This window comes from Plectropomus leopardus, chromosome 23 (genome assembly GCF_008729295.1).
Source record: "Plectropomus leopardus isolate mb chromosome 23, YSFRI_Pleo_2.0, whole genome shotgun sequence".
In the NCBI taxonomy this organism is placed as follows: Eukaryota; Metazoa; Chordata; class Actinopteri; order Perciformes; family Serranidae; genus Plectropomus; species Plectropomus leopardus.
Window position 1 is genome coordinate 1,943,386 of NC_056485.1, and position 136,893 is coordinate 2,080,278.

At 39.0% G+C, this 136,893-nt stretch overlaps 2 protein-coding genes across 3 annotated transcripts; one reads left to right on the forward strand and one right to left on the reverse strand.

Annotated features, from left to right (window-relative positions):
• Positions 1 to 27,021: 27,021 nt before the first annotated feature.
• lrch4 (leucine-rich repeats and calponin homology (CH) domain containing 4) lies at positions 27,022 to 110,155 on the reverse strand. Of its 2 annotated transcripts, none has more exons than XM_042511805.1 (18): positions 109,770 to 110,155; positions 63,882 to 64,026; positions 58,691 to 58,820; positions 58,464 to 58,569; positions 54,363 to 54,609; positions 53,218 to 53,314; positions 51,270 to 51,384; positions 51,054 to 51,163; positions 50,909 to 50,961; positions 45,067 to 45,225; positions 43,639 to 43,707; positions 43,409 to 43,463; positions 43,233 to 43,296; positions 41,789 to 41,890; positions 39,743 to 39,840; positions 38,413 to 38,550; positions 36,618 to 36,695; positions 27,022 to 27,336 (listed from the first exon to the last, which is right to left on the reverse strand). In XM_042511805.1, exons 1-18 carry the CDS (start codon positions 109,939 to 109,941, stop codon positions 27,187 to 27,189), a joined length of 2,088 nt encoding a protein of 695 aa, XP_042367739.1. In that variant the 5' UTR covers positions 109,942 to 110,155; the 3' UTR covers positions 27,022 to 27,186. The 2 variants fall into 2 exon arrangements, with proteins under 2 accessions (XP_042367739.1, XP_042367738.1); XM_042511804.1 differs by lacking the exon at positions 27,022 to 27,336 and adding an exon at positions 31,623 to 33,659.
• An 8,934-nt stretch (positions 110,156 to 119,089) lies between these two features.
• On the forward strand, positions 119,090 to 121,861 carry LOC121962287 (histone H2A.Z). The gene is made up of 5 exons (XM_042512522.1): positions 119,090 to 119,179; positions 119,491 to 119,568; positions 119,701 to 119,814; positions 119,907 to 120,036; positions 121,534 to 121,861. The coding sequence occupies exons 1-5, from the start codon at positions 119,177 to 119,179 to the stop codon at positions 121,593 to 121,595; spliced, it is 387 nt and encodes a 128-aa protein (XP_042368456.1). The 5' UTR covers positions 119,090 to 119,176; the 3' UTR covers positions 121,596 to 121,861.
• The last annotated feature ends 15,032 nt before the right edge of the window (positions 121,862 to 136,893 follow it).

Below are 136,893 nucleotides of genomic sequence, written 5' to 3' on the forward strand. Positions count from 1 at the left end.
TACATTTTCAAATGCATGTAACTTTGTTAAAATAAAACTCCTATATTTCTCACATCCCGACTTTGCCTAAAATTGCCTCATCTAAATTTCAGGGGTCGTGGGACTTGTACAGCATTTGCACACCGCCACACTGTTTGACCCCCCCCCCCCGGAAACAGCTGTGGTGGGTCGCTGTGACAACTGCTGTTGAACCAGCCACACAACGCTAAGCTGTCAGTGCTTACAGACAGCTAACCATCAACTATCAGCTGTCCACAATGGCAACCAGACCAGTGGCACGGACGCCTATAAGTGACATTGTTTTGAGTTTTGTTTGTCACATACAAGATAGCTATAGATTGGAGATCAGAGGTTTTGTGAATAAACATGGACAGACAGACGGCAGATCAATGTAGAAGAAGCTCTGGCAAAACTATCAGCCATAAATGAAGAGGAATCAGATGGGGGAGATATACGGAGGAAGAATCAAATGAAATATATGGCCCACCATTTTTCCCTGATGTGAAATCTGGGGACAAGGAGCCGCCAGCCCAAAAAAGGCCCAGGGTTATGATGACAGGTAGCTAATCCTGCATCTCAACTTCAAATATCTACAACTCAACCCAAAGAGCATATCTACCATTGATACATATAACGACAGGCCTCTATCATACATACACTAATTCAAACTACATTTAGGGGGTCAAAATGATCCACCTCAGCGGTTCTAGGGGTAGTGAAACGTTGTTGGTTCTAGTGTTAAGCTAGCTTCTTTAAGGTAGCTCCTTTAAGCTAGCATCTTTATGCTAGTTTCTTTAAGGTAACGTCATCATCATTTTCACAGTTACAAAAAAAAAAAGAATTATGTTTTTTGGATTCTGTATTCAAATAGAGCTCCACAAGAATTAGCTCGTAAAACCTGGAAATTAATTTAGCATTTTTGTTTCCCTTATCTTGAAGTCAATGGGGTTTTTTGGGGGGATGTTTTTGGTTAGATGTCTAAAATGAGGTCTGTGATTAAAATAAGATCAGCCCTTTGAAATCTGAACAAATGGCTTGATTTCTTTTAAAAGTGGGCAACTTATATACAAGAAAATTACAAATTAAATGCACAAATATTTTAAAAAAAAAGGGATAGGGTTAGCAACCCTAACCCTAACCCAAAAAAAAGATTTTGAAGAGGTTTAAAAAGAAAAACAGCTAAAAAAAAAAAAAGGTAATTAATGATAATGTAAATTTATAGATATACATATATGATAAATATAGTGTCACAAGTTTTTCCCTAGCTTTTTAATAATTTAGTATGATTTTTTATTGTTGTTTTGGAGCTCCCTAAATTTCAAGCCAGGTTGTTAGGTTTTTTTTGCCCACCTCAGCAGAGCAGTCAGAAAAGACAAAATAATAAAGTACACAAAGTTATTTCCATCTGAAAATGACATCTAGAGACTTGTCTTAATAGAGTAAGGTAACTTATCAAATTGCAACTTTACCTGCTTCAAATATAAGCTTTTAGAATTTAGGTGAGATTCCTTTGAAATAGTGCTAAAATAACATTGGGCATTGGGCAACATGAGAGCTCTATAGGGACTGACTCACTTTTGGAGCCAACCTCAAGTACACATTAGAGGAACTGCTCTTCTTCAGGCTGTATTCATAAAGGTTTCCTACGAAAAGCAATGCACCAAATTTCGCACATATCGTATGAACCCTTGAATGGATGCAATCATGTGATCAATTCCATGATGGACTACAAAAGTGTAGACTTTCTCCCGGGACATTTCCCTCAAGTGTGTTTTTGGAACCATGTGAACTCTGAGTGAATTTTTAATCATTATAAGGCACGTCCTACCATGTTTCCTTTCTTAAACCTAACCACAGTAACTTAACTTGCCTAAACTTTGTAACTTTAGTTAATTAGGTGACTGTTCGTAAAGGAAGTGGGGCATTAATTTGTAGCATAATATATGCAGTGTTGTTCTCTGAAGAGGTATGTTTCAGAAGTTATTGTAATTAAACGTGATTTAATTTCTTTTACTCACATGCTGGAACGCCTGTCTGCCAGTGCTCATCCTGGTCCTCCACTCATTTGTTTAGTGTGAATTTCATTAAAGTTGAGCCTTGTTCGGGCTCAGTCAGAGTGATGAGGGAGATGAGTATGTGATTAATTATGTACAGAGTCCATGTACACTGAATGGAATTGGTCAAGCTGCCGACACCATAGAAAAAGCAAGTAGCTGCTCCAGAAGAATACCTCTTCTGCCTAAGGGAGGATATATTTAGCCAAAGTACATACCCAAATTATTTAGACCCCTTCACTTTATTTCACATTTAATGTTACAGCCTTATGCTTAAATGGTTACTTTGTAATTCTTCCCTCAGCAATCTACATTCAGTGCCCCATAATGACAAGCGTCTGGTTAAAAATGCTGCCTGTAATGACGTAATATAAGGAGCATCATTGCTGGAGCAATATGTGGATATTTTCTTCTAATATTCGGTGATAGGATCTTCTATGATATTTTCTTCATCTTGAAATACTGCCAGTAACAATGCTATATAAGGAGCACAAAGGTCCCTAAAGGATGGATGGGTCCAACAAACCCCGGACTTTCTTGCAAGAGTCTGGTGTTTGCCTCCCATCGAAATGTGATGTTTTTATTCTAAACCTTACCATGGGCCTCCTTTCCCAAATCCTAACCGTCCTTGCCAGCATGTGCGTTTGTTGATGTCCCAGTGCGTGCTGTTGTTGCTTAAACATAACCACATATAGTGTCATCATGCCATGTGACTGTGTTGACATCACGGGAACAGCATCGCAGAATGTTAAGAGCAGACACAGAAGGATACCTAAAGGGTAATATGTAGATGTGGAAGTCCACTGCAGAGCAGCAACATGACTTGTGATGAATCGTGTTCACAATGAGTTTCTGCTGCCCGCAAGTCAAAAAAACTTGCAGGTTTGAGTAACCTTTCAGGCTTAGATGTCTAAAATTGTGGGTCCCAGCTTTTAAAATGTGAATATTTGGCTTTGAATAGATTGTCTTTTATTAACTGCATGACCTTATATGAATAAAAACAAGCAACGTAAAGACATCAACATGGGCTCTGAAAACTTGTGATGGACATTTTTTATGGCATTATGACATTTTATAGACTGATTAATAAAGAAAATCAACTGATTAAGCAGTTATGATAAGTAAGATATGTTTTTTCATGCTGACAAAGCATCTCATTTAAAAACGACACTGACAGGGATTTTTTTTTTCTTTTCAAATTCAAACCACACTGTGCCTTTTGTACTTCACAAACCATTGTTGCTTCCTTTCAATGATGATTGTCCTTGATGTTGATTTGAATGAAAATATTTGTTTTTTTTTTTATGCCACTGACAAAGCCTTACACTTATAAAAAAAGTGAATTTGTTGGCAAACAGTTTGCTGCGTAACCTTGTCATCTCACATATTATGTCATGCATCTACATATTACACTCTAGGTATCCTTTTGCATCTGCCCTTTACGTTCAGGGATGCTGCTACTGTGATGTCGACACAAGCACATGTTGGGATGACACTGCACGTGGTTATGTTTTGGCAACAAAAGCATATGGAAACCAACCCTGAGATGTCAACAAACGCACATGCTGGCAAAGTTGGTTAGGATGAGGGGAAGGAGACACGTTTTGGTTTAGAATAAAAACATCACATTCAGACAGGAAGCAAACCCCAGACTTTTGCAAGAAAGTTTGTCGGACCCATTCACCCTATAGGGACCTTCATGCTTCTTATACGTTTGTTACTGGCAGTGTTTCAACCTAACACCGTCCTACACACAACAGGTTCCGCCCAGGTGTGTTCTCATCATGCAGACACGAAAGATGGCTATTTGCATTGGGATCTTACTCCCAAAGCACTGACAAATCAGGCGTATTTCATGACTTTGGAATAAGATGATTTTATATATATATATATATATATATATATATATATATATATATATATTAAAAGTTGATATTTTTAAGAGCAAACGCAACACCTACCTTTTTAGTCTGGCTTTTAATTGAATTTTACCTATCTATCTATTTATATATTTTAGTCGGTTTTATTAGATGCTTTATTATTTTATTATTATTTTTAATATTTCTATTTGTTATGTTATCCTTTTATTTATCATTTTATCAACTATTTAGACAATTTTATTTTGTATTTATTTTACTTATGATTGACATGAAAATTGCTATATAGATAAAGTCTGATTGGTTGACTGAAGAGTGGGTTGGATGATGTCACTGGTAGGTGAAAAAAAGCAGCTGTGGGTGCCTCTGATTTAGCCGATTATGCTTCTTGGTGTCTTCGTCCCCCTGACCTCTGTCTTGGAAATCAACGGAGGTCCAGTGTGTATTTTGATATTGTGTGTATGTAGACACTTGTACTAATTATCAATAATCATTAGATATGCATATAATCTGGCAAATGAATGAATCATGCAAACTGTTATGCATAATGTTTTTCTCAGTGAGAAGCCAACTCCATCGCCTTTCCTTCCTCTCTTATTTTCCTCTCCATGTGTGTCTCAGCTCATTCAGGCAAAGGCAAATTGTTTCCCTCCACAGCTGCCAGAGTTGGTTCATATTATGCAAGTTTCCTTACTGGTCTTTTTCTACAATCATAGATTTATTTATAGCAAGCTTTTATAACAATTTACATTGTGAAATGTTATTTTTGTCTAGTAATTGATGAAACTAGTAATAGATTTAGCACTGCAGCTGCTGCAGGGTGTAGACTTGCATAAACCTCCCTGTGCTCCAGGACAACATCAGTGCTCACAGCTGTCAGACTGATGCTCTGAGTGCTGACATGTTATTGGCCTTTGATTTTGAATATAACATGGTTCAGTCCAGTGACTGTGTCACCTCTGTTATAGACATATTGATTCCATATTCACTCTGCTGTACAACTGATCCATGCTATAGTGGTTATCTACAGGAAGATCTTCCCTGGAGCTGATCGGTTCTGGATAAAATATGCATGTCACACAACATATTAGAGGACAACTAATGGTGGATTTTTACAATATCATAACAATAGTTTTGAACAGGAGAAAGTAGTCACCTAGCCAAAGCACATTTCTATAAACTAGTCAGCAGGCAGCTCTGCTTAGAGTTCTGTCTCTGTCTGCCTGTGTGTGCTTGTCCGCTTGTCTCTCTTGTTCTCTGTTTAGGCAAAACTGACAAACATATGAAAGCATGGGATACATATTTTATCATTTATCATAACCAGATCATGTATGTCATGTTTAATGTATACTTTTTATAATTTACAATACATTTTCAGACTCTGTGGTAGAGTGGGTCATCCTCTAAGGTTGGTAGTTCGAGCCCCGGCTCCTCCAGCCAACATGTCAAGTATCTTTGGGCAAGATACTGAGCCCCAAATTGCTCCTGCCACCACTGTGTGAATGTCTGTTTGAATGTGTGTGTGAATGGGTAAATGTGACTCATACTGTGAAAGTGCTTTGAGTGGTCAAAAATAACCAAAAAAGCGCTACACAAGTGCAGGTCCATTGGCAATTTATTCTCAAAGTCAGATAAAAAAAAAGCCTTCTGTCTGTACTCTGCACTCAATTCATTTGCGTATTTGTGCATCTTTTCTGGAAGTTTATGGACATATATGAAAGGAAGGAGTACCACTGGAGATCGTGGGGGCAAGGTAGCATAGTTCAGGTGAAATATGACTGCAAGAGACTGTGCGCAGGTTTCCATTAACCCTCAAACTGAAAATATCACTTAAGTTTTACGCAAATCCTTAATGGAAAACTACCTAATGAAGGACTATCAGCTGCTCAGATACAGTATAGTATAAGTGGTTATTGTGAACATGTCTTGCCAGTATAATTCAATCAGTATAATGAAATAGAAATGTTTATCCAGGGGACACTGATGAACTGAGTTTGGTAATGCAAAAATGTGAAACTGATATAAAAGGAGTAAGAAATACCAAGAAATACAATAGAGAAGAGGGGGTAGAATAATAGAGTCTGACTGAATGGATAAAAGACTGATGGCACTGTTTTGAAAAAATAGTATTCAGTCTTCCATTGAGACAGACTGCTTGTATATCAAAAGGAAAACAGGTTTGAAAAGGTTTTGGAGACCATTTATTGATTTTTTTTGTGTCAAAAAAAATTATGTCATGTCATGTTTTCCTTGGTTTGATTTATTCATTCATTCTTTGTGTTAACCCTTTGAAACCTGAGCAAGTTGGCTTGATTTCTTTCAAAAAACATGGAAAGAGGTCAAACAAGTAGCCTAAAAAATTAGTAGTAGTAGTAGTAGTAGTAATTAGTACAAAGTTACAAGAAAATTACCTGAAAATAAGCAAAAAATTTAAAAAATGAAAATAAACAATTATGAATAAAAAGAAACTAGAATATGACATTAATGTCCTGACCTTCTGCCACCTGCTGTCACTCTCCCTGCTGAAACCTGCACAGCTCCTTTGTTCTGTCAATTCTTCTGTGCTCTACACTCCCTTGATCCTCTTTCTGTTTCTGTACCTAATTTTGGTAAGTCCTTGTTCAGTTTTATTCTCTTCAGTCCATTGTTTCTGGGGCTTCATTTATAAGTGTGCAGGAAATACCACTTTCTAAGCAAACTTTGGGACTTATAAAAGCCAAACTTGACGGGAAAAAATGCGCAATCCTCCAGGGAAACTGTGCGCACAGAAACTGGTGAAAGGACAAACTCCAACTGCAGAGGGATGAAACGCAAGAAACTGCATGAAATTGATACTATTATGTAAAATAAATATCACTTCTATGTTGATACATAAGAGGTGACACATAAAAAACATACCTAAAGTTACAAACTCTCCAAATTTAAAGAATACAGCAGGTTCCAGAGATGTGCTGATGTGTGTATTGTGATCAGTAGATGTAAAAAAAACATTGCAACATAAAAAGAAATAGCAGAGTGAGTAACTCGTAACGTAACCCCTCTAGCTGTCTCACAATTTACTACTATTCTTCATTATTCTCACCATTCAACAGTAAAATTCAAACATGCCTTTTTAGTTGCATTTTAGCTAAATGTATTCAAAGGTTTTGTCATGTTTCTAAACTATTTACATCAAGACACAGAATTTCCTTTTCATAAGGTTGTTGACGAGGGAATTTGTTACTAGCTCTGACTGTGAACTACTTTAGGCCTGATGTTGGGAGATAACAGTGAAGAATGATGAATGAATGAATTAATGAATGCTTTTATTTTAGTGTCATGCCACCTAGTGGGTGCAAAGAGATTCAAAAAGACACGCACATCTTGGAGTGGGTGCTGGATCCAAGATAATCCAAAATGTGAAAAAATAAAGTGAAGGTGTAGATAAATAACAGTGTGTCTATACTTTAGAACATACACAGAATTTTTAGATTTGACAATCAATATGAAGATTCTTAACGTCTTATATTATATGACACCTTTGCAATAAGATGCACAATAGTCCAAAGTACATGTTTCATTACATGGAAATAGTTTCTGGTATTGCTGGCACAAAAAAAAAAAAAAAAAAAAAAAAAACAACCCAGAAAACTTACTTAATAATAATAGTAATAATAGCAACAACAATAACAACAAGAAGAAGAAAATTAACAAATACATACAACATTAAAATAGTATCAACATAAATATATGATGTGATACATACATTGGCCAAAAAAAATTAATAAAAAAATAAATGAATAAATAAAATAAAGAATAAATACCTAAATACACATTGTACACCTACTGAAACAATGCTTCCTTCCTCATGTCCCAGGCTTTCTCCAAATATGTCATGGACCTGCTGTCTGTTTCCTCCTACCTGCTGCCAGTACTTTTCCACACACACACACACACCCTCCCTCTGCTCCACTCTACCTGCTGACCACGCCCACTGCTGCTGCAGCCTGCTCTCCCCTCAGCTGCAGCTCATCACCAATCAATGCAGTATTTAAGACACTCCAGGACACACACACATTGCCAGATTGTTCCTCTGCGTAATGCATGTCTTTCCAGCGTTTCTCCGTCAGATCACCCGTTGCCGACTCTGCCTGTTCCTGACCTGCCCTCCTCGCCTGACTCCCCCCGGACCTACCTGCTCTTTGTTCTCGACCACGTTTCCAGTTTCGGCGTTCCGGAAAACTGACGGCTCTCCTGGTAAAGACTCCTTCGCTCAGCTAAGACGATCCTCCTGCCTGATCCCTGTCGGTACTGTTGCTCCCGCGGACGGACTTCCCGGTTACCGAACCCCTGCTTGTTCCAGACCATCCCTCAGCTCGATCCCAGTCGGCGTTCCAGCACGTGGAGACGGCTCGTGGAGCTACGGGGTTTCCTCCTCGCCGCCAGCCACTGAGGGTACAAGCTTCGTTTCTTCATTCAGTGACGATCCCAGAGACACTGCTAGTGCTTCCGGCACGAAGAACGAACTCTTTGTCTGTAAGCTGAGCTATTTCTGTGTTGGTGACAATAAAAGTTATTACCAACTGCAAGAGGCTATTGTTGTACTGCATCTGGGTCCTACCACCACCCGTTTCAAAATAAGTTGCTAACTTAAATATCTCTTTCTCAAACAGCCAGTTCAGTGGCTGTGAGTCTTAGTATTAGTAAACAATTCCACATGAATTTTCCAATAAGAAGGACAACACAGAACAAACTAATTCTGTGTTTCATCAAGGTCACAAATTGGGCAAATTCAATTTTCTTCTTCCAATCCTCTATACCTGCCAGTTTCAGTGTAAAGTGGCAGTATACTTGCTCTAATCTGAGCACAAAGTGATTGTTTTTTTTCTTTGACAAATTAAATAGAACATCATTTTCAGTGAAGTATTCATATTTAATTTCATGATAGGAACGTAGCTTTGGTTTACTCCAAATCTCATCTGCCCAGATGTGTTTGATCTCATTAAACACCCTCTCCTTTAATTTTACAATATCATATTTTTTTTAGTCTGGAGAATAATTGCTCAAATCCACCCACACACCATTCCGTTCTAAATCCCAACCAAATATTGTTTTGGTTAGTCTATTGTCATCCATATCAAGTAGCCTATTCCATAGCCTGGCAGTGCAAACCTTCCACCGCACCTCACAGGGCTCCAAACCCACATCTCCTGAAACTGCCAACATATTGCATATTTATGTACACCCAGAAAGTAGTGGAGCGCCAGCTATGAACCGCTGTGCTCATAGAATAACTCCTATGACCTCAGACCCCAGCCCCATAGTCAAGAATTGGACAAACACAAGCCTGAAAAAGCTGTGTATATGTAAGAAAACCAATATCTTTAAGTGTCTTGATTTTACCAATCACTACTCCCAATGCTGTGCCTCCTGACTCAGAAAGGACTGTTGTGCCTTTAGCGAAATTCATGTGTTCCTCAATCTAAAAACCCAAATACTTATATGACTTTACAAAATTAATCTTTTTGTCACTCAAGTAAAACTGATATTTGCTAATACAACCTAAAGAGCTTCTGAAGTGTATCATTTCTGTTTTTCCTTCATTTATGTACTCCATTTCTTACACCAGTCATTTGTACAGGACAGCATTTTTTGTATATCTCATTTTCGGCCATTATAACAATGTCATCTAAAGGATGCTTACCATTACTTCCCCACATTGCACACCACAATTTAGTGACTTAATTGTACATGCCAGATCACTTAATGTAGACTGCAAATAAGGTGGGAGACAAATTATCTCCTTGTTTTACACCCAAAGGTGTTGGAAACCAACCAGTATGAAACTCATTTACTTACTAACACATGCTACATGATAACTGTATATAGATTGTATATATTTGTAAAATTTCCCATTGACTCCATATTCTAACAGTCTATATAACAAAAGGTCTCTGTTCACAAAATCAAAAGCTTTTCTAAAATCAATAAAGCAAGCAAGTGTGGGTTTCTTCTCTCCTAACCTGGTTCTTATTATTGTGCAAAGTGCAAAAAGGTGATCAATACAGGCTCTACCTTTGCATAACCCATTTTGTTCATAGCTTGTAAACAGTGCTTAACAGACTAATGCCTCTATAATTAAGAGGTATCCTAAGATCATCACTTTTAGATTAAAGAATAGAGGGTATTTTACTAGTTTCAAAACATTTTATAAACAACCCATGTAGAATGGGATCTCAGCATTTCATTTGGTAGATTTTTTACGCCTGTGGCTTTTCGTACTTTTGCTTTGTTAATGGTCAACTGGACCTCTTCCGTGTTCAGCTCAGTGTTAAGATCTTCATTGCTAATGTGAAGCTCAGCTGCTATTTCACTCTCCTGCATAGCTTTCACAAAACAAATTTACTTAAAAAATGTATCGTCAAAATGTGCTGCACCATCATAGAAAAGCCCTTAAAAGTCTGTTTCCCACTTATTTATAACTTGCGATAACTCAGAAACCCAGTTACCTAATTCCCAAGCACCTCCATAGAAATTTTCTTTATCCTTGTCGGACTCAGTTTATTTTTTTCCTTCCAAAAAAGTTGTGGGTTTGAGGTTTGGATCCTTTCAATATGTAATACCTGACCTATTTGGTAATGCCTTATAGACTTTGTGTATGTTTTATCAAATGCATACTGAGAATCTTTAAAGGTTTCTAAGAGGTCCTTTTTATCGGACTTGGTACTTAGCATTTCAGAAATTATTTTTCCACCTTACGCATTTGACTGCCATAGGTACTGTAGCTCTTCATTCCAGTATGGGATTTTTTGAGTGTTTGAGTTTCTTGCTTGTCCTATTTTTGTGGTTGCGCTTCGTCTTCTCTTTTCCCACTTCATCATGGATTAGTTTACAAAAATGCTCATACCACTTGTCTACTTTTGATTATTAGAACAAGTCTACACTGTAACCTGTCTCCTAAAAACTTTTGGGGTAATTTCCAACACACCTTCGCTTTGGGATAAGGCTGATGTATTTGAGGAACTTTCTTAGCCTCAGAGATCACATGTCCTGTGTGAAATCTTAAACATAACAAAGAATAATCAGGAAGTCTACAACCCTCCCCAATTAAATCCACACAAGCTGCATTTTCTTCCAATTGACCTGGAGTGATCACTTCAAAAGAAATACAGGACTGCAGACAGTCACATGGAACCAGTATATAATCAACCACTGCTCTCCCTTTTGTTGATATAGAGGTATAATTATCATTAAGGGGGTAAATTCTTCTATTAACAACACACATTTTAGAGTCTCAAAAACTCAATTAAAGATTCATCATGTTTATTAATATATTAATCTAAAGGGATTTTTGTTAGCACCTTGTCAACTTCCTTTAAATAATCATCCAGTGCACCCACCCTACTATTTAGGTCTTCACAAACATAAATGGCATCAGCTTCTTAACATAAATATATCTGCCTCAAGAGGTGCCCATAAACAACAGATGCACCCCTTCCCCATACTGACATTTTGGGGGGTATATAAACTGTAAACACAACAAAGTGTATGCAGATTTTAAATGTGAGAACTACAATCCTAAGATTCTAGTTTGGTTGTCTATTGTATTCACTTTATATGATTTCATCACTTACACAGAAACCTACTCCCCCTGATCCTTTGGGAGCCTTAACATGCTTACCAAACCACAAACACCCTTTTAAAACCCCATTTACAACGTCATCTCCAATTAAGTGGGTTTCATTAACTGAAATTATGGTTTCATAGAATGAATGATAATCAATCTTAACTCTTTAACTCTTAAGCTAACTTCTATCCCCTTGTGACTTTGTTTTTGTGCAACCGCAAGTAAGTTAGAGTATACGTTTTTTCAATTTAAAATCAATCGTCAGTAATGAATGCAGAGGAAACCATACATCATTAGTTTACAACCCATTTGCTCTACCCAGTCATCAGGAGTTCAACATGACGCGCACAGAATGTATCCCCCGTACAAAATGGACTGTCTCAAAGACTTAATTGCAAGAGTTGTGTATATGACAAGTCATACACACATTGTCAAAATCTAACCACAACGTAACAAAGTACAGTCCAAAGCAGTCGTTAAAAAGAGGAGGGTGTACTGACACCTTCCAGTGGTATGGAAACTTTAATCTTCCAAACATCATAATATGTTGAACATGTTCTTGTTAACATTGCATTTTTCCGTCGCTTTAACGTGCATTTGACGTGTTGAGACATTATACTTTGATCTGTAAAGAGGAACAAATGTGACTTATTAATATAAACACCAAGTTACATGTTAAGAGCCATTCAGCATTCCATATACAAGCAGCCAAAGCAAAAGATTATTGTAAATGAACGGCCTGATTCCAATCAGCTTCAGGAAATCATAGCAACACTGGTGAAAGTTGCTCTTGAGTCCTGATTAAAGGCATAACTAATTTATCATCTCTACCTCCAAGTCAGAGACGGGGATTTGTGGACCTAATGCGGATATAATCCAGCTAACCTTTTCCTTATGATGAAGAGCCACAGCTTTAAAATATACTCTCATTCCAGGACAAAAAGGAGCTGGACGGGAGACACACGGGCAGATAAACCCCAGCAAAGAGTGGTCAAGCACCGTCTCACTGCATTACACCAGGTTCCAGCATGACGGTAAGCAGGCTGCTTCTGTGAACTTCCCATTTATCCACAAAAACCACTGAACCATTAGCGAGTCCAGTCTCAAGCTGGATTGAACACTGGCAGTCTGGGATGTTTGTAATAAAAGGAAGCCAAACCGAGAGAAGCAAAAGACCAAATGTTGGTGACTTTAGGTTATGAAGATAGAGTCACTGACAGAGCTCTATAGTTCTTTTTGTGCTCTTTACTTACTCTACTTTAAAAGGCCCTTTTTCTGTATTGATGTGAGGTATGTCTCAGTTCCAGAAGCATAAGGATCACTTACAGGGTTAGATGGTAAGCTGCTCTAGCTGGTGAGCTACTTGCTAACATGCAAGTGTGTTGGGACAGCCCATTCTCAGTCCGAATTCATTAAATGCCGCAGTTTGGGCAGTGCTTTAGGCTTAGGTTCTATGCCAAAAGGTACCTTTTGCATGTGCATGAAATGCTGTCAGACAGTGGTCACAGTGTTAATATACGCCAGCAAATGGCTAGATGGTACTTGCCACATCCACATGATAGATGCACGGGCAGTGTCAGCTTAACGCAGCCAGACGCGACCTGTCATACTAATGGACTAATAATGAATGGACTTTCATGCAAAGTTCAGTATTTGTGACATTCACACAGAGGGTTTTTTTGTGCCTTGCTTGTTTAAACATGTGCAGCGTCATCCAACCTTGTGCATTAGTTGGCGTCACGGTAGCAGCATCCCGGAATGTAAAAAGCAGACACAGAAAGATGCCTAAACCTAATATGTAGAAATAGAAGCTCACTACAAAGTGGCAGCCTGAGACTAGTTGGGATGAGAAAGTGTTGGCTGAGAACATGCTGCTAGTCAGTTGACGTCAAAACCCAACATTTATTTATAGAGCATGTTTAAAACAACCGGAGTTGACCAAAGTGCTGTACATAAAAAGTGCATAAAATACATAAAACAAGATAAAATAAAATAAATAAAAAATTTTAAAATTAAAAAACACAGTGCATTAAATACATAATAAAACAAGATTAAAAATTAAAATTTTTAAATTAAAAAAAAAAATTTGAAAAACTTTGCCAGATGTCCACCCAGCCTCGATTAAAAGCCAGGGACTACACAAAGCTCCTCCCAGACTTCAGAGGATGCTGATGAGGTTGTAGGCTTTTGACTGGCATGTAGCCTACAAACCAGGAAAAGACTTGCACATCGCTGTTGCGCTCAGCAGAACCTATCTGCAAGAACAGGCAATGCATTGTATTGTATTGTATACTTAGTGTCTGTCCAATTTGGACCAATTTGGTCAATTTCAGTGTAAATTCAGTGTCTGTTCAATGCCTCTAATGTTAGATAGGTGATGCATTGTGGTTGGAAATAAAAATCTGATATTCGTCAAAACCCAATATTATGTTGACATCAACCTTCCAACAAACGACAGACGTTGAATTTTAGTTGGACTACTACTAAACTACAAAAAAGACAAAGAGCAAAAAACTCCAACAAACCAAGACTTCCATCCATGAGACTACCTGGGTAAATGTTGAGCCAAACCATGATGCTTTTGTTGCTCATGGAAATAAACCAAAGGGTTTCACCTTAGTTGTAAGTGTATTTTGAAATGGATGGTGTACATGGAATGTGCAGCAACTGTACATTTCCTGTGTACAGAGGTGGGTTTTGAAAAGACACAAGAGCATAAACTGTCACAATGTCCCAAAATGTTAATGATGTAGTATTGTTCCCAAAGGTCACATTTAGACGTGTAAGTCCACTGACAAAGTGATGGTATTTGACGAGTTAGGATGACAACATCTTGCCTATCCTGCAACTCAACCCAGTGTCCTTACAGTCAAAGTCCACTCAGTTAGGCTAAAGGCGAGGACTGAGAGCACAGTATTGGAGCCCAGCAATAGTTACAAGAGTCCCCATTTCATTAGTCCCTGTAGTTCTGTCACTCCTTGTGGTGCACAGCTTCAGTGGAGATGGGGAGGCTCTTCTCTGTTGCAGCCATTCTCTGAGTGAATCTAATAAAATGGCTGATTTGTTTTATATAAGAATGCTGGCCTGAATGTCTCCAGATGGCTTTCACCACAACACTTTGATTTCATGTGGACAGACTCTTTACATTATTGCTCAATAAAGCTTAAATACGACTACACTTTTTTTTTATCTCCAGACATTTGTGAAATAGAAATTCCACATTTTTGAAACACAAGGTATTTTTCATCAGCAAGCCACTCATGAAAAACAATACTGCTACCTATTAAACTCCTACATGGCCGGTGTCTGCTGTTTTCCCTCAAGCATTTTATATTTTTCAGAGCTGTACTTGGCAATCATACGTGTCTGCCCACTCGTCAGGGTCCACTGATTGCATCAGTACTGTAATCAGCCCTCATTCAGAGCCCTCACCTGTTGGCCGATTCACAATGGCTAATAAAAAGCCTTTAGAGAGCTCTAAAAGCCTTTAATCAGCCAGAGAAATAATCACCAGGTCACGCTCTGGTTTCTCAGCTGCTGTTTGTGATTCCTTAATGTTTGAATACCAGAAGAAGACTGGCTTAGCTGCCTTTTATCCTCTCATTTGTGTTATTTTCATATCACATTCATAAATTCCACTGCTGCTTTTTTAGTATACTAAACCATCATTTTAATATTTCTGCTTGTTAGTGTGTCTATTGGCAGTTTTGTTAAACATTCATTTAGCCGACTAAACATTTTCTGTCTTTCTTTGCTGTGTCCTGTTTTATATTTTTATATGGAAGTTTTATATTCCATCTTATTTATATAAAACCTCACAAGGTGTCCATGAGCTCCTCCTCGATCTCTACTTGCTATTTGAGTTGGGCAATTGTTTCTGTTTCCCCATTGTTCAGTGTCATGGTGTAACTTTTCCACCAGGCAGGATTACGGCTCTTCAAGTAGTTCTGTGTATTTTGATGTTTTTGTATTATTAAACATTAGTATTTTGAAAGTATTTCTCATGTCACAGAACCACTGACAGTGAAACTTGTGTTATGAATGTTGTTATCATAGCCTGCTGTCGGTGACACCTGTTTTTTGGTGCTTTGAGGAGAATCGTCAGCACTATGACAGAACCAGGAAAGAATATTTTCAATCCACCCAAGCTAATTTTTACTGACATAATCCATCCTGAAGCCATGAAAAAATCTGGCAGCAATTCTTTGGCGTAAAATTTTCCACCCCAGATCAGGTTATTTTCTGCATACGATGTCAAGGCTATACATTTAAATCCAAACATATAGAGTGCCTCAGGGATGCTGTTTTCCTGTAGGCGGACTCGGGTGTTAACATCACTGGTTGCCTTGTCAAAAAGCCAATTGGGGTTTTCCATTGGACTGGAGCAAACATTTTGTTCAGCAAGATGATCTTTACAAATTAACACCACTTTTAGGAGTTTGAACCCTAAATGCAATCGCTAGAAGTAAAAAGCTAACATTAGGCTATACACAAACCGCACTACAGTCAATCTTAACATTGCCACAGCATCAAGGTTGTAATGTAGTATTACCAAGATTAGTAGCCACTTGTTAACCACCGCCTTTTCCAAGATGCATAAAAGCTTCAAAGTTCACAGTGTGGTATTGACTATTACTATTTTGTGTTATACTGCCATATATCTAACTGTTATATGAACAACAGAGACTGAGTAGTGGCTGTGTCAACTTAATACTGTTTACTGTAGAGCTTCCTCTTCTCATTACAGGTTCTTCAGCAGGTACGATAATTAACAGCACCTGTTAAGCCTGTTACTACATCACATCACATCTCCCTTCTTTCAGGCAGAAACATCACAGTGTAAAAACCATGCACAAATACATCTACTTAAAACTTACAACTTAACAAAAAACAACAAACAATGCCTTATTACACATTTCCTCTTCTTAGTTTTAAACGATTAACAACAATTAGCTTTCAGGCCCTTTTTTTCAACTTATTTTCCATTCAAAATGCACTTGCATTTGTTTTTCTTTCTTTAAGAGTGAACTTTCACAAAATACACTGCCTGCACGAAACACATCACTTTCAACTTAACATTTACTCCACCCCTTTTACATAACAGTGAATATCGTTTTGGAGGCTTGATCAGTCTACCATAGCATGATGTCTTTGCTGGAACTGTTATTGTCTCTTTAGGAATATTAGTCTCTTTCACAGGTGTTGACACTCCCAGGGTGGTGTCGACTGGTTCTCTGTCAGGAGCTAGGAAGTCATCCTGTAAAACTGTCCTCTCTACTCTTAAGCAAGTCGCCTGTTTCTCGTGAAGTTATTTCCACCAGGTGTTGGAATCATAAAAGACCTTGGCTCAACATTGCCGTGTTTCGCAACAGCTGGCTGCCATGTTTTTCCTAGTCTTAACCTAACCGTCTCTCCCTCCTGTAGGTCAGGCAGGACTCTCACTCTGTGATCAAAGTAATGTTTTTGCTTCACCTGTCTTCATCTTTTCATGTACTTTCCTGTACAGCTGAGGTTTTAACCGAGCTGGCAGTCGTCTTCAATCACCTACCCATCAACAGCTGGCCAGGTGAGAGTTTCACTCCATCTAAAGGGGCATTTCTGTACTCAAGAAGAGCAAGATATGGGTCTCGACTCTCTCGTGCACTTCTTGAGCATGTTTTCTACAGACTGCATTGCTCATTCGCTCTGAGCATTGGATTGTGGGTACCTGGCCTTGATGTTTTATGCTTAAAGTCACACTCTTCTGCAAATTATCTGAACTACTCACTTGCGAATTGTGGGCCGTTATCAGACATGACCTCATCTAGGATCCCGTGTCTTGCAAACATTGATTTGAGAGCTAAAATGACATGCCTGCTTGTTGTCTGGGGCAGTTTCACTATTTCTGGATACTTTGAGTAGTAAGTTACACATAATAGATATTCTCTTTGGTCAATGTGGAAAAGATCCATGCCCATATTTGCCTATGATCTGTCTGGGATGTCATGGCACAGGAGTGGTTCTTTTTATGTTGCTGTTTTTAAATGTGTTACAGGTGGCACACTTCAACACTATGTCCTCTATTTGTTTGGACCTGCCAGGCCATAACAAATCATCTCTTGCTCTTGCTTTGCATTTTATAATCCTAAACTGGACTTCATGGATTTTCCTGGAGCATTTCTGCTCTCAATCTTTGAGGCACAACAAGTCTGTTGTTCTCAAAAACAAGCCCTTCTGAACAACTAAGTTCTTCTCTGTCCAGTATTTCTTTATTTCCGCTGGAACTTGGGTAACCTGTGCTGGCCAGCCTGATGAAACTGCTTCCACCACCCTTTTTAATTCACCATCCTCTGCTATTGCAGTTTTGAACTGACTCGGTTTTTCTTCTGTGATAGGAAGGTGTGCTTAACCTCTTAGTTCCTCCCCCAGTAGGTGTTCAGTTGCAGATAGGTTCTGCTGAGTTCAACGGCGATGTGCAAGTCTTTTCCTGGTTTGTAGGCTACATGCAAGTCAAACGCCTGCAACCTCATCAGCATCGTCTAAAATCTGGGAGGAGTTTTGTGGAGCCCTTTTTTTGAACACAAATGGATTTATGGATTTCCTAATAATAAGAATATGTCACTATCTTGGACTAGACTTCGGTAGTGGTGCTTGCTTTCCAGCCAACTGTCGCAAAGTTATAAAAGGCAACACGTCAATCTGGACCAGTATCTGACCTTATTGTGAGCTTCTGACCATTCACTATTAGTACCTCAGTCCACCTTTTTCAGGTTTTTTCTTCCTCTCTCTTTTGTTTCCAGTGTTCCAACATTTCACTTTCTTTTTGTTCAATTTCATTGACACTTCTCTCCATTTTTTGAAATTTCTACTTTGATTTCTCTGTTGAGCACATGTGAGCATACTGAACACACTTTACATGTTTGACCGTAAGCTTGACATTTGCAGGGCTCGTGTTTGTATCCACACTTGCTGCACTCACTTTTTTTCACTGACACTGGTGTTTTTGGGCTTTTTTTTAGCTTCATCTTACTTAGTTTGTTCACCATCACTTCACTCTTTTTATGTAAAGCTTTCAGGTGGCCTTGTGTAGCTTTATTAGTTCTGCATATATCAACAGCTTTATTCAATAAAAAGTCGGGTTCTCTGAGCAGTCTGGCTGTGACCTGATCATTAGTAACTCCACACACAATGTGGTCCTTTATTAGCTTAATTAATTCATGGGCTGCCCAAACTCGCAGTCCTTGGCTTAGGTCAGTCACATATGCATCTATCGACTCACCCTTTCCTTGGGCTGTCATGATAAATGTTTCTCAGGTATGTTATGTTCCTCCTTGGCTTACAGTACTGCCAAAACCTGTCTTTCAGGACTTCCAAGTCATCCATATCATCGTCAGAATCCATGGTATGAAATACTTTTGAAGCATTGTTCCCTTCCATTTGTAAAAAGGTTGCACATTTCACCTTTTCTGACTTCTCAGAGATGCTGCTCGCTATCAGGTAAAGCTTGAACTTCTGGACCCACGAACACCAATTTTCCACCAGGTTTCCTTCCAGGCACAACCTGTTCGATGGCTTTAGTTGTTCCATTTTTTTTACTTCTGGCATCACGTCATGTATCTTACTGTTGTATGAAGAACAGAAATGGAGAGTAGTGGCTGTAACAACTCTGAGAGCTTCTTCAGCAGGTAAAATAATTAACAGCGCCTCCGCAGGCTAAGCCTGTTACTACATCACAAATACATGAAAAGTTTCTTCAGCTTGTGTCAACCACAGACCTTATTTCAGGCTTCTAATAAACCCATTTGAAAAACCCACTGACTTCAAGATCAAGGAACCGGAGATGCTAACATGCTAACTTATTTCTGGCTTTTAGGACATATTTATGGGGTTCTCCTTAATAAAATCAGCCAGTTGCAAACCTCAGTGGGAAATGAAGGTATGTCACGGTCTACCACTGCAAAATGTATTTAACAGAAAATCAGGATTCGTGGACTGTGTTTTGAAGGATGTCAGTTGTTTAATGCTTTGTAGCAGAGCTAGAGAGAGATTCAGCACACTTTCGGAAAAAGGACATTTTTGGTTAAGGTTAATCACATCATTTGTATTTTATTTGAAATATCTGGCCTGAGTCACAGGGGTGGCTGTGGCTAAGAGGAAGAGCGGGTCCATTACTAGGCAGGTTGGCGGTTTGATTACCGGCTCTTCCAGTCCACATGCTGAAGTATCCGTAGGCAAGATACTGAAACCCAAATTTCTCATGACGGGAGAAAAAAAAGTGTTTCCATTGCAGTTTTGCAATATATGGCTTTTTCAAATTGCCTTAAATACCACATTATGTGAGCATAAAAACTTTATTGATGATAAATGGGAGTTGTTTTTTTTTTTAAATGGACAATTTTAGTTTGCGCAATATGAGGGTAATGAAAACCTGACAAGAGAAATGGGGAATGTGACATGAAGTGTTTTGAGTGGTTTGAAGACCAGAAAAACACTATACAAGTGCAGGTCCATCCATTTACAATTTTTACAAAGATGTCAGTCCATAGGCTGTTTAAAGGTGACTGAGAAAGTCAGGCAAAGTTTCTGTTTTTAAGTTGTGTTTCAATCTGTTCACGCATGGCAATTAAAAAAAAAAATACAGGACCATTCAGTTAAATTATCAAATATTTAAGCTTGCTGCAAATAAAATAGTTGGTTCCAATTATAAAATGGGAACATCTTATTTGAAACACTGAAGCATTTAAAAAAAATCTCTTTAATAGCAATGTCTCATATATTCAAACAATGGCTCCCTTTTGCAAAGTCTGTCTGGGCTTTGAGCAAAAATATCACAGCATGATCTTTCATTTCCCATAAGATCTGTTAATTTTTAATATCACAATCCTAATTGTATGCATAATATTAAACAATATTAAGGCACACAGCAAAATTTGCCTGTGCAGGTGTATGAAGAATGGTGAGGCAAGGTGTCAGATCCAAAGAAAAGACACAGCAAACTGGTTTGTAATTAGGATACCAAATTCAGTCATCACTTGTGCTGATTAACAGGGCTCAGCAGGTGGTCTCAGCTGCTCTACCAGAACAAGCAGGAGACGTTTCAATTTTTAACACGCACCACCAATTGAAAGCAACAAAACTCCTGTAAAAAAAGAAAGGACATTAATAAAGTTGGTCCTTTATCATGACTCAAAATAAACATGAAGAATTTACACCCCTGAAATAACCAGCAAAAACCAGGCTTTTTGGGCCTTCATTCATGGCTCATATCGGACTTTGGCTCTTTGGATATGTTGGCTCATACTTGTGTTATTGCTCTTTGTCTTAACGTGCTCTTGCCTGGAGGTTGCAAGCCAAGACATGTTTTTTCTAAAGCCAAGAGTTTATATAATGTCTTTGGGGAAAAATGTTTCACAGGGGGCCGGCACATTTCATGAAAATCAAAGCAAGCTAAGCAAGCTAAGCTCTTGAGTTCCAGGGTGGCCCTCATTCTACTTATAATATTCACTTGGCCTATAGGAGAGGCTTTAGTTCCTCTGGAGTCCTGCTTTTCTCAATACTGGCCTTGACTCGGGCAATATATTTCCTCATGCCTCTTGCTGCCTCTTGACTCTCAAGCTTGAAGAAAGTGCAGAGCTTCAGCACTTCTGCTCCCTCACATCTCAGCTCACACTCCTCGGGCAGATTGGAAGGCTGCAGGGTTTTGATATTGATGAGGAAGTGCTGATTTTTGTCTCTGTCATGCAGCTTGTCTGGTAGACACCCCAGACATTCTTTGTTCAAGACTTGCAGCCAAAAACAAACTGCTGGTTAATCATTTTAAAGATGGTAATCTCCACTGTCTTCTGTGCCTCCTTTGTATTCAAACCCCCTGATTCTCCAAAAGCATCAAACATGAGTCCGAGGTTTAGCATAAAGGTTGGACTACAGAGTCGCTGGCATAAACCATAAAGCAACAACCTTTTCATAGAGCTTGACTTTGGGTCCATGGATGATGTACTGTTGCCAGACAGCCTTCACAAGGTGAGATTCCATTACAGATTTGCACAAAACTTATCTTAGAAATGCAATACTATAATAACAATATTTTATAAATGTTGATAAAACACAGTTGTGAGGTGACTTCATCTCCATTTAATGATGTTCTGTGACCTCTCCTCTGGTGATAACATTCCAAGAAGCATGGTAATAGATGTTCAAAACATTAGTAGCTTTTTTTCTATTGCAGCCCCCGCACTAGCCGTCATTATTTTCAATCCAAGGTCATGTAGGCGTGTTATGGAGCCATAATGGAAAGGCCAGCCCCTCATATGTGGGAGCAGCCACGTATGAGAGATTTCTGGGAGAAAATATATAGTCTAATAAAATGAAAAAAATAATAATTCAAAAGTATTAAATTAAATTTGTTGCGAAAAAACTTTTCCTGAAAGTCAGAGTTTTAATTTTCATAAGTTTTGGCCCTAATTTATCTCCATACCACTCCAGAAGGTCACAGATGTGAGCAGAGCCGGTGGTCCTGCGGCAGTGAGTCACTGCACTCTGACTCATAGACCACGTGGACCACAGGAACATACTCAGATCGCAAACTAAGAGCTGCTGTTGTATCGCCTTCTTCACCTCGTCTCAGCCACGTCTCATCGCAGGCTGATGAAGCAGGACAGCAGATCTGCTGCTGGCTGATATCCATCTATGTCTGAGCGTGGGGGTTCATACCCATCTTCAATTACATCCCATAAATGTCACGCTGCCTCTTCAGTCAGTTAGCGGTAGGCCTCGCAGGGGCATATGAGTGGACGTGACAGGAATCGCACCAGCGGCATTTTCATACACAAGCGCGAGCATTCATTAAGTGTGTGTCTTATCGAGGAGTGAGACGATAAGCTGGCAGCAGACGGTCCTCCAAGGCGGAGCGGCATAGAGCAATTAAGATGATAGTCAATTAGGCCACGCTGCTAATTGACTCGTGATTAAAGCCAGGGCTGATTAATAAAGGGAAGGCAGCTCTCTTCTGAGAGAGCGTTAGTGAGGAGGTATGAGAGAGAGCCTGTTTGTGTTCATGCATAGAAATAAACAGGAACAGCTGGGCCCTTGTGTCAAACATACTCTTGTTAATGTTGAATTGCTCATATTGGTGGTAATTCTGCAATATCTTCACCTATTGTTGTTTCCTCTGACTTTAGAGTTAGCACTTGTTGCTTACTGTTCTGCAAGCGGTACCTTTTGCAAACCTTATAGTGACTTTTAAGACAAACTCTACTGTGGTTTTTTTAATTGACATAGTTAAACTACATAACATAACATAACATACATTATATCATTACTAATTACATACTATACTATGATTTATGGCATACTATAGTATGATTTTTTCATGACATACTATATCATGACTTATTAAATAATGTACACATGAGACTGTTATCAACACTTACGATATTTGCATTTATATGTTTTTTTCCCACGTTTTAGGATTTTTTCGGGAAGTTTTTCATTACTCGATGTGAGGGTCTAATGGCAGAGGAATGTCGTATGCTGTAAAACCCTCTGAGGTAAACTGTGATTTGTAATAATGGGCTTTATAAATAAAATTGACTTGACTACTATGACTTATGACACTTTTTTTGTTTTTGTACTTAATGCCATTTTTGACAACATATTAGTTGTCCAAAAATTGATGAAAATGTCATAGTTGTTGTCCAAAAATTGCTAAAAATGTAATAGTATAGTATGTTGTCCAAAAACTGATAATGTCAAGTCAAGTCAAGTCAATTTTATTTATAGAGCCCATTATCACAAAATATGGTTTGCCTCAGAGGGCTTTACAGACCCTCACATCACCCAAGGAAAAAAAAAAAAAGGAAAAAAAATGCCATAGTATAGTGTGTTGTCCAGAAATTGCTAAAAACATCATAGCATAGTATGTCCTCCAAAAACTTATAATAACATAATAATATGACATCCAAAAATGTATGAAAATGTCATAGTAAAGTATGTCTTCTAAATATTGATGAATACATCATACTATAGCATGTCATCCAAAAACTGATAAATAAGCCATAGTAGAGTATGTTGTCCAAAAATTGATAAAAATGTCTTAGTATAGTATGTCATCCAAAAATTGATAAAAATGTCATAGTATAGTATGTTGTCCAAAAATTGAGAGAAACATCATATAGTATTTCATCCAAAAATTGATGACAACGTCATAGTATAGTATGTCCAAAAATTGATGAAAACATCATATTATTGTATGTCATCCAAAAATTGATAAAAACGTCATAGTGGTATAATTCATCCAAAAATAATTAAAATATCATAGTATACCATGTCTTCCAAAAATTGAAAAAAGATTCATTGTATAGTATGTCGTCCAAAAATTGATAATAACGTCATATTGATTAAAAACCTAATAGCACAATTTCTTTTGCCATTTTTACTTTTTTTGCCACTTTTAACCACAAAACAAACTGATGTTCATATGCAATTTTATACTGTTATTATGCCATTTCAAACGACAAAACTATGCTGCTTTCATGCCATTTTGTACCACGTACTACACAATGACATTTTATGCCATTTAAGACGACATACTATGGTTAGACGTTTTTTATGCCATTTCCAAGGACATACCATGAGGTTTTTATGCCATTTTGGACAACATAATTTACTGACACTTTTGATGGCACTTTTGACGACATTCTATACTATGCCGTTTATATGCCATTTCAGAGGCCTTACTATACTTTTATATTTTATGCGAGTTTCGGACGACATACAATACTATGACTTTTTTTTGCCATTTGTGACGAAACACAATACTATGAGGTTTTTATGGCATTTAAGACAACATACTATAACTTTACATTTTTATGCCATTTTTGACAAGATACTTTACCATGACCATTTTTTTGTATTTCCATGCCATTTTGGATGACATACTGTACTAAGTCATTTCTTTATGCCATTTTGGACTACATACTACACTGACATTTTAAAGTATTTTCATGCCATATTTGATGACATGGGATACTGAGCCATTTTTATGACATTTTGGAAGACATACCATACTATGACTTTTTAATGCCATTTTACCAACATATTATAGGGTGAGGTTTTTTCTCACCATTATAATCATCAAAGTATATTATGATGATTTTTTTTTTGTCATTTTGGACGACAAACTATTAATGATGTTTTTATTCCATTTTGGATGACATGATTTTTTTAAGCTCTTTGAATGACATATAGTCGGACATTTATATGCTATTTTATATGATATCGGACACTTTTACATTTTTATGCCATTTTGGACAACACACTATACTATGTACTATGCCTTCCTATGCCATTTTTAATTTACAAAGTATAGTTGGACGTTTTTATGCTATTTTGGAGGACATGCTATACTATGACTTTTTATGCCATTTCGAACACATATGACTTTTTTCATGTCATTTATACAAGAAATCATAATGACATTTTTGGTATTTTGTTTTGAGGTTTGGGGTTTCTGACCTTGACCGGAAGACATACTATGGTAAGTGGTTTTCATGCCATTTTGGATGACATACTTTCTTATGACTTTCATATACTCTTTTGGACTACAAACTACAGTATGATGTTTTAATGCTATTTACTAGGACATATTATACTGTGATTGTTTTATGTCATCTTGGAAGACCTATTATACAATGAATTATTTATGCCATTTTGGAGCACACACTATATTATGGCATAAAAAAATCAATAACGTGAAAAGAAATCCTATGATTATAATTTTATGATATACTATCCTTTGGCTCTATCTTTACTTACTATACTATGAAACTATACTTTGAGTTTCATGACATACCATTCTATTACTTCTTTACATTTACTATATAATGTCTCTTTCATGACATACTTTACTCTGAATATTTTTTGACATACTATGTTATCACTTATTTATAATGCACTATGTTATTACTTTTTTTTATTACATATTATACTATGATTTTTTTTACAAGGTATAAAGTAGATTTATTGTCATTTTTCTTAAAAGTTGTGTAAGAAGAAATTTGATTAAAATTGACCCTAAATCCTGCTACATCTTTTTGGTGTTGAAGGAGGCATTGAGGAGTCTCACAGCCTGGGAAAAGAAGCTGCTCTGTAGTCTGGTGGTTCAGCAGTGGATACTTGTGTATCTTTTTCCAGATGTCAGCAGGGTGAACAGACTGGGGTGGCTGCTGTCTTTCAGTATCCTTTGGGCTCTGTGCAGACATCTCACACCAACAAGGCCACTGATGCTCTGCAGATGGGAACCAGTGATGTTCTGGGTAGTTTTAATCACCCGCTGTAGAGCCTTCCTGTCCTGGGCCGTGCACGAACCGTGCCAGTTGGTGATGTTTCCAGTCAGTATGCTTTCTATTGCTCCTCTGTAGAGGTTAACCAGGATGTTGCTGTGGAGTTTAGCCTTTCTAAGTTACCGTAGGAAGTGGAGCCTTTTCTGTGCTTTTATAACCTGGGTGGTGATGTGTGATGACCAAGATAGATTCTCAGTGATTGTAATTCAAAGGAACCTATAGCTGTTCACCTGCTCCACCTCAGCTCCACTGATGTAGACAGGGGTGTGTGTCTTTGCCTCCTTCTTTCTAAAATCAAAAATCAGCTCCTTGGTTTTACTGACGTTGAGCAGTGGGTTGGTTTCTCTGCACCGCTGCAAAATTGTTGATTTCCTCCCGGTTTGATCTCTCATCGCTGTTTGTAATACAGCTGATGATGGTGGTGTCGTCTGCATACTTCACAATAGAGTTCACCTGATGTCTGGGAGTGCAGTCATGAGTGTACAGTGTGAGAGGAGGTGTGATTGCCAATTCGAACTCTCTGGGCTTTAGTGCAACTGCAACTGGGAACTGGACTTCCTCACCTGCAGACCCCAGAGTTTTCCAATCAGCTTCATGGGAGAAATTGTGTTAAATGCTGAGCTGAAGTCAACAAACAGCATCCTGATGTAGCTGTTCTTATTCTCCAGGTGAGTGAAGACTGATTGAAGAGCAGTAGATATGGCATCCTCTGGGGATCTGTCAGTTCTGAAAGCATACTGGTGAGGGTCCAGGTTGGCAGGGATGTTGTCTTTGATGTGCTGGAGAACCAGTTTCTCAAAGCACTTCATCAGGATGGAGGTAAGAGCCACAGTGCGGTAGTCATTAAGACTAAACAATGCAGACTTTTTAGCTATAGAAGCAATGATGGCTGTCTTGAGGCAGGAGGGAACGGTGTCTTGTGAGAGTGAGATGTTGATGTTGATGTTGATGTTGATGTCAGTTATAACATTAACAAGCTGATCACCACAAGTAAGTAAGTATACTATGACTTTCCTAAATACACATTTAATACATACTAAGATTTGTATTAGCTATGTACTTAACACTGATATTGCTCTTCTCATCACATTCTGAGAAAAGGAAACTGTTCCATTAGTTGTGTCATTTAATCTTCACCGCAAGACATGAGAAAAAGACAAGTTGTGTTAATTAAACACATTTCTTTTAATTGTTGCCATGTATTTGATCTTTGGACACAGTATGTGAAACTGTAAAGTCAATGTAAGGAACAAGTTAAATATGAAGCCTGTTAAAAACAAACACTGGCCCTGAGATGGATCTCTTCCGTCTGTTACTGATCAATCTTTGTGCTAGGATTGTGTTGAGCCAGCAGCCCCCGATGTTTCCTGTTTGGGGACACGCTGGGAGCCATCGGCCAGGTCGACTAACACCTGGATGGTCTGGGACAGCCGACTCAGCCCCTCGTCCTCTATGATGTGTTGAGGGGAACACAAGGAATCCTGGGTAGAGAGAAGTTAGTAGTGAGCAGGTGCAAGATACATTTGTATTAATTGGATATTTTTCTATATATTAAGGACTGGCTCTGTTATTGACAATCTGCACAATAATAATCTCCAGCAATTAGTAGACCTCCTATCTGTCTGTCTGTCTCTCATCTCTTCATCTATTTGTCTATTGGATGGATGGATGGATGGATTGTGTAGGTAGGTAGGAAAATGGCTGAAGAGAGGGAGATAGATAGATAGATAGATAGAGGTAGATAGAGAGGTAGATATATCTTAAGAATCATATTGCATTTTTATGTACTAATTTATTGTTGTCTTGCAGAGATCATTTGTTGTGAGTTTGCTTTACTTTGATGATCAAATATACATAATTAGTGCTGCTGACTCAGCAGTGATTCCTGGGTTACCTGTGAACCCTGAAGTGTGATTATAGATGGGAAATATAAAGACGGGTGATGGACACAGTGACAGCAGGCTGCAGGCAGGAAAACGAGCTCTGCGATTGAAGGGTGCAGTACCAGCCCACAGGCTGACTGCTCCTCTGCTCTGACCTTGGCTCAACACACTCACCTGCTCCAGCCTGAGCCAGCTGGACTTTATGATGGCAAACCTGCTGTTTGGAGAGCACACAGGAGCTTTTGGAGAGGTTAAAGCACAGGGCACATCAGGATATCTGCACGCCTGCTCAGCAGTTCACCACAGTTCAGCACTATCATGAGCTGTGAAACTGACTTCCAGCTGGTAATCAGAGGGAGCTGATTTTGTAAACCATACTGATCCGAGAGTGTCTGTGAATGGTTTTCTAAAGGTTGTGTATATTAAAAAAGTCTGGTGTTCCTCTATATTTTTCTTATTGTCATATAATCGCATAAACCAACTGTCAGCTGAGATTATGTTGGTCTGTGGAGAATTTAAAACCAGCTGCCAGGCCGTTCACCTTTCACTATTTCTCTTCAGTATTTATTGTTAGCATTATTTGTATAGTTTACGACTTAGAGTACACTTAAGCTGTATAGAAAATGTCTTATTTTTTAATTTATTTTTGGTCATTTTGGGGTGGGGTGTCTTTATTAGGTATGACAGTTAAAGCGTGTGAGGTTAAGAGAGAGGGGAGGACATGTAGCAAAGGGCCACAGGTTGGAATTGAACCCCCAAATGCTCCGGCAAGGACACAGCCTTCTGTACCTGCTCACTGCTGCACACCTGGCCCATCCTGCTTTTTATTTATGGATAAAGCAAAGTGCAGCATTGACATCAGTGTTCTCACAGAATCCATTCACTGCCAGTTTACACGGCGACAGGAACCGCTTCGTAAAGTCAGGTGCTGCAGCCTCCCTTCATCAAAAGGCCTCTTAGTTTCAACTATAAACCCATTTTCAGAAAATCTAAAATTTCAATGATAGTTTGCTATTAGTCTCATGTTGTGCTATGGTTTAATCTGTTAACAAACTTATCTTGTGTGATTTCTGATAATAAGTTACTTCTATAGCACTTATCAAAACAAGCATTTACAAAATGCTTCACAAATTTCTCCTGCTTCAACTTCATCAGCGATCAAGAATGCAATACATGGTCAGCAAACTACAGGCTACCTACAGATGAATCCAACAGGACAGTAATTTAAACATTTCTGTGACTTCCTGTTTTTATCGTTTAAAGGATGGAAACTGTGTGATTTAACTGGAGCTTTTTGTCTCCCCCCTCTGCTGCCGCCACCAGATCTCAACTCCGAGTGAAGCGCAGATCATCTCAGACACTCGTGAGTAGAAACATTAATTGTTGGTTTGGTTTTCACACATGGGAAATATATCACCAGACGTATCTACATGTTAGACTTGATTAATTGTAGTTTGCTAAGGAATTTCATAAAATAAAAATAAAAAGTAAAGCAGCTGCAGATATCCTGTTTTCGGCTGATTCGGCAAAAGCACAGCAGGCGAGCAGACCAACAGCAGACCAACAGGGCATGGGCAAAGTTTGTTTTTAATAATTTCTTTACAGCGGAAGGAAAAAAAACTTTACATATAGATTTATATAAACTCAAAAATTGTTCTTAATAATACAATGGTATCATATAAATATAAAATCCAACTGTATTTCTGTTGCTAACATATGAAAGAATATAGCTCGGTCTAAGCCAGTGAATGAATGACTGTTTGCTGCTTATCCAGTTTGACTTAGAAAATATACATTTGGAATTAAAACAGTAAAAACATTTCATTTGAACAGCAGGTGCATAAAAAACTTGAGACATGGGACAGGAGGTTTTTACAGTGGAAATTCAGCTGACATGTGGACATGAGCTGGACATTGGACTAAACAACCAGTGTGTGCTGCACACCCCTAAATAAGTAAATCAAGTTAAAATATATTGCTATCTCATCAGAATGGCTGTTTTTAAATTTGGGGCCACAAAGTGTTTGATATTAAATAAAGTTGAAAGGAAAAGACATTATGAGATAAATATTTCTGACTATATTGTGTGAAATATAGACATAACCCATCTTTTGGGAAACGATTTGAGAAAATCTTAAAACCGATTTCAACTTACTGAATTGAAATGTTATTTCAGAATTCTGATTTTCATATAAACAGGTTTACTTCAGTTCAAATGAACTGAAGTAAACATTATTATATTGTAGACATTTATTTCAAAGTCTGGCGACCTGTCCAGGGTGTACCCCGCCTTACGCCCGATGACAGCTGGGATTGGCTCCAGCCCCCCCCGCGACCCTTATGAGGACAAGCAGTTACGGAAAATGTCATGTCACATTTATTTCAAAAGTATGAAGCCCCTAAAGTCCTGAGAGGTGATACCTGCACAAGTTAATGGCTTGTAGAAACTTGTTATTTTTTTGTGGAAACATGTCAATGTTTTGTGGAAACAAATTACAATATTGGGGAAACATGCGATTATCATATAGGAACATGATATAATCTCGTGTGAACAGGTTACTATATTGTGGGAACAGGTTATTATCTTGTGGGACCGGGTTATTATCTTGTGAGAGCAGGTTATTGTGGGAACAAGTTATGATCTTGTGCAAACAGGTTATTATCTTGTCTGAACAAGTTATTACCTTTTGGGAGAATGAGTTATTAGCTTGTGGGAACAAATTATTATTACGTTATTCTCATGTGAAAACATGTCATTAACCTGTGGAGAAAAGGTATTACTGTGTGGTAACAGATCTTTTTGTTATGGGAAGAAGTTATTATCTTAGGAAAACAAGTTATTATCTCTTGGAAACAAGTTCATGTGCAACCAAAATAAAAAATATTGGGACTTTAGAGGCTCAGTACTCAAGTCTGTTTTATTATTTGACATATTTCCTGAGTGATAATTTCATTTTTGTGTGACTCTAAAGTGGGCCAGCTCAACAGCTGCTGCACTGTGAAATAAATACATATTCTATGAAGTAAAAATAAATTCCAGTAAAACTATTACTAAATAAAATGAAGAAATAACATTTCAAAATAATAAATTTAGTTTTGATTATTAAAAGATGGGTTCATTAATATATTTTTTTCATTTATTTAATATTGAATACTTTGGGGCTCCATATTTGTAAGAGTAACAGTCCTGCTGCACGACTGGGGAAAACATCACCTCTGACATTATGTTGTATTGTTGTATTACATATTATTATGTTCCTCTCTTTACAATTTCATAAAAAAGCATCACTTATCTATTCCTTTAATTTAACTTTATCAAGTTTTCCCTGTGAACAACCAGTTTTAGTCGCTTTATTTACCTTTAAGTAGAAAGTTTTAGTGATTCATTTTAGTTTAAAAGTAGTTTGTGGCCTTGGGAAGGGAAAAACAATAAAAGATCGGATTTTTTGCCTTCAGGTGTCTGAATCCCAAAAATCTCACTAACTGATATCAGCGTTAAAACCCACTCAGTCCGATAAGCGTGATAATCAGATTGCATCTGTGTTTAGTTGCAGACATTGACCCTCTGTGAGCAATAAGCCAGACGCAGCGTGTGGTAGAAACAGCAGAGGCCTCAGACACGCTCTGCTAATGTGCAGCCTCCAGGGAATCAATTATTTACCAATCAGATAAAGGGGAAAAGTTTAAAACAATCAATGTTATTTTAACTTTGAATAATTGAATATTGATCACATCTAATTTATCTGTGTATGGGATTTAAAGCACACACATTGATTTAACAAAGCTTTATGAGGCTTTAAATCTATCACTAAACCGAATTAGTGCCGCCTCTGCTGTTTCACCTCAAACACAAAACAAAAATAAAAACAGAATAGAATCCAAAATAAATAAAAAAGCAATAATTTAATAGCCTGTTTACATTTATACAAACATGAAGTCTCCTGGTCAAACAGACCAGTGATGACGACAAAAAAGACTTTTCACACAAACACACACGGACAGCATGCATGCACGCACACACGCAAACACACACACACACAGACACACACACAGACACACACACAGACACACACACAAACACCCTCTTGCAGGGCTTGTACCATCTGGAGGGGGACTGACGCAGCGACATCGCCCCCTGCTGCTCACAGTTAGCACAGCACACAGCTAAATCAGAGCCGGCGCTGAAAGGGTTGTGTTCAGTAAGAGGCACCAAGTATCATTCATCTCACTGTCACATTGTGTTCTCCAACATCCACGTTCCACTTTGAACCACATTTTACTAACTTGCATCTGTCTCGAGGCTAACAATCACATTCACAGTTCAGTCTCTGGGTAATTCACCTGCTCCTCTCAGGACCACACAGCTGTCAGAGGCAGAGCTGCTCTCAGCTCACACATCATCTCAGGTGAAAAGTTGGTGAGCAGAGCTAAAGGACCACATCCTCTCTGGCTGAGTGGTATTTAAAAAAAAAATCAATCAAACGAGCCTAAAGTCTCCTGGAAGGTCTCGCTGCTACTAGCAACCTCAGCATTCCTAAACCAGATTTACCACTGTTTCCCATTTCCATACCATCCACTAAAAAGCATGCACTATGAACTAATGTTTGAGAAGTTGGTGTGTAAACTGTAAAAGATGTTTACAGGCAGACTGGGAAACCATTTCACTGTTTCCTGCCTTTTTCTTCCAAGTATGTTTGACTTACCTGTTTGTTGTTTTTTTTTATAGACACTTCTTTTGCATGATGTTGCCATGTTCCCCCATCTTAACTACTTTCTTGGTGAGTACAGTGTAAAGGATCACCATGTTGGTATTTTAGATAGTGTTTGTCTGTTAGCGCAGCGGCTAACATAACAGGCGTTAAATGATTATGTTTGACCATTATGCCTTTGTTATTGCTTAGAAAGCCCTGCCCAGACATGTATAATATGACGCGCTAGAGACGGATCCTCGTGTGTTACACGTCACGCCTCTCACAACTCCTCTGATCAGCGATGCAGTGTGTAATCACACATGGGAGCCGCATGATGCCGCCATTTAAAGGAGGGATTTCGTTGCAGCCCTTTAGCACCATGTCTGTATGAAAGCGACTAAAGACAAACACACAAGTGCGCGCACACACACAAAAACAGTGGCACTAAGTCCTTCTGAAGTTGTTCGTGTTCGTGAGATTCATTAGCGTATATGAGTATCATTACTTCTTATTGTAATAAAGCTATAAACTCATGGTACACTATGCAATTAGGATTTAGTTGAGGGTGTGGTTCCTTTGCTCCTCCCATTTGTGTCTCAACCAATGAGATGGCTGCAAAGCAGCTCTGACCCATGCTGTGTGTTACAGGGTGAAGGCTAAACTAGGCTAAAACATGCCACTGCTCACCTGCTCTCATGTAGTGTTTGTCTCTGTCACTGTAGTGCTTCCTGTTCCTCTGCATGTCTACATGGAGAGCTTTAGTGTGCTGTAGTGTTCTCTGTGTGTTTGTTTAAAGGTGCTCGGCTGTATGCGCTGCAACATCCAACCAGGGCAGCTGGCAGTGTCACACACACTGACATCTGCTCTACAGCCATGGAAGGGAAGAACACTGAAAGCACACACACACACATACTGCAGAGTGTGTGTGTGTGTGTATGTGTGTGTGCAGTAAGTGTTTAGAGCAACAGTTATGTGAATGTACTGTGTGCTGCTCCTCTAGGTGAGCAGGTAGCAGTAGAGGACGTAGAGCAGCGCCATGGCCACACAGTAGAAGAGCAGGAAGTCTGTGGACAGCAGTGAGGACGAGGAGGACGATGACGAAGGTGAGGAGTGGCGGGGGGACAGGTCCTTCGCCGTCTCCCCGCCCTCAGTGGCCAGCAGGGCCGTCACACAGCGTAGCACAGCGGGCAGCTTACACAGAAGCACATCAGAACTCACACACATGTCCGTCTGGACAGGAGACAGAGGACACACACACAGGAGGAAGATACAAGCAGTTATATTGTTAAAACTAGGAGACAGAAAACAGAGTGAGGGTCGGACTGATATATGGAACAGATGTTGGCATTTGATTAAATACGTCCAATTAAGTACAAAAAGCCTTCAAACTGCCCATCAGTCCAACCCTGACAGCAGTACTGCAGCAACACAACTGAGCTGAAAGCACATTAAAAATTCCATTTTAACTTGCTACTTTTTTAATCCCTAGGGACTATTAGGTGCCTTTTTGCTATTTTCAGTCTTCATGTTTTGAGAATTTTTCAAAGATTAAACAAAAATACACAACCTTGCCAAAATGTATGCCCTATACATGAACACAGCATGCATATGGCATACATTTTTTGCAAAATTGTGTATTTTTGTTTAATCAGTGACTTTACAGCTCAGCTCCTACAGTAAGTCTAAAATACACTGTGGAAATTAAATTGTTATATTAAAACTGTTAAGTGCAAAAAACAAACACACTTTCCATGAAGACCATATCTATAATGCATTATGACAGCATTCATGATTAATTATAGTGCATTAATAATGCTTTATGAATACACCGATAAACACACATAATGCTTACTGATGCACTATATTTACAGTCATAAACCATTATAGATTTGACTTCTGCTCTTGACTTCTTTTAAACTAGAGGCTGAATGCTGGGGCTTATAATGCATTACAAATATATCACTTATTCACACATCAATAATAAACTATAGTAAGGACTCGTTGTGCTATAACAATCCATGCTGTATCATAAGTTATACATAAACTGAGGTACATATTGATGCATTTATAACGATTAATGCTTTATGTTTCATTGTAGGTGGTAAGTGTAATCATTGTCATGCATTTATAATAATACATGCCACATCATAAGTGATTAATGTGTACCATTCACTAGAATACTTAGAAAATGCATTTAAAAGGCTGAATTCTGACAATGTGTCAGAAAGGTTTTAGCCACAGAATTAGATTTCACAAAGACTGGGGAGCTTGCAGTGTCAGAGGTGGACAGAAACTGTTGCAGCCCTTGAAATCCACAGTTATGCTAGTTATGCTATATGCTGTAGCTACCTAGCTAGCTAAACACTGTCCCCATCCTAAACAGGCTATCTGCAAGCTGAGTGGCCCCTGGGATATTTGCTCTTAGCCTACAAGCTAACTATATGATTTAGCTGCAGATGCTTGGTTCAAAAAAACATGATTACTTGATATATGCATTTTGAAGCAAGCAATCTTAAGTTGAACCATATGGTTATCTTGCAGGCTAATGGTAAACAATCCAGTAGCTGAAGTTAACTTGCAGGAGGCCCCTGCAGTGGTAGCTTGCTGACTTACAGCATACTCACCAGGGATTTCAGAGCTACCTGTGAGCTAACATTAGCTACTGCTTTGTTTGCTATTAGCCTGCAAGATAACTGAATGTTTGAACTTTAAATTGCTAGCTTCAAAAATCATATCATGTATCCATGTATATGAGTGGAGCTAGCAATCTTCAGATGTTACGTAAATCATATGGCTAACTTAGCTTGCAGATAGCCTGTTTGGTATGGGGACAGTGGTTAGCTACCTACAGCATATAGCATACTCACTGTGGACTTAAAGGACTGCAACAGTTTCTGTCCACCTCTGACACTGCAAAATCCCCAGTCTTTGTGAAATCTAACTTTGTGGCTAAAAACTCTGTGATACCTTGTCAGAATTCAGTCTTTTTTAATGCATTTTCTAAGTATTCTAGTGAATGGTACGCATTAATAACTTATGACGCAGCATATGTTCTTATAAATACATGGAAATGATTAAACTTGTAACTAACACCTACAATGAAGCATTATGATGAAGCATACATTATTAGAAAGACATCAGTATGTACATTACTTTACTTAACACATACACTGATAACTTATGATACAGCATGTATTGTTATATAACACAATGAGTCCTTACTACAGTTAATTGTTGATGTGTGAGTAAGTGAGTATAAATGCATTGATGCATTATAAGCCCCAGCATTCAGCCTCTAGTTTATCACAAGTCCAAAGCATCCACAAGACCCTTGCCACTTATAAATCACATCTATAATTGATTATGACTATTGATGTAGTGCATCAGTAAGCATTATGTGTGTTTATGAGTGTAGAAGGTAGATTTATTAGTCAGTTTTTAAACCAAGTTTGAAAAACAAAATTTTTGTCAAACTTTTGTCCTTGATCCTGCTACATCTTTGGAGCTGGAAGGATGACTTGATTAAAATCAGCAGCTATTATGAAAATTCCATCCAGTCATAAATCATTATAATTTTATTATTATTCACCATGAATGCATTCATAATGCATTGTAGATGGGATCTTAATTAGAAGTACATTTTGTGTGCAGAGCGGTAGCACTGTCACAATTTGCACTAGGATCTATGCCATGTCTGTGATGGCTCTGACGTTATCTCATTATTTTTTATAGCAATGACAAACTATTGAACTGAACTGGATTATGAGTGTGACTATTGACACTGCACAAAATAAAAAGTATACATATCAATGTTGCCGTAATCATTCACATATCCTAGGCTCTGATAATCAAAAGAATAATCTACTTAGCATGTAATATATTGAAAGTAACACATTTTTTCAGTTTTTTCTTTTCATCTAAAATGTAGTGGCATCATAAAAAGAACCTTGCATATAAAGGGTTAAAATTCTGAAAATTAATGAATATCTGATATTCATGATTAGGCCTGATGTTGGTTAAAAAATAATTAATCAAAATCAAAATCAAAATCAAAATATTGCGAGTGTGTATAATATTAAAGTGGGCCCTAAGAGTTAAACATTGTGTTATTAGGAAGTACATGAAACGTGGATGTATAGAAGTGTGTAAACTGTGCAGGATGAAGGACAGGAGAGTGAGAATCATTACCTCAGGGACTCCCAGTTTGCGACAAGCAGCAATGAAGTTTTCCACATTGAGTCGACACTTTGCTGAGCTCAGTTTTGGCTGAAAATAAGATCAGACCAGTCAAGTTGCAGTTTCCATCCATGTCAGTGAAAACATGAATGCTTCACACACAGGTTCCCCCACAGCACAGAAGATCTCTACAGTCAGCACAGTTTACAGACTAGTGTCACCAATTCACTATCTGAATAAATGTCTCTCCTTCTGTTCCTGAGATAAGATGCTGAGTAACTGACAGAAAGGCCAAAGGGCTTTTGCAGGTCATGATGTCTGAGGTCTGAAAACACAAACTTTTGAGTTGGATTTCAGAGTGTAAACTTTTGAAAATGCCTTCTGTCGGCGTGTAAATTGGCAATGCACAGATCCTGTGAGAACGGCAACGTCGTGGCTGCACTTCACGCATTGCGTTTCAGACAAACAGCCTTGTTTGAGTAGGAGGACGACAATAACAATGGCGGACTTTATAGTCCAGGGCCACTTGAAGTAACAGTCCCATGTAATCATCTGTCCAGACAAAGCTTTTGGTTCTCGTGTGTGTGTTCACCATCGTCTTCTTGTTTAATACTCACCGCTCTGTAGAACATCTCTGTGCAGGCACATGGTCTTCTTCTGTGGTTTGTCATTTTACAGATCCATGTACACATGGATGATTTTCACAATGTCACCATATAAACTTTTTTTTTTTTTTTTTAACACAAAGTTTAGGACAGTGTCCCCCTGTCCTAAAGGGGGACATTTGTCAAGTCAATTGTCAACTTGCTGCTCTGCAGAGAGGCTTACTGGATTCACAAACCTAACACAGTTGTTTCCTGTGATATGTTACACGTGATGGATGCAGTTCCTGTACCTTTAATATTTTGTACTATTTAATTTTGTATTTGGTACTTTTTTGATTTTAAGAGATCTGTGGATTGTGGCTCCAAAGACCAATATGGTAATGGCCAAAATGCTGAACTTGGGGCTTCAAACAGCAGTCTACAACTCAATGAGGTGTCACCGTGGATACGTCCAGTATTTACAGACTTGTATCTGAGGGCACGGCTAAAAGTAGAAAAGTCTTTCCTTTGCTTTTAAAAAAAAAATCTGCATTCATATGATATTCATTGTGAGAACGCATCTCATGTACACAGATCTGCAAAAACACCCAAAAACGCTGTAGTATGAATGTCAGGCCAGTAGTTAGCAGCGCACCTTTGAAATGACACCATAGAAGAAGACCATGCCCCTTTGCAAAGTGCATCTGTGATGTCAGCGTTCTCACAGGATCCACATGTTGCCAGTTTACATGATGACAGAAGGGCTGGCGTTTTCAAAGGATTACACTCTGGGACCCGGTATGTGAAAATCTAATAAGTTGTTTGTGCCAAATTTGAAGAAAGAAATTCTCTCAGTGTTCTTGATATTTTGTGTTCACAAGAATAAAAAAGAGGAGGTCACAGTGGCCTTGACATTTGACCTTTGACCACTAAAATCTAACTAGTTCATCTTTGAGTCCAAGTGAATATTTGTGCCAAATGTGAAGAACTTCCCACAAGGTGTTTTTGAGATATTGTATTCACAAGAATGGGACAGACAGATGGACGGACCGCCAACCCAAAAACATCATTCCTAGCATTATGGCATTAGTTCTTTAAAAATGTTAGTACTACAGTAAAATCATCCGACTTAAGAGGAATAAACAGATAATAAGAGCTTCATCACTGTGTTTGGGTGACACAATCATTCTCTAACTGCTGTGTGACAGGCAGAGAGGACTCACCACTGCTGGGGAGGGAATGTGGATGATTGACACGGAGCGTTGTCTGATGTGATTGACCAGCTGGCAGAGGACTGTGCCGTTGGATAAGGCCTCACCCAGGTCCTCTGGTAGAGTGATCTTCAGCCGAGACTCCAGAGTCTGAGGAGGAGGACATGAAGACAGGATTATGGATATTAAAAAGCTTCTTACACAGTATTTAAACCACAGGACTCAAAGTGTTCAAACCCAGGATTATCACAATGATGTCTGGCATATGTGTGTAGAATCATCACACAAATTCAAATGAGAGCATCTAAAATCTTCAATAAACTGACAAGAAGCTGTTGCTAGGCAGGTTTCCATTTCAGATTTGTACAAAAATGGAGGAATACGTCAATAAAAAATGTCAATAAAACACAATTGCTACATGACTGTTTCCACTGAGTGACTTCTGCTCTGGTGATAGCATTTCAAAAAGCATGGGGATGGATGTTCAAAACATCAGCAGCTTTATTTCTATTGCAGCCACCGCACAAGCCGTCATTATTTACAATCCAAAGCCAAAACTTGCAGATGCTCTGCTCAACATTTGAAGAGTTATGCAATGCAATAACACCTCTTGTAGCGCCTGCTACATCATGCCCATGGGAGCCGGTTCCTACAAGCACATAGCCATAACATCATGTGACCTAGAAAAGCCAAAAACAGTTTTTTCATTGCAGTTTTCCCAAATATGATTTTTTCAACCTGCCTGAAATACCACCTCATGCCAGCATAAAAACCTTTGTGCAATAAATGGGAAATGTTTAGAAATTGACGTGTTTCACAGACAGTTCGGCAAACTTGCTGCACTTGAAAACCTCTCATTAAGGTTACTCCACAAGGTGCATCTCTATCGCTGGTATGGGAGCGATATCATGCTGATATGGACACGGCTCAGCAGGGCAGGATCATCATAATGCACATACAAATTAACAAGACTGGCTCTGTGGAATATTATCTGTTATGTATTGCTGCTGACAATGTGTCCTCCCTGTTTCCTCTACAAATGTATATAGGGAGGACTCTGTACTAGCAGACTGTAGCTAACTACATGCACTGTGGACGCACTTTTTTTTGTATGTGTGTTTTGCTTTGTTTTTCTGTATTTAGTTTAATTCACTATTATCTAATTTTAGCAATTCAGTTTTATAGTTTGTTTTTGTGTACGTGTCATGTTTAATTATTGTTTTGGTTGTAATCTTTCTTTGATTCTCAATAAAATCTGAATCATAAAGAAGAAATTGACCTGCTTCCATTAGTGGTACTGACACATTTTACAAGAAACACCCAGTGACTGCAGTGTGTTTACCTTGCGTAGTTGGATGATGTCTGGTCTCTCTTCTTTAGGAGAACGCAGCATTGTGCGAGACTCACTTCTGCCAGAGTCCCCCAGTGTAAAGGCCGATGCTGAAACAGACGACAAACAGTGTTGGAAGGTTTCAGAAGCACTGACTGACTGAAGGTGTGTATGGAAGGCCAGAGGAGCAGCTAACCCCTTACAAAAGACATGAAAAATGCGTGTTAATACGCACAGTTTGGTTGTGTAAACATGCAATATTTTTGAGTCTTAATATGAAAAAAAATGGACACGTCAACATCTCTTGTAGATTTTCTACACCTGAAGATGTCAAATTTTCAACACAAAAAAGTACTTGTCACAGCTAACGGGTGTTCCACTGTGGTCTTATAAGGGGTGTCAGGATGTCTGTTGCTCCTTCTTTAGTTGTTGAATGGCGGTGACCAAACAGCTTTTAGGTGCATTGTCACCATCTTTTGGATTAGCATGTGGACAGTTATTATGCTTGTACATTAAATTCCAATGTTGTTTTTATTTAAGATGTGAAAAAAACTCTACCAACCTTTCATCACCTGAACTCTTTTGCAACATGTCTCTAATACCTTGTAACATGAGATTCATTAGGAGTGTAAGTTTCTGTCTCTCTTGCTGATACTAACCGTTTCCTGTAGATTATTTATTGTGTTTATTGCTGCCTACTTTGTTTTCTGTAGCCTACATTGTTTGCCTCGACTTCCTCTATCCAGCTCAGTCACTGTTCCGAGTAGAACAGCTTTTTGGCTGCAGAATAGCACAGCTCACAAACCAAAATGATAGGCTAAGCTTTGGCTCACCTGAAATGCTTGTCATTAATTTTTTGAAACCTGAGAAAATTGGCTTTTCTGTTAAAAACATGGAAAGAAGTCAATGAGCACGTTAATAAGTAACGACCCAAAAATGAGCCAAAAAAAAAGTTTTTAGTTTTAAATTTTTCTAAAAAATTACCTGAATTTAAAAAAGGAAATGAAAAAGAGATATAAAAGAGCAAAAACTTGAAATAACCTAAAAAAGTTCTAAATTTTGTTGTATATATATATAATATATAATATATATATATATATATATATATAATAAATTTCAATACATTTTGTAATTTGCAGAACATTTTATGCAAGTCACTCACTGCCTTTTCCCCCCAAAATAAAAAAAAAAATAAAAATAAAATCTAAGTAGTTCTCTTTTGTTTCAAAGGTTTAAATGCTTGTAAAAGGCGCCCAAATACAGCACACCAAAAAAAATGGTGACGATACAAGTTTTAAAGGGTTAACTTACAGTTAATTTCAACATCAGTCATTCCAAATCTGTCTGCTTGTAGTGTCTGCAGTTCAGCCATTAGGTGTCACCATGCATAGTCACGGGCTTGTTCCATCAGTCTGCTACAGAGTTTTAAGAAGCAGCAGGCAGCCATGTATCAGGCTGTATTTTCTTTATCATGGATTTCCACTTAATACTGGTGTCCCTGTGACGTTTTGGGCTGTAGTTAGCGGTGGCCTACATATGCATCATATTTCTTCAGAGAAAAACACAACAGGATTTCAGAGAGGAAATGTTTACATCAAATACAGTAATAAAACACTGTAATTAAAACTATTAAACTACTAACTAAACTAAACTACTAATTAATCCTATGAAAAGTTTCAAATATCAGGAAAGCTCATCTCTGATCTAATATTCACAGGAAATATTCTGCTCAAAATCCATCATTATTGCTCATCTAACACAAACTTCCTGCTGTTAAGCATTTGGGTTATTTGTACAGTTTATCTGTTCTTCTATAATGTTATTGTTATGAATTTAACATCATATGAAATATCCCTAAAATATGTCTTCAGTTTACTTAGTGATAGTTAAGAATTCCCTAAAGGAAAAGGGTTAAATACTAGGTTTTAACCTGGTTATGTTTTTGTGTTAAGACGTTAAAACTGTACACATTTTAATGTTGTATTCACAAGTCGTTTCTACGACGTTAGTTGCTCTTTCAGCCTTTCATAAGTGTGTGTGTTTGTGTTGTGTGTGTACCTGCGGGTTTGATGTTGCTGCGGGACGATGCACGGAACAGGAAACTGTTGGGTCTCTGGGCCTGACCAGGTGGCGGGGACGTCTTCGGGGAGGACGGGACATCTAACACAAACATCAGGTCAGTGTTGCAGGTGGAATATGTAAGACAAACTCACATAGTATATTTTATACCACTGAGATGACTTGACGAAGACGAGTTTGAAATAAAATGGACATGAACTTAAAGGGACAGTTGATCCGAAAATCAAAAACATACATTTAGTTCCTCAGCTGTGGTGCTGGAGTGTTGGAGATATCTGCCTTCTCTCAAATATAATGGAACTACAGTATATATATATATATATATATATATATATATATATATATATATACATACACAAAAATATATACATATATACATACACACATACATACATAAATTCTTTTTTTTTTCTATAGTTTGACTATATATGACTGTATTTTCAAGTACATATGTAAAAACTATTTGAGGTGATACAGTCATGTGATCAAGGCCTCAGGCCAATAGAGTGGTGAAGTAATAGCTGTGTCCCAATTCAGGGTCTGCATCCTTTGGAGGCTGCAACAGCGCGCAAAGGCTGTTCCAATTCAATGGCTCCTTCACATGCAGCCCACAAATGTGGCCTTCTTTTCCCTCTTTTTGGAGGATACACCGCTACTATCCTTCGCGGCTTTCCACTTCCCAGATTCATTGCGCCCCCTGCTCAGTCTTCAGAAAATTTTTCATTGTGGCAGCACAGAGCAGAGACAACGATCAGAGTGCCGAGTTCATTCTTAAATGTAAGTTTCTTTTGTTTGTCTTTCGTACTTTTTTCCTTTCTGTCGTTCTCTCTCTTGCACGTGAGCCTGGGCAGCAGAAATTAATTGTGATGTAAGGGTAAGGGCGGGAACGTCTGATGACCAGCCAGGAAATCCTCCTAAAGGCTAGACCGTCCCGTTTAACAACTGCTGAGGCAGCCTTCAGAGATGCCTTTAAAAGAGTTGCCTCTGAAGACCGAGAAGACTGTGTCCTTCAAAGGAAGCAGACCCTAACTGTGTCCTAAAATGCGGAAGTCCGTTGGCATTTTTGCACTTACGGTTCCCTTGTCTCAAAGTCTCTGGGTTTTTTGGATTTTCGCCTTAAATAAGGTCTGTGGTTAACATAAAATTTGTCCGTATAAAACCAATTTTTGAATGTTTTAGGTGTCTTAAAAACGGTGGTTATTGACAAGTGGCTAAATGGTACTACAGTGTTTGTCAGGAATGTTTAATCACATTAGTGATTTTAATCTCATTTCAATTTTCCTGTCTTTTTTTTGAAAATTTCTTGCTATATTTTGGGTTATGTGCATTGCCCTCTCCCCATGTTTTCAGAAGATATAAATATGCCAATTTGCTCAGATTTCAAAGTAGTAAAAGAAATGTGTGTGTGTGTGTGTGTGTGTACCTGTTCTGCTGCTAGAGCGTTGTAGAAGAGTTGAGGAGAACACTGTGCTCATCTGATCAGCACTCTGAGTAAAAAAAAAAGTAAAAAAAAAAAAAAAAAAAGGAACACAATTGACATTTTCAGCAGTGAAACACAGTCCAGCTATGTTTTCTGCTGGAATGAGAGGCGGTACTCACTGCACATCGCTGCCGGAGGCCTGACACAGAGTTGCTGTTCTCTGGAGAGCCGCCACTAGAGGGAGACACACACCCAGATTTATTCCTCACACAAAACCAAAACCATCCCCTCAAGCTTCCCTCCATGCATACCTCAGCACAGTGAAAAAAAAGCACAGATGAATGGAAGGGAGGAAAGTCATGTGTCTCTCTGCTGTTGCTCTGCCTTCTATCTAACACGCCATACTTACGCTGAGCTGCTTCCTGTCTGTGCTGCTGCGGCCACATTACTTCCTGTTTTAGTGGATGACTTCAGCAAACTGCAAAATTAGAGTTTGGAAATGGAGAGCGTATAATTAGAGCTGACAGACAGAAGGGAGTAGCCTCTGACAGACAGAGCTGCTTCTTGCTGCGTGTGTGGAGCACAAACTGCTGTCACATGACAGATGCTCACACTGACTCTGTATCGAACTTCTGTGTCCAATCCATCATGCACTTTGAACCTGTCCTGAGACGCCATCAGGCACTTTCCCCGGCCAGCAGGGAACAATCCCACAACATTACCTCCCAGTTGTAATAATGTTTTAAAGAAAACATTTTAATCTAATGTTCAAAGAATAATTTAAGGTTGTTAATCATTTCAAACAATGTTCCTATAAGGTTAAATTCTGACTGAGACGTAACGTTATAACTGCAACATTCTGAGGATGTTTTGGTGATGTTGAGAGGGGACAGATCATAGAATGTTCTTTTAGAAAACATTCCCAATATGTTACATGAAAACAAAGCCAGAGCAGTTTCAAAGCAACATCCCCAGCTAGCAATTTTTGGTTTCAAATACATTCTGAGATTGCAACCAATGCAATGCTTTATAAATGTTTTCAGAGTGAAGTTTCATTTCAATTCCCAGAATGTTCTTTTTAGGGTAACATTCTCTGTAAACATCAAAAAAATGTTAACTCTTCTTTTTTTTTTTGGGTAAATATCGCCTTACATTTTCATTTAAAAAATGTCCTGAAATCTCAGGGCTCAATAACCTGTTCTGATTGTTGCTTTCAACCTGTTCTTCCTTTGCTCTCATGCAACATTGCGGGAATGTCTTATGAAAGAACATTCTCTGATCTGTCACCTATAAACATCACCAAAATATCTAATAACTGAGTGTTGCAGTTATAATGTTACCTCTTAGTATTTAACCTTACAGGATCATTATTTGACATGATAAGCATCCTTAAAAGGTTCTTTGAACATTAGATTAAATGTTTTCTTTAAAACATTATTGCAAGTTGTAAGTAATTTTAGCCAGTGTTGTGAGAACGTTCTCTGCTTGCTGGGATTCAGAAAAATGTTATTGAGGCCTGAGATTACTGAACTTTTTTTAAATGGCATGTTCCTGTAATGTAAAATGTTAACAAAAAAAAAAAAAACATCTTAACATTTTTATGATGTTTGTCGAGAACGTTACCCTAACTTTAAGAAGAACATTCTGGGAACTAAAAGAAAACTTGCTTCTCAAAACATGACCAAAACTTTGCATTATAACATTCTTAGAATGTTTTTAAAAACAAAAATTACCAGCTGGGTCCTCTGTCTGCAGTGAACTTTGCTATGAAGCTTTCACACTAACGTTTGCTTTTGTAAATGAAGCAGCACATTAGTTTGACAGAGCGAGTCCTGACCTGGCCTTCTCTTTCTGCTGCTGCTGCAGACGCTCTCTCTCCTGCCAGATGAACAGGGTGCCCGGCCTCCTGCGCTCCTCCAGGCTGGGGCTGGAGGGAGACAGAGGAGAGGAGGAGGAGGACGATGATGGGGAGACCACCTCCACATGAAGGCTGGACCTGCAAAGGACGAAAAGAAGGATGTCAATGATTCAAATAAGAATTAAATATTTTATTGTTGTAAGTTGTATTGTTGTAGTTTTTTGTTGAAAAAAAACCCACTTTTTTATTTATTTATTCATTTTATTTTAATTGCCAGTTTATTGTCAACTCCACTTTTGGCCCCAGGATGGACTTGAGATATAATGAGACAAACTTTGACCTTAAACTTGTGCAACTGTGTGTGTCTTTGTTCAAGTCTGTGTCACAAGTTAAAGTTTATGTGAAATCAAACCATGAAAAATAACTAAAATGCAATTTGGACGTTTGCAACAAATCTGTTTTCCTCTTAAAGTCAGTGGTCAACACAGCTACTCTTAATAGAGGAGAAGAGGGCTTTGACAAGTCAGTAAATGGTGACTTAAGGGTTAAAATGAATAAATAAATAATAAATAATAATAATAATAATAAATTTAAAAAAACTGAAAACAAGAGGGGGAAAGTATGGTAATTACTGTCACTGGCTTTAGTAGCTTTTTGAGGGAAATTTCCAAATGCTACAAAAAGGAGTCCAAATTGTCACAGGCAACAGAACACAACAATACTACCAATCTATCCATCCATCCACAACCAGCCTGACCAAGCACAGAGCAAACCCACTGTGCAGAAAACACATACATTTGAGTAACAGCACAACATGATCAAAAGGCATGGTAGTTTTGGTGAAATGGGTCCAAAAAAAATAAAAATAAAAAACTCAGTGTGATAAAAAAGTATGCAGGTGGGTCCATACCACAGAAAGTAGCACACTGGGTGAAGATCAGCTCGATGCAAACAGTTTAACGATTAAAAATGAGAGCAGGAGAAAGACACTACATGAAATCAAGTCTACTGAAGTGATTTTCTGCTTGACTCTAAAGGCTGATGTGTGTGAAATCTCTCCTCAGTGTAAAAGTTGGTTTAGAAAGTGTGTGTCGAGTTTCCATTTTAAGTCTTTGTGTTCTATTATTAGGAGTCCCAAAGGAAGTGAGATGTGGAACATCCGTTTGTTCTGATTGTGAAGAGTCTGTAGAGGAGATACAGAGTAACAGCAACAGTTAAAACTAACTCTTCCTCAGTCAGGAGGAACAGACGGGCAGTACAGTCAACACATCTCAGTCATGTCGGCTATATGAGGCTTAATGAGGCTCCAAGTGTGGAGTGAATGGTAGTGATTAATAAAAAGTGAGAGCTGTAGGAGACAGCATGCTGCTTGTTGCCCCAGAGGCTGAGAACAATGGCTCTGTGCTCTTTCATACTGACATGTAGCCAGTGGGACTGTTCGGACACTGACGGCCAACAATGTAGTTATCTTTGTTATAGAACAACAAAGCAGCATGATAAAACTGTACGCTGGGCTTCAGCACTTACAGGGCGGGAACCTGACTACTGCTGCTGTTACACTACATCTCAAAGAACATGTAGCTGCTGAGACAGAGGTTAAGATGTTTTAATGTTGGCGCTTGAGACACCATCCACTAGGGGTGGGGGAAAAAAATCGATTCTCATTTTTAACGATTCAGAATCGATTCAAAAATCCTAAACATCGATTATAGACCCTCTAAAATTTTTATCATTTAGAAAAGTCTTAATAATTTTGAGCCCATTTGCCGGATCATCTTACTCTTTTTGCCAGTGAAAGCTGCCGGCTGTGCTGTTCAGAGGGATGACTCTGATGCATCGTAGCTCTTTTAGAAGCCTTTCTATCCAGCCCTGGAATTCGGCTGTTTTTACGGGACCTTGTTCAATAAATACATAATGACAGATCCGGCACTGGGTGTCTTCCGTCCATATGTAATTCCTACTTCGATGATAAAAGTACATTAGCATCGATGATAAACGCCATATTGGATTCCCATAGTTCCTTTGGTGAGGTCAGAGGTTTGTTTCGGTCTTGTCCACCAATTGGAAGACGAGCTGACGCTTTGTATCCGCTTATGTATGGCACATGTCATCTGGAGCAAACTGCACTGTGATTGGCCTAATCCTACTGTATCTATCGCTCTGTGTTACTGGTAGCGCCTCGTGTATTAGAATAAACTCTGGTAGCTCCTATAACAAAAATGAGACAAAGGTAGATCAGGAGACAGTCTAACAAGTAGGAGGACCTCATATGGATGTAAACTCTGTGTTCACTGCAGGCAGAGCAGGCAGGAGAATCAGGCCCCTCTCTGAAGTGTCAGGAGTGTGATGTGGCCACTGTCAGTGCAGCATCCACGTCTACACGCATAGGTGCAAAACACAATAGAATCCATCTCCTTTGTAGATACAAAACAGCTCATTCCGACCTCACTAAAATAAAAAGTTTTATTTTCAAGTGATTATTCACTAGTGAAAACAAAATTATGAATATTATACTCCATTTCTTCAAATGTATCTCCCTGCTCAGCCCCCTCCTTTTCACGCTGCACTCCCAGACATCAGATGAACTCAATTGTGAAGTATGCGGACGACACCACCATCATCATTCGTATTACAAACAACGAGAGTTCAAACCGGAAGGAAATCAACAATCTTGCAGAGCGGTGCACAGAGAACAACCTACTGCTCAACGTCAGTAAAATCAAGGAGCTGATTGTTGATTTTAGAAAGAAGGAGGCAAAGACACACACCCCTGTCTACATCAGTGGAGCAGGTGAACAGTTACAGAGTGGTGAAATAATGAGTCCTAAAAAGCGGAAGTCCGTTAACCTTCTTGCTCTTCCGGTTGCCTCGTCTCAAAGTCTTTGGTTTTTTTTGGGTTTTCGGTAAAATGTCTTGAATAAGGTCTGTGGTTAACACAGGTTACAGATATTTAGACGTTTTGTTCTGCAACATAAAATACACTCATATAAACCCTATTTTTGAACTTTTAAGGTTTTAAAAAAGGCGGTTGCTAACAAATGGCTAAATGGGACTACAGTGTTTGTCTGGGACATTAGACATCATCACACCGGACACAGAAACTCATTCAACCCACTTGTCTGCCTTTACAGTTGTGTTTGACGTGTTTTACAGTGTTTGTAGTTGTGACGTTCAAGTCATGCAACCACAAAATTGTTGGGTTATAGACTAACAACAGCTTTTTGCTTAGGTGATTTCATTTAAGCTTCAAAACACAGAGACGTGTTCATCTGTGAAGACTACCATGCTGAACAAAACTTTTAAGTCTCATAAACCTGTATTGATCACAGAGCTTATTTTTGGAGATAATCAAAAATACTGTAAGATTTTTGACAAAGGTACCAGTGTGATGCTAACTTCCTGGTTGGCCTACAAAAATACGTCATCCCTTCACCATTCTATAAGTTCCTTGGAATTACTATCACTGAGAATCTATCTTGGTCATCACACATCACCACCCAGGTTATAAAAGCACAGAAAAGGCACTAAAGAAACTTAGGAAGGCTAAACTCCACAGCAACATCCTGGTTAACCTCTACAAAGGAGCAATACAAAGCATACTGACTGGAAACATCACCAACTGGCACGGTTCGCGCACAGCCCAGGACAGGAAGATTAAAACTGCCCAGAACATCACTGGTTCCCATCTACAGAGCATCAGTGACCCTGTTGAAGTGAGATGTCTGCACAGAGCCCAAAGGATACAGAAAGACAGCAGCCACCCAAGCCCCAGTCTGTTCACCCTGCTGACATCTGGAAAAAGATACACAAGTATCCACTGCTGAACCACCAGACTACAGGGCAGCTTTTCCCAGGCTGGGAGACTCCTCAACACCTCCTTCTACTCCAAATATGTAGCAGGATTTAGGGACTAATCTACCTTGTAACTTGTAAATCCTACACACTGGACCTTTAAGGTGTTGAGCTAAAGAACCTACAGTGTAACCATTAATTGACACTCTTCTATTTAGTTGTGTTATTAGCGCTATGCTGTACAACAACAAAGTAAATAATGAATTCATGCCACATTTGTTAGCTAGTTGCTTGCTGCCCGCTGTTGGCAAAGCAAACAAAAATGTGAAAAAAGGCATTTACAATACAAACATCAACATTTTACCACCATTAAATGGAAACAATTAATGAATTTGACATGCACCGCTACAGCTCAGAGTCAATGGAGCACTGGACTAAAAAGAAAGGTATTTCATGCAAGTTTGTGGGTTTTTTTCTTTTCGTTAAAATTAACTGTTTAGTTATCTGTAAACAGGTGTTTGGCTATCAAAATTAGAACCGACCAAAATTGCATAAAAAAAATAGAGAGTATGAGACAACAGTATGTTGTCCAAAATAAAAAAAGTCATACTCTCGTATCCTACCCCCTAACCCTAACCCCTAACGATAACCATAAGCCCTTGCTGTAACCATAACTACCTAAGAGACAATTATCTTACTATCATTACATTTAAGAGGCTGGAACCTGTAAATGTTTTCTTTTCTTCGAACTGACTTACATGTTTAATTGATTATTAAATCTTCAGTGAGTCATCACTTATTCTTTGAGCACTGTATTACACCTGGAATGTACTGATAGGTGGTTTTGCTCTAACACTCCCTCTGACACACTTTGTTTTTTATCAGCTTTCAGGCATGTGTAGAAATTTTGACTATGTTATTTCACTATAATTTAATAAATGTAAAGAAAGCGCAAGTTACATTCCGGGAATAACAGCAGCAACCAGCACTCAACCTGCAGAGTGTGAGGGGCATTGCAAGTAATGAGTACAGCAGTCTGTTGACTTTTCCCAGCTCTGCAAACATGCTGTGAAGTGACCTTGTGAAAGTCGGACGGAAAAAGAGAGAGAAAAGTGATAAAAGCTCGTTTGTCTTTGTCACTCGGAGTGCTTGAGTACACAGGTTCCATCCAGAGAAACTAACACATAGTTGAGTTGAGATGAAGAGTTGAACAGAACCAATGTGAGCAGATACCTCATTCCCACCACAATAAGTGGGTGCACACAGGTTTTTTAAACACAGGTAAACCTGCTAAATGGTTGTATTCCCACTGCCACAGAACTTAGCAGAACAATTCGGCCTTTCTGTCAGCTGAACTGCGTGCGTGTGTGTGTGTGTGTGTGTGTGTGTGTGTGTGTGTGTGTGTGTGCATGCGTGCGCGCATTGTCTTGATGGTGTGTCCCTACGATGTCACGGACAGGCATGAGAACAGGTAAACAGTAGACATCAGCAGGAACTGAGGTCTTTGAAAACTTTTCAGTGGTTTCTTCTCGTTATTTATCTCTTACTTAATAAGTTCCCCTTTCAAACTTGCTGCAGAAGTATTTGGATTGGTGTTTTAGCACCGCTTAGGGGGAAATGGACAGTAATTAATAACGGCGCATCACTGTGTCTTGCTGATTACAGGGCTGAAATTACCGCATTCACATGGTTGTTGCGTTACCATCAATGCCAATCCAAACCGGAGGCAATAAAAACCTGCACCTACTGCAGAGTCATTTGACCCAGGTGTGAATGCTGATTGTAAGCATTCCCATTGCATTAAAAAGCCAGATGTTAGCGGGTGTAAGCAGGTTTTTTGTGCAGTGGGAATGAGGCTAGAGTTAGAGGTGATATGGAAATGCTTTTCAAATAGACTGGAAAACTTTGACACAAGAACTGTAAACAAATGAGCCCTTGGTAGAGGTTATTACTGGTGCCCAGCACCATTGTGTTATAGAAAACTTCCCATAAACCATTTAACGTCTCGTCCTTGCTTGACTTGACTTACCTGCACACTGCTGAGTCCTGGCTTTGGGACGGAGCAGAGCTCTCCTTCTGCTCCTGGAAATCAGTGACACAATAACTTTAACATACCAGGCAACATGTCGAGCAACATCTGACACAACTGCAGGTAAGCCTGTGAGTGATAGTACCAGAGGAGGTTCTGTGAGAGGATGTGTGGGTGGATCCGTCTTCATCTTCTCTTCCTCTTCCTCTGTTACAATGTTGTCAATGAAGTCCACATGCTCAGCCTCTCCATTAACTGCAAACAGTGTCAAAGAGTCAAGATTTCAAATCTGCTTTTTGTGAGTCAGAGAGAACGATACATTTTACGTAACACAGGATCAATTACATGCGTCCTTCCTCACCTTTGTTAGCTACCAGAGCTCTGTCCTCTTCTTCCTCCTCCTCCTCCTCCAGGTTCCTCTGGTCTCTGCTGACCTCAGCCATGCGGAGGGAACGCTCAGAAAAGTCATCTGCTGACTGGATGCACACACACACACAGAACTGGCTCATTGATTTGTAGTTGATTGTTCACACTATAGAATACTGTAGGCTGGCTGTTTGGAGTCATGTTGAAAAAAAACATTGACCTGATTTCTAACATTTGTCAGCTTGCTGATGAGCCATACAGGCACATCTAAAAGTACATATATCATGCATCATTGTGTGATGGTTTCCTACAGCACTGTGCATGATATTTTGTGGAACATCTATGTTGATCTCTGGCTGCAGGGAGCGTGGACAGTGTTTAACCATTTTAATGTTATAAAAGAAGACCTGCCAGTTTCTAAAAAAGATGGCACCCTATCATTAAATAGTCTTACCTCTCTGCTCCCCATCTGATTCGCATCTTATTTCTTGTAGTGGAGTAAACATTGACTCAAAACATTGACTATTTATTTATTTATTTATTTTCTTTTATTTACTTATTGGGATTTAAGGTGTGTGGGTGGGGTGTTAGGATAAGGTGGCATTTTGTTTTTCTGTCCTACCACACCACAAAGGACATTTTTCCAAAATCGATACAAGCCAACCCTGTGATCAAAGAGAGTCCAAAATATTAGTGAGCACGAAAAACTCTCCCTAGCTAGAATGATAAATCTTAAATTTGTGATGTCAGATGGCATAAATTGTGGAGCTGCTCTATAGATAGTGAATGGTAAAAGATGTTGTAGATGACACTGAGAGCAGCTGAGGGAATGTTGTGAGTATACAGACACATTTTCTGTCTCACAGCTGAGAACACTACAACAGGATTAAGCTCATTTGGCTATAAAATTAAAAAACAAGCATACTGTGGGTCGACAAAATCAGGCTCCCATAGATCGTCTATGAGGCAGCTGCAGACTTTGTACTTGATGACATCGCAGAAAATATTGATTTGAAGTTCCAAGGCAAAAGGATTAACAAATTGGAATTGTTAATATAGGTAGTGTTCCTCTCTAACCCTTTGAAACCTGAGTAAATTGACCTGATTTCTTTAAAAAGAGACGGTTGACGTCGATCCAGGTTTCAAAGGGTTAAGGCTTAAAGTTATGCATAATTAAAAGCCTGGCCACTTTGAGTAACAAGTCGCTACCACGTTGACAACGTTGGCTAGGTAACCAGATTCAAAAAGTAACCATAGCTGTGACTTTTTCATTGTTTTCAGTTCATGAAAGTTAAGTTACATCTCTTCATATACTGCATGTATAGGTCTTGTTTTTGCATGTGTTTAAATGACAGAGTGGCAACAAAAATTAAATTTCCCATAGAGGATTAATAAGGTAAATAAAAGTTTTAAAAATGGCAGCCTAAAAATGTCTTGTTCAGATGTTGACTGAACTATAAGACCATCTAAAGAAGTCAGATATTCAGTTTTCTCTGTTTTTCATTTGGTTTCAATGGTTTTAAAACTGTTTTAACTTTGCAAAAATGATTAGTTTTAGTATTGGTATCATCAAAGTTAACCATAGCTAACCAAGCTAGAACCTAGCATTAGCTTCATCTGCTCCTCCAAATATGTTCACTTCTGGCTCCAAAAGACACAAGATGGCGACGGCTGAAATGCAAAACTGCAGGCTTCAAAACGGGAGCCCACAAACCAACGGGTGGCGTCACCTTGGCAACGTCCATTATTTTCCAGTCAATGTTTCACCCAACAGCAATTTGACTGTTTCATGCCAAAATGTTAATCCTGATTATTTAATGCTAGTTTAACTTTGTCATATTTTGCCTGACATATTGTCACTCCTTTCTTATATATTTTAGTTGATGAATGATCATGTTGCATTGATGTGGCTTATGTTGATGTCTACTATTAGACCTCATTACCTCATTCCCAGACCACCGTTTGCTGCCGCTGTCCACACTGTTGAATCCAGAATCCAGCCCTCCAAACTGACCTGTGAACAGCTCCTGGTCTGACAGACTGCAGAGAAACAGGGAGAGCACACATTAGGATGACTTAAACACACACACACAGGCAGGCAGATACACTGCAGTCTTGTTGTCGGACATGCTGTGAAATTAGTCTAAAGGGCAGTGGCTGATGTTATTCTCTGCTCTGGATCAGACTCAAAGCTCTTCTGTCAAATATTCTCTCTTATCTCTGTCCTTGGTCCTTTCTATTTCCTGGAAATTTCACAGCAGGCAGCTTAAATGGGTCTATTTTCAAGTTTATGAATATTTCATAAGCCCTGCTTCCTCTTAGTTAACACAACCCTTCACTTTTATTATGTATCATCCATTTCTCTACTCTACATTTACTGTACCTCCTGCCATTTGTCCTTTCACCTCATGTTCACATTTTTCCTATTGTGGCATAAGAGTGAATCCTCAAGTGCATAATGTGGTGGTGAAATATCCATTATCTTCTTTATCCTATAATAAGTAGCTGCAGTAGCTTCCACTATCAGTACACAGTACTTAGGTCTGTCATTTAAATATAAAAGCTGCAACTATCACCACTTTCTGTTTTCTTTGCATTGTATCAATGTTATATGCAAGTGTCAGCTATCTGTTTTACCTAGCAGAGCGGAACATTTATACAATCAGCACAGTTCAAGATCAGTGTCACCAATTCAGTATCTGACCAAACTCCACTTCTGTTCCTGAGCTATGATGTGGCCAGAAAAGTGTTTTTGCAGAAATTATCACCACTTCATAATTTCATCCCGTCAGACATTTGTGTAAAATTTTGTCATTATTAGTGCATGTATTCTTGATTTGTGGCCAAAAATGTGTTAAGAGGTCACAGTGACCTTTGACCACTAAAATCTAATCACTTCATCCTTGAGTCCATTTTTTAATCAGTAAACAAACATTAAAGCAGAACCATCGGAAAACCCTTCCATTCAGTATCTGCAGCTTTTGGACCAGAGATGAGTTTTAGCATGGTTTTAGAAAAGTACTTGTTTCTTTATCCTCTCTGCTCCTCGCAGACCACCTCCTCTTTCCCTCTCCCAAGTGCTCCTCACCAGCTGTTGAAGCCGGTGGGCCTCAGATGTCTCTCCAGCTCCTCCTGGCTCCTCTTGCAGGCCTCCATGTTGAGGTACTTGAAGATGTGGTATTTGCCTTTGGAGCAGATCTGCGCAGGCGGCATTTGCAGCGGGTTGTTGTCCAGCATGATGCTCTGGAGATGCCGGAGGTGGCGGTAGCACAAGGGCACATGGGAAATGCGGTTGCAGGATACATCGAGTCGGACCAGCGGGAGCTCAGATATTTCTGTGTGGGGCAAAGAGATAAAGGAGAGTGTCAGTATCCATCAGGCGTCAAATTGCTGATGTCACTTCATCTTCATTCTCAACTTATTTCAGAGCTTACGGTTAAAAGGTGCCCTTTGGAGGTTTTTTTTTTTTTACAAACAATAGTTCTATTTATATCAGAGTATCTACAGGTATCAGAAAATTACATTTAATGAATTTTAAGACCTTTTTATGTACATCAGCTGCCTTTTTATTGTTGAAGAGCACAACAGTAAAGCAGGATTTACAGTCAAATCATTCAGACACCATTTTGCTGTCCCAGCATAAACACAAAACAAATAATCAAGACAAACTACACACAACAAAGTGACAAAGACATACAAAGGGGGAGAAATTGACAGCGATAAAATAAACAATGATTAACAAGCATATTATGGTTAGACTACTCTGATAAAATGTATTGATGACCATTAACTACCAAAATACTCAATGAGAGGGGACCACATGTTTACAAACTCATCTAAGTTTCGTTGCAATACATCAGACAGCCTCATATAAGGAAGAATTGATAATAATTTATCATACCGTATTGTTAATTTACGTGGATGTACATCAAGCCAAACAGCAGAGGAGCTAAACTGAGTGAGAGCACAGTGAGCGCATGCTTTTCACCTGACTGACCTTTTTCATTTTATGGGCAAGTTCCAGCATTCCCACAGTCAAACTCCCCACAAAAAGGAAAACAAAACAAAGACAGGACAAACACACAAACCCACCCCCACAAACACACACACACACACACACACACACACACACAAAAGCAACAAAAAAGGCCAAGTACCAATCAAAAGAATAATATAAGCCGTTTTCTACCTAAACTAAGACTTTGGCTGTTCTTGCCATTCTTGTAAAATATCAGCTCATTGTGCAACTAAATAAAGTTATATTAACTAAATAAGTTCATATTCATACAAAATACACATCAGTCATTATTTTTAATTGGCCTAAAGGTGCTGAAAAGAAAGAAGAATAAATGTACATGTTATCTCATGTCTGCCTAGTTTATCTCAAACATATTAACATGCATACATTTCATGGGTTTCATTGATAACCAAAAGAGCAGAGAAATGAGAAGAAGAAACATTTTCCCCTTCTGCAGGCCAATTTGTTGATTTTCTGGTGTCTCCCAGTTATATTCTCAGTCTGTCTGTTACAGGAGATTCTTCATTATTTACTTCCAGGCCATTTCAGAAAGTTTTGGGCTTCGCCAGGCGATTAGAATTTCGCGTTTCTTTAATGACTTTAGTTTTCTTTTGATAATTCCCAAATTTGGTGCAGAGATAAAATGTGCTCTTTAAATTCAAAGAAGAGAATCTTTGTCTTTATATCGCCCCAGGACATCCAGCAAAAGGCGCCGCACCAACACCACTGTATCACTCGTCTGCGAGCCCTCCAGCGCGCCAAAAATCAGCAGACTGGACTTTCGCCTTTTATTTTCCAGATATTCCACCTTTGCTTCCAGTAAGTATGCTCAAAAGCTGATTTTGACTTCTATTCACTGCTTACCACAACTTGTGTAGAGTGATGCTCTCCTCTGCCATTGACGCACTCCACAGGTGCAGACAATCAGCAGGATTAACATGGACTACTCAGGTTGCACAATCAAACAACACAGTGCACTCTTCAGTCCAGGTTTTTTCGTATACAGTGGGGGGCACAGGATCAATAACACCATACATTTGCTTTCTTAAAGTATAAAGCCAAGAGTTACATTACATTATTACATTTTGGCTGGATGACTGTGCCAGTCTATGGAGGACTGCAACTGACAAAATCAAAAATACATAGATCATTTTCAAGCTCTGCATATAGGTAGGAGGGTAAGTTAAATTTATCCATGATCCCATGCAGAGGTTAATATTATTTGAGAATATGCTTACTAAAAAAATGCGGGCTACAGTAAAGAGACAGTATGAGATTCAGTGTTAGGTTTGAAGATTTGCAATATCCGAAATGTGAACTCATACAAAAGACCTTGACTCATTTTAATAACAGATGGATAAATTAAGTTAGATTAAATGTTTGTGGCAATCAAGACCACACAAATTCAATGACATATATATATATATATATATATATATATATATATATATGTGTGTGTGTGTGTGTGTGTGTGTGTAATTGAAATTAGTACATTTTAAGACCTGCAGAAACTCTTTGATTATAAAAAAAAAAAAAAAGAAATCTGCTTAGCATGTGGTAAATTGAAAATAATTCATTTTTGTGCTTTATTCTTCTAAAAACAGTGGCATCAGAACCTTGTATTTAAAGGGTTAAATTCTGACTATTCATGAATATTTGATATTTATGATTAGGACTGATGTTGGTTAAAAAAATTATCTCAGTGAAAGTAGAAAATCATATTAACGTATAATATTTTTAAAGCTTGATATTAAAAGAGAGTTATCTGTGTGTGTAATATTGAGGTAGGCAATAATGAGCTTGCAGTAGCAGTTCAATGCATATAAAGAATCAATAGCTTACAGTGATGATGCAATTACCATCTAAAGTGTGGAGACTGTACATTACGATCCAGGACAAACAGAGAGCTGTCATTTGATCAGGGTATTAGCTCCACTTACCAGGCTTAACCAAGCTTAGTGTATGTGGATGTGATATATTCATCTTCTTCTACAGTAATGGATGCACTGCATGAATCCCTATCAAAGGCAAAGTGTGAGGAATCACTTCATAAGGGCACAGACATCAGTGGCTTGGTTTACAGGTACAATAATATTCCATTATTATTCCGAACATGAAAATATTCTGAATGATAGGGTCCTGTAAACTACAGCTTTGATTCTCTGCCTGAACCCGATTGGGCCTAACCCGAGCGGCTGAGTTTGGGCTGTAATTTCCCGCTATTCCCTCTGGCTTGAATCGGGCTGGGTTCTCCCCACATTAAAGTTTACTTATATATCTTTACTGAACGGTCTCCTGCCTGAATTGCACTTTAGCGTTTTTTTGGACTGAATCAAGATGAAAAGAGAGTGAAAGAGGGAGGAGAGAGAGGCAAAGAGACAGAACGTAGAGAAACAGGGGAGAAAGAGAGATAGCACAGTGAGAGGGACAGAAAAAGAGAATTAGTTGGCACCCCCTCCCCCCCAGCAGTGATCGAGATGTAAATAACATGCAGCGGAGATGATCAATATGTACGTGCTGCATCACCACTGCAGAGCCTACCTGTTATATTATTTCTTATATTATTTTTATCATCTTTTATTGTATTCTTTTTTTAAATTTAGTTATTTAACTGCCTTTTTGTGATCTGCACGCTGATGACTTTTAATCCTTTTATTTGCTTTATTCTTGTTGACCTTTTGACTGTGCATCTTGTCCTGGCCTTTTCATTTGACTGTTGTGGATCTTCCTCTGTTTGCCACGTTTGCTAATGTTTATTTTTAGTTCCTGCATTTGCTTCGTCTGTCAACACAATTTGTAAACAACTGTTTTTAAAGGTGCTATATAAATAAAGTGATTATTATTATTATTAATTTACTAGACACACTGAGGGACACTGCCTGCTTTGCTGAACCTGTCAAGCACAAAATGTACTACACTATAGGCCAATTTTTGTGGTACAGATTTAGGTTTTTAATTGGGCTCAGGCCCAAACTGCTGCCGTGAGTCGGGCTCGGGGGTCAGGCTTGGACGTGTGTGTGTGTGTGTGTGTGTGTGTGTGTGTGTGTGTGTGTGTGTGTGTGTGTGTGTGTGTGTGTGTGTGTGTGTGTGTGTGTGTGTGTGTGTGTGTGTGTGTGTGTGTGTGTGTGTGTGTGTGTGTGTGTGTGTGTGTGCGCGCGTGTGTGTGTGTACCTTCAGGCAAAGTGGTGAGCTGGTTCCTCCTCAGGTTCAGGTCCCGCAGACACTCGAGCTGTCCGAGCTCTGCCGGCAAACACTGCAGCTCGTTACAGCTCACATCCTGACGGAGACACAGAGAAAGGAAATCTGACTTTTATTTTCATCCTCTTTCACCATAGAAAGTTGATAAGAGTTCTGCACACAGTCATGTGAGTGTGGGGGTGGAAGTGTGTGTAACGTACCAGCTGTCGGAGATGTGTGAGGGAGTATATGGAGGCAGGCAGCAAGCAGAGCTTGTTGTTGCTGACGATGAGCACTCGCAGGAGAGGAAGTTGAAACACCGATGGGGGTAAACTGGACAGGAGATTACGACTGTGGGGACAAGCCCACGCACAAACACACACACACACACACACACACACACACACACACACACACACACACACACACACACACACACACACACACACACACACACACAGAGTGATGTCATTCAGAGGGCATGTCCATATGGGCCTGGTGCAAGGGTGCTCAAACACTTTTGCGCACTCGACATCACGTCTGTGATTTTGTGCTGTACTGTATATTTGTTTTGAGCCTTGATTTTTGCTGCATGTATTACGCGCCACCTGGAGGGCTTCTCTGGTCTCCTAGCAACAGTGAAATTACAGTGTTGGGGAGAGAGGGCTTTCGGTGTGATTCTGTGGTTGTAAGAAGCTTTGGACGGCCTCTCTTCATCACTAGCATAAACAAACTCTGAAGTTCAGATGCAGTTTTTCAGACAGCTGTACTTTGCAGGTGTCATGCACCTGCAGGCTGCAAACTGTGAAATGGAAGTGTTGACTGTTGTCTTTGCGGTCGGCTGAAGAGTAACTTTGAAAAGATAATTACAATAATTACAAGTTTGGATTTATTTATTTGAGATTTTACAGACAAATAAGAGTTGATTGATAAGAACTGATTACTCAAGAGCTTAGAGTAGTGATAAACTTATGACCTGGGGGTCACATCTGGCCCCCAATAGGGTGCCGGACGGGCCCCCAATCATTTACTAATTCACAATTAAAATAAAGCATTCTGGAACACTGGAAAAGCACACTGGAAATTGTTTTTGTACTTTTAGTATCCATAAGGTGCCAGAGTGATAAAACAGCATCAAAATAGAGCTTGTTTATCCAAAAAAATGCCAGCAGAGGATCCCCCACTCAACAGAGGTCCTAGCTAAGCCCCTTATCTCCTAAAATTGAAGAAACATTCTAAATTCTGAGAAATGTCCTAAAATCCTAAAATACCCTAAAATCCTAGAAATGTCCCAAAATCCTAGAAATATGTATAGGCCTACGGCAAATGGCCCCTGGCATCCTGTCATTTGGCAAAAGTGCCCCCCAAGCAAAGCAAGTTGCATCAATGCATCAATGGCTCAGGGTAAGTTGATTAGTGAAAATCTTGGATGCAGTTTATTAACATTCAAGTTTTGTTTGTACAGGGACCTGACACATCATACACACACACACATTACAAGATTAAGTGTCTTTATAAATGAAAGGTTTATTAAACTACTCACTACACAGCAAAACTACTCCTAAAAGACTGCAAAAGAATATGTTTAAGAATAAGTATGGATAAATGATGAAACAGTAAATACAGCAAAGACACCAAGTGAATAAAATGACTAAAATGAACAACAAACTCATAAATGAAGCAACAATAAAAATGAGGGGATGAAAACCAGTGAGGAACTGAATTAGATGTGACATCTGGACTTGATCAGGTGCACTGAAATAGTGCGAGATGATCAAGCAGATGAAAAGTTAAGATTAAAGAAAAGTCAATGTTGAAGCATCGATCAACAGCAGAGAGGCAACCTATCCCATAAAACATTGAGGGAAAAGATAAAGAAGAGGCCTGATCAGAGAATAACCCATAATTGTATTAATGGGAGATCCTGACCGAGGTCTAACACTTCCTATGTTTCCCGATCATTTAAGAGCATCAACTCCAAAAAAAGCACAGGTAAGATCATTTCACCTTCCTCAGAAGTCTCGATGCCAGGGAAAAGCTTCACCCTGGAAAGTTTCAGTGCGGCCTTTGAGAGGACACTGGACGGGCAGCTCGGTTACGCTCCTGCGGTTCTGGTGGCTGGCCTCGGTCAGTTTGAACGTTCCAAACTCAGCTTGAGTTGTTTCCTCTATCTCCCTCTCTCTCTCTATGAACATCTGGATCATCTTCTGACACCTCATGTGGCTGAGATGAGATCACTATGACAGCTTATCAGGCTTCGTCTCATTCGAAGTCTCTCTTTGTCTCACAGTTTCTCTCATGTAAAGTCCTCTGGTTCTGAATCGTCATTTAGAACACGTGTAGCACGGGCTGTTTCCAAAGCTCTCTCTTTCAAGGTAGATAAACAGCAGCTCACATCATCTCCGGGCTGCAGCACAAGCAGGCATCCCCCCTCCTCCTCTGAGGAGCGGGGGGAGAGGCAAAAGCCCCAAAGAGCCAAAAGAGCCAAAAGACTCCAAAAGACCCAAGTCTTTAGACTCTAGTCCTTATAACTCCTTTGGAAAAAAGGGGTGTGGCGCTTGACCATCAAAGCGGGAAAAACACACTCCTCCCTTCTATCATTTCTACTGTTTAACTGTCTAGATCTTATTTCTTTCCAAAGTGTTGAAATAGTTCACTACAGGCCTTCAGATCTTCAATATTTGAAACCATGACGCTCTCCTCTGCTGATCGATACCAAACACTCATGAGAAAACCAAATAATTATTTGGCAGATCATTTACTAAGTAAAACAGTATTAATCATGTTTAACAAACATAACGAATATGTGTTAAAATAAGTAAGCGTAATACTACAGTGTCAAAACACTGATAAAATTAAAGGTCGTTAAAGATCCTATTTGAGTAAAGGTATACAAGTACTAGCATCAAAATATAACAAAGTATGAAAGTACTTAATATGACCAAAGGTCTATCAACAAAACCTAAAATTAGAAAATGAACAAACAATACAGCATCCGTACACAGTGCAAAGGAAGGATAATTAAGATAAGATAGAAGAGATGCATATCAAAATGCAGGTCTGTACTAAGAGTCTTTCATTCAGTGTGCAGCACGCTGCTGGCAGGGGGTTACGAAAGGTCACACCCCTCCACTCACACACAGGCACAGCTTGTGTTTGTGAGTTTGGCCTCAAAATCAGCAGGTAAGCAAAGTTGCAGTTCTGTAGGTATGAGACCTCCACACAACATTTCAAAGTACGTTTTACTTTGAATATGAAAATCAGTTAATGTGGTCCTCTCTTACAGTCTGGAGATGTGCGGTTTTGTCACGTGTTGGTTGTGCAACAAAGACATAAATTGTCGGTTTTTATGATGTAGAGATCTCCTGATGTCTCCTTGAGTCTTTGCAGGAGCTCAGTTGACAGCTCCTTGCCCCAAATGAGTCGTAAGTTAACTCAAACTGTTGGTCCGGCAATAAAATCTGTCGTAATTTAGTTCTGCTAACAAGAGTCGGCAGTTAGGTCCATTAGCTAACCCTGAGGTTCATCTAAGGAATCTCTAATGGAAGTTTCAGTTTTGGGTAGGCATTTGACTATCTTCTTATCACGAGTTGTCCTCATCATCCTCATCATATTTAAGAGACCTGTCTTCCTTTCTCTTTTGTGTGTTTATTATTGCTCTTTCATAAAGCAAAAGCATTTCTTGCTCCGGTATTCGATGGATTAAACAGTAGAATACTTGACTATTAAAATAGTGGATAGCTGCAGAACTTCCTGGCTAAACTTTGCCCAAACATATTCACCACAGTTGTTTGCAAACAGTTTTCCTGTGCAGTGGAAGATAATCACAGTTTAAGTGCATCAACTTTTAGCTTTTCGAAAATTCAGTGATATACATTATATTATATTACTCACTCCTAACCACCAGGCAGCAGGTGGCTACAGACCACCAAGCTTGGCCACAGGGCCATGATGAAATAATATAATTTAGCTAGAAAATGCAGAAAAGTAAATTCCAGATATTTAGAGGCTATTATTGGTTCTCTTTATGCTTATTACCCTTGACTTGCTGCAGCCTGTTGCATTTTTGTTGTCCTTATTCCCAAAAAAATCTAAAAAAAAAAAAAAAAAGCGCTGTAGGATGAAGAAACCAGTCCATCATCACCACCTTTAAAGTCTCAGGAGAACATGTAATCTGTGTGATAAAACCATACCAGTGTTTCTGGGACATCTATCTCTCTGGTTTTTGAGAAAATTTAATTTTGCAATTAATGTTGATTTTTAAGTAACCACAGTGAAACACAGACCAAATTCAGTTAATGTATAAATGTGCTTACATACTGCCCACTCTTTCACTCTCTTTCTCTCCCTCCACGTCATTTTTTTACTGAGCATAAGGCATACTTATGTGTTTGGAGGACAAATAAAGGCTTACATGAAACAAACAAAATATGTGAACAAGCATCTGGACCCACAAACAGACCACACGTCTGACTTATCTTACAGTGTGGAAAACCGTCATACTGCCATCAAAAACAAAAACACTGTTAATGGGAAAAAAGTCCTACTGCATCATGCCCGAGGGAGCCAGTTCCAGCTGACAAGGACATAGCCATAGCATCATGTTACCTAGAAAAGCCAAAAAAGTGTTTCCATCACCAAATATGGCTTTTCCAAAATGGGTGAAAAACCACCTCATGTGAGCGTAAAAACTTCTTTGCGATAAATGGGAGGGTGTTTCCATGAGCCGTATTTTATATTTGCAATTTCAATTTGTACAATTTGAGGGCTAACTGAAGTTAGGGCTGGGCGATATGGCTTTAAAACAATATCACCATATTTTAAGGCTATATTGTGATACGTAATATATATCGCAATATTTTTAAATGTCCTTTAAACTAATTTTAACTACTAAAATTAAAAAAAAAATTGAATGAACTGCAGTTACAATAACGTTAAAAAAAGTGTAATAAAGTAAAAACCTAAATAAAATTATTAAAAAAAAAGTGTAATAAAGTTAAAGTAGCTACTGTCAAATCATAGAGTTACAATACACCACTGTTATAATAACTTTTAATAAAAGAAGGTTATAAGGAAGTTAAAAGCAGGACCCATGGTGCTTTTATTTTGAAGGATCTGGCTCATCTCAGGCAGGAAGTGTATAGTATATCGCCCACCCCTAATGGACACCCACCCTCTGCTGCTACGAAGGATGAAATAAAGCTGCTTTGGACACTCTTGTTGTGTTCCAAGATCCCAGCAATAACTTTGAGTAAGAAGTGTGAATAGATAGAAATGATGGCCAACAGGACCCAAGTTGCAACAAACGCAAATGATTCTTTATCAGAGGAGGATTAAACTACTTAGAATGAAATGCAAATGTCACCAGAGTGATGGGAACAGAGCGGGACGGTGTGCATGGTGTGGAGTTACCTGAGGTTGAGGTAGGTGAGAGCCTGCAGGTTGCCCAGGCTGGAGGACAGTAAACGCATCCCATTGTGGTAAAGGCTCAGCGTCTCCAGAGAGATGAACTGACATAGCTCCTCTGGCAGCTCACACAGGCGGTTCTTAGACAGATCTGACAACACACAAAAGGACCACACATTAGACCAGCTCCTCAGACTTTCTCCAGGATCCATAGAGCTACAGCCCAAGTGAAGGAAGACATGTGCTAGTGGACAGGTTAACCACTGTTTTAAGTGCTGCTCTTAGCTGCTGTTCACAAGTATTTAAACCTTTAAACCGTGAGCAAATGTTTCCCAAAATATGGGGAAAAAGGCAATGAGCTACTTGTAAGAAATGTTCCACAAATTGCGAGAAATTAATAGATTAAGAAATGTATTCTATAAAAGCTAAGGGATAGTGTCTAGGGAAAAATGAAAAAAGCTATGTTATATACATATTTTGGCTAATTATCATAATCACATATTTAAAATTATGTCAGAGAATTGTTGCGATTTTTAAGCATTTTATTAAGCAATTTCATTTTCTAAAAATGAATTAATTTATCTATTTTTACTTATTTTCAGGTAATTTTCTTGTACTTTTTGCAATAAATTAGTAGATTTTGAAAACATAGAAAAACATGAAAAATGTCTAGGGGAAAAAAAGCCAGGGAAGAACTATATTTATAGATCTAATGGTTAAATTAGGTTTGAGAATTATAATATTTTTTTAAAGAACTTTCCCCAGGTCATTTCCTTTTCCTTCCATTCCTTTTTCTTGTACTTTTTACTAATAACTTGCTAATTTTGGATGATTTTGTCTTTTGTTGCTCATTGCTTTCTTTGCATGATTTTGAAATAAATCAAGCAAGTTTCCTCAGGTTTTTAAGGATTAAAGGATAAAACAGATTTCTGGAATTACTTGATTAAGGTTTAGAAATTCAGTAGGAATGGGAATCAGCAAACATGTAGGCAGATTTGCAATTTAAAATTGAATTTTTTTGTAATTTCTGGAGTGGAATTTCTGGAAAGAAAGGTCTTAATTTGTAGGTTTTAATTTAAAAACTGGCATTTATGAATCAGTCCAGCAAACTGAGGTGGTGGGGTGTTAAGAAGATCCTGCTCATTTAGCCGTCTAAAATCCAAACCATGGGGCGGCACCCCATGTACAGAGGCTGTGTCCTCGTCGCAGCGGCCGCATGTTCAAGTCCAGCCTCGGCCCTTTGCTGCACGTCTCCCCCTCTCTCTTTCCCCCTTTCACACTCACACTGCCGTGTCAGTTAAAGGCAATAAAAGCCCCCAAAAAATAATCTAAAATGCAGACCATGTTCAGTCATGTACTTCCACTTTGAATCCAGCTGTAAACTGCTGTTACATGTCATTCACCTCTCTCTAACTCCCTGTTTCCTGTCACCATCAAATAATGGCTACATGCCAGAAAAGTGAACTAGAGTTTTCATAAAGATATGTGATAATCAATAATCACGTCAGCCCTCATGGCCAAAGGGACAAAGAAGGGAGGCCAATGGAATCCAAAACAAACGTTTCCAAACCAAGAAAGGACAACTTGGGAAAGCAAACTGAAGACTGGGTGAAGACTTCAATTAAAGGGATACCAAAGTGAATTAATATTGCATTTTCATGAAGTTTGATTATTCACAAGAGACAGATTATAAAAAGAAAGGTTAAAACCACAAGAGTCGCGGTTGACAGGAAATCACATGTTCTAATCAGCTGAGGATGGAAAGTGTGGAACAAAGAGAGCGATAACTGAGCATTTTGGGAGTATTTCCAGCAAGTTTTGTGGAGTGTTTTGTTTTCTTGTTGTTGTTGAAATCTTTGTTGGGCAAACGCAGCTGCAGTTTACAAATTAGCATCATATACGAAGAAGAATATAAAGAAGTGAGCATGATGGAGGCCGTGTTATACAGAGTGAGACGAGCTCACAAAGCAGTTTAACACTAAACTAGATGGTGTTTAATTTGAAGACTAAATTAAAGTGCTTAATTGTACTTGCATATCCCATCACCTGTTTGAATCGTATTGTCATTTAAACCATTTTGTTGGTTTTATTAATTGCGTTTTATTCTTTCTATCTTTAAATATACATTCAGGGTTTTCTTGTGAGGTCTTGTCCTTGTGAGTCTAGTCACATTGTTTTTAAGAAAAACACTTTCATAATTTAATTTCATGGAAGCATTTCTAACATTTGAATTGATAAAGATTTAATTAACTTTATACTGACGTTTAAATCTGATTAACTTTTGATATCCAATGTGACTACATTTTAAAATATATTTATTACTTGCAAATTGCAAATTATTTGAAAATTAAAACATGTACAGCCTCCATTAACTTTTAAAACTTTAAAAACGTAATGCATGTGTCTTTGAATCTGTTTTTTACTTCATGGGAAATAAAGTATGACAAAGATGGAGGTATTACTGCGCATGTGCTCACAAAGGTCCATGCGTCTGCCTGACTGAAACCTTGACTTTTAGTTCCACATATGGGTTCAGCAGAATCCTACAGTTCCCATGTGACCACTTGGTAACATCTTTTTTTTAACAACTCTCTGGCAGCAGCTTGTAATGCAAGCTTTCAGTCCTAAACAGAGATCTTAAACCCAATGACATCAGTCAAACTCATACTATGCTTTTATACTCCACCACCAGCCCGAACCGAACAAACAGTGCGGAGCAGGGAACCCACACTGCTGCAACACAATCTTGGCAAGTCCAACACTGCTCTACTTCTGGCCTAACAGGGTGAGCATTTCCAAAAGTAGCTGCTCTCGGCTGCTTCCTGCTCTCTGTGTGCAGAGTTATTGTATGTAGGCCATTCTCAGCCAACTTTACAGACACATCAACACCAGTCGATTAACCCTTTGAAACAACAGCAAATTTGCTTGTTTTCTTTTATAAACATTGGAGAAGGCAATGAGAAACTTAAGAAAAAATGACCCACAAAAATTTCAAGAAATTTGTTAAGAAAAAAATACAAGTAACGTTACCTGAAATTTAACCAAAAAACAAAACATATTTAGAAACAAAAAAAAAAGTCAATTAAAGTTGGAAAAAAAGGGGGTGACCTAAAAAAAAGTACTTGCTTAAAAATACTTGCCTAAAAAGTAATAACAATTCTGTAGCATCATTTTAAATATTTTTTAGTTATAATAAAAAGAAATTATGTTTATGGACATTTTTCCTATGCTTTTAAAAAATAATTTCCTGAATTTACTAATATCTTTTAATTTGTGACACATTTGTTGGCAAGTTGCTCATGTCCTTTTTCCCCATGTTTTCAAAAAATTCAAACTGTTTTTTTCTTTTCTTTTTTTAAACATGGGGAAAAAGCCAATAAGCAACTTGGCAAAAAATGTTCCACAAATTTAGAAATAGAAATATTTCTATATAAATATTTCTATAAATATATTTATTTATATATTTATATAGCCATTTTTTTTTATTAATAATTGCATATTTATTTAAAATTATATTACAGGATTACAATTCTTAAGCATTTCTTTTTTTTCTTTTATTAATTGTTGTTTTTTTTTTTATTTTATTGTAATGTTTTGTTTTGTTTTTTTTAATTAATTTTCAGGTTATATTATTGTACTAAAAAGTTAAAATTAATGAAAAAATATAGACCTAAAAAGGCACTGAAAAAAATCATTTATTTTACATATACTACATACTTTTTTTCTGTAACTTGAAATATAAAATAATTAGAACTATAAATACTGTTTTCGGGACATTTTTCTAATCCATTCTTGGATAATTTTCTAATTATTCTCGCGTCTTTTTAAAAACTATATATATTTCTTGTCACATTTTACTAGTTTCTTGCAATTTGTGGGGCATGATGTATTGCCAAGTTGATCATTGCTTTTTTCTCCATGTTTTAGAAATGAATAAAACCACTTTCCATTTGTGACTTAACTGATCACTTCCTTGTCCTCCGCCTCCTGATCCAACATTGCTCCATATGCAAGACTCCCTGAGTCACCATTTGATCAAACTCCTCTCTAAAAATATACCCCATACACATATTTTTACATAAAAACACACCATATTAAATATAAAGAACTGCTAGTTCACATGGAGTTCAGTTTGGTCATAAACGTCATCTACTATCTTCTCTGTTTACTTATTTTCCTTCCTCCCTTGAAAATCTACGAAATCTACCTTCCTAGCATTGCCTCTCCATCCCAAACCTCCCCCTCCTAATGACAGCATTACTGGGCGTGCTCAGTATTGACCCTTTCATCAGCATATCCTCTTCTCTGTATCACTTACTCTAAGTCACATGTGGAATCAAAGAAAAAGTGAGCATGCAGCAGCGGACACAATAAAGCACCGATAGATTGTCCATAGAGCTGCGGTGATTCCAAAAAGCCCCATTATCAGCCAGCTTTCACTGGCAGCAGCATGAGACACAAGTCTGTCAATGGCAGACAGCCCAATGGCTCTTTATTGATTGCTGTTGGAAGCAGCAGGAGGGAGGAGGAGGAGGAGGAGAGGAGGAGGAGGAGTTGGAGGAGGCACTTCCTTTCTTTGTTAGACCTTCTGTGGGGGCTTTTATTTTGGAGGGCTGAAACTGACAAATTCAAAAAGAAAGAAAGCATAAATCTATGACTTTTGTTGTGATAACATTAGATGGGCTGCTAACAATGGGGCATGGTCCATTGAGTACCATTCAGTGATGTGATGAAGATGCTGGAGCTCGTTGTTTACATATTTATTGTACAGTTGAGTGAGCATAAATGGTTGTTCTATTTGGGCAGAGTTTTTAGCTTCCTCTTATATGTTAAGTGTTCTTTCTTTCTTTTCATGATCTCTCTTAACCCTAATGGGGCTGCTTTAATATTACACACACTCGTATCACTGCACAAAATGCACTTTTTCAAAATCAAGCTTTCACAAATATTATGCATTAATAACATTTTCTACTTTCATTGAGTTTATTTTTTTAACCAACATTAGTCACAAATATTGAATATTCATTCATTTTCAAACTTTTCACCATTTAAATGCCTTTTTGTCATAATGACACTTTGTTTTTTAGATGGAAAAAGAAAACACAAAAAGTAAAATAATTTCCATGCTAAGCAGCATATAAGTCCAACAGATACACACATCATCAGATTGCAGGCATGCTAAGCAGATTTTTTCTCGATTAATTTTGGGATTATGCTACTTCAGGACACAGGGCCTCCTCGTTTGCGTCCAGCTATCGGTTTTGATTCATTGCACCAAGTTAGTCGAAAGCTGCCTCCTCTTGCTAGCACAACCACAGCTGGTAAAGGGTGAATTTTCGCAAGCTGCAAAATGTGTATGTGCAACAAACCGGAGGCAAACATTTGCATTGTGTTTGGTGTGAATCATAGGCTGTATATGGACAACATGACAGCTCCCCCAAAGTGTGGCTTTTCAATCTGTATCGCCCCCTGGTGGCTGGCTGCAGTGTAGGTCTTTAAGCCCACCCCTCCATGTTAGTGAATGGGTCATAGGCCAAACTAAAAACTCAAAGTACACACCAAGTACATTCTTCTATGGCTGGGGCGACACATCAGCGTAATCGATTATGTGAATTCATGGATTCACATAATGTGCATCGACACGTCGCACCATTTCACACAGCGTGCGTAATGAGAGCGTGAGCAGCGCCGGCATGTTGATTTTGTTTCGGCACTTATGTTTCACGTTAGAGCGTGCACACTGCCCGGCCAAGCAGCGCTTCTCAAGCACATCTGAGCTGCGTGTCAGCTGCAGCACATCTAGAGAAACCGGTGGCTCGCCGTTTTTTTATGTGTGACGCTCGCGTTTGTTGACTCTGTACCACTTTATACCGCGGTTTAAAGTCTCTCTGTCACAAAAATGAGGAAATAGTCAAGTAAATTCAGGTTAATTCAATTTTATTTATAGAGCCCATTATCACAAAACATGGTTTGCCTCAGAGGGTTTTACAGTGTACTACATCCCTCTGCCCTAGACCCTCACATCACCCAAGGAAAAACTCCCGAAAAAGAATCCCTGTAACGGGGCAAAAAAAATCATCCATCTTTACATACAGTCTTTGCGCTTAACACAATGTAAGAAAAGTGATATAATTAAAATAAATGAGGCACAACTTTGTGTTTAGTAAAGCAAAAAAGATGCATACTTTACTACTAAGCCATATTCTGCACTCGTGCAAGAATGAACCAAGACCCTAAGTGTTTCATTGTCAGGACCATTTCACATGCCCCTCAGAAACACAGCCTCATGCTTCAACATGTGGAGAGATAGACAGAGCGAGAAAGAGAGAGACTTTTTTTGTATACAGTAAATGTGAGAGTGACTTGATAGTGTACAGTAGCTTTAAAGCCTGATCTCTCCCCATCTTCACTGTCCCATAGCTGGAGGGGAGCAGACTGAACAATGGATGGGGGAGGAAATAGAAGTCTGTCTATGTATGTGTGTGTGTGTGTGTGTGTGTGTGTGTTTGCACACGCTCTGGGGGGATGGAGGGCTTGTCTAGCCTCAGTATCTGCTCTTGTAAAAGACAAGCACATATCTGGGAGCTCCAGTTTAAAGGGAAATGATGGTTTGAAATCAGTTTCTGCTGCAACATTAAAAGTCTTTGCTGCACAGCAAACATTTTTAAGACTTGTGAGCACCTTGCAATGACTTCATTCATTCTCTAACCATAAACCTTATCCCAGCATACTCCAGCTCTTATATCAACCTTAAACCCAGGCTCTACTACAGAAATGGCCCATATTTGGTCACATTAAGGACAAAATTATAAGAATGCAGACACACACATCCTAACAGTTGGAAGGTGGAACACAGCCTTTTACTGTTGTGTTTTTTTTCCCCAAGAGGCATTTGTGCCCAAATGTCCTGGTAGCTGTTGGAATAAAGCCACACTTGCTCACTCCAAGCATCATGGGAAAAGCATGTGCTGTGGAATGGGCAGTGGCCTGCCAGGGTTCAGACAGCAGGACGCTGGCTTCAAACTGGTCTACAGCCAACACTCTGCTCCACAAAGCTGCATGAAGAGGAGAGGGGCGAGCCAACATGTCGTGATGACAAGAAGAATTGAGACCCTTCCAGTTTAAGAGCTGACTCACACTAGCCGTCACTTTGTTTCCAGGTGGTGCTGATCCAGCTGAGACAGTTCACAGCTGGCATCACGCTAAAGTCCATTTGTGATAAGACTTATTTTATGGGGTTTGGCTTCTCTGCCCACCGCAAACACAAGACCTTACAACCAGACAGCTATGGGGGACTATGGGTAATGTTACATTTTTTATTAAAATAAACTATTAACTATTGCTGGGTTTATGTCTAGCTTCCACACTATTCCGACATTTTGGAATACCCAAATCGAAGATCTCTGAAAATGCTGGTGACGCAATTTTTGTTTAAAAACTCTGTTATTGAGCTTTAATGTGCTTTTCAGACTAAGAAATGCACAAAACAAATCTCACAAAATATTAAGTAATATTCTCACAGCTATTTTCCTTAGTAAACAGAAAAATACAACTGTACCCCTTTTGAATTTAACTTTTTCTCGATTACTGAAGACAGACATGGTTTAATGCCTCGTTAACTCATCATCAAACACACTTCATTCAAACACAATGGAAAAAAAATAAACCATCTTAGTTACTCTTGCTAGTAATCTAGTTACTTATTCCATTGTTCCAACAATCAACAGCTCTGGTTTGGTTGAAATAAATCCTTAATTCACCAAGTTAGATGTTAAAAAACATGCCATTAATCCCCACGGTCTCTCTGGCCACCGGCTGTTTACAGATTCACATTCAAAGCACAATGAATAAGAGCATTGAGCACTATAAGAGATCATAGAACAGGATTTTTCAGGCCTGCAGTCTGAAGGTCAAGGATTGGAAGCCATCAGGCTGGGTGTGAACTTTACAAACCCAGTCTGGTCTCAAGATGACCTTACCGCAAAACCAACTGTGACAGAAGTAGACAGGGGTCATGGAAACTAAGGGCAGGGCAGGCAGGCAGCTGCCGGATTTAACAGATGATGTACAAAGGCATTAAAACTTCAGGCAAAACATGAGACGAATGTGAGCTGATATAGATTTAGTGCGGATCACTGAAACTGACACTATGTGGCCATAGAAATAGATAATATGGGGTGTACTGAAAAAAAGACATCAGTAAGAATGCAGTAAGAGTTTATACAAAATATAATAAACGAGAAAAAGCACAAACCATTTCAATTCTGGTTGGATCTACACATGGGCACACTTTGACAGCTAATAGAAAACACCTGCTATGAAATCATTGATGTGGTGTTGCCAGAAGTGCAACATGCTTACAGAGTTTCAATCCACACAGCAGTACAGCAGCAGATGCCTGCAATCTGATGATGTGTGTATCTGTTGGACTTATATGCAACTAGGAACTGAGTTAAAAGGCCCTGCACGCAACAGTCATTATTGTGAAACTGACAGTGACATGTTGCTTCGACATCAACGAAGGCCATGCTCAAAGTAAACAGTTTAATGGTTGATCCCAGGCTTGGGCCTTATTAAATATTCAATACCTTTATTTTGAACTGAAATTTCAGAAGGTAAAATCAGACAGTTTTACCTTGTCAGACTGATGAATACACAACAGAACTCCACAAAATGTTAAGAAAAGTAATATTCTCAAACCTATTTAAACAGAGAAATTCAGCGGTACACCCTTTGAATTAAACTTTCTCTCTGAAGACTAACGAGGCTCGATCACCTCGTTAACTCCTCATAAAACACACTACATTCAAAAAGTGAGGCAGCAGGAGCGCTTTTGGTGTCTCTAAACCACCAGTGCTCAAGGAAGGAAACACTACCAAAAAAGTGGTATAAAAGATCCACGTCCAGGCACTCAGGATGGTTTGAAAAGAATAAAAGGCCTTTAATTCATAGACCTAAAAACATTAAAAATATAACATATATCAACTTGTGCCTTCTTCAATGTGTCGTTACACACTGAGGCAACAAGAGTGACTATAGTTGAAGTCACCACAGCTGTGCATGAGTGAAAGCATACCGCATCTTTTTCTGGCCTTTAGGGGCGGAACACAATAAACACTACAAATACAAAACTGAAAACACAAAAAACAGGCCCTCTCATAGACTATGAAAATCCTTACTAAAACACCAACTCCAAAATACTGCATTCAAGGAAATCACATGGCATCACATAACACTTCATTCAAACTCGACTATGTCCAGTCACTAACATAAAGGGGCAGGCTTTATGACCTAAACTGCAGCCAGACACCAGGGGGCAATCCAGATTAAAAAGCTTCACTTAGGAGGACCTGTTAAAGATGGACATATTTAATACCGTGATACTGCCAAAGCCAAGTCAGACCAACTCTTACTTAAAGGCTCTGCTTACAATTTTAAAACTGCAAAAATGCATGATAAGTAACTTCTTTTTTTGTTGCTTTCCAACTCTGCCCCGCGATATGTCTTTATCTACATTAAACTTAACCATCAAAGCAGAAAAAAAAATCACACTTCTTGAAAAAGCAGTTAAGGACCTTAAAAGAAGTTGGCAACCTCTCCTGACTTTGAAACAAACAAAAGGTTTATGAACTGAAACTATGAGAGCAGGTCATAGCGCCTGAAACAGTGTGGCAGGATTTCAAAGGATCAGCAGAACAAGGAGGATTGGCCTCTCAGAGCACAGCACTGTGTCTAATTACAGGTCAGGATGTGATGGAGGACGATCCGCTTCAAACACTTACATCACTGCTGACCCATTGACCTCTACTACACAACTACACACTGGTGAGCAGGACTTGTGTTCTTAACTCTTGAGGAAAATGCCATAAACCTGTTGGCAAATTCACAGTCAAAACAAAGAAAATACAGGCAACAACAGTCTCAAATTCCAGATTGTATTGCATAACTTGGGGCCTCACTCAGGCACTGTTCAACACACTGACGTAATCAGATAAGTCTTCACTCTGCTGTTTCAAAGTCTTACTTCATTTTGCAAGTACTTGTACAACAGTTTCACAAGACTTCAAAGACCTGTGGATTGTTTGTGGACTGTACTTCCAGCTCGACTTAATGTGCACAGATAGCTTAGCGCTTGTTTCATTTGGTATTTTTCCCAATGATCACACAAAAATTACTTTCCATTCTTACAGGAGGTGTTCTTAAAGTCTTAAAAAGAAATCAATTGCAACTAGGTTCCTGCACAAACTGCTGACCACCATCAATTAACACACTAATCTGTTAGTAAATCTTATTACCCTTTCAAGTCACTGCTCCCATAAACCGTCAGTACTATAAGAAGCTACAGTCTTTGTTACGACATGTCATGCCACCTGACTGTTGTGTGTCTCTCAGGGCCAGGACAGACATTTAACTCATCATGTTCTTGTTGCCATGGTTAATACCAGGTGTTGACTGTGTCTGGGTGTGGTTTGGTGCATCAACAGCTCAATGTGGACAACAAAGTCACATAGCTAAAAATGACATCACTAGGAGGGTTTCCATTACAGAATTGCGTAAAACTAAAGCAATATTTTGGAAATGTCAATAAAACACAGCCACGAGATGACTGTGTCACTGAGTGATGTTATACGACTTCTCCTCTTCCGATACACAAATTCTACTGCAGCCGCAATGGTGATAATGGAAAAGGCAAGCCCCTTATTTGTGGGAGCAGCCACGCATGAGGGATTTCTGGGAGGTGATAGTCCACGATTTCACAGAGGAATTGTAGATTCAAAACTTCCGGATGATCTGCTCAACCTTTGAAGAGCTATGCGATGCAATAACACCTTCTTATAGCACCTGCAGCACCACCGTCTGTCTCGCCCAAGTAGCGCTATAACATGGATTCAAGTTAGTCAGCACCGAGTTCGAAGGAGAGACTGAAAAAGTTAGAGATATCTTTAAAAAAAAACTCTTTACTAAACTCTTTTTGGGCCTCACCTTGACATTGAACGTGACACACTGAAGAAAAAAAACAAAACACTCGAACGGAAAGGTAAGCTCATCTGCTACAGAGCTGTGTACACATCTCTGCTCTACCGGCAATGGGATAGTAGCCTATTGTTAGGGGTTTACCCAATGTTATTAAAAAAAAAACACGTACATGTGCTAATTTTGGCAAGAAAGAGGGATAACAAGCAAGCCCATTTCCCACAGCCAGTGTGAAAGTGAAACGTGAAAGTTGGCAGTGTTTTAATTTCTCTCGCAAGCTCTTTTTTCTTTTATTCAATCAGGTTAAGAGAGTTAAACCCTTTAAAACCTGAGCAAATTGGCTTGATATCTGTCCAAAACATGGGAAGAAGGCAATGAAAAATGAAAGAATAAATGACCCAAAAATTAGTAAAAAGTAAATGAAAATGACCAGAAAAATATACAGATAGATAGATAGATAGATAGACAGCCAGACAGACACATACATACATATATCTCACATATATATGTTTAAAGAAACCCTGAAAGACAAAAAAAAAAGTTAAACAGAAAACAAAAAAGTAAATGACCTGGAATAGGGGTTTAAAATTATAATAATATACTGTATGTAATTCTGTAACATAATATGTAATGTTGTAATTACAAATGTTGTATAGTAAAATATGTAACTTTGATAATTAGACATATAGTTTGCCCTAGCTTTTTTTCTTTTTCCCTGGCTTTTTAAAATGAATTTCTTGTTTTCAAAATTCACTCATTTCTTGCAATTTGTGGAACATATCTTACCACGTTGCTAATTGCGCTTTTCCCCCATGTTTTTGAAAAAAAAATGCTCTCTTTTTTTCAGGGATCTAATGTATAAATACATGTGAAAGGCATCTGAAAGCAGCACAAACAAAGTGATGCCACTTCAGGGTTCAAAGGGTTAATCAGCTCCTTTAACACAATCCAAAAAAATGATTTAAGTTCCCTGCTGAAAATTGGTAGTGGGCTATCTCCTGCCAGGCCGTTGCACTGGACTGGAAAATACTGAGATGTTCCTGTTATTTTGTCTGTCTCCTGTGTTTCGCTGTGTTTTGTCACGCTTACCCAAGAAATACCTCAGAAATAACAAGATATCAGGTTTCTGAGTGGCATACCTGCTTAAGGGTTGGGGGAGAGTTCTAAGGAACATGATGAAGGCATTAAGAGTCTGTATTTTTCCATCAAAGACACAAGACAAAAGGGAATGACAAAGGTAAAAAGGAGGACACAGTAAATCCATGCTTTTCTCCTTAAACCCTGGTAACCTCTCATAAACACCCCAAAACACGCTTAGCTGCTTAAAGCTGATTAGACACAACATGTTCACACTTGCAGATCCTAAAACTCACTCTCTGCTGTGATTTAGCTGATACACATCTGAGAGGATTCAGAGTTTGAGTCTTTACAGTATCTGAGTTCTTCAACCGTACCTCATATTCATCTCACAAGCTGAGTGGTGTTATTGAGGTACAATTTCAAAAGCAGCGAGCTTGAAAATGTATTCCATTTTACTCAGCCAACACACAGTCACACACAATCCACTCAGCCCTCCGTGTGACACTGAAATGTTAGAAAACAGGGACCCTGGGCCTCCCTGTGTGTACACAGGCGAGTTTGAGACCCTACTCATATCACAATATGAAGAGGAGAGGTGAGGATTGTAGAAAAAAAAAGAAAGAAAGAGGAAGGTAGAGAGGGAGGGGTGGAGTGAATGAGTAACAGGCAGATAATAGCAGCAGCAGGAGAGCATGGACAAAGGAGCGGAGGAGCAGCCAGAAAGAGGAGGGAGAAAACAAAGAGGCCAACCAATGAGGATGCAAGACAACAAAACCCCCGGGAGGAGTGACTCAACAAAAAGTGGAGCTCTCTGCTGGTGTAAATCCACCAGGCTGAAGGGACTGCTGGGAGAGACCGGTCTCGGCAAATAACTCAGGGAAATTAAATACTGCACCTGTCCATAATAATAAGAATAAGAATAATATTACAGCTGCTTTCTTTTTTTTTTTTTTTTGGGGGGGGGTTATCGTGGGGTGTTGGGTATTGTGAAGGAAAACATCTGTGACTTGTAATCACTCAAAAGTATTGTATCTGTCCTGTCTTTACAAATTAAAACAGTTGACAAAAAAAGAATAATATCACAGCTGGGAATATATGCTTATCTCCTGATTCCATACGATCACAATACGCGAGTGCCCATTTGGTATGTATTGCAATATTTTTTTTTTAATAAGATTAATACCCTTTTTTACCAATATATTTCCATTACTTTTCTATCATTTTGAGGGAAATTTTAAAGACCAAACATTCTCTAAAATAACAATCAATACTCCTTATTGTTTTTTATTTCTGTTTTGTTTTTCACTTTTTTTTCCTTTAAAAAAATTAATTAGAAATTAGCCAGTTTTAAAGAAAAAAATGCATTTAGTTTCTTTAAAATCACCAAATATGACACTTGAAACTGTAGAAACAGAAATTATCACTGACTTTTCAAATGTTCTGCAGTCGTACACATGTCAATATACAGGTTTGTGAGACAGTATTTCATGATCTCCAAAACTTTCAGGATATATTCAGTTTGCCAAATTTTTCCAAGCCTGGAAATTGCTATTGGCAATTCCCATGACTTTTCCAGGGTTTTTATTAGCACATGAACCCTGAAACTTTGCCTTCTACTTACTTACTAAAATGTACATTGGATGTACAATAGAGCAATTACAGAATTTCTATTTTTTTAAGTAAACTTAAGCTGCTACACTTAGCTGTCCCTGCAGTGTTTACTATACATAGATTTATTTGTAGTTAACACCCAAATACCAATGTTGACCTCTACTTATTAATTTCTATTTTGTTTTTTCTTTTTTGTACTTAAAATGGTATCAATGCTTCAAATATGCATGTTTCCACAAAAAACACACAAATTCTAAAACACAAATTCTTTGTGCACATCTTCAACCTGGCAGCACAGAAGATCAGCACAGTTTTACCATTACTGTCACCAATTCATCACTGACCCAATGTCTCTCCGTCTGTTATGAAGTTGACCTCTGACCACCAACTTCTAATCAGTTCATTGGTGAGTCTAAGTAGACGTTTGTGCTGAAGTTAAAGAAACTCCCACAAGGCATTCTCGAGGTATTGTTTTTAGGTAAATAGGACAAACAGACGGACAGACAACTTGAAAACAGAATCTCCGGCCACGGCTGTCTCCTCCATGGAGACATAAACAGCTAAGGAAAACCACTATGCTGACCAAAGACGTGGAGTGCGTCTGACACTTTGTTTCTTTGCTATGATTCATGGTAAATGTGGAAACCTGTCAGATCAATGAGAAGTCAGGGGCAGAGGGAAGGACTCTGTCCTGTCAATCACCTCAATTCACCTAGCTTAATGGATGGAGCTTGCACTGGTTTGAATATCCACCTTGACCTTTATTTTGTGTATGCAGTGTTTAATCTAAGATTTAATGGGTTGTTCAAAAATCATGATTGTTTCTTTTCATAAAAATAGAACAATATATAAATAAACTAGGGCTGTCAAAATAACGTGTTAATTTCGATTAATTAATCACAGAAAAATAACAGGTTAAAAAAATGAAGGCTGATTAATCACGTTCTGTGCTGCACTTTGACCTTGTGCCTTATTGAGAGTCTTTGTACCATCAGAGTATTTCAAGCCAGAAATGTCACCTCAAAGCAAAAAATTTAGCAGCAATACCTCAGTAGGTCTAAACTTGAACAGCCTCTAATGCTAATTCTAGCAGCCAGCCTCGTCAAACCACATTGGGCCAGGTGTTCAGACGGAGGCTCGCCAATTTTTTTCCCCGTGCCGCACAGGGTTGTTGGCAGAAATGAAAATGGTGTTTTGATAATTATATTGACTCTATACCATCTTTTACAGCAGTTTAAAAGTCTCTCTGTCACCGAGATGTGGAAATACAAAGAAAGAAACTTGCCTGCTTCAAAATAAAAGTCCTCTAACAACGTCTCTTGACAGAATTCCATCAAGATTCTGATGTATGCCATTAATTTAGATTAATTAATCCCACAGCATGTAATAAATTACATTAATTTTTAATCGCTTAACAGCCCGAAAAAAAACAAACACATTTCAAATCAGTTTCCTTTATTCACCAGCCACACAAAACACTGTTCTTTAACCTTCTTGAAATGCTAAAGAAAAATTGCCATTGGGTGTGATGCTGTTTGGGTTCATTTCACAATGTTGCCTATGACAACACAACAGTGTGTGTGCTGTAAGACAGGATGTGGCCATGTTGATTCCTGTTACAGTGCGACTTACAGCGAGCTGACGAGTTCAACTGCACACAGCAGCTAAACACCACAGCTCCGTTGGTATGTGTGTGTGTGTGTGTGTCTGTGTGTGGGAGAGACTGTTACATTACTCGGCCAAAGTGTGCGAATGGAAAACTCCATGTTCTGTAGTTAAGTGATGGAGATGGAAGTGAATTAACATTCAGATCAGGCCAAGCCATTGGATGTTCACTCAGTCGTCACTGTATTTTATCACTATGTAATTGTTGAGTGGCAGATTTTCCTAATTTGAACTGAAGAGATGTTTTGTGATAACATGCCCTACCCACACTCAGATCCTGACGATCAGTATCACCTTCATTTGAACAGGAAGGTTCATTCTTACAGAAGCAAACTCTGCATCTGTAATAATAAAAAAATGTAATTCTAACTTCCTAACTCTTCTAGGAGTTTTCTGCCATATCTACCAAATCATGTCAAAAAGTGCACTAATACAAAAACAGTACTGACAAGCAGGCAAAACAGTAGGGCACGCACGCACGCACGCACGCACGCACGCACGCACGCACGCACGCACGCACGCACGCACGCACGCACGCACGCACGCACGCACGCACGCACACACACACACACACACACACACACACACACACACACACAGAGCTCAGACCGTAACTATTTAGTCACATTTTGCAGCTGGCAGTGGATGAATCGTCACTCTGCAGTTTCATTGTAACTGTCTGGTAACGCTAACATCCAACTGTTCACCGAAGCTTCAGCAAAAACATCAATGCTTCAAAGACCATCCGGGTCCTTCAAAATAAAGCACCATGGGTTCAGCTTGGATTTATACATTTATATAAGTTTATTTTATGACAGTAGCTACTTTTTTTGTAACTATGGTTTATTTAAAAATTTTGTATTTCAGTCATTTACAGTAGTTTAGAGGAGATTTCAAAATATTCGCATTAAATCGATCACCAAATTTCAGTTCCTCTGAGAATGGCAGATCAAGACAAGAGGTGGAAGTGAAGGCCATGGAGCCACCGGGTTTATCTTCAGAAAAAAAATAGAGGCTTCCTGAGGCCAGCCACAAGCCAAGCCAAACAATCTTGGGAGACCAGTGTTACGACATCAGATCTATCTCCTTTTCTATATTATTCTTGTAGACTCATATCACTGCTCAACAAGCAGATACATATACACAAACGTGCACACACACAACCAGACGTGTGATCAGAAAAAGCAGAGTAGCAGACCTATGTTTTATCCTACCCTTGCAGCTTCTTCAAAAGCTGTATTTTTATTATTTCAGCATCAGAAAAGGTACCAAATTCCAAGTACCGGAACTGGTTTAAGTTTCCGCTCAAATGTTAACAATACCAAACACTCAGAAGCAAGGGGAAACTGTTAAACTAGCTCTATAATTTTATTGTTCTTTATGACATCTGTTGCATATCTGTCTCTCCTGGAAGAGGATCCCTCCTCAGTCGCTCTTCCTGAGGTTTCTGCCTTTTTTTCCCCTTTTTTTTTGTTTGGGGGGGGGGGTTTACTTAGTTTTTCCAAGAATAGAGGGATGGTGTATGCTGTAAAGCCCTATGAGGCAAATTGTGATTTTTGATAATGGGCTTTAATAATCAAATTGATTTGAATTGAACTGAATTGTCAAAAATGGGAAAGACAGATTGCTTTTCAAAAGCTCAACAGCTATTATATTAACACACTGTATGACTTGTGAAATACGCAGATGTTTTTAACATCACAATAAGTGCACAAATGAAAACTGAGGTCCCTGGAGGAGGTTACCTTTTCCTGACAGACAACTGCTGTGTGCAGTGACTGTGCACATGCTGTTGTGACTAACCCAGGTGACTCAGCTATAGATAACAAGACACAACATGTAAAAAAAATTGTTTGGGGCTGGTTAGATGTGAAGTTCTTTCAGTTTTGGTGCAGCTGAACTGGCAGATTCCCCCAACTTTCCAGTCTTTGTGCTCAGCTAACCTAACCATGTCCAAGACCCACGGAAGGTGCTTTTCAAATGACAAACGCTTATTTTTCAAATGCAGGGATGTTTCTTTAAGGCTGTCATATATTCAAGGTTTGTTATTGTTATTTTCCCCCATACTTATTGTTATTTTCCCCCATACTTAATGTAGAGAAAGGGTCTTAATGTTGTGAAAGAGACTAAAGCAAGACTAAGGAGGAATGTTTTTCTTCTCACAGCAGCTCAAGTGAGTAAAGATGGTGGACTTTGACCTTTCATGAGAGATTCATGTCCAGTCTACAACAGATGATAGGGAGTAACTCCTCTTTCCTGATGTATTGGGCTTGACAATTACTTCATTCACTTGCCCTCCCCTCAGTCTCTCCTTCCCACCATCAACTCCTCTCCTCTCCCCTGCCATCTTTCACCCTTCTACTTCCTCTTCTCTCTCTTCCTTCCATCCTAAAGGCTGCTGGGTCTGCTTTACCTATGCAAAGCTCAGTATGTCATGCAAAAGGGGAAACACACTCTGAACAGACTCAGAACTCCTGACAACACCCAACAAGTATACAGAAAACAAGACTTGCACAGAGAAAATGAAAGAATGACTAGTCATTTAGGGAGCAGAGTCCAAAACAATGTTATAGCAGTAGAAGCTAACAGCAAGCAACACAAAGCCCACATAGTCAGGAATTAGAGCTTTTAACTCTCAAATGCACTGACGGCAGGGGGGATATTCTCCGTTGGTGAATCTTTCCCACTCTCAGTGCAACAGATTGAAAAGCGATTGAAAGGCAAACACATTTAGCAGACGCTAGATCTGTAAAAGTGTTTAAATCGTCATGGCAACGGGATGCACACTGTGTTAGTGTGAAAACCAGTTGCACTACAGAAAAGATGATACAGTAAGTCTTTATGCAGCAAAGTCCCTCAAACTGAGGCTGGTATTAACATCATGAGATTAGGTATAAACTGTAAGATGACTCAGTTTAGGTTTAGTATTGAAATGGTTAAAGTGGATAGATCTAGGCTACTAGAGCAGAGTTTAAGACTATCTGATCACAGTGACATTTTTATTAATATGAATTTTCTCTCTTTGCCTAAAGCAGACTAGAAATAGACAGGTATAAAATAACATAAGACAAAGACGGAAGGGGCAATCAATACAAATAATGACAATACAAAATATACAAAAAAAATATTTGAATGAAATTAAATACTGTTAACAATCAGTTCTATCAAGATGTGGTCAGCAATTCCAGATTTTAGGGTCCTCACTTGCAAAATCTTTGTCCCATCAGGATTTGAGTTAATTTTGACAGACACTGATGACCGCAGACATTGTGAAGGATAGTTTGGTTTTTATAGCTCAGCATTGCAATATGTGGCACCGCCATATAATGATTTGATTCTAACTGACTTCAACTGAAAACAGTCCTCAATCAAAGCAATATTAGAGGGCCATGTGGTGTTTGTTACAAGTCTGGCAGCAGAGTTTAAACAAGCTGGAATTGTCTCCTTATGGAGTAAGACACACTGGAGAAAAGTGTATAGCAATAATCTATCCCCTATGGAATCAAGAGTCAATTACTTTCATTTTTGATTAATATGTTGATTATTTTCTCTTGATCATTCAAAATGTCTAAGATGCACAAATGCTTATCATACTGTAAAGCCCTATGTAATGGCATTACGTTTCTTGTGTTCATTTAAAAAATGAATCAAACAATTAACTGACTTATCAGTTTAGTCTCCATGCATCCTATGCATTTTTTAAGCTTTAATAAAAAGGGATGTTACAAAGCATCACCAAGCCAGATTTGTAATGGCATTTTCATGAATAAAGACACAAGTCAAAAAGGAATCCTAGATTCTTTCAAACTGAAAAATACAACTGGGTAGGCCCGTCACGATAACTACTTTTGTTGGGCGATATATTGTCCCAAGAATAATTGTGATAAATTATATCATTGTCATTTTACAAGCATTTTATGTCACTGATTTAATGACAATATAATAGCATAATAATGCAAGTACACCCTTTCAAACAAAAAATAACTTTTATTTCCTAAGAACATTCAGACATTAAAATTAAAGCATGAAAAAAAGTAGTGAACACCTTTTAATGTATACAAGAAAGTATGCATAAAATCGTAGTACCTTTTTTTTTGATAGTAGTATCCTAAGACTACCTGAGTTTGAGACTCAATACAAAATTTGATACATAGAAACAAAACCAAGTGATGCCTCTTATGGTTAATACACAAGCTAAGCAAGTGCGGCTGCAAGCTATTAGCAGGTTTTCGCTTTATGGTTTTGTTTTTCTTCAGAATAGCACAAGTCGTAACTCTAGGGTAAGTAAAATTATTGAGTTCATGAGCATATATCGCACAATAAGTCAATAACATCATTATCAGTACAGGCCAACTGGGTATCATCTGTAATTGTTAACATTAAAAGAGAAAACTGTATAGGACCAAGGATGGACTCTTGGGGCACTCTACTTAACACTACTATTGTGACAAAAAAAACTTTCAGTTAAAAGAGACCCATTAGGGGGGTTTCCATTAAAGATTAGGGCAAAACTTAAGCAATATTTTGGAAATGTCGATAAGACACAATTGTGTAATGACTGCATTTCCGTTGGGTGATGTTACGCGACTTCTCTCTCCATATTTTACGACTTCTCTTGCAATAACATTCCAAGAAGCATGGCAATGGATGTTCAAAATATAAGTAGGTTTATTTCTATTGCAGCCACTGCACTAGCCATCATTATTTCCAATCCAAGGCCATGTAAGCGTGTTATGGAGCAATGGAAAGGCAAGCCCGTTTTATATGGGAGCGGCCACATAAGGGATTTCTGGGAGGTGATGGTCCACGATTTCACAGAGGAATTGTGGATTCAAAACTACCAGATGATCAGCTCAAATTTTGAAAAGTTACAGGATGCAGTAACCCCCCTTGTAGCACCTGCTACATCATGCCCGAGGGAGCCAGTTCCTACCGACAAGCACATAGCCACAGCATCATGTGACCTTTAGAAGCCAAAGGGGTTTCCAATGCAGTTTTGCGATAATCTATCTTTTTTGAATTAGCTGAAATACCCAACACAAGTGCGTAAAAACTTTTTTGCGATAAATGGGAGTTGTTTTTTTTTAAAAATTGACATGTTTCCATTAGGCATTTTATATTTGCAATTTCAATTTGTGTAATTTGAAGCTTAATGACACCTGCCTACTGACACCCACCCACCGACAATAACCACGTTATATTTTACTTGATGCAACAAAATTCACGTTCCAAACATCTTCAAGCATTGTTGCAATCTAAAAGAGCAGAATTTGCATAGTAAATTCCAAAACACAATGTAGGACAATAAACAAGCACTCAACTCTCATGTGACCCATTTCAGCCAGACTGCTGTCATGGGTTAATCCCAGGTCATAAATTGTCACAAGTCTGTAACTGTACCCTACACATTACTGCTCACTGACAAGAATCATACTAGACCTTATTATTAGTCTTTCAGTTCAGTATCAATGGTCTCTTGACTTTCTTTATTTGATAACCTTAAGTAATAGCAACATCCTTCGCTTCACAATCTCATCTTCAGAGACTGAGAAAATTAGATTTTTTTTTTTACTAAAATAGCAGTAATTCTATTATAACATAAGTATTTTTATGCATACACAAACCTAACCATCTGAACCTTTCCAAGGCCCCATACCCTCTCAATTCTGTACCGATTTCCCCAGTGAATGAGCCATCTGGACACCAAACACAGAGGGAGTTAATGGATCTGCTGGATTACATAAAACAGGCAGGGCCTCAGCTTTCATTATTCACCACGCAGTCCACTCCACACCATTAGATTATTTACACACTCACTCTTATAGTGTTACATTGTGTTGCAGGACAAACACAGAGCCAAGAGGAGTGGGACTGAGGCCCATTAACTAAGTGCTGCCTCCTGAGCCCGCAGGAGACAGGAGCTACTGCCGAAAAAGAAAAGAAGGAAAGTAAAGAGCCTTGCATGCAGCCACAATGTCCTGGTTTTAAATCCAGCCTGGGAACTTTGGTTTGGGTCAGCTGTCCTGCAGCCTTTTCATCATCTTCTCTGCCTGTACTGTGAACTGTCAAAAGTTTCAAACTAAAAAGTGTGTTGCTTGGCTGAGTTCCCAGCGATGGTGTACATTATTCTTGAAATAGATGTGATCTCAATGTGGAGAGATCTGAGTGACAGGAGGTTGGTGAAACAAATGACCCTCTTCCTGACTTATTTTCAAAAACCAGGTCAATACCATAAAATTTGGAATATAAGCCTAGTCCCAGTTAGACGCTCAGTCCCTTTAACTAACCTGGTGGGGCAATATATTTTGACAAATAAAGGCCTGTCTCTATTGGAGGCCCGGTGACCATGCTGTTTTTTTTTTTTTATAGTAGGTCTTTGTATGTATAAAAACAGGTTGTTGGCGACACACTGGAGATAGTTTTAATTAGCTGCTTTGAACAAGACTGTCTGGATGGCAACATATGTTGCTCCCAAACCTGTACGGACCTTTCAGCATACATGGTGCCTTCACGGATATCAACTCATCAATAATAAAAACCTTTTTGGCGAGTTTTAAAGAAAACATGCCTTGGTTAAGAAGGCAACAGCTTGAGCAGTCTGGTAAATTCAGAAAATTACAACACCTTACTGCAATGCAGCCTTTAAAACTGGGAAAAGACAATGACAATGACGATATCCAAAATACCTACTCTCATATCATGATATCAATATAATATTGGTATACTTCTAAGCCCAAATTCCAAGGCCACATCAGTTGGAAAACACTGCTTTAGTACTGAATGCAATTACATTAAAGAATTAAAGAACAATAAACACCCATCAATGGTGGGAAAAATGACTTTCCTATTTAGAGGTTCACCTGTGAATGCAATCTCACTCGGATATGATACAGCTTATGCAAGTTAAGACCCAGGGATATGTGAAACCTGAAACACTCAAGCAGCATTAAAGGGAACCAACCCCCATTTTCAAAATTCATACATGTTATAGTCTAACTCTTCTAAATGCAAAAGCTAGAGTGATGAGGTAAAATCTGGAGCTGCTCCACACATACAGCGAATGCTGAAAGATGTTGTACATGACACTAAGAGCAGCTGGGGGAATGTGAATGAGTATATGGGTACATTTCCTGTCTCAGAACTGTGAAAACAAGTGCAACTCTATCTAGAATACAGCTCATTTGGCTAAAAACCAGAATTGTCGCCTCGTGATTATATGCCTCCTCAAACCAGTCGAGTGGCAGTTACAGTTTACATCCATGTATGTCTAGACTCACATGTAGCCATGACAGTAGACAATTCTTCGAATATAAGTGAAGCTATAAATGTTACAAATTCTGTAACATTGATGCGCCACACACATCTTCCCCCCAGCAGCACACAAGATCTCTACAGTCAGCACAGTTTCAAGATTAGTGTCACCAATTCAGTTTCTGTGCAAATGTCTCCCCTTCTGATTCTGAGATATGATGTTAAATAATAGAGAATATTATGGTATCACAGTGAAGTTGACCTTTGACCCCTTGGACATAAAATGTCATCACTCCATTGCTTTATTCTTTTAAGACATTTATATGAAATTTTATCGTATATAGCACATGAATTCTTGAGTTACGGCTAAAAATATGTTTTGTAAGGTCACAGTGACCTTCGACCAAAATAAATCAAATTAGTCAACTGCTGATTTCAAGTGGACGTTAGTGCCAAATTTAAGGAGAGTTCCTCAAGGTCTTTTTGAGATATCAGGTTCATGAGAAGTAAACAGACCTGAAGTCACAGTTACCTTTGACCACCCAAATCTAACCCTTTCATAGATGAGTCCAAGTGGACATTTGTGCCAAATTTGAGAAAGAAATTCCATTGAGGCCTTCTTGAGATATCATGTTCATGAGAATTGGACAGACAGAAGCGGACCTGAAAACATAATGCCTCCAGCCACGGCTATCCCCAGCACAGAGGCATAAAGGAAATTAACATTCTGTGGGCCCACAAAATCAGACTCCCGTTCACTCAGTACGTTTCCATGCACAGTGAAGTGGAGCTACAATTATAGCTCAATTAAGCCATTTAACTGGACTACTGTCCTTGACCCAATGTAAAAGCACTGGGGGAGAATCCATTTATTGATTGAAGTATGTCTGACTCCAGCAGAGCAGATCCAGATATGTCCCCTTTCAGCTAGTTTCTACTGGACCTCCTTCTGTTTGACCTATTACGTCACATCCCATACTACTTGTATGCTAGTTTTGACCACTCAAAGCGCTTAACACTACATGTCACATTCACCCATTCACACACACATTCACACACTGGTGGCCGAGGCTACCGTATAAGGTGCCACCTGCTACTCAGTAATCATTCACACACACTCACATTCTGATGACGCAGCATCGGTAGCAACTTGGGGTTCAGTATCTTGCCCAAGGATACTTCGACATGTTGCCCAGAGGAGCTGGGGATTGAACCACTGACGTTCCGATTAGAAGACAACCAACTCTACCTCTGAGCCACAGCCGCCCCAAATTTCTTATATACTCTATGCTTTTGTTTTACCTTTGTCTTGTTGTGTTTTCTTGCCTTCTTCTTTTGTTTTTCCTCACTTTCCTCTACGAATTAAAGAAATTTATCTTCTGGGTCAAAGGCACGTGGACTATGGAATATGCAAAGAATGCCTAGACCAGCTCAAGTCCGGTTAAAGAATATACAATTTCCAACCACATTGTCTTGGTATGTTAGTTTGACTTAAAGAAATTTGACTCAGTATGATTTCAGGTGGACTAAAATGTGTATATGTATTGTACCTGATGACATCAGAAGTTTGAGACTTTCTTCAATGGTTTCTGGCTATTAGAGAGATTAGCTCATGTTAAAATATTGACTTTCCCTGGCGATAGAAATAACACTGTGGGCTGCTTAATTGAGGTGGTGTTCGCCTTTAACAAATTACAGCCCACTGCTTTCTCTGTTTGGCTGTCTCATTCACAAAGCACTCAACCACCCGATAACTGCTTGTGAAGGAGATCTTAGCACCTTAAACCACCTCAATGCAGCCGATATCCACATGCCTGACAGCATACTGCCCCCCTCATGACACACAACAAACAATTGCTATGGGAACCACAGTAATTCGCTCCTTCACAAACACATAAACACATGCAGGCTCCAGATCAGGCTATGTATGGCACACTATATGTTTGTTGGCAGACTGGCAGTATTGTCCTCCAGCCTCCCTGTCTGTGTCTGTCTTTTCTCTGGTTACCTCCCCTGGGACAGAGGAGGGATTCCCCCTCCCCACCAGCTGCTGTGCTCTGAGAGACATAACACACTGGCGGTGCACGCACACACACACCCTCACACACACACACACACACACACACACAGACACATACACACACAGACACATACACACAAACATTCAGACATGATACTAAAAATACTGTAAATCAAAGCATGACAAAAGATTTGAGCATACTACAGCCTCATTGGCCCTCCCTTGGAAGTCAATGACTTCTAGGCAATACCTGAAATTAGCCACAAAAAAAGAAAGAAAAGTAACACGACAAAAACAGAAAATGACCTGAAACAATACTAATATTTTTTTCTTCTGTCATCTCATTTTAAATATATAATTGTAACAATTATAAATGGAGTTTTCTTTCTTCCCTAGTCATTTGACAATTTTCATTTTTTTAAGGTTAAGTTTTGGGCCATTTTATAGTCACCTTTTTAAAAAAATTGGAATTTGAAGGACATTTCATACCAGAAAAGAAATCCCATATCAATGCTGTGCTAACAAACGAATGTCCATGCAGACTTTAAAAAGTTAATGCAACAATGCATGAAGATGTGCATGCTGCTCTGTGCTAAAAAAGGCAGATTCATTCTATAATGATACAAGCCATGGCATTCATCAGCTGACGCTCACAACTTGTCCAGTATTTATCAGTTCCTGAAAGACTCCCTGTTTCCTCATGAAGGAAACAGATCCATGTGGCACTTTCTTTTCTGTGACATTTACAACAGCAGGCCTTTAAGAACTCAACTGTATGGAAACATGTTGGCTGACAGAGTGTGGAGCAATCAGAGGAGGACTCTGAGAAAAAGACAGACAAAGCAGAAGTGAAGACTGAGTGAACAGGCAGCCCACATCCGCTGCACAGAGGAAATAAAACATGGGGGGGTAAACACACACACACACACACAAAATCAAGGCTTGCTTAACCTGACCCATTAACAAACACTACAGTGGAGTTTGTAGTTTCTAGCAGTTTAGCTAAAGAGCTTTTCAGCAATAGACTTAAAACCAGGCCATATGTTTAAAGGGGCAGCTTATTTACTGTGTCACTCTCTAAATCTGTCTATAAACTTCATTTAAAAAACACAACAACATGAGTTTTTCATGGAAATACTGGTATTTTTATTTTTTCATTTCTGAGTGCCTTTCTTATTCAGCTTCCAGCTGCTATAAGAACAACTGGTGTGACTGGCTGGCAGTGCTGGAGTCTCTGCCTACACAGAATTACATTGTGGTTGGACTGGCATATTGCACAACCACGTTGTTTTTAGGTTTTAGCAAACACTGCTAAACCTTTGAAACCTGACCAAATTGACTTGATTTCTTTCAGAAACATAGGAAAAAGGCAATGGGCAATAAAAGAAGAACTGACCTGAATATTAGCAAGAAATGTAAAAAGAACAAGAAAATTACCTGAAAATGTGTCCAAAAAACAACAATAGATAATAAATATGAAAAAAAAAGAAAAAAGAAAAAAGTCAAACAAAAATAGTGCTTTAAAATATATACAAAATAAAATAAATAACACATATAGTTTTTACCCTAGTTTTCTTTCTCTAGACTTTTTTCCAAGCTTTTTTAAAATGAATTCTCTAAATCTTGTCTTGAAATTTGTGGAACATTTCTTATCGATTTGCCTATTACCTTTTTCCCATTTTTGTGAAAGAAATCAAACTCATTTGCTCTGGATTCAAAGGTTTAAACAGATGTGAAAGGCACCTGAAAGCAGCACACCAAAAGTGATGTCGCTCCAGGTTTCAAAGGGTTAATGGTTTCAGTGTAAATTCAAAAAGTAACAACACACCATGTGTGGAACCAGGTTACTTCTTCAATATACAGCTGTCTAAATGTTAATAAAACAAATAGATTTTATATATATACATTTCAGAACGGCATATTTAACCCAAAAATGTCACAGGGAAACTCCTGCCTGCTGGAGGTGCAAACACAAGGTCTGTCAGATGAAGTAATACTGAGATAAAATTCCTTCAGAATACCAGTGAAGAGGAAGTCTCTGACTTACGCGCTTTTAAAACATTACAAATGGCTCACAGATCTCAGGGCAGGAAGACGGAAAACACAACCAAGAGTGTGCAGTCCTGCTCGCAGCTCTGTAGGATATGTTAGCATGTCAGGAGCTCATAAAGGTTATCAGGGTACATATTCAGGAGGCCCTGGGCAAATTACATAGCAACCCATCCAGTATTAGCTCATGTATTTCAGTCTGGATAAGCAGAGCAGCAGAACTGACTGACTGACCAACCTGGTCATCCCTGGTACCAGGAAACTTAACTAGCATAGCTTAAATGGCCCACGTCTGCACATGATAAAGTCACACTATTTCCATGGCAACAACAACAACGTTCCATAAAGACATGAAGTCTATCATTACTGATGCTGTGTTAATTTTGTTAACGAAAATTTTGACAAAATATTATTCATTAACTACCTTTTTTCCATGACGAAAACAAGATGATGACGAGCTAAAAATAGATCTTAATAATAGAAACAGTGACAAAATCTAAGTTTCGTTTTCGTTGACGAGATGAGACGAAAGTGCCAGTGGACTATCGGACATTCAAAATGAGAGAACAGAACAGCCAACAACAGCCCTGCATGCAATTGTTTTCTGACGCAATATGAGCAACACTATGAGATTGGAGCACTGGCCGGCTAGCTGGACACTCCAGTGAATAGCTGGCACCAGGATGTTTTGCTAGCCTGCAAGCACTCACACCAGAGCAGCTTCAACTGTTGGTGTGAGTTGTGAGTTGTAGTTCAGCAGTTAAAAAGCAGCTGTGTGTGTCTGAGTGTGGATAATGGAGTTGTTATCTGTATCTGTGGAATTCGTTAGTCGCTGCGGAGGCTGTTAGCATTTAGCTCTGTTTGTTAGCCGGTGAACCCCAGCAGAGCGAGCAGCCGCCAGCCACTGTCCTTTCTATACGTCTGTTCCCTGCACATCGTTTGACAGGCAGGTAGGAGGCTCAGTCATCTGTGAGATTAGCTCTGCTGTATTTAAGTACCTGAGTTTCAACCTCCACACTAACATGTTGCAGATTTTGAAATAGTAAATTTACACTAAACCTGGGTACAAATCCCAGTTGTCTCAAATTAGTTATTTGTGGTGTTTGAGGCCATAAATAAGGAGAATTTGAGCTCTTCAAATGATCATTGAGTGGTGTTTGTAAAGCATTCTTTAAACCTGTAAAAAATGCTGCTGGAGAAATGCAAGTTTCTGAGCATCATCAACATTATTTGTAGTTGTATTTAAAAAAAATAAAATTAAAAAAAAGATATTTTTATACAATCTGTCACCTTGATTATGATTTCTGGGACCTGTATTAGCCTGACTGGGTAAGTTTAAATAGGAAAATCCACCTTGACTAAAAGTTGACTTAAATGTCATGAATTTTCCTAAACTAAAACATGACTAAAACTATTAAGGATGAATAATAATAATGAGTAAAATGACTAAAATGTGAAACTAATGAGCATTTTCATCTCAAGACTACAACTAAGACAAAATCTAAAATAGCTTGCACTTGCAGCTCTTGCAGCTTGGTGCAACATCTGCCACCAAAACAGATTTTCTACTTTTGGAGCCAGACCTTTCGTTAGGAGCGCTGTTCATATATATATACTATTCAGTTATTAGTTATTAATTGCATGATGGAGCACAGAGCATACTCTGGACACAGAGGGAGCAGGAGAATGTCAGGTGCAGTCAAAGAAACTTAACCGTTCACTCTGGGTCTATAAGTTTGCATTCACTTAGAACAGTTGCTCCTCTCATCAATCGATCTGATCTGTTCAGCTCAGAATCAGTTATTCATCCCATGAGTGACAAACTGCTGCTGAGAAAAAAAAGAACTCATGGAGAGCTCCAACTGCCCTGCATTCACAATGGCATTTTTGGGACCTGAAAACACTAACTTTTGAAACCAGGTTCCAGAGTGTGTCTTTTGGAAACACAACCCCGTCTGCTATGGTGTATACTAGCAAAGCGTGGATCCTGTGAGAAAGGTGACGTCACAGCCACACATTGAGCATGTGCGTGGTGTTCTTCTGTGGTATGTCATTACAAACTTACAACTACTGGCCTGATGTGCATACTTCAATGTTTTTGGTTGTTTTCGTGGATCCACGTACACAAGGATCGTTTTCACAGTGTTATCATATGAACAGATTTTTGTCAAAACAGGAAAAGGAAAGACTTCGGTTTTTAGTAGGGTTATTGTTTATACGTAGCCTTAGAGACAGCACACAGAATTATACAAAGGTACGCATGCATTTCAGAGATGAAAAACAAGGTTTTCTTTGGTTTTCCATCCTCAGAAAAAGGAGGTCATGATGAAAAGTACTCTGTCCCTGTCTGCTCTATGACAGCCCTGACCCTCAGTACTATGCAGCTATTCTAGGAGCTGTCAAAGCTGTATTCTGCACCGTGTTTTGGTTTTTGTTTGCACCAAAAAAAGCCTCTAGTCTGAGCCATACCATAAAGAGTGGGAACCAGGACTATTTTTGCCATGAGACTTGTTTAGATTTTCAGTCCAGTGTAACTGTTGTGAATCCAAGCTGACCACAGCTGCCGTCCATCACAAAAGAGAAAGCTACAGAGTTTCTCTGAGCCACCTTTAACCTATTCTGGTCTTGTGGTCCCTGCACAGACTAGGCTGAAGCAGTCATTAGCAACAGCTTGACTTTTTCTTGGTATTTGTGCCTGAAAAGCAGCAGGAAGAAAAAAACCAGGAATGTAGAGTTTTAGCATACAGACACTGGTTCAGTGTTTTTTAAACAGTTTGTATATGACAGTAACAGAGGTCCCGTCATTGCACAAACTAAACAATGCAAACCAAACTGTCTTTAACTCTTCAAAAACCCTGGCTCCACATCACTTTTAGTGTGCTGCATTCAGGGGCCTTTCAAAAAGCTTTGAACCTTGAGCTATTGGTTTGATTTCTTTCAGAAACACTGGGAAAAAGGCAATGAGCAACTTGGAAAAAACTGTCCCACAAATTACAAGAAATTAGTAGAATAAGGGGAAAAAAATTTAAAGCTACAAAAAAATTCCAGTGAAAAACTGTGTCTGATTATCACAATTCCACATTTTCAATTGTTTTACAGAGTAATTACATTTTTTGTAGGTTGTTTTTAGGTTTTCAGGTTGTGTTTTTGTTGTAGTTGTTAGTTGTTGTTTTTTTTTTACTTTCTTGTTTATTTTTTTGTTTGTTTGTTGTGTGCTATTTTTCTGGTTATTTCCTTGTATTTTTTACTAATTTCTGGGTCATATCATCTTAAATTGCTCATTGCCTTCTTCCAATGTTTTTGAAAAAAATCGTGCTAGTTTGTCCAAGTTTTAAAGCGTTGAATCCCCTTGGACAGGGAAGTACTTCACTTAAATTCAGAGAGCCTGAAGAAATGAAATATTTTTGTTTTTGTTTTGTTTTTTTCAGAAAGGGCCCCTGGGTGGCTATATTTCTAATTATCATTATTCTATGCTTTAAATTATTTTACAGAATAATTTCAATTTTTAAGTAGTTTTTTTCCCCTGTTTTATTCCTGTTGTTGTTGCTTGTTTTTGTTGTTGTGTTATTGTTTATGTTTTTTCTTTCCTATTATTTGTTCATTTGTTTTGTGTTTGTTTGGTAGTATTTTTCAGTTATATTTCTTGTACTTTTTACTAACTGCTTGCTAATGTCTGGGTCAATTTATCTGAAATTGCTCATTGCCTTCTTCCCGTGATTTGAACAAAATCAGGCCACTTTGCCAAGGTTTTAAAGGGTTAAATCCCCTTGGACAGTGAGGTACTTTACTTAAATTTAAAGAAAAAAAATGTTTTGGGTTTTTTTTCCCAGAATGGGCCCCTGGGTGTGTAAAAATGGAAAATAATTTAGATTTTCTTCATTTAATCAGTGATATCAGATTTTGTTAAAAAAAAAAAAAAAAAGGAGAGGGGGTTAGATATTTGATGAATGCCCTCCCAAACTCAGTCTCTCACTCTCTCTCTCTCTCACACACACACACACACACACACACACACACACACACACACACACACCTCCTTTCTTTATTCATTATTCCTCAACGTCAGCTGCTGGCCCTCTCACTTGTGGTATGGAACGTGTGTGCAGGCGGCCCTGCGCCCCTCCTGCTCCAAAATTTAACAACAAGCTTTTGTCTCTCACTTCCCCAGAGGCCACATGAGACTGGAGGTCAATTTATTAACTCTGTGCCCATGCAACAACATTTTCATCGCCTTTGCTCCTGGACAAACTAAAATTGCTCTTTTATGAGCTACTGTTGGTCCCAACAATCCTTTTTTAATAAAGTAGGAACTCAATATCTAGCTTATTACTCAGGTATGTCCCAGTCCCAATGTGAGTGCTTTGATATTGATATTTTTATTTTGCTACATTTTCTACAGCCCTCACTTAGCATTAGGTAGGCCTAAATTTAAATTAGAAAAGTAATTTCATTTCATGGAGAGGAGACAGAGTGTGGCTCCGCTGTGGCAGGAAGGTCTGGACCTGGATCTGGACAGCATGATCACAATGCCTCAGTTCATATACACAGCCAGCACCTGCACAATGTTACTGACCAACAACCTTATTGCTTTTAAACCAAAGAGCCTCTGTTGCATTACTTCCTGCAGCTTGTTAACATATCATGAGGTGAGGCCTATGGCTGCTTTCTTTTTTATGTTATGTTGTGGGCTGCGCATTTCACTCACTCACAAAGCTCTGTTTTAATGGAGCGCAATGGGGCATTTTTACAACTAACATTCCCAGAGCAAACACACAAAGGAGCACAAAGGACGAAGCTTTATATAACAGGCTGGCAACAAGTTCCAGCTCCCCAAAGGCCTTAGTATGCTTCAAGCAAACAGGTAGTCCAAAATGTCTGCTAACCACATCTAAAGGCAAAGTGTTCTGTTCTGGATGGCCACACTCAGCAGTGGGGTGAGCGGCCTGGTTTTTGCATCTTTGTAGTCTCGATATAATGAATTGTACAAATGGGGATATCAGCATTAACTTCCAGGTGTCTTTCTTTATAGACATTCATACTAGGTAGGGGTTGGGGGGGGACTGATTATTAGATACATCACAATGCAGACATGGACAACTCAGCGTTGATTCACGAATGCTAAGAAGACATTATCCAAATGTTTATGAACAATATAATGTTGATGGAACAAAAGCGGCAGAACTCAAGAGAGGCTAATCTCCACAGCTGGAGATGTTAAAAAAGAGATCTCCGCCGTCCCCTCATTTTGCTTTTCCCATACAGGCAGGAGACTGTAAGGCGCTTCAAATTAATCCTACATGCAGAACCTTCCACTGTCTTCAGGTTGAAAAAAATCTCCTTTAACTCCATCAGCTGCTGCTTCTGCTGCTGCTGTGGCACAGCCAGCAGCCAGATTTTCATCATTATCCTCTCACAGCAGCAGTGAAGCACGCCCAAACTTTGCAGCAAGTCCCATCAGTTAAAAATATAAATCCAGAGTTGAAATCTGAGTTAAATTCAGCAGGATAAGAGCCAGTTAGCTAAATAAACGAGGTTCCAAAAGGTTTCACTGTGATATGTTCAAGGTTGGCACAGTAAAATGACTATTTGGCAAAAGTAAATAACACGTCATCATGATTTGTTCAAACGTTACATCAAGAAAAAGAAAATGTTTTTGGTGAGAAACTTGAATAATACAGTTTTTTGGGTGAGAAATTTGTTTTCCCAGCAATATAAAACAGACATTAGAGATGGAATTACAACCTACTTAAAGTCATATCAGCTCCAGTCAAGTTGTTTTTATACAATACAGTCATTTTTAGAGTCAAATTCGATCCTTCAAAAATTCCAGTCTGGTTTCCGATCCCGACATAGCACCGAGTCAGCACTTTTAACTGTGCACAATGACATTGCCCGGTCAGTGGATGCTGGGAACCCCGTTGTGCTAGTGCTCCTGGATCTCACAGCGGCTTTCGATACAGTCGATCATGCAGTCCTCATATCTCATCTGGAGCAGTTTGTAGGCTTCCCTGGCACCGCTCTTCAATGGTTTCGTACCTGGCCAATAGAAGCTTCTCTGTGTTGATTGGTGACCTCCAGCAATCACATGCATTTCTCCCTTGTGGGGTGCCACAGGGTTCTATTCTCGGCCCTACCCTCTTTTCCTCATATTTGCTACCACTGGGTTCAATTATAACTAAACATAACCTGTCTTTCCATCTATATGCAGATGACTTACAGTTATATTTGCCCATGAAACCCAACGAAGGCTCTGTAAATAACTTACTGAGCTGTATTAGTGACATAAAGCAGTGGCTGGCACATAATATTTTGCATTTGAATGACAGCAAAACTGAATGTATTTTGTCTATCTCCTCTTCTACGCCTAATGCTATTGTAACAAATTATGGCACTCTGGCTTCCTTCCTTAAACTCGAAGTAAAAAATCTAAGTAATATTAGACAATGGCCTGAAATTTGATAAACTGTTGTTAGAACAAGCTTTTTTCAGCTTCGTCTCCTGGCCAAAGTGAAGCCCTTTCTCAACCTTGAGAAGGCAATTCATGCATCTCTGACAAAGGCTATCCTGTTTATACTGTTCTATCTTGTTTTATCTTTTCTGAAAGGCTTTTAACACTTTGCTGCTGTGTAGCACCTCCCTCTGTATTTTTTATGTATTGTTTTATGGTTCGTTTGTTTTATTGTTATTTACACTGTTTATCTACACTATTATTTCTGACACTGCTGTAAAGCACTTTGGGTACCTTTTTGGTAATTGTGGGCTATAGAAGGGCTAGAGAAATAAATATTGATTGATTGATTGATTGATTGATTGATTGATCTAATTATAAATCCTTAAAACTACTGATGGCAAGTTTTTTGTTTTAAGTAAATATCTAAATTAAAATATTAAACATTTTTTAAAAATCTGAATTTTAAAAGCCTCATCCGTCCAACACATAATAGAAAAGTATCAATGGTGAGTAAAATCTTTGATGGCTAAGGAGTCTCAATAATGCTTTATTGTCAATAAATACTGCAATCCCATCCCTATTTACTATTCAATGGTACATAGTAATTGCATACTATTCATGGTGAAATGGTGCAGAATGCAAACACTGGGCACTATGTCAGCATAAATATCCCACAAAAATTAGTATGTGCGACCACAGATGGTTACAATCTAACCGGTTTAAAAGTTTCAGTATGGTGGCATTTTGGCTATAAGGCTGAAGGGAAAAGGGACCTACCAGTACAAGAACCAGATGGTATGCAATTAAATTCATCTGTTAATTTAATTACGGATCCCCAGAAGTACAGTACACTATTTTTTAAAACTCGCAAGTAGTCACACAGTGAGGAAAAACAAGCCATTTATAGAAATAAAACTGATGCATCAAGATGCGTTAATAATCATATAAACACAAAATCAGGGCCCTCTGAATCATAATCTAATCTGATCATGATGTGCCTAATACCCACCCCTAATAATAGAGATGTACATCAGTCAAGATCGATATATCAATTCACTGATCAACGATCCAGTTTCATCAATGCAAAGTGAAATTATCAATATACATCATCATCTTTAGATATGTTTTTGATTTGCCATGGCATGTCTGAGTCACCATTTTTATCCTCCTAAGCGCACCTCCTTCATAAATCATCAAACAATGGTAGAGGTCTAGCGCCAGGCAGACAATGATAAGCAGCCAAGACCAGGACAATGATGATATTTACTGATATCGTCTCATAAAATCCCAGGGATACAGCTAATACTGCCTCTGTCATTTCTATTTCTGTTGAATTGTAAGATGCTGTTAAAGAACTTATATATAAAGCACACTGAAGCTATAACAAATGCTGCCATACATGTCAGGCATCACTTGATAGATTTGAGCTTGCTTCTTCTCAGCATGGCTCTCTGTGATCAACAACAGCAAGTAGGACCTCCTGAATCTGCAGCAGAAATTTTACTGAAGCTCTCATTGATCATTTCCACTACAGGCTCATCATTTTCCACTTTAGGAGAACAAAGCACAAACTGGAGGAATCCCAGTCAAAACAAGGCATGCTAAATATTGTACTGCAGGCTGTTTGCAAGTTAAGTTTGCAAGATTTTCAGATTTAGAGCTGAAGAGTTTGGCCAATAAACCAATGGTATTTGCTATTGAAGAGTCAGTGGGGTGTTAAGTCATTTGTTAAGCCAAACCTATATTGTTTTCAGCTACTCAAATGAAGCTTTTCTTTACCATACACTGCACGATCGTAAACATATAGCTTCAGGGTTCAGTTTGTTGAATAGATAAAAAGCATGATTAATTTGTCATTTCATGCTTTAGGAAACTATAAAGGGCATTTTCACTCTTTTTTGACATTTTACAGAGAAAAAACAATGAATTGAAAAAAATCAATGAAAACAGAAAAAAAGCCATACTCTGCTAATAACAAAACATGTTACCTCAGCAACAACTACAAATCAAATGAGATCCCTACAAGCTGCCTACAAACAGGGCTTTTGTTCCTTCAGGACGTATAAAATCTACAGTAATCTACACGTCAACATCCAAGTTGTGATTATGACCCAGAGACTGGGGATTACGGCGAAAGCTCTGGTGCATCAGACTTGATGTTTAGTATTACAAACGTGCCTGGAAACAAGCCAAACAAAAATGCCCCATACCGTAGCACCTAAAGTCTGTCGTTCAACTGAACCCAAAATGAATGGATACAGAGTAGGTCTGTACCTGACTCAGGAATATATCAGTCAAATCAGATTTGGCCGTTCAATACGAATATTTGACAATTCTTTTTGGTTTCAGTAGAAAGTTATAAGTGATCGGGCTCTGCGGGACATTCAGTGTGACAGCAGCATTCCCCTCAAACAGTAGATATAAAAAAAGCCAGAGACTTTATCCTATTAACTTGCTGTGACCTGTAAATTCACCTCTTCTAAGCAGAAGGTCTCTTCAATCTCCTCTTCTGTGCCGCTGCCTGCATGTCCGCTACTCCAAACAGTAGCATCAAAGTCAAGAGCGCTCATTCCGCAGCAAAATCTGGAGACCAAAATATCCCTAGTAGCACACTGCACAACACACTGACTGGATAAAAAAAAGCCACTGCTCGACTTTAAGCAATATCAGTCAACTAAGGGGACCCCGCTTGATGATTCCATTCTCCAACTTTCAGGGGACAGTCATAATACAGTTATAACATTCATGCACTGTAAAGCCCTCACAATCATACAGCTGCCTTAAGGTATACAATGATGTGAAAGCTTGTAAATATCAGAACCTTCATCATTTCTAGCATCATTCACGAGCATCTAGTTATTTTGTCATTATTAAGCTGCAACAATTGGTCAATTAAACAAACAGTGAAATGATAGAAAATTACTCGGCAAGTATTTCAATAATCAATTTTTGAGTGAAAGAGCCCCCAAAATACCTTTGCTTAAGCTTCTTAAATGTAAACATTGTTATCTTTCCTACTCTTAACATATTTGGGGGTTTTGGACTGCTGATGAAAAAAGACCTTCAATGACATCACTTAGGACTCGACAGAAACTGTTATGGGTATGTTAAATTGTCAACTGAAAAATTGATCTGCGGAATAATCAGCTAGTTGCCGCCTTATGTCAATGTACAAATCTAATGTGGTATCCTGATTGTAAACATTTTGGTATGATGAGACTCTCCCAAACGATACACCTCCAACTCAGTAATGCTCTTGAGCAGAGAATGTGTCTTTTTTTTATCTCTAAGCTTTTTACAGATTGTCATACAAGAATTCTGCACACAATACAACAATAATACAATACAATCGTCATGAAACAAATAAGACTTTTATCAAGCTACTGAATTTTTTGTATGATGTTTTGATTCATCTCTATTGTAATCTTTCTAAGGATGTAATCAACAACAAAAAAAATCATAGTACACTAGCTTACTTCTGTTTGAATGCATATATTAGATAGGGCTGCCCCTGGAAAGTCAGAGACTCGAATCATCAGGCGAAGAAACTCATCCAACTGAGAGTTGAGCAGCAATTTTTTTTTTGTGAAGTGTACTTCTGGGGACGTTTTGGGCCCAAGATTTTGCTGCTAAGTGAGCATTCTTGATTTTTACACTACTCTTTGCAGCTGTGGACATGCAGGCAGCAGCACAGAGGGAGAGGGAGATCACACTTTAACGTGAGGAAGAGGTCAATTCACTGGTCAAAGCAAGTTCAAACAATACTGTCTCTGGTTTCTGTTGATATCTAGTTTTGGCTAAAAAAAATGGTTGCACACAATAAGCACTGTTAGCTTGTTTAGTTTATACTGCTGTCACACTGAGCGTCCCAAGGAGCCGGAAAAACCCCAAACTCTGTATGGAAAACAAAAAAACATTGCTGAATATTCATATTCTCCTAACAAATTCGAATTCGACTGACAAAAATTTAAATAAAACACAATAAAATAAAATAAAATTAATAATTCTTAGTCAGGTGCAACCCTAATGTTAGATGCCACTTTGCACACTTATGTGCGCCACTGGATAAAACAAAACTGACATTATCCCATAGTTATAGTTATACAGTTTTTTAAAAAACATTTTGCATGATAGTGCTCAAATTTAGAGACGCAGTGTTTCCCACCAAAATGTGCTTATTTGACAGCTTCAATCCAGTAACACAAATATCTTCTTTTCATAACTCACATTCAATAAAGCCAGTTATCAAAGCCTTTGCCCAGGCGTAGGCTGCAGATATTCACTTGTGGGTCCACAAGGTGCACACAACATACAATGGCTACGCTTTGTTCCCATAAACCGCTCGGAGCTACCAGGAAACACTCTGGGGGAGGCAAGCCAAGTCTCCTTCTTTGTGTGTGTGCGTGTGTGTGTGTGTGTGTGTGTGTGTGTGTGTGAACCTTTGACCTTCCTGAGGGAAGCTGCTTCAGTGGAGAAGACGAGGGGGGGGGGTTATCATAAACACTGCTTGGCCTCAGCAGTCCAGTTTCATCCCAGTTCAACCAACAGATTCATGTCTTTCTGGAACAGCACAGCTTCACTAACATCCTGCTGTTACAACTCCCTCTGGATGAGAATGAGTTGCGGCTTTACATGTGCCCATGCCTTGTTGAAACCTACATATGGAAATGTGCCTGACAGAAAACAGCAATCCAGTATCCGTCTACATATAATGTTAAACGTAGGGAAAAAAAACATTTATGATCTGTTTCTCCTAATTTTTTACAGTATGCATGTATGACCAGTTCAAAACAGTGGACATCTAGAGTGGACTTTGGGCTGATTGGTTGGTTAGCTGACATTGACTGTTCTCTCTACTCTCAGTTCAGCTTCAGCTGTGGCAAGGTGTACACTACTACAACAACTTCTGGCTCACAACAAAAAAATCACCGCAAAATTGAGACAGAAGGTTTCCACACACGTAATTTAATACCCGATTTCCACTTATAAACACATAAAAAAAAATCAGGCAACAAGTTGAGTCAAATTTTCCAGTTTTTGTCATTAAAACAAAAAAACAGAAAACAACTCATTATCCTCCTTTTTGTATTTTATTTGTCAATGGTAGTTTTCTAATTTCAAAATGAATATCATTTGTTCGCCAAGTACATTTGGTTTACTGTCCATTTCTAAAGTAACAGTAAAATGGATTAAAGGGCAATTGTACAGCTCCACACAGCTTTCAGCTTAGTGTTTTAAGTCTCTCTCCTGCACAAAACCTGGCACTCTGCTGCTCCATCTGTGCCCAGACTACACTCTGCGCCCCGAGAGTGTGGTGCGCATGAATAGCCAAGCATATTTAAAAAGGAGCACCTAATTAGCAGCACAGCACTAAAAATACAAAAGTCAATACATGGCGGCAGATGTTTTTATCATGATGGGCCACCACAAACAAATAAATGTGTGGGAACATCTGAACAGATTATGTGCAAGGCATTTCACAGTGGACTGCTTAAGCAACTGACTTCGCATGAAGATGTGCTTCATCTCTCTTTCCCCAACGGATACTACTATCTTGTCGGCATTACACTGTAAGAGTCTCACTTCTATAACGTGCCCACTTTTGGCAGGCCAACAATGGCGGCATACTAAGCTGTGTTTGTGCTGCTGACTCTTCTGAGTTTATTAACACTGTCTGTTTTCATGTGTGCATTCGCCATTGTCTCAGCATTTGTTCATACTCATCACTCTGTAGAAGAACGCCTTTATGGGCAGGCATGTGATCTTCGTCTATGGTGTGTCATTACAAAGTTACACCGCTAACTACTGGCCTGGCGTGCATACTACAGCGTTTTCGGTTGTTTTTGCAGATCCATGTATACAAATGTACGCGCATTTATTATTTTTTTCAAACAAAAAAGGAAAGACTTTTCCCTTTTTAGTAGGGCTGTTCTCATGATGTAAACGTATATTGTTTAGTTAAGTTTATATTGTCATTGTCAAAGCATTAAACAACAGGACATGGTCGAACGAAATGCATTCACGCAGACAGAATAGTTTTGAGTGCTGTTTTCAGTCGCAATTTCAGAGGCAGGAGTTTCTGAACTTTACATGTGGACACATTACATATTAAGATGGTTAAGTCTTTCTCAGATTTAGCCTCACTACAGACTGAACCAATGTAGAAGCAAACCATCAAACAAAAAAATGTATGTGAAGCTTAAGCCTGGCTGCTAGGAGGACCCCATGATCATCAACCACAGACCACACATGCTTTGTTTCAAGACTGTAAATACTAAAGTTCTCGTCTTCATTTCAACATCGTGATCCTGTTTGTTATTATAGGTTAAATAGCAAAAGCTTATTAGGTAAGGGCCTGATCTAATGCTCTCGGTTTCCATCATGCTCTTGACCGCTCCGTGACTAATAGTCACTGCTGAGCTGTGTGCAAGCAGGAGAACAAATCACATTAACACCAACAAGGAACTGTTCCTTTCATTATCTGTTATCAAACTGTACAGTTATACAGTTCTGCAAAAATTTTATCGCTATATCTTGTAAGAAAAGTTAGTATATGCTTCCAAGGAGCTTACAAGGTGCTTCAGATTTCACTTAAATATCATCCCTCATTCACGTTACAGGAGAATCCCTTAAGATCTGGGAGACCTTACCTGACAACCATTATAACAGTTTGGTGAATCAGCTAGGACTCATCACACACACACACACACACGCACACACAGACAGACAGACACACACACACACACACACACACACACAGGACCCTCAGCCAGGTTTGCTGATAGAATGTCTGTGTGTAATTATCAGGTATCTGGGTGAAACTCAGAGCATCTCATTACTCACACACTAGACATTACCACAAAGACAGCCTAGGTGCTGCAAAAACATGTATTCAAGACTAAATGTCTACAATTTGGCATATAGAGGAGCACAACCCTACAATTCCAACTAAATGAATAACAAATGAGTCACCAGGAGCCAGTGTGAATGACGGTGACATCAGCAGCTGCCTTTTTCAAATAAAAAAGTTAAGTCAAGGCTGGCTGAAATTATCAGCACAGCCCATTTGGAAAAAAAAAATCAACATTTCTTCATATCCCTATGGAATTTCTCACTTTCCTGTCTTTGATAAACATCAAAAATTCAACTCTCCATCTAAAAATCAAATGTCTGTGCCAACATTTAACTGATAGACCTTTCTATGGCAGATGTTCTTACTTAACATTATTATATCATTCTTTTTATAGTTTAAAAAATTCAACAAAAATGCCAAACGTTCTCTGGTTTAAAAAAATATTAACATCATTTGCTTAAAACCTACTCCAAAAGTCGAGATTTATGCTGCATTCAAATGGAACTCGTGAACTCATTTACAACATGGGAAGTCATGCACACAAAGTTAGGAACTTGGAGCTCGAAGAAAATTTCCATTTACAAGGTCATGAATACTACATCAGGGAGGCTTTTATTTGGTAAATAAAAGTTGTTGTGTTTTTGTTACCTTAGAATGATCCATTTATGTCTACATAAGGAGCACGTCCTCTTCTATGCAAATCGCCATATTTCACCGTTATGTTTCTACAGTAGCCCAGAATGGACAAACCAAACACTGACTTTAGATAGGGACATTCGCTTTTTCACATCTACACATTGGACACCATAGCTAGCAGCCCCTCAGCCACAAGTGTCAGAAAAAGAATGTTTTTTATACATGAAACTGCTTTATTCAGTGTTTTTACCTGCTTAAATAATTGGGGAAATTTGACTTAAAGAGAAAAAGACCTTAGTGGTCAATTTGCTCCCAGTAACACACATTAGCAGGTGCCGGGCTAACGGCACATCTCCGACATCCATCCAACAAACTTGAGCTGCACCCAACTCATAATTATGCGAGTCAAATCAGATTAGGCTGTTAAATATGAATATGGACAATTCATTTTGTTTTTTTCATTTAAGGTTTTTAAGTTTAATCAGGGCTTAGCAGAACATTTAATGTGACGTGGCATTCATGTGATGTAGCAAAAAGCTAACAGCCCTCACAACAGATTGCAAATGCAGCAACATATTTGCCAACACTGTGTCAAACAACAGCCAGAGATGTGTCATATTAAGATGCTGTGAGCTGTAAATTCACTACTTCTGAGCAGAAAACAGTGTTTCCCTCTGTGCTTCTGCATGTCTGCAGCTGCAAAGAGTAGCCTGAAAGTCAAGAGCGCTCACTCCGCAGCAAAGTCTTGGGACCCAAAGGTCCCCACACTGGATCCTGCATGTCAATAGTAGGGGTCGACAGATTATCAGCCCGGCCAATTATCAGGGCCAATATTTGGTATTTGCACATTATCTGTATCAGTAATTTATTTTAATGATCACAGATAAAATTCATTATAAAGTGCAAATAATGTGTCGGTGTGGGAGGACCTTTTACTTTTTAAAACCTCAGGGAGCGATTTTTATTAATAAATTTCTTTAATTTAAATTTTCACTTGACTTGTGCTGGGGACTTAGTGTATATGATGTCTAACGTTTCAGTTTCGAAAAAACATTTGCGAAAGGTCTTTAAACAAATGTTTTGTTGGAGTTTGTTATATATTTCAAATTCTAAACATTGACAGAAATGTTTTCATTTTTATTGTAAATGCAAACTGGCTCCAGATATCAGTTAATGTTCTAAATAATTTGTAATAGTCGGTATCGGCCCGAAAAACCAATATCGGACGACCCCTAGTCAATAGCATCATTCATTACATCCCTGCAGTATAAACCCAAGTGTGGAAGCATAATTCAATCCCAAAAATATCATCAGAGTTATTTTCTCAAGAGCCATGGCAGACATTATCAAACAGTTTGTTTACAGTAAACCTTCCATGTATACTGAGCGGCCCTGTAAAGCTAACCCTGAGAACTACAGTCGTATATGTTACTGACTGGCTGAGCTGGATTATTAGTTTATCCAAGAACCTGTGCTTGGATAAACACATCCTAATCAAGTGGCATCACCGTAGTTATGGGATACATTCATCACTGCCACAGTCATTAGGGTTGGGTTGCTCCAGCGGCAGGTGCCTGTGTGTGTGTGTGTGTTTGTGTGTGTTCAAGGCCTTTTCATCCCACAGGGCCCAGACCTGAGTTGTTATGAGCAGATGGTCATAATTACCAAAGCACAGAAAGCAGTGGCGGAGAACAGGGGGTGCTGCTTCAAATCCCTGTGTAGCCAGATTGATTTCAGCAACCTGGATGGGGTAATCCTCTTTTCAACACGACGAGGCCGAGGTAGTTCCCTGTAATCCACGGTGTCACCCGCACCTTCCTCTCTGCTCAGTTTTACTCTCTGTTGCTGTTATCAATAGCCTTCACGTCAGGCACAATTTAACTCAACTGAATGAAGTGACACAGATTCAGAGTCCAGGAGGCTGCTGACTGGAAGGTTTTCATGTTGTTACACTATGAGCTTATCACTCACCACAGACGGTACTAAAAGTTACCAAAAGCACAGCCAAAATGATAAAATTCTGAACAATAAGAAGCTGGTAAATGAAGCTCTAACGTTAAAGGTCCCATATTCTGCTCATGTTCAGGTTGACACTTGTATTTTAGGTTTTCTCAAAAGCGTTTACATGCTTTAATGTTCAAAAAACAAATTATTTTTCTCTTATTGTCTTCCTGTATGCACCAAAATAGACTGAATAAATGTGATGTGCTAACAATAGTTATTTCACAATAGAAGACTGAATTGTATTGTGGATACATGTGTAATAAGCAAACTTTTTCATTTCTGATGTCATTTTCAACAATATCTTTAATGTTTTAAATATTAAGCACTAATATTGCTCTCCACACAAAATGCGCTTTTCAAAATCAAGTTTTGAAAAATATCATACATTAATATTATTTTCTATTTTCATTGAGTTTAGTTTTAGCCAACATCAGTAGTAATCATTTGTATCAAATATTGATTAATTTTCAGAATTTTAACCCTTTAAATGCCAGGTTTATGTCATGTTGCCACTATGTTTTTAGATGAAAAAAAAACGCAAAAGAAGAAATCTTTTCAATAAATTACATGCAAAGTAGACTGTTTCCGTGATGACAGCCTGGTATATGTCAATGATTAGCAGCAACATTGATTGTGACAGTGTACCTAGTGTAAACAGCATGTATTTTCTCCATATACCAAATATGGTTAAAAAATACATCATCAGGTGGAAAACACAATTCCAAGGCAAAGCCCAGAATGACACCCAGAAATAATACAATACATGCTTTTATGCTTTGATGGCTGTGGGGCCAAAAATTGCAGTTTGAATGGGTTTCAATGGAGCATTTTTTTTCCTTAACAGTCTTAATGTTACAATTTAGTTTCCACGGTGTATTTTAGACTTATTGTAGGAGCTGAGCTGGAAATTCCAAGATTAAATAAAAATACATTCTTGCCGATATTTAGTCCATATGCACAAACAGCCAAAATTATTTTAAAAATATGAAGAATGAAAAGTGTGTAAAATGCAGCAAACAGTCCCGAAGGGTTAAACATGGTGGTGTGACCTGTCTAATGTTTCTTCTGTGCTTATTTTAAAAACTGTGTTGCTTTACCGACATTTTTGATAAACCACATCTACCATGGTTGTATTGAAGGCTGTTTCACCGTCAATATGTGTTACCCCTACATAAACTTGACCCACACAGTCTAAGGGACTGTACTTTATTTATCAGAGGAGGGGGTGACTGGAGTGTGACTTTGCTTTTTCACCTTGATCCTCGCCTAAGCTATAAATGATTTTCCCAATCAGTCACCTCCCCTTCACCATAAATAACTTTTTTTTGCACTCACATCAAATGTAGGTTGTATTGGAGCCAATGGAACTAGCAAACAGCACAGTCATTAGTTATTACTATCAACATCTAATTTCTTAAGCAAAATGTAAATCCTCCCTAAAAAATGATTCCTTAAAGGACAATCGGAAACTTTGTCTTTCTGTCTTTACAGTTCCTGGTTATGATAAAGAGTCCCTAATCCTAACCTCAAAGGAGGGCCCTTGCATTAACATGTAGTAAACTCTATTCAATGAAGGAATACGTTTGGACACAACACCAGCACAGAGGCTAAGCAATATGCTGCTGTGAATGAGGCCAAAGCACCTTGTCTTAAGGCAAGGTAAAGCAGTGAAAGTATTCCAAATGTAACATATACCTAAAACCCGTATTTATCTAGTTTTTTTTTTTTTAGCGGGACTTTTTAGGTGGCTAAAAACAAGCTAAATGAGGTAGGTATTGCTCAGTGCCGTTTGATTTTATGTATGTGACATGAGGATTTTCTGCCCAGAAGTTGTTGTACATAATCACTATAATTCAGTCAAGGAAATTGAACTTTTAAAGTTTGTTTGGTCTATATAGAGTGCCCTTGTGATGATGTTTTTCTGTAGGCCAGATTGGAAGCTAACATTCCCCTGGTTCCCTAGCCAAAAAGCCTACAGGATTTTTCCATTGGATTTTGGATCACTGCAATAAAAAAAGCTCTGTGGCGAACAAACATTTATGATGCTTACAGGTTTTGTCCAACAAGATAATAACCACAAAAGTGAACACCACTTCCAGGATTTTTGAGGCCAATATGCAATCACCAGAAGTAAAAAGCAAATGCTAGGCTAAAACAAACTACACCACGATCCTATCGCCGCACTGCACATGGCTTTATAGCTACAAGGCTGTAAAGCCATGTGCAGTGCAGTTCGGCGCAGTTCAGCATGATAACGTTCTGTAGTTTCATTAAGCCACTTTATAGCAACTCCCTCTATGACATATTTTATTTCATAGAACAAAACATAAAAGTCTCTTTAGCTAGTGTTAACCACATACTTTATTTAAGGCTTCTAACCAAAATCCCATTTAATAAAACACACTGACTTTGAAATGAGGGAATGGATTTACGGATTTTAGGACTCATTACTGGGGTTTTCTATGGAAGCCTATAGTCGTGACATCACAGATTCACAGAAATTCTGATGACTTGTTTAAAAGCACAGTTTCTGAATGATGGCTGCATGCATTTCTCTGCAGATTAAGTGTTTTGATACTTTCACAGTGTTAATACAGAAACAACTTCTGCTTTATATAAAATAAGACATGGAAAATGTAGTCTTTGCAATATGGGACCTTTAAGTTAAACGACTCAACACAAAAAGAAACTGGCAAATGTTTCAGATGCTCATAAAAGGACATGATGAGGAAGAGGAACTTGCATTTGCATTAGTGACATATTTTTTTCCCTTTCTTCCTTTGAGGTCCACAAGAAAACGCGTCAAAAAGCTTCTGTTAAAAGCTGACACTTGTGGTGTGAATTAACCAAAGGACAGAAGGTGATACAAACAGGGTCTTTTGTCTTAAATGAAATGCACGATTCTGGTGCACATTGCATGCTAACGCCAACACTGAGCTCACACTGCACTTTGGTGAGCCAGTGTTTTTGTTTGTTTTTAATGTTAGTGATTTAATGTTACAGTTTAGTAAGTCGAATTAAGAGGGGGGTCCCGAAGATTTGAAAGAAGTCTTATTTTTTAATGTCCGACGTATACAGCTGTGTCAGTCATGAAGCCAAATTAAAGTGCGGAGTTGGTTGAGAGAGTCTTGTGAAACTGTCTCGGTAGAGGAAGGATGTGCCTTCCTCCCCGTTAGAAGAAAGAAGCAGGTGGCGATAAAACAAAAGGCGGTTCTCACATTAACAGCTAGCTCGTTCGTGCTGCTCTGTAAGCTGATAAAAGCAGTAAAGAAAAAAAGAAAGAAAGAAAAGCAAACTGACCTGCATGTGTAATGTCGGACAGGTCGTAGTTCCTGGCGCTGCGGGGAAACTCCTTCAGTTTTCGGTTGGACAAGTTGAGAGCCCCGCTCGCGGCAGCGTCCTCGAGCGCCTTCTCCACGCTTCTGCTGGCCGCTACAGTGGCAGGCAGCTGGGCTCCATCCCCAGCAGCCATCAAACGGACAGGTCTACCTCCTCTTTTACTTTGTTTCAGCCGTCCCGCTGCACTTTCATACCCCGAGAACTGTTGCAGACTCCAAACTGCGCGCGCTGCCTGTAAACTTCTTCAAAAGTACAAAATTAAATCCCAGGAAATCAGTTGGCGACGTGAGTTGTGATTGCGTCTCTCACACAACGGGAGCTACCGTTTCCACTCCTAAACGAGTGGTGCGAGCTGTCAGTCTTTCAGGAAGCAGCGTCAAGCTCGCGAATTTCACAACAATGTTACAGGAACACTATGCGTTTCCTTCAAAATAAAAGAGCTAAACGTCCCAGCGAGCAATTGCGTGCACGTTTTAATAATGTTTTCTGCGGCAAGTTTTCTTTAATTTTTTTTAATACTCTATGTTTTTTTCCAAAAGGACATTGAATTACAGTTTAACATTGTATAACATACAAATAGTTGGTCACCTTGTGCTTGTACAAGAAATTGCAGTGATGAATATACAAGTCAGTTCATATGATGAATTTTCAGTGATCATCTCTTGAGGTCACATACACAATCCATCTTTCCCAATATCACATTAACTTATCAGTCCATAAATTTAATAGAAACGTTAAACTTTCCATCCCTTGAATAGCAGTAACAACATGTATTCAGACAGTCTTTGATGGAGGTTCAGCCTGTAACTATTTTCATGTTACAGCTTTTTTGCTGGCAGCTAATAATATCTTTAATTTTTACAATTTATTTTGGGCCAAAAGATGAGCTGAAATTTTGCCCAAATAGATTGTTTAGAATAGAAATAGAATGTTTTGTTTTTTTATTGTTAACATATCACACTACATTACATTTTTATTTTTAAAAAATGTATGTAATCTCAGGCCTCAATAACATCTTCTGCATGTTGCTTTTAAAATGTCCTTCCTTTGTTCTCATGTAACACTGTAGTAATGTTTTATAAAATAGACTATTCCAGGGGTGGCCCTTCGCTCACCTGCTAAAGTGTGCGCCCCCATGTACCGAGGCCTTTGCAGCTGCGCAAGTTTGATTCAAGCCTGTGGTCCATTGCTGTGTGCCATTCCCCCTCTCTCTCCCACATTTTCTGTCATTCTGCAGCTGTCCTATCAATATGGGGAAAAATAAATAAAAAAATCTTTAAAATAAAGAACATTCTATAATCTGTCTCCTCTCAGCATCACTAAAACATCCTCAGAATGTTGCAGTTAAAATGTTACATTTTAGTCAGCATTTAACCTTAAAGGAACCTTTTTTGAAATGATAAACAACACCCCAACAGTTATTTAACATTAGATTAAAACTCTAACTTGTGGGTAATGTTAGCCAGTGTTGTGAGATCATTCTGTTCACACTTGCTGGAATGCCACTTCAAAAAGAACAACAAAAAATCACTTTATTTCACAGCATCTGTGACTACAGTTCTGTATATAGCCATAAAATACTTAACTGTTACATTAGAATAATGTAGACAACTGAATATAGCATATTTAACTTTAAGCTCAGAATTTCACCACCACATTGATATTTCTGAGGAGGGCATGTAAAAGAGCATTAAAACCATTATGTTAGCAAATAAAAAGGTAAAACTTTGTTTACTATTATTGTATGAGTGCATCATTTCTAATATTTTCCTCTGAACTTTCTAGAAAAATCAGTGTAATCTGGTACAAATTGCAGTGATACATTTTAGTTAGACTAAAGTAGCCTAGCCCAGTCGATTTTCCAGAAAAAAAGGAAAACTTAAAAAAAATCTAAAAGGTTAACTTAATAAATAAACTATGAAAATCCACTTTTTCCCTCACTTTCTTCTCAAAGCACTGCATTGTTTATTTCGAGTTTTATTTTGAAAGTTACAACAGGAAGTTCACCAAAACAGTTTTTGGTTCCACCTGGCTCAGGGTGGGGAGGTGTTCGGAAGGGTGCAGCTTGCGCGAGGGAACGAGGCTGAGTGGGCGTGGTCATGACGCGAGTAACTTTGACTGACACCCGTGTGGGCGGGGCCTCTGCTTGCATATTAATGTCTTGTAGGGTGAATTTCAGGGGAAACGCTGTGTTATTGATGCTAATAGGCACTGGTCAGAACAAGACAGAGAAATGTGACGTAATTAAAATATAAACCAATCATAAAGCTGTGTGCATAATAATCAATGAGGTGATCCCCTTGAAGTCTCATTTATCATGAATGAAAGCTGGTGTCAGGTTATCGAGTTTGTTCAATTGCTGTTGACCTTTCTTCACTGTGGTCATAAAAACTACAGCACCCAAAATAAAAATGTAGAGTGCTACATTCACTGTATGTCCAGCGTGTCTGTGCTTCTGAACACACACACACATACACACTTACGCACATAAGTGCCTAAACATTTATGTAAGTGTTAATGCAGTGTCAGCAGGTCTGCATGGTCTCCTCTCGCCTCCCGTGAGGTTTATAACCCTGATTCTTCCATTCTTTCAGGAACAGATGACTCCCCTCCTACACACACACACACACACACACACACACACAAATATGCACACACTTTTGCATCCATTAGTATTGTCCCCTCCTCTCCATCCACCATGCATCCTTCTCTTTAGCTCCTGTGTCCTCCCTCCCTCCCTCTCCAGCGTCCCATTGAACCATCTGTCAAAGTCCTATCAGACTAGTTGTCCAGCTGCTACCAGGGCTAGTGTGTGTGTGTGTGTGTGTGTGTGTGTGTGTGTGTGTGTGAGTGTCAGTGAGGGTTAACTTTCACTACATGCACTTGTAAAATCCATTATCAGTCAGGGGTTAACTCATTCTGCCCACTGTATTACTCTGACATTGTATTGAAAGCACAACACCTCCCCCACTCGCGACGGTGTTGTGAGATTGCTTGGTTTGCTGTTTTGATTGTCCTTTGTTTGAATTTCTTCCCTCTTATGACTCTATAAAGACTCTGGAGGAGCAAAATAAGGCCACTAAATTACAGTCGATGTTGTTGGCCTCATGTCAGGTTAACTGATGATGCATGTTAATATAAATGAAAAATAAATGTATCAATCAAAGCTGTGTATGCTGTGGTTACGATTACTATGGCAACTATGATTTAGCTGTCCTGACTTCAATCAGAAGTTCATTCCATCACCTTCCATGATGTTAGAAAAGTCAAATTATTGTTTTAGTCCAAATGTTTTAGTCAAGTCGGACTGACATGCCTAGCTAATTCAGTTGGAAATTGAGCTACCTTTCACTCAATCAGATCTGAACTTGCCTAGGTGTTCTGAGCATACTCCATAGTCCCCGTGCACGGCTTTGACCAGGAGGTCAAACAGCTTTAAATTTGTAGAGGAAAGCTGGGAAAAACAAGAGACAAAGAAGAAGAAGAGGAAGGGAAGAAAACAGAAACAAACGTAAAGTAAAGCTTGTAGTACGTGCAAAATGTACAGCACTGAAAAATTGTCAGTTGTCACTGTTCAACAAGCAACCTGTTTGCCGCTTACTAACTTGTTTGGGATGTGATGTCATAGATCAGTCGGAGGACGGTCCAATAGCAACTCGCTGAAATGGGCATTCCTCTACCGAACATGGCTGAGTCAGACGTACTTCCATCAATAAACAGATTCTCCCTCAGTGCTTGTATACTGGGACAAGAACAGTGGTCCAATTTAATGGCCTAAACAAGCTTCAGCTGTAGCTCCACTTCACCATGCATGGAAACATGCTGAGTGTGGGACCAAAAGTCTGGCAGGAGTGTCGGGTGTGTTAGACCCTGGTCTGGAAGGAAGAAGGCCAGCACCTTCTTGAACTGAGTGTGTTGTACAGCAGGAATCTACAGGAGCAAGCTGTTACTGCCAACAGTTCATCTTCCAGAGTCACACCCCTAATGTCCACGCTGGGACCACCACAGTACTGCCAACAGCGGTGGACATGCTTGCTACACTAAAGACCCAGCCAGCAGGGAACGTTCCCACAACATTGGCTAACATTACCTACAAGTTGCGATAATGTTTTGAAGAAAACATTTTAATCTGATGTTCAAAGATCATCATTTAGGATGTTCATCTTTTCAAATAATGTTCCTTTTAGGTTAAATGCTAACCAAGATGTAATGTTTTAAGTGCAACATTCTGAGGATGTTCTGGTGATGTTGAGAGGTGACAGATCATAGAATGTTCTTTTTATAAAACATTACCACAATGTTACACAAGAACAAAGGAAGAACATTTTAACAGCAACATTCAGAACATGTTTTTGAGGAATGAGATTACTTATTTTTGTCAGTGTGGCCAAGACGTTTTAAGATTAGTTATGTTAAAGATTTTGTAGGCAGGAATATTATGCACTCTATTAGCTTTTCTCTATGATGAATCACGTTTCATCTTTTTCTTATACAAACATACATGTGTAGACTAAAGGTCAGGAGAGGAGCTGAGACACACACATCATGGACGTCTCTGAGAGCGACACACCATGACAACAAAAGCAGCAGTGACATAAAGCCGAGCCTGCTAATTGAGTGTGAATATTCATGCTCTCCACTGACCCACATGCTTCTGAAACAATGTTAAGAGTTCACACTGTGAGCAGTCTGCGCAGAGGAATGTCCCACGGAGGCTGGTATTCAGATTTCGTTGGATTAGAGCGATAAACGAGTTCACTGCTGATGTTGTCAGAATGTCTTTGAGGTCCTTGCAGAGCACTGACCCAGTAATCTCGTCTCTGGAGTCTTTTCCCACCAAACTTTTTTTTGTCTTTTTTTTCTGTGTTTGTTTCTATATGAGTTCCAGCCGGCGCAGTGACATCACAGTTTCTCACGCTCTTTGTGCATCCCTTCTTCCTCTGAGCTCTCCCTCTCTTCCTCTCCCATCCTCTGCTTTTCCCCAAAGTGGCTTGTGAAGACGTTTCCTGTCACTTCTCTTTCAGGGTCAGACAGACATTCACTGATCCTCTATTAGCTGCATATACCACAGCTACAACTGCAGTATGTGCATGGACACATTAACCCTTTGAAACCTGAGCAAATTGATTTCTTTCAAAAATATGAGAAGAAGGCAACGAGCAGCATAAGAAGAAATGACTCAAAAATTGCAAAAAAAAAAACCCATAAAAAAGTACATTAAAAATTGCCTGAAAATTAGTTTAAAAAACCCAACAAAAACACCCACAAACAAAGAAAAAAAGAAGGTGAATATGAATATGTTAACAAAATGCATCAATTTATTAAGAAAAACAACAGCAACATTTTCTCGGTATAATGCATTGTAAAAAAAAAAGAATTCAAAACTCAATGTAATGTAATAGAAATCTGAAAGTAAAGGTAACTAAACATAAACAAAAATAAATAGATACAAATAAAAATACATGTAGTGAAAGAAATCTACATAAAATATATGGTTAAAAAACTGTCAGTGCTATATAATAACAAACTGTATGTATAAAAATAAACAAATACAAATAATTATGAATCTAGCAACAAAATCAGTTTAAAATTTATAAATGAACATGAAATTCCTGTGACTTCGCAAGTCGGAAATGGCATTCGAGTTCAAATTCCAACCGCGAAATCTCAAATTCCATTTTTCTGCAGCATGTGTCACTTTTGCCTCCTGGTTGACTGACAGCAGTGTTGGATGTTTAACCAGTGTCCGTGGTGTGTGACCTCCCAGGAGACGCAGTGAACTACAGACAGAAAGGCTACAAGTGGAGGAACTGCAGGGACAGATGGAGAGATGGTGGAGGAGGACACGTGCAGACAGACACTTCCAAACCTTTAGAAACTGACTGTGAAAAGCTCAGTGATGGAGGCCGAAGAGACTGGGAGGTGAGTGACAGTGACTGAGGAGGAGAGGAGAGGAGAGCAGAGGAGAGGAGAGGAGAGGGAGAGGAGAGGAGAGGAGAGAGAGAGGAGAGGAGAGAGAGGAGAGAGAGGAGAGGAGAGGAGAGGAGAGGAGAGGAGAGAGAGAGAGAGAGGAGAGGAGAGAGAGGAGAGAGAGGAGAGGAGAGGAGAGAGAGAGGAGAGGAGAGGAGAGGAGAGGAGAGGGAAGGGAAAAGAGAGAGAGAGGAGAGGAGAGAGAGAGAGAGAGAGAGAGAGAGAGAGAGGAGAGGAGAGGAGGAGAGGAGAGGAGAGGAGAGGAGGAGAGGAGAGGAGAGGAAAGGGAAAAGGAGAGGGAGAGGGAGGGGAGAGGAGAGAAGAGGAGAAAGAGGAAGAGGAGAGGAGAGAGAGGAGAGGAGAGAGGAGAGAGGAGAGGAGATGAGAGGAGAGGAGAGGGAAAGGGAGGAGAGGAGAGGAGAGGAGAGAGAGAGGAGAGGAGAGGAGAGGAGAGGAGAGGAGAGAGAAGAGGAGAGGGAGAGAGGGAGAGGAGAGGGAGGAGGAGAGGGAGGTCAGAAGAGAGAGTGAGTGAGTGACTGCTGAAAGGAGAGCACGCCTGGGAATGAATGCTATGAGATTTAGACGTGACCAGCCCACCACCAGCTGTGCATGTTGTCCCTGACACACACATGCACGCACGCACGCACACACACACACACACACACACACACACACACACACACACACAGATTGTCTTATCAAGTCCTGACACACACACCCTGACTGGAGCCTGTTGCACATTAACACTGCAGTAAAACAGGATGAAAAGGAGACTGAGAGCTCTCTGCTTTCATGGCTCCTAAAACTGCTGCTGAGTACAGGTTCAACTGTAGCCTCTGATGTGGACCCAAAACTCATTAATGCCTCACCATAAAATAAGTTAAGTGACATTGAGTTTATAAAGGTGAAAATGAAAATATTTATATTTTTTTAATCTATTTTGGGTTTTATATTGCATATAGCAAATGCATGGAAGAATGTATATAATACCGATTCTTATAATATTTTTTAAAAAACAAAATATTACTGTACGATAAAGTTTAGACATCTACTCATATTTCTTCTTTTTCTGAGAAACACAGATTAAAAAGATAATTTAGGTATGTTATTTTTTGAAAATGGGGGGGGGGCATTCAGCAACTTGGTAGGAAAGTCATGCAAATTGCAAAAATAAAAAAATAATAAAAGGTGATGATAAAATTACCCAATATAACAATTATCAAATGACTATGGAAAAACATCGAGAACATTGCATCCTTTTAAAAGAAATCAAGCCAGTTTGCTCAGGTTTCAAAGGGTTAATTCAAGTAGAATTGTGAAGCAACAGCGATTTCTTGCATTAAAACCTAAAAATAAAATCACTAAAATTAGTGATTAATAGCATAGTGAGGTAGAGTTGATGGCTTTACAGCACTGGTCAGATACCAGCTTATTTGAGCGATCTGGTGAACTTATATGCACCTTCTTGTGCACTTCGCTCCCAGGGAACTGGTCTTTTGACAGTTCCCAAAGTCAGGAAAAAGACAGTTGGTGAGCGTGCTTTTTCTCTCTGTGCACCAGTGTTGTGGAGCAGTCTTCCTCAAGACATTAGACAGGCATGTAATGTTGAGGTGTTTAAAGCAAAGTTAAAGAACCACTTGTTTATTGCTACATATGAATCTTGATGTGTTTTAAACTGTTTAAAATTGTTTATGATGTGTCCTAGTTGTTTAGTCTGTGTGTTAATTGTCTAAATATCTGTATTAAATTAACTGTACAGCACTTTGATGGAAAGCACTTTATAAATAAAATTATTATTATTAAACAAATCCGTCCATGCATTTTTTTTATTGTTTTGGTGCAAGGCTGCAGACGTAACAAGCACATTTTAGATGACAGAATGTTTTGTTTTTTTTTCGTGCAAGGCATTTTCACTATTAGAAAATGTAAACATTACACAGGCCTGCAACAATGTTAAAGGAAAATTATGATGTTTAAAAAAGTTATTCATTTCCATATCATTATTATTATTATTATTATTATTATTATTATTATTATTATTATTATTATTATTATTATTATTATTATTATTATTATTATTATTAAAATAGCGTAATATCAAGAGACCCAAGGATGCTTTACATGTTAGTGTGAGCTAAACTAAAACACAGATTGGCACTCTCACTCAGCTGCTGCTTTAGAGCAAACGCTGCATGGAGACTACAATCATGAGCATGCAGCGCCCTCTTGTGGTCTCAGTCACAAATTACAACAGGACATTAAAGGGATGCTGTGAAACCTTATCGGCCACATCAGTGAGATTGTTATTACAAAAAATGACCTCAGGCATTTAGTTTTAAACTTAATGAATAATGACCGATGAAAATATTCAGATGTAAACAGGGAAGTGGGCTACTAGGAGCCTGGAACATGTCATAACACCATACACATGTATTAACCATAAATCTACAATTCTACAATTCTACAATTTCATTTAGCAGACGCTTTTATCCAAAGCGACGTCCAAATCTGTTGATTATTCTTGCCAAATTTGACATAAATGTAAAGTTACCAACCAAACGCTGCGATTTTGAAAACTACATACATATTAAAATCCTGTACCGGTCTCCGGCTGCCTCCCACAGTCCAAAGACATGCATGTCAATTTAATTGTGCCTCCTGGCATGTTTATTGGAACTTTACTATTATTATTTATACTATTATTATTACTTTACTATTATTCACTGTTATTATTACTTCTGTCAAAACAATGCGCAATACAATATATGAAATATAGTTTATTTTAAAATAATAATAAAAATACATACATTGACATTATGTATTTCTGCTGTTTCAAAACAATCATATCCCAATATGTTGCATATGAAATGAATGGCATGTTAACGGCCCCATGAGTCATTTAAATCATTTCAGCGAGCACTTTTGCCTGTTGTGGTTCATGTAATGATGAAAAAAAGCTGAATAAACAAATGTTGCCCATATTGTCACTCAACATGTCAACTTGGCCTGAAAACGCATACGACTACATATGTTTTATTTTCGGTTCCAAATCAAATTAAGTGGCCTACCTGTGGGAGAAAACAGTTTTCAGAGTTGACAGTAACTTGTTCTTTTATTCTGAAAAAAGAGAATGGGGTAAACTACATTACCCATCATTACTTTGAGCGGAAACGTCTCACTTTTCCCGCAAAGTGAGGTCTTTCCGCGTTCATTGGCTGAAGGCTGGAGCAGGAAACACATGCCGAAATCTAATTGGCTAGTGCGCTTCCTGCAGTTACCCGGATCCACATTGGCTATATAATGAGGACAATCGGAGGCGGGGGTTGTAGTTCAAACCCACAGTCGGTACTCGGCAGATATTGTACTGCAGCTCAAAATATAATTAGTGGATTTTAATTATGGTAAGTATTTGATGTGGTCTTAACGTCATATCAGGGTCATAAACTGTATGCTAGTACGTTGTTATGGCAATAAGTGTTAATTCGCCGCCAGTGTGTTTCGATGAATAGTTCACTGTTAGCCGCTAGCGTTAGCTGTTGTACTAGCTTAGCATGCTAGCTACCTTAGCCTTACTGGCTGCAGTAAGCTAGCAGCAGACTGGGTCCAGACTGCTGTAACAGGCGGTAAAATTTGCCACTTTTAGGTAATACCAGGTAAAGGTAATATTCTATTTGGTGGATGTCATCTCAGGAACCGTTTTGTTGTTTTCCAGGCTGGTGGTAAGGCAGGGAAAGACTCCGGGAAGACCAAGACGAAGGCTATTTCGCGCTCGCAGAGAGCAGGACTGCAGGTTGGTCCATTCATTCATTGCCTCGGCTAAGCTAACAGGCTAACAGGGAGCCGTCGCAGAGCTTACCCAGCTGGCCGCCTCTCTTCGGCAGGCCACTCAACCCTTTGTTTCTTTCTCACCTTCCCGCTGCAGTTCCCGGTGGGTCGTATTCACAGACACCTCAAGTCCAGAACCACCAGTCACGGCAGAGTGGGAGCCACCGCCGCTGTGTACAGCGCCGCTATCCTCGAATACCTCACGGCCGAGGTACCACTGACTGCGTTTATCTCCACAGTAAAGCTCCGGAGAGCTGCTCTGTTCTGCCCTGTGTAGATTTCTAAAGGCTGGCTCTGTTTCAGGTTCTGGAGTTGGCAGGAAATGCATCAAAGGATCTGAAAGTGAAGCGTATAACCCCTCGCCACTTGCAGCTGGCCATTAGAGGAGACGAGGAGCTTGATTCACTGATTAAGGCCACTATTGCTGGCGGAGGTAAGAGACACTTCTGCATCTTACTGGCAGTAAAAGCTAACATTGCTATTAAAGTTGGAGCTCTGTTATAACAATATAATTGAAAAATTGACGTGTTTATATTAGGTGTGGCTAGGAATCAAAACAGCTTAGTATCGCGATATTTTATGTGGCAACATTGTATCATTTGACATAGTAAGTATAAAGTTTTTCCTCTCTTATATCAATGATTAGCCCTTGGTAATCTGGATCACTACCATTTTGCTGTGTTCAGACGCCTCTCACGTGCCAGTTAACCCTTTGGAACCTGAGCTACTTTGGGTTAATTTCTTTCGAAAGCAGTAGGAAAGGCAATGAGCAGCTTGTCAAGAAATTAGCAAAGGGTGACAAGAAAGTGAACTGAAAACATTCTTTTTCTCACTGGACAATTAAAAGAGACTAAAAAGAAATGTTAAGATAACGTGTGTGTGTGTGTATATATATATATATATATATATATATATATATATATATATATATATATATATATATATATATATATATATATACATATGCATAGTATAATTATAATATTCTTATACTTTTTACAAATTTTTGGGCAATGGCCTATTAACAAGCTCTATGACTAATCCAAAGGGCAAACATTGCAAAACCAAAATAAAGGTTTGGTAATCTATTAAATATATAACATATAATAATAATAACGTTGATCACTTTATTACTCTTTAAATTCAAAACTTTATGCCGTAAGATAAAATGGTTAAAAGATTTGCTTTTGGAGACATAATTAACAACTGAAGAAAGGTAATATGTTATTGCAACCCTCTTCATACCACAAAACCAGGGGTCCTGTGCATACTTGGTTTTAAATTCATTAATCTAAAAGTAAGGCCTTAAATTGTCTTAAATCTTTCAAAAGCCGTAAATGCTCAGACTTGGGAAATATGATTTTATTTTTCTTTTTTAATTTATTTTTTTCTGTAGTAATACTTAATTATTATTATCATTATAAATTTATCAAATTTTGCCACCAATTAAGTTATGTTCTGAAATAATTGTGCACAAATGTCCCTAGACAACTGATGTCACTTCTGGTTCTTTTAAATTTGGTCTTAAATTTCATTCTGAGTGGCATTTAAGACATCTTAATGTAACTTGCCTTAAGCTGTGGGATCCCTGAAAACATTTAAATTGTAATGTATTGTGACTTGAGTATCATGATAATATCGTACTTGATGAGAAAACAATATTGGGTTAGAACTGCAACAAATGATTTCTGTACTAACTAAGCCTAGAAAATTGGTTGAAATGCCCATTGCATCCCAGAGGCCAAAGTGACGGCAGTCCAAAACAATGATAATTTACACACAACAAACATCTGCCTTTCTCATAAATCATGACCAGTAGGTTTTCTAATGTGTTGCAGCCTCTTTATTTTCTCACAGCCAGGTTGAGGATTTCTTTTTTGTCTTAACTACAACACTGTTGATGGCTGATCCATTGTCCATTGTTTCCCAGGTGTGATCCCTCACATTCACAAGTCTCTGATTGGAAAGAAGGGCCAGCAGAAGACTGTATAACCTGAAGTGCTGTTGAAGGCGTGCCATCTCAGGACGAAGTCTGCATCAAGTGGTTAAATGTCTTAGAATAGAACACCTTTAGAGTTATTTGTATGGTTGAGCTTGCATTTACTCACCTGGGGTATTTTTTTAAAAGTGGCTTCAGAGAAGCTCATTTTTTTGTGTTCTGGCTTCTTTTTTTTTCTGGTGCTGCAGTTTGTGTTGAAACTTGCTTTTGTGGCATTCCCATGTTCAAAGTGGTGTTTTAATAAAGCTCTTACTGGGCATTTGCAGTTTGTTCTTTAAGTTCTTGCATTTCCATGGGCTTGTTTTAGTTCTCATTTACACTGCGGGTGTTGTGTTGGCTTCTCCAGTGTGGATGGTGTACATGTTAGGCCTTCGTTGTCTGAATCTTCCCAGTTTGAAAGAATCCACCTCGATCAACAAAACGAAGCAAAGCACAGCCTGCAGGTGGAGCGAGTTCATGCCATGCTTCGAACCATCGCGAGCACGCACCATAAGTTCAGCCTTGTGTAGTTGCATGAATTGCAAAGCATGCTTTCCATCAGTTTACTACTGGACTGAATGAACTGGGAAACCCCTGTAGTCATTTTTGGATTGCTGAATAAAGACTAGACTGGCACAGTCAGAATGTTTTGCATATTGTGGTGTATGGATGGCTTATTGCATGAAGGCAGAGTGACTGCATTCCTGGTTCAAACTCAGAGGGTTGAAGAGTATAGATTTGTAGTATGACTTTCATATTGAAATCTCAAACAGTGTGATCCCTTCAGCTGAAAAGATCAAATGTAAAAATGCAATAATCCAGTCAACACATTGACACCAATCCAAACATGTTAGTTAAATATGGTTTGATAAAAGATGTTATATGTTTAATAGATATTCTAAATTAAAGGCTTACATTTTAAATGGTATTCTATCCAGTGTTGTGTAGGACATTAAATGCACTGAGTGAAACTTAAGAATATTTTTATGTTTTTACAACATTTGATTCCACCCCAGTAAAATATATTAAATTTTACTGAACTGGACCAAACTTCATTAAACAAATTAAAGAACATGCATCTCAGGCCTTCACAGGTCAAGATGGAAGGTTTCAGAGTAAAACATTGAAATATCTTCCACAGACATCCATAAACCATAATGCCACACCACCACCAGATGGCACTATAACACCATTACAGTATGAAGTCCCACTCACGCTCAGCTGTTCTGAAATATGGAGTCCACAGAATTACAACTCAGGGTCTGCAGACATGTTCAATTCTTAGCATTCGGCTCAACCCCGGTTACTACCCATAATTCTTTTGTAATGTGGTCAGTGAGCTTATCCTCTGAACATGTGCCGCTTCAGCCGGTGTTGGTAGATCCAGCTGTTGCACATTTGGATTGGTGAGCTCCTTTGTGCAGGCCTTTCACCAAGAGCCAACACACAGTAAACGTCTATTTGGGCAAATAGAAATTGAAAAGATCGTAGTGTTTCAGTTTTAGGAGGATATGTCACTAATAGAGTGCCTCAGGGATTACATTATGCTGTGGGCCAGCCCAGAAGCTAACGTCGCCCTGGTTCCCACATCAGAATGGATTTTTTAATCCGATTTTGGATCATTGCAGAAAATAAACTCTGTGCTAAACTTATGCTCATGGCACTTATATTTTGTCTTCTAATCTTCACAAATGAACACCACTATCAGGATTATTGAAGCATACATGCAATCACCAAAAGCAAAAAGCTACTGCTAGCCTAAAATAAACTACACTTTGATTGCAGCAAAGGGCTGAGGATTGAACCCACGGCCTCTGTGGCAGGGATGTAGCCTCTGTACATGGGGCACCCGCTATACTAAGTTACTGGGCACACTTGCCATTAAGCGGCACCTCCAAGGCTGAAAAATGAAGCCAGCACTTAAGTGCCACAAACTGTAGTTCCTCTAAAGTCCACTTGAGGCTGGGTCCAAGAGCTAGTCAATCCCTACAGACCCCCATGTTAAAATGCCAAACTTTACAGCAAAAATAAACATGTTACAGCCTGAAATAAATAACAGTTTCAGTCTCTATAGTGAATTTCAGCATTCATAAAGATAATATGGCGAGAAATGTTTTATAACTGACCCATATACATTTTATTACAGCCCAAAATTACACATAATCAAGGGCAGGGCTGCTTCAGTTACAGGCCATCTATTGATCTTCACAAATGACCTCCATTTTCAGGGTTTTGCATAAATGCAATCACCAGAAACAAAGTGCTATTGCTAGGCAAAAACGATACACTATGGCAAACTACACTATGGCTGCATCACTGCCGCTACAGGGCTGTAAAGCTGTGATCGTTGCAGTTTGGCTTGATGACGTTCTGTAGTTTCATTTAGCTACTTGTTAGCAACCGTCTTTTAAAAGACACATAAAAGTGTCAAAGTTTGTGAGTGGGGTATAGAGTGCTGCAGGGATGATTTTTTTTCTGTAGGCAGACCCATAAGTTAGTGTCGCCCCGGATCCTTCGCTAAAAGTCCATTGGATTTTGAATCATGGTAAACATTATATCTATGATACTTACACGTTTTGTTCAGTGAGATAATCTTCACAAATGAACACCACTTTTAGGACTGTTGAAGCCTAATTGTAATTGAAAGAAGTAAAAAGCTAACGTTAGGCTATAGATGACCTACACCATACACAGCCATGTTTGGCACGGCGTGATTATGTTCTGTAGTCTCATTTAGCCATTTGTTAACAATCACCTTTTTAAGACACATAAAAGCTTCAAAGTTTACAGTGAGGAATTTACTGATTTTATTTTATGTTGTAGAACATAATGTTAAAGTTTCAGCTAATGGTAACCACAGACCTTATTAAAGGTATCTAACCAAAAATCCATTAAAAAAATCCATTGACTTTGAGAGGAGGGAACTGGAGGTGCTGAAATGCTAACTGATTTCTGGGTTTTAGGACTCATTACAAGGGAACTCCATGGAATAGTTCAATATCAAGACATTATCAAGACAATCAGGAAGCAAATAGCAAATCCCAAGTTAACGAATGAGTGTCGGAGCAGAGGCTTAAAGGTTTCTCAAAGTCAAATTGTTTTCTTTTCGCCCTTTGTGTCGCTGAAATCCGATGTGGCATTTAAAATAATTAAGCAAACTCGAGTGTGACACAGACTTGGCTTGCACGCAGCACCGCAGCTGGTCTCTGCCGGCACGTCCAAACCAATCAAACATGCAGGACAGGCTGACGTCCTAACTGGACAAATGAGGTCAGACACTACCTGGGTGCACTCACCACTGGGCCTCATTTATGTAGAAATAATGAGAGGAATAATTAGTAAACTGATCCCATATGTGACAGCACCAAAACTCTCCAAACTCTACTAAATCACGGGAAAGGGTCGGCTCAGTCTTCTTGTCAGTTTTCCTGGATTGATGCAGACACTTCGGCTTATTCTTCCATTGCAGTTTGAGGAACAACTATTGGATGGATGGCAATAAAATGTGGCTCAGAAATTCATGTTGTCGTCAGGATGAATTGTAATAACTTTGGTGATTCTTTGGTGAACACCATCATCAGGTCATTATTTTAATGTGTCCAACACTTTATGATCAAATATCTGCAAACCTAATAACAGCAGCCCAGCTGTAGGCTTTTTTTTTGGTGTAGTGCTACATGTTAGAATACTAACACACTAAACTGAGTTTATCTAACATTATTTATTAAACTTATATCATAACATTACACCTGCTTAACATTTTAATGTATTATTAGTATCTTTGGGCAAGATGCACAACCCCAAATTACTCCTGGTGGCTGTTCTGTGTGAGTGTTCAAAAATTGACTATTAGGTGGCACCCTGTACGGTAGCCTCTGACACCAGTGTATGAATCCATGTCAATAAGTGGGTGAATGTGACTCGTAGCGTGACAGCACTTTCAATGGTAAACTCACTAGAAAAGCACTATACAAGTGTGATGTACAGATAATCCCAGAAAAAGTAATACCTCGTTACAGTACAACACTGGCGTTTAACTTTGGACAGAGACAGGCTAGCCAACACATTATCATACCAAGTCATCACATGTTGCTGCTTTGTAGTGGATTCCCACATCTATTCATTACATTATGGGTATCCTTCTGCATCTGCTCTTTATGTTCCGGGATGCCGGCACTGTTATGTCAACACAAGCACATGGTGGGATTACGCTGCACGTAATTATGTTTAGGCAACAAAAGCACATGGCAAACAGTTCCCGCACGTCAGCAAAACTGCACATGCCAGCAGAGATTAGGGGAATGAGGTCCATGGTAAGGTGTAGAAAAAACACATCAGATTCAGACAGGAAGCAAACACTGTACTCACACCTGAAAGTCCAGGATTTGTAGGACCCATCCACCACCCCTCTCACCCACCCACACACTGTATATTATGTTGTCTATGGCAGCATTTTAACCTAATGCTGAATGTTTTTGAAATTAAGTCAACGCTGAAGTGCAACGAACTGCAGTTCCTGTAATGTCCACTTGAAGCTGGCTCCAAGAGTGAGTCAATCCCCACAGACCCCCATGTTGCCCAACTCTACAGCAGAAATAAACTATGCTTACAGCCTGGTACAAAAAACTGTTTCAATCTCTATAGTTAATTTCAACAGTCATGACAACTGTATATTTGAGGGCGGGGCTGCTTCAGTGTCAGGCTGTCTGCTGATAGTGTCCTCAGCTTTCAGTCAAATCCACGCCTCACTCCTCAACAAATGGTCCAAATATGGTGACTTCTGACTCCAAAAAATAAATAAATAAATAAAAAATGGTGAAGGCCAAAAAGCCATCTTTTATCAAACCATACCTTTTTTTACAGTCTATACTTGCTTTCAGTCTTCATGCTAAGCTAGGCACACCATGTCCTGACTCTAGCTATATACTGTTTCAAAAATGTATTATTTTGGACATTTCTACGTCATTCAGAGACAGTGGGAGGTGACAAGCAACAAAGTGAACAAGTGCTTTTACAAAAATGTTGAATTATTCCTTCAAAGGTCTCAATATTTCCTTCCAGATTGCCAAATTCCCCAAATCAGCTGAGTTTTTTCTTTGCCTCTTAGCTCTGGTTCCTTTTGGATTCATGATGGCTACATATTTGCAGTTTTAAGCGTGTGAATTTGGACTGACCTGGATCAAAGGACTCTCCAGCAGTCAGTCTGAGTGGACTGTACTTCAGAATGTGGTGGCTTTGTGTCTGCTGGACTGTGGATGAATTGTTTTGTAGGCCTGGTGACAACCAGGGTGCTAATGAGGCTTTCCCCCAGCTCCAGCCATGCAGGGCACCACGCAGCCATTAAAGGGGGTTTGGGGGGGATGGGGGATTTTAATTTGGTTCTAATTAAAGTGCAGGAAGTGAAACAGCGGCGTTCACCTACCTACCTTCAGGCTGGACGGTCTCTGCGGTGCTCTCTGGAAGCCATTAGCACATCTGGCCTCACTGGATGGATTTAGCAGTTATTTGGTTCTACAGAGCTCATAACTGCACGTCATCACACGTTAGATGAAGAATTTACAGTCTGTGAGGAAGACCACTGCTCACTTCCACTGTCTCTGAAAAGACTTTCTCTCTGACTTCCATAGTTTGTACTATAAAGCATATAGTGTACTAATGTTTACAGTCAGTGACAGTACTGGCAGTGTCCTACATTGTACTACATATACAGGAAATGATGCAAAATGTGTGTTCATGAATCCCACTACAACATGACTTTGACCTTACAGGACCATACCACTGGTTTTACATGTTTTTGCCCATTTACTACAAACCAATCACACTTTACATTACAATGAACCATCTTGTAAACCATGAATTTTGCATGTATTTTGCCAACAGCTTCTCAACATGCATCCTGTAACATAAATGTCTTCTAAATGTCGCGTCAGCCTCGTATTTGAATAAGCCAGAGCATGGGAGGATTATGAGACGATGGACTCCTGGGCACAGATATGCAAAAGGCCCCACCACCCCTCCTACACAGAGGACACACACAGACATGGTGGTTTTGCCTCTTTGTAGTTGTAATGCATCTTTTTGTAGTTTTGTGTCTCTGTAGTCTTTTTGTGTCTCTTTGTATTATTTGTGTGTCTATTTGTAGTCTTTTTGGATCTCTTTGTTGTCTTTTCGTTACACTTTGTTGTCTTATTGTGTCTCTTTGTAGTCATTTGTTTCTCTTTGTTGTGTTTTTATGTCTCTTTGTAGTCTTTTTATGTCTCTGTGGTCTTTTTATGTCTTTTTCTTGTCTTTTTGTTTCTCTATTTAGTCTTTCTGTGGTTATTGAGGTGTTTTGCCCCCCTTTTTATAGTTTAAAAAAAACATTCATGACATTCATGATTTTTGTAAAAACATAGGTAAAGAGTTACATTATGACTTGTTTAGGACTCGAAAATCAAAATTACATATATGTTCCGACTAATAAACAGTACACTAAAATATGTTCATATTTGATAAATGCTGCCTAGTTTGACTGCACTTTACATAATGATTGACATTTTTGACAGCTGCATTAGAGACTCTTTGACTGATTGGTTGTTGCTAACCGTGCGGCTGTCTGATTCTGGCAAATGCCATCAGAGGCAGTAGGAGGGAAGGAGGGATGTAATATTTTCCACAGACTGTCTCATGTACTTCCTTCAGAAAACAGTGACAATTTTGAGGTTGTGGTTTGATTAAAATAATAATAATTACATATGGGACATAAGTAATGTAAACTCACACAGGTCCTTTTTGTTACAACACAAAGTACTTTGCATAGTTATGTAAAGTCCACAAAGTCACTCAACTAAGTTAACTTTTGGTTTCACACGGGACAGAAACAGCGGTCCTCTTGTTGAAAGTCGTTTGTTTGTCCACCAGCACTCCTGCCCACCCTGCAAAGACTTTCTTGTTCCTCATACTTAATCTATGTGTCCACCACAACAAAAGATCTGCATTGACCTTGAATTGGCATTATTTTTGTTTTACCAGCACACCATTTTAGCAAATTTCATGCCCACCATCATGGTTGGTTGTCAAGATTTTGTGTCTATTTCACCTATTTCTCTGAGACCTGGCTGGACCATAGACTGCATAAATATTTAGCTGCCGTAATGCCACCCCTTGGTTTGTGGGCTGCCATTCTGAAGCCTTGGCTTCACCATTGCCATCTTGTTTTGTTGGAGCCAGAAGTGACCGCATTTGGACAAGAAGATGGAGCTGTGGAGGAGTGAGAGTGGATGTGACTGGAAGCCAAGGTCACTATTGGCAGACAGCCTGTGAGTTCCACCCTTAACTCTGCGTAACTTTGGGCCTTCAGAAAATGTAAACAGGTGAGTAATATAAAATGATCCCCTGTACAGTTGCCATGAATGTTGAAATTTGCTATGGAGACGAAAACCATTTTTGTACCAAGTTGTAAACATGTTTATGTTTCTCACCTTCCTATATCTGGCCAATCACGACTTGCTGCTTTGAATGTTTAATAGTCGATTTTTGGACAAAGATGGTTTCCCCGAATCCCTTTAACCATCGTGCAAGCACTACAGATAAAGAATATTGGCCACATATTTTTTTAAGATGTTTGACATAGTACAGAATTTGCCCATAACATTTGTTCTCAGATTTTTAACCCTTTGAAATCTGAATCAACATCACTTTTCTTGTGCTGCTTTCAGACCCCTTTCACAAGTATTTAAACCTTTGAACTCTGAGCAAAGTGGTTTGATTTCTTTCAAAAAACATGGGGAAAAGACAAAAAGCAAGTTGGTAAGAAATGTTCCACAATTTGCAAGAAATTAGTCGATTTAGAAAAACATGTAAAAAAAAAAACCCAAACTATAACTACATTTATAATTACCATAATTATTCAGTTTAAATTATTTTACAAAAAATTATTGTAATTTTTTAAGCACAGTCATTTTCTTGTTTGTTTGTTGTTGTTATTTTTAACATTCTTTTTCTTTTTTGCTTATGCACAGTCCTTCTCCACTCTTTTAGAAAAATGGCGATAATATTGTAATACATAAATAAATAATACATTAAATACTTTTAGAACAATGGCCAAAAGTTTTGCTTTCAGTGTTTCATTGCACAATTTCAACAGACACCTGTCAAGCAATCAGAAATAGCAGGGTTGTGGCCCACCACAATCGAAACAAACATCTGCCACCCCATATTGATTTTATACTTTTGGAGCAGGTCCGTTCATTAGGAGCGCTAATGGAATACACATCGATCAGCCAAAACATTTAAAAAAATTAAAATGCCACCCATAGCATTTTTAAAAGAAGTGAAATTATATTACAGCTTAGTGTTAGTTTATAGGTTACACCATCAGTGAGTTGTCTGTTTAACAGAGGTTTTGGTTGGCCAAAATTACATAAACAAGACCCCAGTTGTAATAAATTAGAATAAATGTCAATCGGCTACATTTGATAGTGCTCTAAATGTTGAAGTGAACAGTATCTATCTGCATCTATAAAGCACTGTCCACATGCTGATCACTGAAAGATGTCTCAGTGATTTCCTGTCGCCTCTGAAAGCTGCTTGATTAGCAGCTGCTTTGTCTTTAGCCTCAGTACACAGAAAGTTCCCAGCATGAAACATTCTGCAGTGAGCGACTGTAAAAGCTTGTCAACTCAGCACCAAGTTCACTACAAAGCACATATAATGCTGGGTTTGATAACACAGTTAGAGAGAAAATGAGGCGGCTGCCGGGAGGGCTGGGAATTGAAGTGCCCCCCCCCCCCTTCCTTGTTCAAGTTCACACTCGGGTCCATCTGGTGGCAGGTGGTTCAGAGCAGCTGAATAGGCAGCGGTCCAGACTCTCTTCGTCGGCCATCACACATGGCTAACTTATCAGAACAGACACAATGAAAGCAGCAATGACACTCACCGCGCCTGTAATCTGTGTCAGGGATGAGACTTTGATTCACAGATGCTTTCAGCACATTTGTAGACATTTTTTTCCCTCCGCTTTCCCCTCCTTTCCTGTTGGGTTCTGCAGCGGCTTGGCATTGTCTGTAACTGTGTGTGTGTGTCTGTGTGTGGGTGCACTCACACAGACGGGGTGGGCTGGCAGGGTCACGGTTCGCCGGCCCGCCTAGATCCATCAAGAGGAACAAAGCAGGGGGAGAAGGAGCAGTGCCAAGCCCCCCGAAATCAAAGACCAGGTTTGGGATTGGGATTCGCTCCAAAAGGCTGGACCCATTTTGGTAGTGCAGGGGGTCTTGAGGAGCTGAGGGGAGGAGGAGGGGGAGGAGAGGACTTAAAAACAATAATCAAATCCACCACAGCGTCTGTGGACCGGGCCGGTTGAGGGAGCTGGCTGAAGCCTCGGCAGTGTGCAGCATCCCTCCTCGTCCCTCCCCTTTGAAGTCTGCTTCCCTTTTGTTCTTTACATAACTTGATCTGATATTTGAAAAGCTAATATGTATGCATTCTGTGAGCGGCGGTGGAGGGAGGAAGGCAGAACCGTCCGCCACCCAGAATTCCACAGGGGGGCTGACAGGAAGGTCAACACGATTGGCCACAGGGGGAAGCGGGGGACACAAGCAAACCAAAAGCATATGATAAGTGTCTTTGAATTATTGCAGCTCTGTGCAAATGTGATGACAATGGCCAAGTGGTCAGGGGGCTGAAATCCCTTTGCAAACAGAGACATGCTTTGGTGGTCTGCAGTTTGCTATCAGCTTGGCCAATGCAAGAGACAGCTATAGGCTGCAAAGGCAAACATGGACGAAAACTTCAAAGGAGCTCTGATACGGCTGATTTCCATGAGCTGGACCCTCCACATTTCATACTTTCATACCATATTTGTACTTATAGTCAGCTCCATACAATAAACATACTTGATATGAATTACATGTTAAAAGTTATTGGATATAAAGTGAATGTTTTTCATTTTGCACCAAGTAAACAAGTAGTGTTTATGATGAATTGGAGGAATAGAAAATGGAAACAGATCTTCCTCTGACCCAGAGGGGTCTCTTGAACTTTTTCTTTAAAATAGAAAAAGGGTTCTGTGGGTACTCATAAGTCCCCCCTAAACTTGAGAAGGCTTGTTTCCAGTAAATGTTTTGCTGTATGTTTGTCTTAAGCAAAGAGAAACCGCCAATTTGAAAAACAATGAATCGCCTATGATGTATAGATATATTACACAGGATGTAAGGTCACAGTGGCCTTGACCTTTGACCACCAAAATCAAATCAGTTCATTGTAGAGCCTAAGTGGCTGTTTGTGCAAAATTTTAAGAAACGTCCTCAACATATTATTAAGATACTGCGTTCATGACTCTGTGATGGGCAGTCTCACAGTGATCTTGACCCTTGACCACCATATTATAGTCATTTCATCTGTTACTCAAAGTTGAGGTTTGTACCAATTTTGAAGAAATTCCCTCAAGGTGTTCTTGAGAGACTGCATTCACAATAATGAGACAGATGCAAGATTAGAGTGCCCTTTATGTCTGACCACCAAAAATGAATCAGTTCAGCGTTGAGTCCAAGTAGCCGTTTGTGCGAAATTTCAAGAAATTCTCTCAAGGTGTTCTCAAGTTATTGCATTCACTAGAGTGCGACAGACAAGGTCACAGCATGAGCCTTCAGCTATCGGCGGTGGACCTTTACCTTTGACCACCTAATTGTAATGAGTTCACACACGAATCAAAGCGGAAATTTGTGCCAAATTTGAAGAAGTTGCCTTATGGTGCTCTTGAGATAAGACTTTGACCTTCGTCCATCACAATCGTTGAGTCCAGGTGAACTTTTGTACCAATTTAAATTAATTCCCTTAAGGCATTCTCAAGATATTTGTTTAACAAGACTGGGATGGATGCAAGGTCACTGTAACCTTTGACCACCAAAGCCTACTCAGTTTGTCTTTATGTCCATGCAAACATTTGTGCCAAATTTAAAAAAGAAAGTCTCTCGAGTTGTTCTTGAAATACTGTGTTTATAGTAATGATACAAACAAGGTCACAGTGACCTTGACCTTTGACCTATGACTACAAAAGCTAATCGGTCCATCACTGAGTCCAAGCGAATGTTTGTGCCATTTAAAAAGATTTCCTTAAGGCAACTTCAATTGCATGACATAGTTATGGCTTTTGGTTCAGTGAGCCCCCCCAAGATTTTCATTTGCCCCATCTGGTCACCCCTACAAAAAAAATTATGGGGACCCACTGGACAAAGCTGCGGTGTCTATTTGGTTGCATACATATTCATTATAGTAGCTGAGGCGGTAGTGTAGTCAAGTCAAGTAAATTATTTTTATAAAGCCCAGTATCAAAAATCACAGTTTGCCACAGAGGGCTTTAGAGCATATGACATCCCTCTGTCCTTAGACCCACAGATAGGACCACAGCACCAGCACAGCCATGACCATGATCCAGGTGCAGCCATGATCTGGGAAATCTATGAGACAAGGGTGTACAAATGCTCCAGAGAAGAAGATGTGTTAGTGTAGTGCAGGAATAGGACATAAGTGTTTGCAGATGAAGAAAGAGAGAGAGGGAGAGAGGCGCGCAGTGTATCATGAGATATCCACCAGCAGACTAGGCCTATGTCAGTCTAGCTAGGGGCTGGTCCAAGGCAAGTCTGAGCCAGCCCTAACTATAAACTTCATCAAAGAGGAAGGTTTTAAGTCTACTCCTAAATGTGGAGAGGCTGTCTGCCTCCTAGACTGAAACTAGAAGATGGTTCCACAAAAGAGGAGCTTGATAGCTGAAGGCTCTGGCTCCCATCCTACTTTTGGAGGCTTTAGAAACCAAAAGGTACCCTGCATTTTCAGAAGGCAGTGTTGTGGTAGGATAATAGGGAACTAGGAGTGTAGTGGAGGGGATACAGAGGTATACCAGGAATAACTTCTTCTTTTTCCAGCCATTTACAATATATCCACCAATCAGCCAAAAAGCTATTGGAACAACAGGAGAGTATACCCACTTTCTTCTTGGCAATCTTACCATCTACCTTGGAGTACACCCAGTTTATCAGCTCCCACTACCTCACTGAGCTGGGGTGTTGCCTCCACTCACTATGATATAAAACGGTTTGTTTGGAATATTTTATCTTGAATTTGGAAACTTTAAGACATTTAAGATGGTACCTGAAATGTGGTAACAATAGAACTGCTTCAGATTATGAGTTACAGTAGAGGGCATTTTGTTCAGACTACAGTTTATTGAGATTAAGTCTCAATCATGTTGCCCTGGAAGCTACACCTGTTCCTACATAAAACAAACCCTTCCAAAATTCTTAGACCAGCGTGCCTTCACACAGTGCAGCGAGGTGAGATGAGGGAGGAAGGAGACTTTTTCATCAACCTTGAGCTTTAATGACTTCCTCGAGGTGCTTTTTGACTAGCGTCCAGAGGCTCGGTGGGAGGGGAGCCTTTCTCCTCAGCCTTGGCCTCGTGCCAGGGTGACAATCAATGTCTCTGTGTCTCTTCTGTGGGAGATTATTTCGAAGGTCTCCCCCTTTTTATTGGAGGAAATGGTATTTGGAAGCTCAAACAGGATGTCCTGCTGGCTGGCCTGGACTCTGAACCATTCCCCCTGCCCAACCCCACCCCCCACCCGGGCTCTATTCTTCCTCTCTACACCCCCCACCCTTCACCCTCCACCTCTCAGCTCCATTCTCTCAGAGGAAAATATCTTGAATTATTCCAGGAGTCTCAGTCGCCACTTTTGCTGTTTCTCGTCTCCATTTGGAAATACAGTAAAACCAAACTCTCCTGCTACCGCCAAAGCCTTTAAATGCCTGCTGCATACAGGAGATGACGCTATATGAACTAATAATTATGGCTCTATTTAAAGGTGCAGATAGACTTTTACCAAAATATTTTCCAAAACTGAACTTTTACAGTACTCTGACGAGATGAATTTGAAAGCAGCAGTCTGATGTTTACAAAAATCAAAACTGTGAGGCGCATTTGAAAACTCAAACTGAAACTTCACCCTGATGGCCAATGATCTGATTCAACTCCTCTAATTACCAGGTTTTGGTGAAGCATGTTGTTGTTTGCCAACCAAAACCTGAAAATGATGTTGAATCATTTGTTCTGTTGTTTCAAAAAAAACAACCTGAAAATGACATCATGGAAAAACAGTGTCTGAGATGCTTCATACTTCAAACTTTTGTTGTGGTTTGGCCTTTCATTCGCATGACAGTGGTGTTTCAGGGGCCTTAGAATTCAAACTTTTGAAACTGGTTTTCAGAGTGCCATTGAAAACGCCACCTCTCCTGTCACCGTGTAAACTGGCAATGTGCAGATCCAGTGAGAACTGTGATGTCACAATTTCGGACAAATAGCAATGCGTGAGTATGAGGTGAACAATAACAACGATGACAGACTACTGAGCTGCGTTTGTGCTGCTGACTCCACTGAGGTTATTTATCATACGCAGGCACCTGTTGGTCTTCTATGGTGTGTCATTACAAAGTTACACTGCCAACTACTGACCTGGTATGCATACTACAGTGTTTTTGGTTGTTTTTGCAGATCCGTGTACACTAGGGTCGTTTTCACTAAGTTATCATATGAACGTGGATTTTTTTTTAAAACGCAAAGGAAAGACTTTTCTATTTTTGGTAGAGCTGCTCTTGTCTAGATGTGGCCATAGCCTTTTGGAGCCAGAAGTGACCGCATTTGGACGAAGGACTGGAGCTTAATTATAAAGAAATTCACCCCCCATACAGTTGTCACTAATTTTGAAATTACCAAAGGCATTTTTGTGTAAACATGTTCATTTCTGCTATAAAGTTGTGCATTTTAACATGGGAGTCTAATGGGGTTTGACTCTGTTTTGGAGGCAGCCTCAAGTAGACATTAGAAGAACTGCAGTTTTTGGCACTTTAGCGTCAGCTTCATTTTTTAGCCTTTGAGGTTGCCGCTTGCAGGCAACTAGTTACTCCCCAAAACTGTTCTTACACTAATGTCATAGTTTCATTTGGAGGCAGTTGAAAAACATATACATTAGGTTGATACAGCTGGCAGCACTCCTGACCAGGGTGCTGGCAGAGGATCTGACATTGGTCACTGCTCTGCAAGAATGGGTTAAATGCAGAGAACAATTCCGCTGTACACTGTACATGTGACAATAAAAAACTCTTCTTTTTCTAAAGCTTACTTGGATAGAAAAGTTATGATAGAGAAGTTGCTCTGGTTCAACATTTTGGGAATTATTTCTTGACCAGTAGCCTGATGCAGCAGGATCTTAATGTCACAGCAGGGTTTAGATCTGTGGAATCTGTACAGTGTTGAAAAGATGCTACGTGGTTTTCAGTTTACCTTCATGTTCACCCAACTGAAAGGTACAAGTGAGTAAAGCTGTTATCAAAATCTCAGGTTTTTGTTGTAGCTTTTCCAACCCCGACCATTCTGTAGCACATATTGTTATCAAACTAACTCAACTGAAAGTTTTTGCACAGAATGATCATGATTTTAAAATTCACTTTGGTCTTAAATACTGTTTTTTTACTCTTTGCTTTTCATGTGTCTCATTGGATTCTATTGACCTGACTAAATTGTTAGGCTGCGCTTTTATCTGTTGTGTAAAACACCTTGATGAAGACCTTGTGCTGAAGCACTTTGGTGAAGCAGCGACAGCTCATTCTCTCCTTCAGATCTTCATTTTAAGAACCACAGTACTGTGTCCAAGAGTTTTCCTACCAACTCAATCAGTTGGATAACTTCAATAAAACTTTTTCAAAAATCCTCTCTCAATTCAAAGCTAATTTCTGCAGAGAGCACTTTGTGAATACTACAAACAACACGCCAGTTCTAGCCACTGTCTGAATGATCAGGTGTGTTGAGGTGAGACAGTGAGGAGTTTTTGACTTCTTTCCTCTCTGTACAGCTGAAAACAACACCGTGAAGGCACTTCAATAAGATTCTGACATTTTGTCACTGCAAAGAAATACAGAACACAGACAGTTTGGAGAGAAATGAAGGAAGCAGAGTACTTATGGAAAGCTTTTCAACTCACCTTCCAGTGCAGCCCTCTGAAACAGGTGTCCACACTCTTAACCCTTCAGTGTGGTTAAAAGTTGACACAAGCATGCAAAGCATGCTGACACCTTCACACAGTGAAAATACGCAACGTAACTCCCAGAAGTGGAAGAAGTATTCAGATTCTTTTCGTGAATAAAAGTACTCATACCAGACTATAAAAACACTCTGTTCCAAGTTGAAGTCCTGCATTGACAGTATGATTATAATCAAGCAAGTATGATCAAGAAAAAGTACTCAAAGTACTAAATGCATAAAAAAACAACAACCAACCAAACAAAA

Coding starts and splice junctions, on each gene's coding strand:
- lrch4 (XM_042511804.1), bottom strand. CDS start 109,941: ATGGCTGCTGGGGATGGAGCCCAGCTGCCTGCCACTGTAGCGGCCAGC. Junction 54,610..58,463: donor GCTCACCACTTTGCCTGAAG/GTACACACACAC, acceptor TGCCCCACACAG/AAATATCTGAGCTCCCGCTG. Junction 50,962..51,053: donor CTCTCACAGAACCTCCTCTG/GTACTATCACTC, acceptor ACTGATTTCCAG/GAGCAGAAGGAGAGCTCTGC.
- LOC121962287 (XM_042512522.1), top strand. Junction 119,569..119,700: donor CGCAGAGAGCAGGACTGCAG/GTTGGTCCATTC, acceptor TTCCCGCTGCAG/TTCCCGGTGGGTCGTATTCA. Junction 120,037..121,533: donor GGCCACTATTGCTGGCGGAG/GTAAGAGACACT, acceptor ATTGTTTCCCAG/GTGTGATCCCTCACATTCAC.